The sequence below is a fragment of the Medicago sativa genome, chromosome 3 (genome assembly GCF_051527215.1).
Source record: "Medicago sativa cultivar Bolivia chromosome 3, Bolivia_mono, whole genome shotgun sequence".
Lineage (NCBI taxonomy): Eukaryota > Viridiplantae > Streptophyta > Magnoliopsida > Fabales > Fabaceae > Medicago > Medicago sativa.
The window spans coordinates 72,206,789-72,350,967 of NC_140751.1; the positions used below are offsets into that span (position 1 = coordinate 72,206,789).

Sequence of the window (144,179 nt, forward strand, 5' to 3'; positions counted from 1 at the left end):
CCACTTCCTCAATGCAGTTATTCTTGTTCCTAGAGTATCGTCTAATCCTACGATAACTTCTAGATGTTCTTGAATTATTTTTTCCATTATTGTTCCAACAGATGATGGAAGTTTATTATAAAACAATCCTAAAAGATTATACTGTGTTCTCTTTTGTGGAGATATTGCATAATAATATTTGCTAAACTCACATATAAATGGTTCAACATAGCACATATCACAGATTCTCAGATTAAAAATTCTATGAATGTTTGTGCTTTCTAGGTCTGATTCTGCTTCTGGCGCATCAAAACCTACAAATTCTTTTTTCAAAATTGAATAGACATGATTTATAACTTCTTCGGTTGTTGATGGAAGTTCTGAGTCTGATTGTTCAGACATAAAACTCCAAGCATTTCCTATAGTTTTTGTTTTTAAGTAGTTAAAAATGCTTTTTGGACTTAGTTTCCCTAGTGTAGGATCTAGTTGGATTGTTACCATATGATTATGATACCAACTTCTTAATACTTTTTTAGCATCATCACTACAATCGAGGTCTAAAATATCTTCATCCTTGTAACGATTTATAGTAGGTATATATTTGGATGATATGTTTTTAAATTTTCTTTCATTCATTTTATCTTGAATGATTTGTTGATCGTTAAAATCTTCTCTATCCTCTTGACGTCCCCTTTTACGTCCCTGTTCTGATGATTCTGGTTGCTCATCAGTTTTTACAAGTCCTACTTGTGGTTCTTCTTCCATACTAAAAGAACTTTCTGAGCCAAAGTCGTAGACAAACTTGTTTTCGTCATCAGATTCTTCAGTTATTTGGTTTTTTCTATTAATGTCTAGAGAAGCCATTAATGTTTGTAATTCATTTAGCTGGTTTGCTATTTCTTCTTCTGTTTCGTCCATATTATGGTAATGGTGCGAAAAAGTTAATCTCTTTTTCTGGTTTTTCAACATTTTCTGAAATTTCTATCATGTCCCCCCCTTCTTTTTTGACAAAAGTTTGTAATTGTTCTAGGGTTAGACATCTATCTTTTGAAGGTAAGAGTTTAAATAGATCAATTAAATCATCTATTTTTAAACAAAGTTTTTCATCTAGTAGTCTTTGGTTTTCCTCTAGACTAGATAATTTTTCATTGAGTTTTTCTTCAAACTCTTTTTCTAATAGTGCCTCTACTATTTTATCTAACTGTTTTTGAAGCACTGTTAGATTTTCAAAAATATCTTGTATTTTTTCACATACACCCTTACTAGCCATGTATAAACTTTTGTATTCTGAGACTTAAAAGATTTGCAAAATTTTCATACTCCCAGTATGTAATGTAATTATCTTCAATTATTAGAAACCAATATGCCGTTTCTCTTAACCAATTAATTTGGTTTCTCATTCTAATTATATTATTATAATTGGGTTCTAATATAAATGGTTGAGGTATTACTTTCCCAAATGGATTTATAAGACCTTCCATGAAATATCTAAATTTTAGATACTATCCAAATTATATTTTTTTTTTTTTTGTTTTAGACTTTTAAAGCCGGTTTTTATAAGAACTGATCTTAGAAGTTTTTGATATGTGTCAAATTTTTACTTGTTGTGTCCAAGGATGACATGTTGGGGTTGTGTGCAAGGAAGATTTTCTCGAAGGGAAAAATTATCTAAAAGGGGAGGGCTGGAGGCAGCTGTCAAATTTGGAGTGAACATGTAATCACTTGTGTTATTCTTCATTTTTTATTTTCCGTCTTAGTGTGGTGTTTATTTGATTCAGGCTGAAAAATTAGATTTGAATAAGTGCATATTCAATCAATGACTTTGTTGTCGTCAACTTTGCACATTCGGAGACTTGCGTAATCCAGAGACTTGAATATAGTTATATTTGTAGGCATATGTAAGATGTCGTTATATGCTATTAACATGGATCTGAGTTTGTTCGCAGATTCATCCTATTTGTTTTTACCGACCTTGAATTTGTACTGTATCGATGTACTCTACTAATTTAAATGAATGAATATCGTTTATTTTTGTAAAAAAAGAACTAATTTTTAAAGCTCTCATGATTATTTATAAAAAAATTATAATTTATATGAAATTATTTTGACTTTATTTTTTATTTAATTTGTTATAAAAAAAATTATTTACTTTTTCAAGTTTTTATTTATATAAACGTCTTTTATTTATTTTACTGGTTTTATATGTTGTGATTATTTTTTTTACCTATTTTATATTTGTTATAGAAAAGTTAATTTATAGGGTCATGTTAACTTCTTGTCAAAAAAAATGTCATGCTAACTTGTGCCCTTAGAGCACATGTTAAACAACCTAAAAAGAGCAACTTTGCATTGAAAAACATAATACAGTTAAAACTCTATAAATTAATAATGTCAGGAGCGGAGAAATTTATTAATTTAGAGAGTTATTAATTTATCAATAAATTAATAATTATTAATTTAAAGAGTTTTTAAGTAATTATACTGTACATACCAAACAAAAAGGCAAATTAGTCTATGCCTCTTAGAATTACGTTGCAGTGAACCTTGGGACTCAACATAAATTAATAACTATTGTGTTCATATGCATTGGAAATCAATAATAACTTTTGAAGTACAGTAAATGTAAACAAGAGGAACAAATGTGTTCAATGTATTCTTAATATATTTTTTTAGTTTCTATGAATTATTAATTTATGATTTTCTTGGGACCGAAAATTATAAAGGGATCTCCCGAAAAATTATTATCTTATTATTTTATCGAGTTTTTCAATTTTTTACATTGGCTCAAGTCGGGATCGGACAAATTTATTATTTTAGAAAGTTTATTAATTTACCGAGTGTTAATTCAAAGAGTTTCTACTGTATATCAACTTTTAAAAAGTTGAATACACGATTTTTAATACATATATTTCTATAATGAGTTCCTTAACATGTGCCCTTAAGAGCAAAAGTTAGCATTTGCCTAATTTATATTATAGATATGTCTAGTAAACTTTTTTTTTGACTGATTTTATTATTTCTTATATAAATTTGTTTGACTGGTTTTATGTCCTTTTATAGAAATCAAGATATGTCTCTATAACTTTTTTGATTTGTTTTATGTTGTGGTATTGACAAGTTTAATTATATAGATATGTCTCTTAAATTTATTTATAGAAATATATTTTTTGACAGGTTTTATGTTTTGTTATAGAAAAAATCATTTATATTGATATGCCTATTGAAATATAGATTTCCTCATATACTTTTTTGACCAAAAACAAATAAAAAATATTTTTGATTGATTTATAGTTTGTTATAGATTATAATATATATATATTAATTCTTTTTGACTGATTTTATGTTTTGTTAAAGAAACTTTATTTTTTAGAGGCTATAGAATTTTTTTTATTGACTTACTTTATGCTTTTATCATAGAAACATTATTTATAAAGATATGATTATTTCTTTAACTGTTTTTTTTTTCTTTTTTTGTCTATAAATGAAATGACAAACATGGTGTAAAATTTATCAATATCAAAACTGCCACTTGAACAAGATCTTATAATCTTTTGACTGGTTTTATTATAGTATACATGCTTATAATCAATATGTTTTTCCAAATATAGATATGCATCTTAAAAACAAAAAATACTTTTTCATAAAACAAAGTCTTATAATCTTTTGACTGGTTTTATTATAGTATACATGCTTATAATCAAAATGTTTTCCAAATATAGATATGTATCTTAAAAACAAAAAAGACTTTTTCATAAAACGAAGAAGGAGGAGAAAAATAAAACAGAAACTTTCACATACCTTCCCTTACAAGTCTTATATAAAAAGACACAATGATAAAAGAAAAAGTATTCTAGAGATAGAGTGAAAAAAAGAAGAGTGACAGATTCCAAAATATCCCAACATTTATTTCTTCCCACACATCCTTTTCTTCTTCTAGGCCATAGGGTACCCCCACCCACTCGTGTGCATCTTCTCCCTCCATTAATGCTCCTTCCTTCACAATTCACACACTTTAAAACCTCTTCTTTTTCTCACCCTCTATATATTTACCATTATCAATATTCAATATACTATCACATACATACATAAATTAATATTAATATATACCTATACTATACTTTTTTAGAAGTATATTTCAATGGCTTATTTCCTCTTCTTCATCATCTTCATCTTCTTCCTCTTCCTCCTCCGAAAACTCCGGTACGCGAGACTCCGGCTACCACCGGGGAGTCTCGGGTTACCGTTCATCGGAGAAACTTTACAAATGATATCAGCATACAAGAGTGACAATCCAGAGCCATTCATCGACCAGCGAGTGAACCGGTACGGTTCAATCTTCACTAGCCATGTTTTTGGTGAACCGACAGTTTTTTCTGCTGACCCGGAAACAAACCGGTTTATTATTATGAATGAAGGGAAGCTTTTTGAATGTAGCTACCCCGGTTCAATATCAAACCTTCTTGGAAAACATTCATTGCTTCTTATGAAGGGTTCTCTTCACAAGAAAATGCATTCTCTCACTATGAGTTTTGCTAATTCATCTATTATTAAGGATCATCTTCTCTTTGATATAGACCGGCTCATCCGGCTCAACTTGGATTCTTGGTCCGACCGGGTTCTTCTCATGGAGGAGGCTAAAAAGGTTAGTTAAATAATTTCATTCAATTTCTGTTCTTAAAATTAAAATACAAAAAAATACTACCAACCAATTTTTTTGGTGAAAACTTAGGGGTTTTTTGGTAAATATTTATGTACCTTTTTTTTTACAAGAAAATATTTATGTTCTATTTTTTGGTGGTGGTCGGGGTTTGAACCCCAGACCTATATCAACTGAGTTAAACTCACGAGGACAATATTTATGTTCTATATCTATATTAATTTATTTTTTAAAAATTTAAATGAATTTTGTACTGAGATATTTTTTCCTAATAAAATTTTGTTAACTTTCCTAAATTATCAAAGCATTAAGTAGTATCATCATGTGTAGTGAGTTTACTCGGCCAAGAAATGTTCGAGTCTAGCTCAGTTTATCACTTGCCATCATTATGTCATATGGGTTGTGTGGGGTGGGCAGGTTGTGGACCAGTGACCAGCTTTCTCTATAATTTATTCATTTTTTATCATCTGGATCATTAATTTTAACTATAATTTATTCATTTTTTATCATCTGGATCATTAATTTTAACTTTTTAGTTCCATAACTTAATTGTATGTATACTTTTGTCCAAGTGTCTAACTAGATTTTTTGGCATAATAAAATGAGTGTAAACTTTTTGGTTTATAAAATGTAGTTTTTTTTTTGACACATTTTATAAAATGTAGTTCAATAACAAAAGTTTGACTTTATTTATAATCTAAATGATTGAGTTTAAATTTCATATGAGACGATCTTACAATTGCTGTTATTCTATTTGTAGAGATATTTATAAATAATATTGAAAATTAATATTATTATAGCGTGGTTTGATTAAATAAATATGTGAAAAAAAGTTTTATATTTTTTCTCTGTATCAATGGAAATTAGAAAATTACATTCTTACATAATTAATCTCAAGATTGAAGTCTCTCTATTAAGTTGGGTATTTATTTTCTTCTTTTTATAATATTATATTTTATTTAATTTTGAGTTGATTAGTGCAAGTTTTAATTAATGTATTGATATGTGTTGGCATGTGATTGTGATGTTGATGTAAATGATGACTCAGATTCCATGGTTCAGTACAATGTGTCCAATTCACTTGCACATAATCCTTGCATCACGTTAATATAACTGAAAAGGTTTTCCTGCTACAAGGGAGAATAATCATCATTCTGAATATAAAACTTTAGGTCATCATCATAGAGGTGTATAGCATGCATATGTATGAATATGAAAAGACATGTTCAAAAAAGACGGATTTTTTTCGTGGTGGTCGGGGTTTGAATCCTAAACCTTGCATATATTATGCATTGTCTCTACCAACTAAGACTTTTGTTTGCTTCTTTAATAATACTAATACTGCTACTATATATTTTTTTTATTCCCTTAATTGCTAAAAATGTTTAGGAAAATGAGTTGTGTGTACCTAAAACAATACTCCCTCCGTCCCATATTACTTGACCTATTTAAAATATTTGCACTATTCATGTAACATGCTTTGACTCTATTTTTCTACTAATATATAAAAACAAAATATAGCATATAAGATGTTGTTAGATTCGTCTCGATTAATATTTTCAAAATATCAAATTTTCGTAATTTTTTCTACTAGATTATTAAAGAAATTTAAGTTTAAAATTGTGCATTGGCATACGTGACGGAGTCAACTAGGTCAAGTAATATGGGACGGAGGGAGTAGATACCTTGAGAGAAAAAGAAATAAAAAGAGTATCTAGATGCTATAAAAAGAGTATCTAGATGCTATAATTGGAATAAAGATATAAAAAGAAAATGAGCTGTTAAATGAGTGTTCGAGAATTGTAGGTGTCCGACTATATATATAGGTTGAAATGTTTATGTATTGATTGCGATGATGATGATGATGATGATTATTTGTTTTGTTGCAGATAACATTTGAGCTGACAGTTAAACAGCTGATGAGTTTTGATCCAGATGAATGGACTGAGAGTTTAAGGAAAGAGTACATGCTTGTAATTGAAGGGTTTTTCACTCTCCCATTTCCTCTTTTCTCTACCACCTACCGTAGAGCCATCAAGGTGCATGAACCTTTATTTTATTTTATTTTTTCCTTTATGAGTTTAATAAATATGCATCATCGTATCAAATTTATCAATATCATATTTGTTCGAGTGGAACTATATTCAAATTTTAAACGGGTCAAAGTTTCATACTTGTGTAAATGTGATTGGAAGGAGCGACTCACCAAAAAAAGCGTAAAAAAACTTTATACATATATTCAATTACATTTTAACATAGATATATGAAATATGATTGGATGCAGATATTATATTATACAAATTAAATTATTTATTTAATTATTAGAAAACTAAATTAGTATATATGTAATTTGATATTTTTAGGCAAGAACAAAGGTGGCAGAGGCACTGACACTAGTAGTCAGGCAGAGGAGAAAAGAGAATGAAATAGGCAAAGAGAAAAAGAATGACATGCTTGGAGCATTGTTGGCATCTGGTGAACATTTCTCAGACGAGGAAATAGTTGATTTTATGTTGGCTTTGCTTGTTGCTGGTTATGAAACTACTTCTACTATTATGACTCTTGCCATCAAGTTCCTCACTGAAACTCCTTTAGCCTTGGCACAACTCAAGGTACGTAATTAATTACCACAATATTTTCTATTAGCTCCGATTCTATATATAAGAAAAAATTGGATCAGTAAAGGTCGATGTATCGGGACATATATCAAATTTTTTCTTTTGATTTCATTTTGTTTGTGTTAATGGAATATTTTGTTATAAAGTCTAACAAAGACTATTTTAATTGAGGACAAATTAGGGTGATCCTATTCAAGTTCATTAAGGAACTTAATACCCTACATGGACACTTAATAGCTACGATACAAAATTACACGTGCATCTTGTTTACTTTTCATTTGGAAGAACAAACATTTTTTTGTCTTTTTATTTTGATACATAGTATGATATTTCCATGAAATGATTTAAATTGGGTTTAGATTAGTAAGACCGTATGGTTGTGGGTTGTAAAAACCCCACCACAAATGTCCATATATATATCCATGACACCGTGTGGTGATGCTTTCATTGAAACCTCGTTTTCGTTATCTGATCCTTTCCACTCTATGCTCTGCACCTCAACCTCGGATAGCTTTTCTGCTTATGTTCCATGTTAAATATATATTTTTTGAAAAAATTACTCCCTTCGATCCTTTTTTTTTGGTGGCCGGGGTTTGAACCTCAGACCTTGCATATATTATGCATTGTCCATATCAACTGAGCTAAACTCACAAGGATCCTCCGATCCTATTTAGTATAAGAGAAAGTTAGGTCAACAAAAATTGATATATCTGGTTCAAATTCGAACCAGATTCATTAACTTTTGTTGACCTAAATTTCTTTTATAAATAGAACCGGAGAAAGTAACACTAATTCACTACTACTAGAAAAATAAAATTATTTATTTTTTAATTTATAGGTAATAATCTAAATATTTCTTGTAGTGCTAGTGCTACATCTGTATATGTAAAACCCTATTCACTAATTCACACAAAAAAAGTTGATAAGTATAGCTATTCAAATTATGGAAAATGATAGGAAGACACTATATATATATATATATATATATATATATATATATATATATATATATTAGAAATAATGTATAAACATTCTGAAACTTTAAAAATTGACTTTTTCACATAACTTATTAGTATCATTTTTCGATTTCTTAACAAATGCCTAAGATTATTTGTTTCCTAAGAGCTTACGTATGACCCTGAAATTATTAATTTGTAGGATTTTTAAAAAAAATTCAAAAGTATTTTTTTCAATTTACTTTAGAAAATAGAGAAAGAGTATAAAGTATTTTAGTGTAGAGAGAGTATTAAGTATTTTAGTGTAGAGAAAGAGTATTAAGTATTAGTGTCATGTAGAAGATTCGTTTCAAAACTTGTGGTTGAAGCATTTTCACTGCAGTTAATTAATACGTTGAAAATTTGAAACCCATGCATTGGCTTGACTTAGGGGCAGCCGCAGAAGAAGGGGAGGGGTAGATATTAGGTGGTCAGGTTGAGTTGTTTGAGATGGTGATCTTCATCATTTCAATAGTGACTAAATTTTTTTAATTCTTCTAATTCACTATTCTTGCTCAGAGCCAGTCAATTTTTCTTGTCATCATTTTAAAACACAACCTACTCCCTTCAATGCATTTGGCGCATGAAATCATATGTGTCGGTTTCGAACACCTAAATATGCTCAATCTAAAGAGTATATGTGCTTCATAGGCAAAGATCTACCGTAAAATTTGACTTTCTTTGTAACTCAAATTGAGCTAAATTTTCTTTTCTTTGACAATGAAATCATGTATAATTACTAGTAAATTAAAACGTATGTTGTATTTACATATTTTGTAACTCAAATTGAGCTAAATTTTCTTTTCTTTGACAATGAAATCATGTATAATTACTAGTAAATTAAAACGTATGTTGTATTTACATATTTTTTGACAAGATGAATATTGAGACTTGTTCAGACTGCAAATGAAACATAAATTGTATCTTCATGTGGAAACATGGTAGAAAAGTACACATGCATAAAAATTATAGAGACGGTGGTCGAAGAAAGTGTTGAAATTATTACTTCCATAGCGCACGCTTCATGTTCAGTCTTTTTGACCAGTTCGTTTGTCCGTGTGGTTAAAGACGAAAATACCCTTCCCACCATGCACTTTGTGCAAAATTTATTCTCTTTGGACCCCTTCCATCAAATCGGTCGTATGACTTAGGAAATCGTGGGGCTCTAATTTCGATGACTATTTTTGAGTGCAGATCCTCTCCATTTGGAGAGAAAATGGTCATCTCAATTTCTATTCATAAAAACCTGACACGTGGCCAAACAGATATTAACGGTTCAGATTTATTCTGTGAATGATTTTATTATTTTTTTAATAAACAAAACAAAAAACCCAACTCTGTCACATTTGTATTCCGAATTGATATACAACAACCCATCTCACAACTAAGCTTATTTCCCTAGAACGCCACCGTCCCGCTTTGCCATGCCTCTCGTCGCTTATCACGCATCGTCCTTCTGTCAAAGCAGTGTCTGGTCATTTCACCCGTGACAGCAGGAGGCAAACAATTGAAGAAAAAACTAATGGTTTCAATGGCTTAGATTTGATTTAGTATAAATTAATTCATTGTTAATTAATTATTTTAAAAGAAAAAACTTTGAACAGAGTTTGCACCGCAACAGAAGGTGTATGGCCACTACTTTGTTCTCCCTTCCCTTGCTTTCTTAAAGAATGGTCGTTCCGCCGACTAAACCGGCGTATGACGAGGTAACAAATAAGGAGGCAGATAATGAGGCGGATGCTGACGACGCGGCGGACGAGCAACCTTCTGCGGAACAGAGTCGCCGACGGATGAGCAAGTCGATGATGACTGCGCCAAAGACTGAAAATCGGCGAGAGGACAGGGATGGAATGTTGAAGAACTTGAATCGTTTCAGCTTTTTTATAACAAAATTAATTATTGAATCTCAACCGTTCAAATGTTTTAAAACCACGTGTCTAATGCATGAAGAAAGAAATTGAGATCTCCATTTATAGTGGAAATGGAGAGGATCTGATTCCACGGTAATCAAAATGAAAGTCAAGGTATCATGCACCACCTTCATAGGTGGTCCACCATGCACCGAATTCTTAGCCCATAGATCATTTTGAACCTTCCAATATTATGGTGTACTCTACTCCATCCGGTCACATTTATAAGCAAAAATCAACTTTTTAGGTTCATTGAATAATTATTGTATCTAGTCATATTTATAGACAATGTACATTAGTCATTCAATGAACCTAAAAAGTTACTTTTTGCTTATATATGTGACCGGAGGGAGTATGTTAAAAGAGTCTCACGTTGGTTGGGAGACGATTTGAACAAATGTTTATAAATGGGGATATTCCTCACTTTTTAAGTCGTTTTTGTGATATTGTGTTAGTTCCAAATACAATTTATAATATACTCCCTCCGGTCTCAAATATAAGAAAATATTCCTTTTTTAGGTTCATTGAGTAGTTAATGTATCTGGTCTACATTGTAAAGCAGATACATTAATTATTCAATGAATCTAAAAAAGGAATTTTTTTCTTATATTTGAGACCAGAGGGAGTAGTATCAGAGTCTCCTCCAATATTTGTTGGGCTATCTGCTATCAGGTTTCCGCCAGTGAGCCATCAATAATTTATATCCACATATCAAACCAAACGGTGTTGGGCGTGAGAGGTTGTGTTAAGAAGTCTCAAATCAAATAAGAGATACATGTGTTAATAAGTGTTGACAATTTTGTCGTCACATGTTGGTTTTGTGGATTGTATGAGGCCCAACCACGATTTCTAAAACTATATGCATCATATTAGCTCTCCACAATTACATTATCCAAAATTCAATCATATTCTACAATGAGTTTGATTTTTTTTTTTATACACAATCCGTGTAAAAAAAATTACAATGTCAACAATCCTCTATCATTCCTTTGTGTGATTTCAGAGACTTGAGATTTGAATTGTGTTATTTGACAGGAAGAGCATGAGCAGATAAGAGCAAGGAGTGAGCCAGAGGCAGCACTGGAATGGACAGATTACAAGTCAATGACATTTACTCAATGCGTAAGTATATAATACAGGACTTAATTTATATCCTGTGACACTATACTTTTAATCAATGCATAACCGATTGGGCTATGCAGGTTGTGAATGAGACCTTAAGGGTTGCAAACATAATTGGTGCCATATTTAGGAGAACAACCACAGACATCGACATAAAAGGTATTATAAGAAAATAAAAATGTATGGACTATATAGTCAATAATATTATATCATATAATAGACAAAGCACATGTCAATTTACAATGCCCGACTTTGCAATAATAGGTTACACAATTCCTAAGGGAATGAAGGTGATTGCATCGTTTCGTGCTGTGCATTTGAATCCTGAACATTTCAAAGATGCTCGCACCTTCAATCCATGGAGATGGCAGGTACATGAATAGTTTTCTATTGTTGCTGATCAAATTAGTGTTATGTTGAGTTACACTCTTCAGTTGCTTATAACTTGTGATCAAAATTTTCAGAATAATAACTCAGAAGCTGTAGCAAGCCCTGGGAATATATTTACACCATTTGGAGGAGGGCCAAGGTTGTGCCCAGGCTATGAGCTTGCCAGAGTTGTGCTTTCGGTCTTCCTTCACCGCATGGTCACTCGCATCAGGTAAAAGCATTTTGCATGTTAAGGTGCAGATTTTAGAGTTATTTCATCAATATGATCAAACAATAAAGAAGTGTTTCGTTTCTTAAGTCACTAATGTTTGGATTTCAATTTAATGGCAGTTGGGTTCCTGCTGAAGAAGATAAGCTGGTGTTTTTTCCGACCACTAGGACACAGAAGAGGTATCCTATTTTAGTGAAGCGGAGAGAAGAATCCAGATCAAGCATCGGAATTGGATACACAGCAGATACAGGAAGGAAAAAAGAGAGCTGAGTGTGTAGATCAGTTCAAGCAGTTCAAATTGATTCTATATATAAATAATAAATAATAATAATAATAATAATCAATAAAAGTTTATCTACCAGTTTAGAAATTTGTAGATGATCAGTAAGTTGTCCGGGTAAATGTTACACAACCGGTAATGCTTACAAGAATTTTGACATAATTAAAATACATCCAAGGCAGGGTTAACTATTTGATGAAATAATATTAATATTCAGTATAATTCTTACAAGTATTTATTTAACGTCTTACATTACAACAATCAAATCCCAAACGAATATGAATCCAACAGTATCTGCAGACGGATTGAAAACAACTCAATATTATTTAGCCAGAAAAAATAGTCCAATCAGTTTTACTCATACGATCATCATAACTAACAATTACCCATCTCGTCTGTTTTACTCAAACAGTCTCGAAAGAATAGTCCAATCAGGTAGCATAAATTGAGCAAAATAGATTAATTTCCCGTTTCAGCTACTGCTAATAATAATGATTTTGATGTTTTCCTCAAAAAATATAACGATTTTGACGTTGCGTTTATTCTCAGCTCATAATGTATAGTGAAAAATTGGAAGAAATTGTTCACGACTGTAGAGAAACGTTTGCAGCACAGCAAATACACTAAACAAATCCAGGTACATTGTTTTGGCAGTTGTAGCCTTCAAGGAGCCAATTGATAAGCATGTGTACAATGTGCCCGTTCCATTTCAAAAATAATTGCCAAGGCATCTTGGAATTTCTTCTCTGATGTTGACAATTGAGAAGGAATTTAACTACAAATACAATACAACATACAAACTTTGCAACCTCTTTTCCTTTTGACATTGACATGAAGCTATTTATAATGTAAATAACAACTACAGTTCCCACTTCTCTTTTCGTGAAACACTCAAACTTCAATGAGGTACATTAGGGTGACAAAAATGGTAAGACTACAAACAAAAGGAGATTAATTCAGAACCACACCGGTGCTACAGATCATAAATACTAACAGTTCTTAAGCCTAGGCAGACTTGATTCGCCGCTGATTTTTTCTGTGTTATTCAATGAGGACTCAACAATCTTAACTTTCTTTGAATTTTCAATATTTACAAGTGAAAGTTTTTCAAGCGCAGATTTGAGTATGGATATCTGATCATCCCCAGCACTAATTTTCTTCCCTGATATTTTATTTTGTTGCTGACTAGCTTTCGAAGCATGCATGTACCTTCTCAGCCTTGCACTTACCGCCTCAACAGAAGAATGCAAAGCATCCAACTCAACTTCCTTGAAGTGGTCTGGGAAAAAATAAGGGTGTGATCAAGTACTTCTAAAAAACTTTTTAGATAGAAATTTCAATGTGATAATGCAGAGAGCCAAAGACAGTAATGGATTATAGGTGAGGAAAAAGAGAGACCGGACTTATCAAGGTCCGGGAGGAGTTCATGTGAAAAGCATATGAGTAGTGCAAATCATTAAATGATAAAAGTGTTTAAAAAAATTCAATATTTTATTACAGTCGGACAGATACTAAAGTAAGGGATCAAGCAACCATTACCAAGTTCAGACTTAAACTGTCGCTCTGCTTTGGACAATGGTTTTTTGTGAGCACCAGGTAAGTTCCTTAAATGCTGTAAGCGCTCTTCCAAAGAATTGTGCATTTGAATTGCACGATCAACTCTTTTCTGTAACATATGCTCTTTCTCCTCAACTTTCAAAAGTTTCTGATGTGCATCACCTAATCGAGTATGTTGGTCATTAATGATTTTCTTCAACTGTGGTGCATGATGCTTGAGTTCCAGGTGCACCTAGTAGGAAAGAATATGCAGTGAAAAGCCAACTGTTATTTTCAAAAGGCAGAACTTTATTCAAATTATGCTTGTATAACACCATTTAGATATAGAACTAATGGATTAAATTTTAATGAATTACGTAATTCACATAATTTGTCAATAATAGAGTGCGTCTAATATGTTCTAAATATTAGACTAATATGTCTCTGAAATCACAAGTCTCTGTGCGTCTAATATGTCCTCATCAAAAGATATTGCACAAGTGATGATCAGTGACTTTTTTTTCATCAAGAACGAAGTTTTTTCCCACTAGGTGTGAGATAGACTACATAATCAATCAATGCTATAAATTTCTACCACATATTGAGTCTAAAGATAGCCTATTTACCTCTAGATCTCTGGTGGTTTGGTCTGTAGTTTTCCTTGGTTTCCCTCTACCTCTAACTATTGGACTATTCTCCATCTAGTCAATCCCCCTTACAGTGCTTCTACAATTCTTCACACATGCCCAAACCCTCCAAAACCATACTCTACCATCATTTGTACATTTGGAACTACCCCAATTTTCTCTCCAAATCTTGTATTTCTAATTTTATCTTGTAATGTGTACCCATTCGTCCACTCTAATGCTCTCATCTCTGCACAACAATATTTAGTCTCTTCTCTCATCAATAAACTTTACCTCATTTGAAAGAAACTATGGCCAATAATGTAAAAACTACAATACGCCTTCTGTACATGCAATACAATAATTACTCTTTTGACCTAAAGATTATTACTTCAAGTTAGGCCAAATCATATTAGAGAAAAAAAAATTGAAATGTCAAATATAACTAGGAGTATATTCATGCAAAAGCAAATAAAATAAGATGGTGACTTCATGGGGCCCAGTTTTAGAAAATATAAATATAGATATGCCAGGTCAGAATGTGAAAAAGCTGGGATGATATTGTAGTCCTACCTTATGTGCATATTCCACGTAAGTTTCATGAAATAGCTTGAAATACTGATGCAATGTTGACCGGCCTTCAATTGAATCAGCTGCAACTGCGCGTAAACTTTGAGAGGCCCAAGGCACAAGTACCTCCTTGGGCCCACTAAGCAGTTCTTTGCTAATTATTGGTTGTATATCTCTCTCATTGGATTGCCCAACTGATTGAATGTTTTTCTTTTCCATATCAATGCTTAACGGAAGCAAGAGGTCCCAAGTTTTCATCTCAAGCACAACACATTCTTGAGAAAGTGTAACAGCTACAATCCAGGAATATCCAAACGAATCTGACAATGACACAAAACCACAAATTGAAGGCTCTGAAGCGGATCCACTCTGGCAAGTATTTAGAACAGGATGCACGGAAGGTGTCCTCATTGTATCATCCTTTCCATTTGTCTGACTTGTAAATGGAAGAAAATGCAACACTATCGAGTCAATCCCTCCATCGTGAAGGGAATATATTCTCTCTGGCATAAGGATGTCAACAAACAATGAAATATTATAACCGCTTTCTGCTCTTCGTGGCAGAGCCAAATCAACAATAGCCAGTCTCAGCAGAGGAGGCGGATTACCCAACCAGGCGTTATGGTCAAGCTTCTCCATGCGGCTGCAGGCAATTGACTCACATATCATAGCAAGGCCAAGAATTTCGTCGCGGGAATCAAGACGAAGACGAGGTGGACTACCAACACTCCAGACAGGTTGGATCTCATCAGCTAGAGCATCTATCTGTAATTGTCCACCACTCCAGGCAATCACCAAGATAGAGTCTTTGCTGACGGAATTGTAGAGAAAACTAACTGCGCGACCCTCACATTCAGCACTACGACCAACTAAATCTTCATTACCACTCTGACCTACTCTTCGCAGAGGTCCCTAGAAAACAAAACCATAAAGAAGTATAGTCATATTACTTAGACATTGCAACTACATACTGTCAAAAGGAATTTTTTTTTCCTATCTATTTATGATGCAGCTGACAAGGGTCTAACTTGGAATATAAGTATACCTGCAAGACCAGAGATGCGTCAAATACAGTATAAGCACGAGCTCTTGAAAAAGATAAGCTGTCTCCTTCAATTTCATGGTTCTGTAACTCAGGAAATGTGGCTTCTAGCCATGAGATTGCATATGTTGCATTACTAGCCGCTACGGAGTTGGTTGACATTAGCCCAAATGTATGTGCGTCATTGTATATTTCTAATAAGGATTCACATTGGAAGAGACTGCGGATGAGCAGAGAAAACAGTCACAAATGTAGAAGTATCAATAAATGGGTAGCATGTGATCAATAGGAAGGAAATAACGGCATGTAACATAAACCCAATGAGCACTACAAATAGCCAAGACATTGATGTAGTATGGCAATCATTCATCAAATAATCGATTCCATGTTATTAATATCAAAGAAGAATGCAGATAGGTAAACTAAGATCAGTAAAATACCTTCCAAATGGAACAACAGGGCAAATTACATAGATAGACCCATCACTGAATGCAACAAAAACCTGTTCAATAGCACAAAAAGAAAAATATGAAAACTGAAAATTTAAGTAGCCAGATACAAATATAATATAAGAATATAATGAAGTTTTTAAACATGAAGATTATTACAACAGAAGTCTTTTTCCACAAGGTGGTAGTCAATTATACACGGACCCAGTGAGGCTACACCATGCCATGCTATCCATGACCAGCGCTCTCAAAAGCTTAGACCATTGCGTGAATGCTCTTAAATGGTTCGTAAACAAATTTCGAAATAACTTCGAAGGCATGATACCCGCATGATCAAAGGTTACAACGCAACAATCTCTTAGACCAAAAAAGGAAAACATGAAAATGTATAACAAACGAAAGGACTGGGTAAAACCAGATAGATCATAAATGTGCATTTCGAAGGGAAAAATGATCAAATGAGAATATACAAAAATTAAGTTAAACAGGATATCCACAGAACTTACACTAAACCTGTCCCACAAGTGGTCTCCCCCAAAAGAAAAACTGACTGGACACATTGACGAGGCATTTCTGGATCTACCAGGCCCTGCAGGCTGTAAATAATATTCTTGCTCTGGTTCCAAAAGATCCACAGCCAGATTGAAAAGCCTGCAGAGACGAGTTTGCAATTAGAGAGAAATGTGAAAACATAAGCCTCGGTCAAATAGCTTCCTATCCAATCAAGAGATGTAAACAAAACAAAAGCAATTGTATATGGAATGTTGGGGACTTGGGGTTTGAACATTTTTGTTTGTTAATGAACATTTTATGCATGAGAAAAACCCAATCAAAGGCCAAAAAATTATATGTTAATATGTCATGATAAAATTTAACTGTTAGATATATGCATAAAGAATCTTTAGCAGTCAGACATATTAGCTAACGGTGGGTGGAATATTATTCAGAATATACTCATATAGAGGGTATGTCAGGTAGTATGTTATCCTCTTATAACATATTAAGACTTCAAATACATGTGTAGGACATTAACTTGAATAATTTTGTCACATATGAAGTATTACATCAAACCGATCTTTCCTTCCTCATATGTGCGGTGTCTCAGGTATTAAATTTCGGCATATCTTAACTCCCTATTTGGACCGTCATATTTTTACTATGAGTTCAGCCCGCTTTATGAGATCATCTCGGCCCATGTAGGAGATTAACTCAGCCTACAGATGAGATTATCTGGGCCCACAAATGAGATTATCTCAGCCACAGATGAGGTCAACTCGGCCACGTTTCCCATGAACCCTGCCATCTCAGCTACGTGCCCTATTCACTCTGCAAATGCATTCCAGAGCTCAGTCTGGGCATTGACTGGGTAGGGGAAACGGTTTCCTACCTAAAGGCTCCCCGCATAATAGGAGAAGAGGTTAAATTCTTGCCTACATAAATAAGTTCTTAGCAAGAGAACGAGGTCTCTCCTTCCCCTATACCATCTCGGATCTGAGTCTTGGCACACTGCCAGACAAGGTCACTCAAAGTTCTTAGCAAGAACATTTGACGCCCACCGTGGGGCCCGGTAAAACTGAACCAAGCCTCAATACTCAGTCAGCAAAATCATCGGAGGAAAGAAACAGGTGTTTGCGTTCCTCTATTTTCTTTCTTTGGTTATCATGATTTAGTTTTAATTGCTTTTTGGATATATGTGTACACAGTTACTATTTCATTTTCCAGTGTTGGTTTAAAGGCTTGTGAATGATTTATACTCGGGTGTTTGTGTTCTTTTATTCTATTCCTATCATTCAATTATGTTTTCGTCTTACTGTTGTCTCTACAAAACCTTTACAACTGTACATTAATAAAAATTAGGCTAAAATATGGTATTGGTCCTTGCAAAATAGGTCAGTTTTGGTTTTAGTCCCTGCAAATTTTTTTTATAGTTTTTGGTCCCTGCAAGAATAGGCTAGTTTTGGTTTTAGTCCCTGCAAAATTTTTTTTTATAGTTTTTGGTGCCTGCAAAATTTTTGTTTTTGGAAATAGTCCCTGACCCCAATTATGTGATGATTTGTCACTTTTGTGCATATGTGCTTACTTAATAAAAAGAATATTATTTTTTATAATTTATATAGCAATAATTATTTTTTAATTAAAAAATAATAATAAAACAGATACAATAATTATTTTTTAATTTATAAAAGTGACAAATCATCACATAACTGGGGTCAGGGGCTATTTCCAAAAACAAAAATTTTTGCAGGGACCAAAAACTATAAAAAAAAATTGCGGGGACTAAAACCAAAACTGGCCTATTTTTACAGGGACCAAAAACTATAAAAAAAAATTGCAGGGACTAAAACCAAAACTGGCCTATTTTGCAGGGACCAATACCATATTTTAGCCTAAAAATTATTATATTTAGTATCACTACTTAATGTCAAACAAGCTTTGCATGAAATGCCAATCACCTTGATTACGTTTAATTCATTGGGAAGAGTGAAACCAAATGATGCTATGTAAATGATGTTATACTGATCTACATACATATAAACCAAAGGAGAACGGCTAAAACTTTATGAAACAATTTAGAAACGAAATAATATGTCCAGTTTTTTAAAACAAAATAAAATCAAGGAACGGTTATTGTAGAAAATGGATCAATGGGATATGCAAAAAAAAATATTTTCTAAATGTGTCCCTCCTTTGTGGAGTATCTACAGCCATCGTGTGCTTCTTGTTTTAACTCTGATGTTGTGTTTACTTTGATGTATTTTTGTGACTTTTTTGGGAAAACCGTTTTCATTCATAAACCAGATATTTTTCCTATTGTTACTCTAGTCTCAGTTGTATGTGTATGAAATGGTTTCATAATTATAGGGGAAGTTACATTAGAATTGAGAATTACCTAACATTCTTAAGTATCACGAAAAATAGGTCAGGTGATCTGATCTGACCACTAATTAGTTTAAATATATACCGACTTACTACTCAATGCCTTTATAACTAACCACAGCATCAAGTTGATCATAGTGCAGGAACTACAAACAGATGACAAGTCAGAATGATCAAATACAGACGAGTTACAACACGAAGAGCCAAGAGCTAATGAATCACCGATAAAAGATGAAAGATATCGAACCTACACCGACTTGACAACTCGGCACCCCCTAAAGGAATTAAAGCTACACTCTACGCTGACGATGGTCATAATATTGTGATTATGTTATGAAATTTTCTATATATCTTACCCCACTTACTACAAGTTCATCCTCTGTGATCTCTATTTTTTCAGGAAAATTTAAGAAAAATGTGTGACAATACAACAAATACAACAAAAATAAACTCCCCTAAATTGGGTTGACTGTCATTTGAGAATGACCTTATGCTCGAATAGGTTTCGCCCCTGTACAAGTGTTACGATGGGTTTCGCTCCCAAAGGAGTGTTCTGCAATCCAATGGGTTCCGCCCCCAAATGAATGCATGTATATAAACAAAATTGCTCGAATAGGGTCAGTCCCTAAACGAGTGTTCCGATGGGTTTCACCCACAAAGGAGCGTTCTTCAATCCAATGTATTCCGTCTCCAAAGGAGTGCATGTATATAAATAAATCGTCAAAACAAGGTTATCTCGGCAGCATAAATTGTCAAAACGAGATCAATTCGGTATTCACCGTACTAAACCCATCAGTGTCTTAAGAGACGAAATTATTTTGCTAAAGCCATCAAGGAAAATTAACTCGGTATCTAAACTACGAGGCTATAGGAGACAGCATGACTTCTCAAATTGTATGTTTCGAATACAATAGGCAAAAATTCTTCTAGCACAACTTTTTAAGCAACTGTGAATAAAGGCAACATAGAGAAACATCAAAAAAAAGTTCATTAATGTGGGTACTGGGTTATTATCTCAGCTTATTGTCTTAAGCACTTCGCCCTTAAAGGCCTCGTGCTTGAGGGCTGTGAACCGTCATAGATATAAAAGCATCTATCTCAGCCCACTCTTCACTATCTCGGCATCACAGCCCGTGATCTCGGAACTCACCCACTACCAAATAACTCCCTCTCTCACTTCTATAAATAAAAGCGTTTAGGGGTCATTTGGAGGAGGGCATTGATTCTACCAAAGACATCTTAGTCCTTGGTCTCAGCATACCGTCGTCGCGCAAGGTACCCCATAAAAGTTCTAGCAAGAATACTCTCAATAAGGTTTTTGAATTTTTTGTAAAAATAATTACCACAAAAGGATTTTGAAAAGGCCCCAATGCTACTAAAACAGGTTGTACAAACTATAAGCCATTGTTTAATGATTTAAGACGAGATCGAAATATCATATCGACGCTGAACATACATCATAACGGTGAACCCAACACAATAAGGCAACCATGAGGAAAAGTAGGCAACAAAAGCAAAGTTCACAAACGAAAGCTCATAAGCCATTACTCCTAAGCATTTCACCTTACATGTTTCATGCTTGGGGGGCTACGGACTGTCATGTTTTTGCCATGACATGAGTTTAGCCCGCTTTATGAGATCATCTCGACCCATGTAGGAGATTAACTCAGCCGACAGATGAGATTATCTAGGCCACGGATGAGGTGAACTCAGCCAGGTTTCCAATGAACCCTACCATCTCGGGGACGTGCCCTATTAACTCAGAAAATGCATTTCAGAGCTTGGTGTGGGCATTGACTGGGTAGGTGAAGCGGTTTCTAGCTACATACTCCCCACATAATAGGAGAAAAGGTTACATTCTTGCCTATATAAATAGTTTCAACTATTCCCCAATGGGACGAAGTCTCTCCTTCCACTAATACCATCTCGGATCTGAGTCTCGGCACACTGACGGACTAAGTCACCCAAAGTTCTTAGCAAGAAAACCATTGCCTCCGAACCTATTCCAACACAATTCCTAGTCAAACATTAATCAACAACACCCAATGAAGTTTGAACAACCAACATCCACGCTTCACACGTCACACCATAGACACACAGTAAATAAACAATATCACACACCAACACTTGCCTAGAAAAAGAATTTTATTATAAAAAGCTTACCTAAAAACTGAGTCAGAAGAAAGGATTCCCAAATGTGTATCACTGTAAGGATGCCATGAGGCTTCCAATACACGAATATCATTGTTTCCAAGAGAATGTGTTTGAGAACCAACACTAATAGTCCTGCAAAAACAAACACCTCAAGAAAATGTAAATACAGCTCTCTAAAATGGTAATGGAAAGTTAATAGTTCCAGCATCAAAATAATTACTCATGACAGCCATTTCATTCGACTAATACAATGCACCTCAAAACTAAACTAGAACAATGTGATAATAATAATTTATTCATTTGTAATAAACAACACTGAAATCACACACACAACGGGTTCGAACCAGGGTGAAGGGTTCCAGACTAGCAATATCAGCATTGCTAGTTGTGTTAGGGCTTACAAACAGATATTAACGAATAACTGAAACATGATTAACTAGAGCAAAATCATAAGAAGCAACTAATGCTTAGCAGAGCAATGATCTTAGAGAAAGCACGAGTGATTTAAACTCTATGTAACACCGAAACTTATGATTGAAGGAATGTCTGGCGCCCGAAATACGTCAGTGTCCAACATTACCACAAGTGATTACCCTGAATTATGTCATTTTCTCAAAATATCATAGGTGTCAGTGTCTATGACTATGTCGTGCCTGTATCGTGCTTCATAGTTTAAGTTTTTACCTGCAAATCAAGTTAACATCATCCTTCTTGGAAGTACGTCCATAGAGATACATAACGCAGAGTCTTTCATTCCCAAAAAGAAGCATCGCAGTTCCATTCCTATTGATAGAGATTCTATTCACCTCAAAATCCAGCGCAATATCCGTTTGCAAAACCTATTCAAATCAATCAACATTCACTTCCATTTCTAATATCCGTTACAAAACCCTAATTTCAAAGCGAAGAATCAGAGAAAGAGAGAAGAACCTTAGAAGGAGAAGCAGCGAGAACGGAAGTAGGATCAGGATCACCGAGGCGAAGAGAAAGACGATGGAGGTGGTTGTTGTTGGAGTCCCAGAAATAGAGACGGTTGGCACCGTCGTAAGCGAGTAGGTTTCGTGAAACGGAGTTGCCGGCGACGGCGTGCGTGGTGGTGGTGGTGAAGAGAGGGTGTTTTGGTAATTGATGCCATTCGAGTTCTTCTTTGGGAGTCGTTGAAGTTGGTGAGTAGCTTGGTTCTACTGTCATCCTCATTGTGAAGTGAATGAAGGTGGTGAAGTTGAACCCTTGCTATGGTGGTGATTGGTGTTTTCTTCCGGTGGGAGACGAATTTTGAGAGCGGCTATTTGTACTAGATCGGAGTTAGGAACCCTTGCTATGGTGGTGATTGGTGAAGTTGAATCCTCATTGTGAAGTGAGTGAATGAAGGATATGAAAATTTTAGAATTGCTCTATGGCCCCCTAATTACTCATGGGCCTCCCAAAATCCTGAATATACCCCTACATATAACGATCGGAGTTGGGTTTTGTAACTTCCGATCACCCGTTTTGAAGCATTTTTGTGTAGATCGGAAGTTACAAGGTTCAAAATTAGATTTACTGGATCGGAAATTTGCACATGATTGTTATTTTTTTCTTTTTATTGGTTAATCAGAAGTTACAAACCGGAAACTAAATTTAGATTCAATCATACATCGAATTTAAAATGTTTATTTCTTTAATCAAACATAACATAAAATTACCATAAACATTTTTTCACATAAACGAACACGTCGATCAAACACAACTAAGAATACAAAACATACAAGTTATAAAAAACAAGTATCAAATAGCGAAATAAATTAAGTATTTATACGCAAAAACTATCCATATTTGGCAAACGATCTGACCAACAATGTTCAGCCTCCACTCTTCTAATAATATTACAAGTAGTGTGATCATTTCCCTTGTTGATGGGATCATGGCTCCCCCATAGTCGACTCTCAACTTCCTCCTTCATAACATGATTCGTTGACATGATCCTTGGTGCATATATCTCCCCACGATTGTGCTTTCTCTCTCATCGCCTTTCACGATTAGTGGCATTATAAACATGGAGTATTGGTTTTAATAATCGTTGTTCAATCCTACAAAGCTTTGACCAAGTTTGAGATCCTTCATACCCCTGTTCTTAGTCAGTAGAGTTGTAAAGAATCGGTTCTCCCTTACTCAACTATCTTAGCCCTCACCTAACCTTCCTTCGACAAAGGGGTTTCATTGCTTAAACCTTAATCGCATAATTGTTGATGTCAGCCAAAATGATAATTATTTTTACGTGTTACCAAAATTGTAAGAAGAAAACTAGAGTTTTTGTGTTTTAGATCTGAAACAAATATATATATTGACCACAACCAATAGTCGGTGAAATAGTGACCACAAAAAGTGTAGATACACTATGGACAAAAAAGAGTGATGGTGCACTATGGACCGCAAAAAACATTGTTGAACTATAAAATTATATTATATACATGTCAAATCATATCTAGTGACGTTACTTCTTCATCTTCACGATACACTTTTCTTAAAATTTTACTTTATATCCACCGATTGTATCACATACCCCCCACAATTCACAAACCCCTCTAATTCCTAAGTTTGCTCATGAAATTTAAATAAAAAATAAAAAATCTTGTGGTGAATAATAATCACATGTCATAGATACCCAATATAAAGATATGTGATATTACAAATTTTAGGTATCAAGTGAGTATACATGTATAAAAATTGAGAGTAATATCCATACTAATTGATCTACTCTACAAAGAGGAATGTGATGGACACTCTCTTTTCAACACTCTCTTTAAATGGAACCCATTTTCAATGTATGAGACCCATTATGATTTAAGCCAATAAATGAATAAATGAGTATTGCGAGCACTACTCACTGTACAAATGTTGCATAAGAGTTACATTAGTGGTTTATGTCATAAGTTATTTGTGTGGTATTCAAAGGGATGCATTAGCTTTAATGGATAAGACCAATTGTTATTGGAGGAGATGTCTCTTTAAATTGAAAGTTAAGAAGTTTTTCATTTCCATCTTCAAAAATGAGTTTTCCTTTTCGTCTCAAGTTCTTTGATTTGAAGGTCGCATCTCTATCTCTCTTGGATGACGGAGTGAACCATCTCGCTTGTAATATCTATATGAGAGGGTGAAGTTCTCTTATCAAGAGAAAAATCTCAGAAACTTAGTTGTGACAAGTTTAAAATTAAAAGATCACATTTTATTCTCTCGCGTAAAAATCACACTTGAATGAATCAATTTATCTCAAAAGACTAAGATTGTTCCCTCCAATAATGTGTTTGTGTGTGTGAGCTGTGACATTGGTTCCCCTTGCTCATTCTTCAAAAGGTAAATACAAATACTATGTGACTCTTGCAACATTTAACTTCAACATAGTTTTTAATCTATTTTTTCTTTAAATTATATAAGATCTTTAACTTGACTCCCAAGAGGTGCTTATTTAGCTTCAATGTAGATTATAAGTCCAAAAAATGCTTAGTGTAGCTATTCATTAATCAATTCATATTTAATTAGGCCTTTGACCATAACCAACAATCCATTCACTTTTATATATACAATAATGTATAAGATATACACGAATCAAAGGGAAAATAAAAATAAAAAATAAGACATAAAAAAACACATAAATCGCCAAAACTAAAGCTATATATACCTATACTATACCTATAACACCAATCAACAATTTTATGTCTCATGGTAGCGGTGAAGTGTAAAACTAGACTATAATCAGTGTTGGGTGTCAAAGAATACCAGCATTCCTTAGGAAACCTGAAATAAAATTAAAAAAGAGTAGCAATTAGATTTTGGTTTCACAAATCACTATTTCAATTTACAACATAAACAATTCATCTCTCAAAAGATAATTACCGTGGCATTCCTCGATGAACATGAGGACTTAATTAATATATGAATAGCTGATGAAGCTGTTAGATGCAAAATCTATACTTTTATATATATATTCCTCTAATCTAATATGTTAGTCCCATAGTGAGTGACTGATCATTTGATTCTCTCTTCTTGTAGAATCTTGGGATACCTCGGATACCCATTTGTGCAAGCTGAAATCTGCAAAGATATCAAAAGTATAACATGGTTAATTTCTTAGTCGCATTCAATATTTTTAGATAAACATATAAATGTGGCATGAAAAGAACATGGGAATAATTTGTTAAGATCTTTATAATTATTAAGTGGGATAAGCCTATTATTAATTGTTGCTTGTGGGCAGCCTCCAACTTGCAGGGTCCCAATTGCGTTGGCAATATTGGCCATTATCTTAAGGCAAAAAATAAAATAATAAGTCTATACAAGATTTAACATTAACACCATATCTTCGCATGTGGCATAAGATCAGTGTAGATGTTTGTAAATTAATATTATGTATAGTCAAAATTTGGTCACCAATTTAGGACGTGTTCCCACTTGCACATATTCTTTGAACAAAAAGTCTTGAATAACAAAGAAAAGATTTACATGTGAGAGTGAGACCAAGTCATGATTTGATCATCCCTCAAAAAAAAAAAAAAAAAAAAAAAAAAAGTCATGATTTGATCAAAATCAGGTGTTTCTAGACAAGAATAGTACTTTATCAAAATTACAAATTTGTATTAATTTTTTTTGGAGGGTAGACTATTTGGAAGAGTAATTCAATGGGAAAAGTTTACTTTTAGACTAGTATATGAATATGATGTGGAATCCAATATCCCCTTATGGCCATGTATTATACATTTATACCCTACCCAACTTAACAACCACCTCATATATGCTGTATTCAAAAGTCAACAAATTAATATGTTGCCAAAGCCGGAAAATTAAATAGGCAATTTGAAATTTGCTTTCAAGCATCCAAGTGGAATTGTCATCAAAGTATTGTCAATACCTTCCAGAAGACAAAGGAAATTCAACCCCTATTTTGCTCTAATATCAATAAGGAAGGAACTTAATGAAGTTTCCTTGATTTTAAATGGTACTTACGATAGGTGGGACCTTGTTACCTCACAAAAATTCCCATTAGTTCCTATCGTGAAAGCCACCATACTCCAAGTCATTAAGCAAACTGGAAACTACTTGGATTTTTCATTAAAAGATTCCTACATTCTAAAAGATGAAATTATCATTTAGATTCTTATATTGTTTTTTAAATGCATTAAGATTCTTATACTGCTATTAATTAATTAAAATTGAAAGTAATATTTATAATTATAAATAATTAACAATTTTTTATCAATAATATATTATGATATATTTCTTAAACATGCTAGTATACTATTTGAAGTTCAAATAAATTATTTTAATATATGAAAAAAATACTAGTAAATTTTAATAATTATCAAAAAATGAGAACTTATTTAAGAAGTTTTTAAAACAAAAACATTTTTGTTTTTACTCTATTAAGACATGCCATAATGTTTATTTTTGACTAAGACATACCAAAATGTTGAAAATATCAATGCTTTTAATATTATAGTATCAATTAAAAGGTTCACGCGGTAAAGTAGTGTCCACATTTGCACACAAATTTACGTTTCAATTTCAAACAAATAGTATATTGATCAAATTTCTTTTGTCTTATATCAAACAAATAGTATATTGATCAAAGCTAAAAAAAAAAAGTAAATATTGAATGAAATATAAGACTTTTTTATCAATTGTAAATCATCAATAATTGAATAATTTGAAAAATTTATGTGAGAAGGCAAGTGGTTGGTAAATGGATTGAAGGGAACACTTACAGATTCAATGTCAATCTTGTAAACCAAAAGCTTTCTTCTCTCTCTACAACTTGTTCTATAGGCCACGACAACATGTCCCACAGCCAACGCACAAGAACACACAAACAAAGCAATTTCCGATCCTCCAACATAGCCACTTCCATTTCCAAACACATAAACAGCTTTAAACGAAACAAATAACAAAGACAAAACAGAACACATCGTTGTTATACACAAATAAGGTCCTCTTGATCGTGAAAGTCTTGGTCCATCACATAAACTATAAACACCTACATCAAAAAAAATAAAACATACCCTTTAATCAAAATCCAAAAGGGTCATTGAAAATAAATAAAAAATTGTAAATTTTTGTTTCTACTTACAGAAAATGATGAAGGATCTTATGATTGAAACGAGGGGTATATCAATGAGAGAGTAACGAAAATCATAGTTGTTGAAATGAGAAGAGAGTGTTGTTAAGGAAAGAGAAACAGGTGAAAGTGTTGAGAGAAGAGCTGAAGGAAGAAGAGCATCAGCAATAACCAATAGAACCGGGGCAGAAAATAGAAGAAGTGAAAGAATCATAGTGATTAAGAAAAACAAAGTTTTCACCACTCTTAATATTCTTTTAGATTTCTCTTCTTTAGATGAAAAACCCATTTCAGCTCCTTTGAATAATAATTTGCTTCCAATTCTCATGATGATGATTTATTATAGGAAAATAAAGAAATAAAGGAAAAACAGCTATATATTGTTGTTGTGTGATTGCTTACAAGGTGAAGGGTTAAGAGGGAGAAGAAAAAGAGAGAAAGAGAGGAAGGTGCAGGCCAAGGTGCAACAAAATTGACTAGAATTGTCTACTCTTTTGAGTGATGACAAATGTTTGAGACTTTATGTTTAGAAGTTTGTATCGGTCATATAGAGGTTGGTTGCCTCCAACTTGGTTGATATATACATTCTCTTTCTAATCCAACGGCAATACCTAAAAGCTTAAAAGACAATTAACTACTATGTTAGTTTTTTTAAAATATTTATTTTATTTGGTGAGGATTATTCTCTATGAAGGTAACATCAATATTGACTTCTAGATCTTTGACACGTATTGTATGCGTTGTTTAATTAATGCTTTATGAGATTATGCACGTCATTTTTTTTTTACATAATAGAGAAGGGCCCCCCAACAAAAACAACTAAAAACTGCTGGGGGAATATATCATCTATCATTGAAGTATTAGACAGTATATATATGATTAGAAATGAAGGATGGGTCATGGGTATGATAAAAAAAATAATAGTAGTGACACTTTAACTATCTAACGAGACACCAAACATTGCTAGAGTGTCTATAATCTGATTTAGTACTATACAAAGGGTGACATTATATAAATACAAAGGGTGTGTATGATAATTGTGGACAAAACTGAAAAGATGTAAATAATTAAGAAAAAAATGCTATTTGCCGATTAAAAAAAAATTAAGAAAAAAATGTGAGACTTGAAGAAAGATAAGAGAAATAAAAGAGATTTGATATATCATTCCGTATATAAAAAACGAAATAGATAAAAATGAAATGTCAATGATTTTTAAAAATATAAGAATACCCTGAATAAATAGCACTCAACAGTGATCAATTAACGACATCTAATTAACAAAATACAAAAAATAAATACATATGTCTTTCATGTTTTAAAGAGATTGCAAAGGGCGGTGGGTCTCACTTTTTTCTCTCTTCTATCTCTTTTCTAAATTAATCACGAGAAGTATTTATTTCTCCCCGAATTTTCTCTTACCCTACTCTCTCTTCTTTATTTCTCTTAAACCAAACACGCCTTAACCAACAAGAAGTAGGGATGAGTTTCATTACATCTTTCGTTTGAAAATTGGGCCACTACCCGTGAGACTTATTCCACTTGAATTCTAGGGAGTCACATACTCCGACTCAACTTAAAACTTAGGAGAATCATAATGTCTTGGAATTTCTTATATGATCAGTTAATGAGATCACAATTTCACAAGTCTCTTATGTAGCCCTCATTCACACACTTTCTAAATTTTTCTCCATAAGATCACTTGTCACACAAGTGTTACAAATCAAGCTCACTCAACTTAAATTTACTATCTTGGGCTGCCAAAAAGAATATGCATCTTGTCAAAATGAGGGATGCTAAATAATTTGTTTAAATCATCCTTGATTATATTGTTCTAGGCTTGTATAGTCTTCAACTAATACCCCAGGTTTGGAGTTAGGTTTTAGTTGATAAACAATTTTGACAAGCACACCAGATGAACAACTTGACACGAGGCGAAACCTGTAATATCTAAATAAGACTCTAATACCTGACGACATGAAGTTCACTTGTGTCAATTAAATGAGTCATGGTTAACCCTATATGCAATCTTCGTTGAATAAGAGCCCGCAACCTCAATATACTAAGTAATCATATCTCTTTTAATTGAGAAAATATAACAATATCGATAATAAAATAATCCATTGGGTTAGGGAGCATATCTTGGATCATCGGTTCATTTCAAGACTTGGAATGGTTATGCAATAAGTCTTTGACAAAGATTTAATCATGTTATCAATAGGCATTTGTTGTTGTATGCTATTAACTTAGGTGTTGTGATTTAATTCGTTTATTAATTTATCTTTTATGTTTTTAACGATGTTGAATATATGATTGTAGTCAATATACTATCTTAATTCGAACGAATATCATTTTTATTTTTGTCAAACAAAAAAAATCCCTCTTTAATGTAATTTTTTTATAAAAAAAAAACATTTAATATATTAAATAAGATAAAATATTTGAGAGCACCCCTTTGCGGCTTTGCCTAAAAAACCTACCATGAGCCACTATTTTTTTGTTGCGCCTCATGCACCCTGGGATCAAATTACTAGCATAGCATGTATTCTTTATAGTATAATGTATTGATTTCAATCAATATGTTTGATTGAGAGGGTCAGAGAGTACGTGATTACAATATTTCTGCCAATCAACTAATCAAGCGGGTATGGTGGAACCGAAAGGTCGTTAGCATGTGATCACATGCTGTATTTTTGTCTTTTGAGCAATGCATGTTTTTTTATATCAAAATGTATATGTATGTATTATACATTAATGAATTCTGTTTTGTTCTATGTATGGTATAGAAAATATTATATACTAGAAACTAAACTATTTCTCACTGTAAGGCGACGATGATACTGTTATTTGATATTATTTTCTTGGACGTAATAGTATAGTACTGTTATTTGATTCTTGCAGCCTTACTATAGTATTAACTAATTGTATCCTCACCAACATATATATTTTTGGAGCTTCCAATTAATCAATTTAGCATGTATTAAGGATCTTATTGGTTAGCATTGGATTCTCTTTTACAATACCTACGCAAATTAGTTTAATTTCATTTTATCGTTGCACCTAGTGATTGTTTTTTTTCTTTAATTAGTTGAAATCGGATTTAGGAGTCAGGGGTTTACAGCACTCCACGCATCAACCATGTTAGACATGATTAATTAAAGAAAAGTGTTTTTAACCCTTAGAATACGTAAGAAAATATAAGAGCCACAATTTTTATGACTCTTGGATTAAATAAAGATCACAAATCCTATACAAACCATGCATCATCTGAATTTGCCGGGAAGCCAATTGTCATTATTTTTAATAGTGTGCATTGATAATCAATCACATATACTTCCGTGGAGATGCAACAATTATTCTAAATTTATATATATTAACTATTAAGTTTCATAAACCTATGGAATGGTTCCTTAAGTTTTCACGACTTAAGTGATGTAGTGACATGTTTGATTCTAAAAATCAAAGTGTGTGTTTTGTTTCAATTTAGATGCAAAAAATTGATTCTAGAAACGTATAATTGATTTTGGTATGTTTGATCGTTCCCTCAAAAAAAAAAAAGGTATGTTTGATCGTGTCCACATGTCCAATGAAAATTGATTTTGCATCTAGAATTGATTCTAATTTGAAGTTAGAATTTGTAAGTTTTGACTCTAATTGTGAGTTTTATACTCAAACTTATTATCCATCTCACTTTTAAATCACTTCAAAAAAAAACTAAAATTAATTTTAAAAAACAATTTTTGCCGCCGCATAACCAATCACACTTAACCAAGTGCCTCGAATAAGGATCCATATAATAATAGAAAAATGATAACCATTTTTTGACAATTTTTGTGACAACTTCCTCTCTCATACTCACATGATCATTCTACTTTCTCTCTCTATTGCTTTGATTTTTGTGTCACTACCTAAATTTCTTTGTAAAATTTGGTTGTCCAACAAGTTGTCATAATAAATGGTTGTTCAAATAACATTGCTCATAATAATATAACTAAAAGCTAAAGCAGTAATTTGTTTATAAATAAGGAACCATGCATGTCATATAACTAAAATTAAATTGTTGCAGATAAGAAACATAGACATAAAAATATCATTTTGTTTTGGTATAGTAGGGGTCACTTTATTTTTGACAACATAGGGGTCACTTGAAAGTGTCATAAAAATTAAGTGCCATTAAAAAAATAAAAGTGGGCCGCTTAGAAATTCTTTTTTTTTAAGTAGTATGGTGGCTAGAAGTTTATGAATAAATGAGATGTTCGAAGTTCGAACTACAATCGATACATATATTATGTATTGTCTCAACTAACTATAATAAGATCACGATGAGATGTTCGAAGTTCGAACTACGATCCATACGTATATTATGTATTGTCCCAACCAACTAAACTAAGATCACGCAAGCAAAATTAGATGTCATGAGCAAAAATAATGGTGTTGGAGCAATCACCATAAAATGAACAAACAATTTTAGGGATGAAAATGTAGCGCGTAAATTGTGAAACTTCAAAATCCAAACCAAAAATAACTTCTACTTCATTCAACAATATGTGAAACTAATTCGTCACTGCTTATGACATTTTGTATAAAATTATTTGGATTAAAAAATAGGTGCAGAGCATGTGAAACTGATTGAGAAAGGATACACTTCAGCGCTAAAATAAGACACAAGCAAAACAATTTGCTCGTGGACTTACTGTGCAGTGAGCGCAGCCCTGCTTTACATATGCCAAAATCTAAGTCAAATTAGGGAAAATGAATATTAAAACATAAGTTTATTTTGTTTACGGAAAACATATACTACCTCCGTGTAGTATCATTGTTTGTTATTATTGTCTTATTTGTAGTTATATTCAACTTGTTTTTGTTGATCAAATGAGTAAAACTACTGTTGCAAGATTCCGTCGATTCTATAGATTAGTCTCTGCATTTACGCGTATGAATATCAGATTTACACAAAATAAACTAATGTAACAATGTGATATAACTGTTGAGAACTTGCGGTCAAGCATGACAAATATTGCTGACTCTAGCCGCCACACTACACGGACAATTCATGAATCTTGCATATATACTGTGACGCATGAAGACTGAAGCGTGATTCAGGAGAGTGCACATTTTTTTTGTTAAATTAACTTCTTTTTTCAAGGCAAATATATTATACATGTATGTCTTTTTTTTCCTCTAAAAAATAATGTATGACTATTTTTCTTTTTTGAAGGGATGCCCTTTTTCTTTGTTGAGCATGTTAATGAACTAAATATAGAATTTCATGCATTTAATTTTTTATAGGTTCAACAAACAATTTCTGTTTTTATATTTTTAACATGTGCTTAAAAAAATGTTAGCAAGACCTTTTTTTACGATTTCTATTTTAACATCAAAATTTTGATGTGGAATACAACATCCTTTAATTTGTGTGCGGGCTTTTAAAAGACGTGTAAATTATAAAAGGTAAAACAAATGGATATAATCTTCTATGGTGTTTGTATCTTAATGTTTAAATAACGCAACTCATTCTTTTATACGGTCACCTTGACAACCTTTGTTTATTTGTTTGACTCGATATAGAATTAGAATTAGCCAGTTAATCTTGTTATTGTTTGACTTTCACATAGTAGACTTAATTTGGTATAGTATAGTATTAATAAAGTACTCAAGGATTAGACCTACATATGAAAAGCAATACGATATTCCGTCGATTTCAAAATAAACGTTGTTTTAGCAAAAATATCATTTTACAATAAGTTTAATTTTATTTTCTCAACGCAACATTAATTAATTTTAGTTTTATCCCAAATTAAATTTGTGAGCAAGACTTTCAAATCATTACATCTCACTATACATCTAGGACAATTGTTAATAGTTAATATTCCCTTCGTCTTAAAAGAATAGTTGTTTGAAACGGAGGGAGTAGTTAAGAGTCAATGTGATATTTATTCGATCTTGGTATCTTTCTTAACCTATGTTTATTTTTTCGAGTAGCCTATTAGTTAAAAATTTACTCTTTGAGTTGAATAAGTTGGGAATCCAAAGTTTGAAATTTTACTATTGCATATCAAAATATCCTTAACAATTGAGTTATACTCACATAAACTTTTTAACATATGTGAAAGAACACCAAACTACACTTGCTATGGAACTGAGTGGGTATTTTGTATCAAATGTGAATTTAATATGAACCTCTTAAACATTATTCAAGAGTGATCCCTTACTATTTTTAGTAAAAAATAAATTTTATAAAAAAAATGTTGTTATGTTTATTGCTGATTTTTTTAGTTTTTGTTGGAGGTCAGAGTAGAACCTAAGACCGTCCTTATCACTTCATTTTTTAAATGTCTCGTCTCATCCACCAAATCAGCCTTATAACTTACAAATTTACTAAAAATATTAAAGTCCATAGTCTATATTTGAACACCCCTTTATACGAGACTTTTTTTTTTAAGTACAATTAAAAATCAAAGTTTACTTCCTTGAACATTTCTCTTATGAGCTATTCTTGTATGGTTACAAGTTCAAATTTACATTGCTAATCACACACACAATCAAGTACTTCCTTTAATAATTAAAAAAATTGTTTAATATTTTGAAAGAAAAGTGTTTATTTGTGTGTGCGCCTAAACAATATAGATTTAATCTTATGACATACAAGACTATCTCTTCCAATATAGAGATGGTTTTTTGTTGAGAGATTTCAATAATCCGTTATCAAGTGAATTTGTTGATCGAAATCCAATGCTACTTCTAGGGTCGGCTCAAACAAGAACTTAAGGCATCAAAATTTTTTGGGTCAAAAAAACCTCAATTTTTTTTGTTTAGTTATAAATATATAGGACAAATAATTATAAATATTTGCATAATTTAATTGGTTATTGAAAATCCATTAAATACTATTAGTCATAGGTTTAAATCTTTAACTCCACATTTTTTTTAAAAATCATTTTATAAGTATTTTGTTTTAAAAAATATATTTTTTAAAAGACCTCATTATAAATTTGACTTTAGACCTCTTAATATATTGTGTCGATCCCTAATTACCTCTATCACACACACAAAATAACCAATGTTTTATACAACTTTATTTTCTGATACATATTTTTTTCTTCTTGTCATAATTATAGAGATATTTCGTTGTGTGACTTAAAACTTGAGAATACATCATCTTATTTAGGCACATCAAGGTAGTTATTTAATTGAGTAAAAAAAAAGGTAGTTAAGAATTAATAATAATGCGACAACGCTGGAAAGGACAATACAATAGAGAAAACAAAATGCTGAAACATCATTTCTGCTGGCACAAAACCTAACTTCCTTTTGTATCAAAAGTACTTAAGCTTTATTAAAGCTTTTTAATCCATAGCTGACCAAACAAATCGTCATTTCTCTAATCCTTATCCAAGAGTTGTTGTGTGTTACAAACTTTTGTGTTTCCTTGATATTTCTTTGATCGACATGGAGTTATCAACTTTACACCAAATTAACGCATATTAAAATCTATGTATAAACACTTTACTAGCTTTGCTGACAAGGGTTAAGGACTCTCTGTCTTACAATCTTTAATTTTGTGAAAAACACAAAGCTTTAGCTAGCTACGAAGAAAAAGGATCATGTGACATCATATATGGAGACAAGGTTGAGACATTCTTTTTTACGGTGACAAGGTTGAAACGTTAGTGTAAAGGAATAAATGGGATCCTCCACATCCTAAGAGAAAATCATTTCGAAGAGTAAACGTCATAATTTTATGATTTTTTTCTTATCTTTTCCATGTTAGTTTTATTTATTTTTTAAGGAGACACAATTGATTTTAGACGTGTAGAATTAATTTTGATATGTTTGGATCTTTTTAGGTATGATTGATTTTGCCTCGGTTTAACACAAAAGTATAATTTGTATTATATCTATCTCAAAATAATAGTCGTTTAAGATTTATGCATGATTTTTACAGAAATGATAAATTGTGTTGATTTCATTGATAAAATTAGTATCATTTATAAAAATAATCTTATTAATTATAGTTAAGTTGGATGTAATTCAATAAACAAGAGTATAATGGTGAAAAAATAATAAATGTTGTATTAATATTCTAAAACGACACTTATTTTGACATAAAAAAAAAAGTTAAAAATATAATTATTTTGAGAAGGAGGGAGTAACTTTTACGTTCGAAATTGATGTTTAGTGTTGTATTTACTTTTCAACCCAATTTTTATATGAAATCCGGTTTACTCAATTAAATCCATATAAAAATTGAGATCTAAAGAAAATATTTCAATTTTTCATTCTATTTTAATTTTAACTGTCTTTTCATGACGAAGCTTCGAGTGGTTAAGCTAATAAACTAAAAGAGTCTTCTTAGAAGGAGATCCAAGATTTATTTTGTGACGACTAAGATAACTAACTAACCGTTATTTGTTTATGAAATAAATCCAATTTTGCATAAACTTTGAGGCTCCATACACGTAGTGCTAGTACAATGAAAAGTGACAATAAAACTGGTAATTTCGTGCCATGTACAAGGATATGATTGATCCTTATAATTTAAGCTAATAATGATGAACAAACATTGAAGTATAATGGCACTAATCTTTCCGGGAAAATATCAGTTAGATTTGAATGCAACAGCTAGTGACGTAAGTCGTAACTTGATAATAATATTTAATGTGTAGACACATAATGAAAGATCACAAAAAAAATACAAAATGTACATTAACCTCCTAAAAATTGAACCTTTGTGGGTTGCGTGGCTGTCGTATTATTAAGGAATAGATATGATCCTTAACACGGATACTACGCGGAGAAGTTAAAGAATTATTGGGACAGACGTAATTGCTTCATATGCTAAAAATATGAATAATGCAATTTTCTAGAAATGTATGTGTAAGATATATGACATAGACATTTTTTTTAGGGAAATATATGACCTAGACATAAATAACATAAGAATTTTGCCATATTTTTCATGAAAAAGTTTAAATAATTTAAAATATAAAACGATTAATTTAAATTTGTGATGGCTTTTATATGTCTGCTTACTATTTAAAAATATAATACCTCAATAATGCAAGAATATGTGTACGTGTATGTGTGTAGTTTAAGCAATATTACAACTTTTTCTCCTAAAATAAAATATTGCAACATTTTATATAAAAGATGTTTTACACTTGTACGCATGTCTGCTATTGCCAACCCAATATTTTTACATTTGGATCATTTCAGTTCAAACATCTTTCAATCTCTCTCAATTTTTCCTATATGTCTATTTTAATCTTAATTATTTCAGTTTTCATTGTTTCTTTTAATTATATTCTCTCTTTATTAGGAGAGATAAAGAGGATTGAAAAAGACTGAAGGAGGATTGAATCAAGAGTGTCCAAATCCGTCGTGCCAAGTAAGCATGTTCATGATATGGTTTGATTCAATTTATAGTGATCTGAATCGTAAGATAATTAAAGCATATGGTTTAGTTTGGTTTGAATGACTTTAAAAAAAAATCGAACCAAACCAATCCAATGCAATTTCGGTTGGTGATCGGTGTTTTGCAACACAATGCGTAGTTTAAAAAAAAAATGTTGACATCTTTCAAAGTTCCTATGTTACTACTTGCATACCCTAACAGAAAAGTTTCATGTCATCTTCAATCAACGCCAATTAACTTAGACAACATTAACGAATATGTCAATACAACAATACACAAATCTTTCAACTCATTAACCTTTAAATCTTTTATAATAGTTTCTCTTATAATTTTTATACATCCTTTTCTACCTCTTTTGATTTGTCTCTCCTCCATCTTTCTATTCTTCGTACTACAATATCTACAAACCTTGTCTCTGCATGCTCAAATCACCTAAGTCTATTTTTACATTACTCTTTTTATCACATTAATATTAATAAAAAAATTACAATTTTGTAATTTGTATGTCTAAAAACCAATTCGAATTAAACCGTTTTAAGGATCCAAAACCGAAACATGTTTATTGTTAACATGACATCGAATAACTTTTTACCTAAAAATCGAATTAAACTTCAGCGCAAAGAAATTAATTAATTATTCTTACGTGTAAACAATACTTCTATTTCTATAATGCAATAATTTTTTTTAAGAATACTTCAATTTCTATAATGCAAGAATATTGCTATATCAGTGATATTTAAAAAACCATTTTAGACAACTTTTTTTTTCTCTCTTTTCATTGGTTAAAAACAATGAAGAGAGAACAAAGAAGAGATAGAATAAGAGGATAATGTGAGTATGAGAGAGAAAATTGTCAAAAAATTATTAGAAAGTGGTTGTACAAATATCATTTCTCTTTTTTTTTTTCCAAAAAAAGTATTGCAAATAGACATTGTACACCTAACACCTGTACGCATGTTCTGCTATCGCCAGCCCAAACATTCAACCTATTTTAACATCTGGATCATCCCAATTCGAATATCCTTCATTTTCAATCTCTCAATTTTCCCTATATGTCTCTTTTAATCTTAATTCTTTCAATTTTCATTATTTTTTAATTATCTTCTCTCTTTATCAAGAGATATAAAAAGGATTGAAAAGGATTGAAGGATGTTTGAATCAAGAGTGTCCAAATCAGTCGTGCCAAGTAGCAATTGCGCTAGTTTCATCATATTTTTCTTAAGGCAAAATATATTAAACAATTCTTAAGCCAAACACGAAGTAAGCACAAAATAAAACAAAGTTACAATGATACAAACTTAAGTCCAAAACAAATACACCCCATCACAACAAAATCAGAGACAATCTTGTAGTTTCATTTTTTTTTGAGAGAATCTTGTAGTTTCATCATATTGTTTTTTTTTTTTTGAGCAATTTTTCATCATATTGTTAAAGTTTCACTTATGTAGTCATGAATATTTTGCATGCATTAAAATACTTCTTCCGTCCCTATATATAAACACTCTTTTATTAGAGATAAAGAGTGATTATATATAAGGACGGAGGGAGTAGTTTTAGAATTGATCTCTAAAATTTATGATTTCAGTCTCTCTAATATTAACTACATATGGATTAAAATGGCCATGAACAAATTTTGCAGGATTAAAATAAAACAACAAGGTTCATACCAAAAAGTTTTATATTTACAAAGAATAAAATTAAAATGTATTTTTATAGAGAATAAATGTAAAAATAGGTAAGCAAAACGATTGGTCTCTATAAACATAAATCAATTGTTAGAGATATTGCATGTAATATACAAAGAAATATCGGAGTACAAATTCTAGATTCTAAAAAAAGCAAAAGATTGAATCTGAGTGTAAATTGAATTAAAATTAAATGATTGTCGAAACATGTAGATCATATTTTTACGGGTCTTATGGATCATACGGTGCTTGGACAACCTCCAAGTTAAGGAATTTTTTCATCGTCCCCATACCTCCTCGACACCCTTCAAAAATCTGAAAATGCCCCACAATTTTTTTCTTCTTCTTTGGGATTTAAACTCTTCTAGAATCTGAACAAGAGACAAGTGTTTTTACACATTTGAATTTTAGGATTTGAACACCTTGTTTTAAAATTAAATTTCACATTTTTTCCTATGTTTTTTTTTGCCCAAATGGGGTTCGAAGCATGCCAAATGATGTTCAGGTTTTAGAATATTAATTACTTGTTATTATCTCATGATTATAGAATTTGAATGGATAAAAATCCCGAAAAAGTAAAACAATTAGCCACAATTCAACTTTGACTAATTTTCTACACTTTGTAAATCAAAGGAAACCCCAATTCGAATTCTAAAATTTGAAAAATAGACGACATTTTTGGATTTTCCGAGGACACAAGAGAGATCGGGGGATGAGAAATTCCTCGAAGTTAATTATATGTTGGGCCTTTAGTCTCTTTGGGCTCTTCCCCTTGTAGCTCAACAACAAGGGGATTTTACTTCATACCCCCATCTATGCCTATACCCAAAAATAGTGGCAAATCTAGCCATTTTTTTTATAAGGTGGTCAGATATAACAAAACTAGACTTTTAATCCGTGCGACGCACGGGTTTTGTTGACTATAATAGAGACCAGTCTTTAACCCGTAAAATTATGGGTCGATTAATAAACACAAATTAGATTATTAGAGATACAATATTACAATCAAATTTGTCTTACTATGTCCTTCAATGACACTTGAATCTTATCAAATTTTACATTTTAGTTTTGAACAACTAATCAATTAAAGACTGTTATTTTATTTTATCATAATATATTATTGAGGGATTATCTTCTCATTTTTTTTAAAAAAAAATTATAAAGAAAAAAGATAAAAAGAATACAATATTATATTGTTGCACGGGTCAATTTTATTTATTACTTTTATAGTTAAAAAAAATTATTTAAGTTATTTGATTCTCTTTATTGTCAATTTTATATAACCGAGTTTGCATGGAAATTAGGGTATATGTTTGTAAACGTATTAAATAAGTGTACTACAACTTGTCAAAAAAAAAAGTCTACAGAAATAATAGATATATACAAACGATGACACAACAGGATATGAATGAAAAACTCATCAGTGAGGAGAAATATTAGGGATTGCTGCATATATCGTCAAAAAAAGGCAACAGGATATGAATGAAATTGGTGCGATGTATTTTTTTAGTGTTAAATATGTGTACAAAATATTGTCAAAAAAAAAAAGAATGAAATTGGTGCGATGAATTTTTTTAGTAGTATTAAATAATAGTACAAAATATTGTCAAAAAAAATAAGGCATGAAATTGTGCGATGCATTTTTTTAGTATTAAATAAGTGTACAAAATATTTATTGACAAAAAAAGGCAAGAGGATAGGAATGAAATTGGTGGAATGTATTTTTTCAGATGGAATTTGTTAGGTTAAATTACTGGTAACCTAATACAGCAAATTGGAGGGAAAATATTAGGTTAAGTTGCTGCAGACCTAATAAAATTAATAAATAAGGATAAAATAAAAAATATTTGTAATCCATAAAAAAATCAAAATAATTTTAGTTATATAAAATGTAAGTTATAGTAACACCAAAAACATAAAAACTAACAGTCTTTATTCAATAGAAAAATTGAGCTCGACAACACTTAAATGAGTCAAATTCACTCTTACAAAAAAAAGGGACAAATTTAGTTATAAATATAATTGAATTTGTATATATTTTCACCATATTTTCAATGTTAACAAAAGTATTTTGCAACTTCCTTCAAAAAAAAGTATTTTGCAACAAACTCGTGCTTTGTTTTTTTTTTTTTTTTTAAGGAATAAATTCATTGCATTTCATTTGCTAAAATATGAAAAATACATGTAGGTACATCATCAATAATATGGGGGCTAAGATTAGACAGGGCTGCCTGAGCTAACTCGTGAGCTACCCTATTTGCTTGCCTCCTATTGAACTCAACATGAGAGTTCTGAAATCTATCCTCTAGCAGCTGTTTACAAGCAGTAATAATACACCCAAATTCGCTGCTATCATCTAAACTAGAATTGACACAATCAACAACTCTTTTACAACAAGAACAAAATTGACATTATCAAATTGTTAATTAGAGATCCAATCCAAGGCGGTATGCAAACCAACCGCCTCTCCCACCTCTACATCACAAAGAGGGGCAAACCAATCCGTTCTTGCAAGAACAAAGGCACCCTCATCATCTCTAAGGCACATGCCCACTCCAACCCTGTTAAGAGAAGTGGAAAAGGATGCATCAATGTTGCATTTATACCTGCCAGGTGCTGGCCTCTTCCAACGATCCTCTTCTATACTTGTGTTGCGCACCTGTGGTGTGGTATTGTGGTTGTTATTACGAGACCTGATGTCTTGGGCTGCTCTCCATTCTTCTAGTAAGTGAGTTGCACGTTGAAGAACCTGCACATTAGTTTCATTCTGATGCTGCCAAAGTTTCATGTTCCGGCTCTTCCAAAGACTCCACATAATCGTGGCCATAAGTTCACAATGCCCTGAAGAAAAATTCTGCAAAAAAGTAAATATGAGAGCATGAATATTATAGTCTTGCCGAAGCACCCTATCAACTGTGTCCCATAAATTCGCACCCCTCCATACTTGAACAGCTTTAGGACACTCTATAAGAATATGGATGCTATCCTCATAATTGTTACTACATTGAACACAATCAAGTGGACAAGAAACACCTCTACTACTTAGGCGAGCCCGTGTCGGAAAACAACCACGACACACACGCCAAAGAAAATTCTTGATTTTAGGAGGCACTTTTAATTTCCAAATAAGATTCCACCGGCCATGTACATGCATATGAGAGTTATCAGCAATTTCAGACACACATATTTTATACGCACTTTTAACAGAATATTTACCACTTTTTTCCCCTTTCCAAATCATTTTATCTTCCGTAACAAGTGGCTGAAGCGGTGTGTCAAGAATAGCTTGGGCAGTGTGCGCATCAAACAGACTACAAATAAGGGGCGCTTTCCACACCTTCAAATCTTGGTCAATAAACTCGCTTAAATTTACCTGCATCAAAGGCTCAAAAACTGGATTAGTTGTAGATAAAGACAAGCCGTCCTTAAGCCAAGGGGCGCCTAAAAACGGTATATTAACACCAGAACCTATTCTCCACCGCACACCTTGTTTCACCACAATTTTGGCACTAAAAATACTTCTCCAAACATAGCTTGGATTATGCCCAATATTAGACCCGATGAAGTCAGAATTAGGAAAATACCTAGCCTTAAATAAACGGGAAACAAGGCTAGACTGATCAGTTTGAAATCTCCAACCCTGTTTGCCTAACATAGCCACATTAAAAGACGTCAAATCTTTAAAACACATACCTCCGAAATTCTTATGAACTGACAACCTTTCCCACGACATCCAATGTAACCGTCTGCGCATATTACCACCATTACCCCACCAAAAAGCATTTATCATTTTTTCAATAACATCAACTAATTTATTTGGCAATAAAAAAACACTCATAATGTAAGATGGAATAGACTGTAATACCGATTTGATCATAACCTCTCTGCCGGCTTTTGATAAACACTTGCTACTCCAACTATTGATTTTGTGCCAAATACGGTCTTTGATGAATCCGAAGGTTGCCTCTTTACTTCTGCCCACCATGGATGGAAGGCCAAGATACTTGCCTGTTCCCATCACCGCTCTGACACCTAAAATGTTTGTAATAGTATCCTTCAAGGGCGGTGGAACAACACTGCTAAAGAAAACTTCAGATTTTGGAAGACTAATAGCCTGTCCCGAAGCTAACTCATAAGTATGAAGAATATTCTTCATAACTTGCGCTTCTTTCTCATCTGCCCTGAAAAATAAAAAACAATCATCTGCAAACAAAAGGTGAGAAATAGTAGGTGCATTAGTACAGATAGATATGCCATGGAGATCTCCACAACGTTCAGCTTTACGGATGAGAGCAGAAAGACCCTCCGCACACAAAATAAATAAATAAGGCGACAACGGATCTCCTTGTCGCAGCCCCCTGCCTGGTATGATTGGACCCACCATCTCATTGTTAACAATGACAAAATAATCAACAGTTTCAACACACATCATAATCCATCGGACCCATTGTCTATGAAATCCCATTTGAATCATCACTTCCTTAAGGTAAAGCCAGTCAATTCTGTCATAGGCCTTGCTGATGTCCAACTTTAGGGCAACATTTTATCTCTTACTTTCTTACTTACTTTCATGTGATGCACCACTTCAATAGCAATCATGGCATTATCAAGAATAGACCTCTCCGGGACAAAAGCTGACTGATTTTCAGAAATACATTTATGCAGAATTTTTTTGAGTCTATTTGCAAGAACCTTTGCCACTAATTTATATAAAACATTGCATAAAGCAATCGGTCTCCAGTCCTTCATGGATTTCTGTTCATTACCTTTGGGGATCAAGGCAATATTTGTGTAGTTTAGTGATGGCGGAAATTGATTATTGTTGAGCCACGCACAACATTCCTGAAAAATATCAGCATTACAAACAGACCAAAAATGTTGAAAAAACCCGGATTGAAACCATCCGGGCCAGGGCACTTATCTGGGTGCATAGAAAACATAGCATCCTTGAACTCATGGGCCTGAAAAGGGGCGGTTAGTAAAGCATTATCATCATCAGAAACAACTTTTTCTATAATGTCTACAACTGGTGCACGAGTGCTATTACTCTCCAAAAACAATGTTTCAAAATACCCTTTTGCAACCTGACGCATACCTTGTTCATCTGAAACTCGGATCCCCACATCATTTTCCAAAAAATTAATTCGGTTTACCTTTTTCCTAGATGTGACTGAAACATGAAAAAATTTAGTATTAAGGTCACCATCACGATACCAATGAGTCTTTGCTCACTGCCGCCAATACTTGTCCTCTTGAATCATCAAGTGTGTCATCTGCTTTCGCAAATTTGTCAATGTGTTTGGATCAGCCGCTGCCCCTTGGTTACGACAACGATTCAATTCACGTCGACAATTTTCTAGCTCTTGTTTAAGACCATTTCGGTTTGCCTTGTTCCATGAGCTAAGATCATTTGCGCACGTTGTAAGCTTGTCAACAACCTGCATACCTGCACTAGATGACCAACTATCAGATACAATATCATAAATTCATGGTTCCACACACCAAGCATTTTCAAATTTAAACGACTGTCTAGGGACCCAAATACGTTGAGACTCCTCCTTTTTTAAAAGAAGTGGATAATGGTCGGATGCCGGTGCAACTAAATTTTCAACCATGACATTAGGAAACATACGAAACCAATCTGCATTGGCAAGTGCTCTATCTAGCTTGACCTCAACAGCTCTAGGCGTGCCTAAACTCTTAAACCAAGTATACGGGTAACCCTTCATATAAACTTCAGTTAACCCCGCATCGGACACCGCCTGCCTAAACCCATTAATAAGCCATCTAGGACGTATAGCACCTCCCCTCTTTTCACGGGCATTAAGAATATCATTAAAGTCGCCTAAAATACACCAAGGAAGAGAGGTATTGTTTGCAAGATTTCTCAAGAAATCCCATGAAGCACGCCTTCTTCTACCCTCGGGAAAACCATAATATCCTGTGAATTGCCATTTTCCTTTATTCAAATCATTAACCTCTACATTGATATGATTAGCAGAATAATTAAGTACTATACAAACAAAAGAGTTTCGCCAAAATAGTGCTAAACCACCACTTCGACCATTACTACTAACAGAAAAACAATTATCAAAGCCAAGCAAGTAACGAAATTCTTCAGTCTTATTCGAGTGAACGAGAGTCTCACTTAGAAAGAGGGCATCTGGCTTGTAATAGCGGACTAGATATTTTAATTTAGGAACTACGCTCAGGTTTCCTAGGCCTCGGCAGTTCCATCCTATAACACTCATTTTTCTCGACAATCTCGGTAATCCCGACGAGCCATAATCAACCTTTTAAATTCTCACCATTACAAAACAAATAACACAGCAGAACACAACACCAATAATTCAAATGAATACACCGCTCTAGTTCACCATATTAACAATATCATGTGAACCCCATGGTTGAAACCTTTACTAGTCATCGATATTTATTCACAAAGTTCACTACTAATGGTAACAGTGCATGTCAAATTATTCCTTAATCTCCACTTGTTTTTGAACCAATAATTGACGGTGGCAATTGAAATTTAACATGATGGGATAACCATGATCATGATGTGTAATAGCACAAAAACAAATAACATGTTATCATAACCTTACTCACCTAGTATCGTGGAAACAAAATCACAGCTTGGCATAAAGCCTTTCAAACACGTCCAGGTCAAACGAATCAACCGAACGAAGCAAATTCTTCTTCTCACAAGGGTGCTGCGGCGGAATCTCGAAACCCTAGGAGAGCAGCAATTTTTTCTTTATATGTTTTATTTCCACTCGTGCTTTGTTTTATTTTTGAGTTTTGTCTTTACAATTTTCAGTGCTGATAAAACTCTCATTTTTGTTACTTATGATACTGAAGGTGTCAAAATAAAAGAAGATAAATCAGTTTTGTTACTTATGATACTGAAGGTGTCAAAATAAAAGAAGATAAATCAGTTAAACAAGAGGTACATTTTGAGAATCTTCTTCATAGTTCATACAAATATATTTTATTGACATAGCTAAACATAAAACATACTTATTTATACAAATAAAAAATAATAATTTTTCGGGCTGCTATAGCATATTTCCAAATATAGTCTTAATTTTGACATACTAAGAACAATTTTTTCTTTCAAAATTAAACACCCTCCTTTTAGACTAAAAAATCCAAACGAAAATAATAAGTGTGAAGATCTCTAGATGTTATGAATTTTTTAAAGATTTGATTTGAATATTAATGTTTTGTTTTCAAAACTTTTTATTTAAATATTTACAACAAAATTTTTTAAATTCTAAACATCCGTTTTTTAAATAGTTATATCGGATGTTTTGAATTTTAAAACTTTGTACATGAATATTTCATAGCAAATTTTTAAAAATTCAGAACAATCGGCATGAATTTTCATGTCGGATCTTTTGGAATTCAAGACCTCTAAATTTTTTCTCAAACTTCCTTTAAATTTTTTTATCTTTGGTTTTTTCGGAGTATATGGTTTTCTAAGAGAAAAATTTGTTTTAATTTATTAAGGTACCGTTTGGCCCGACTTTTTTTCAATTTCTCTACATTTTTAAGGAGAAGCTAGGCCAAACACAATATCAATAAAGTTCATTCGAAAAAAAAGTACTTTTTCTAGAATGCATAATATTGAATGGAATGAGCTTTAACCAAAAGTTGTTGAATGTTACTTCAAAAAACTACTTCTCCGCAATTTATTTCACAAGCACCTCGCTTCAACTCACGCTGACAATCTTTTCTTTTATTTTTTAATATTATATTTCAATTTGGTTTTTTCTTCCATTTAATTTAATTTTATTTTTTTGAACCGGACCATATAATTTTTTTTGAAGAAGGGTCCATTTAATTTTATTATCTATTTTTGAAGAAAATTTATTATCTTTTTATCACTTATATCGTTCAATTATCCCAACCTCGCAATTTTTTTTATTCATGTTGTCATTGAATGACACTAAATATTTTTATTCCCTTTCTTCAACCTCACAAATACACACACATTAGCGTTTAAAGTAATATTTTATGTCTGTATGTCTGTTTTTTTGTTACGCTAATGCGTATACTTTTTTTAGTGTTATAAAATGCGTATAATTATTTTTATAAAATTTTGATTTTAATTAAAAGTACAAGTATAGATGCCTAAAAAAATTATACTTATATATATATTTTACACATTTATATTGTAACAAACTATGCATATCTTTTTCTTATTTAAAAAACTAAACATATCCTTTTCAAAAAAACTAAACATGTCTTTTTCAATGACACAAACACTGTAACAAATATAATATTATATAATATAAATTCTTATCTTTTTAAATGACACCAAAAATATAGTATTCTTATAACAAAATTTGTTATACAGTATAATTGAAAAAGAAAAAACAAACTATTCAAAGTTTTGTACAATATTTTGCCAAACGAGTTTTTAACTTAAAAATAACTTTAGAACTAAAAAAAATAAAGAAACCAACAACTTTAGTTTTTTTCTTAAAGGGCTTTATTTTAACTTTGTTTTAAAGTAGCTTTTAGACCGAAAAAAAGTCTGGCCAAACGGTACCTAAATTAAAGGTATTTTGGATAGTAAATGCACTTTGGGGGTATAGGTTTACAAGGGGTATCAAGTAAAATTCTCTAACGATCTTCGCCCTCTGCGGGGTCTTATCTTGCTCTAGTGACCTCGTTTCCTTTTTTCTGCGGGGTCTTGTCTTGCTCTAGTGACCTCATTTCCTTTTTTCGATAAAAGATCTTTCATATTTTTTTTTATATTAATTTTTCCAACCTATGCGTTTTTTACGAACCCTATTTTTTTCTTGAAAATATATTTTTTTGGATTCTATAATCCAAACTCATATAGAAGGATTTTTAAATTCTATAATCCGAAACATGTTGAAACTCAAAAAATAGTTGTGTAATTGATATCAAGGATCTCTACTAGCAATCATAAGATCCCGACAAAAACTGCATAACAAGTTCAGGGATCGTATGAATTGACAAAAGTGACCATGATATCATAAATCACTCAAAACTAGAGTAAAGAAATAAAATTATGAGAATGGATGAGAAGTGAAGAATGAATGAAAAATATTGAATGATGCAAGACTATTTATAGCCATAAAATGTTCATAAATTGTAAATTAGGTCAAAGGAAACGTGTTCAACATTTAAAACTCAATTAATGCACCACAAATTGTTTAAACCTTTGGTGTAACACACTGTCCACAGTCTGCAACGGTTTTGATTATACAATCTGAATGCTTCAAAAACAATTCAAATTGAATAATCCGAACCGTCGCAAACTGCGTTTAAGCTTGAGGTTTGGAGGGTTTTGCATGGTTCGTAACACAAGAAAAAATTTAACGACATAATTCAACTACATAAAATAACATAATAAGATAAATGATGATGAAAGAGAATGTGTTACAAGAGACATTTTTTAACTTGATCCAACTGTTGTGCTAACTGACATGTTTTTATTGATAGGACAACAATATCAAGCATAATAATGATGAAAGACATCATGTTCGAAGAAGTGTTTTTTAGCTTGATCATGCTGCTTTGTTAACTGACATATTTTTATTGACAATACAACATGATCAAATTCCTAACAACTTTTTGGTATTCAGATTCGTCGAACAATTTTTCATAATTCTTTGTTGTGTTTTATAACAAATGAACTAAATACTTCTATTTATACAAGCTTATGTGTGCCGTACACCAAAAAAACTGTCACTACATTGTGGGTCACATAAAAATTTCGGTTCAGATTATACAAGTCTAATTGTCCTTTGCCCTACAAAGTACGCCTTTTAACAAAGACATGACGAATTATATGTTAAATATAACAATCTCGAAAACATAAAACATTCAACGACATAAAATAAAACCTAATAGATCAAACTAGAATTGATTTGAATGGAGATATGCCAAACACCTTAGTTAGTGGTCAAACAATGTTTACCTCTTACGATTTCTTAAAAAAAATGTTTACCTCTTACGAAATTGATTTCGAAAAGTCTAAATGTGAATCCAAGCATAGACGATGCTGGTTTTATCTTATATTTAAGGTAAGGTCTAGACTAAATTTGATAAATTGTGGGTAATTTTTCAACCACCAATCAATTTTTTCTGACAAAACCACCAATCAATTAAATTTAGTCATTAATATATTTATTTATAACATTTTTTTTTTATGAAAAAAATAGTATGATCCCTCATCCCTCTTACTGCCAAGAGAAATACTCGGTACGATCGTACTTTTACGGACAATTTGATCTACAAAAATTCACATGCACATATATGTGTGTATTTCTTCAATAATAATAATAGTAATAATATATGTGTGTATATATGACTCAAAATTTAGATCCCAATTTTTTGTTGACAACCCTAAATAAAAATCGCGCTCCTAAAATAATCCTTATTTATCCTTATTTATTAATTTTATTACGTCTGCAGCAACTTAACCTAATTTTTTCCCGCTCATTTGCTTTATTAGGTTTGCAATTATTTAACCTAACAAATTACATCTAAAAAAAAAATGCATTGCACGCCAATTTCATTTCTATCCTCTTGCCTTTTTTTTAAAGAAAATATTTTCTACCATATCAATGATCTTACGGGTTAAAGATTATTTATTGGTCTCTATTATAGTCAAGAAAACCCGTGCGACGCACGGGTCAAAAGTCTAGTTAATTTTGTTAAGTCTGCAGCAACTTAACCTAATTTTTTCCCTCCACTAATCCCTTATTAGGTTTGCAACAATTCTATCCTAAAATTTTGGCTCTAAATTTGCATCATATATGTTTTTCATTTCTCTCTCTAATAACCGTGAATATTTTTCAAAGCAAAAATTTAATAGATATCTTAATCCTTATCTATATTATTTATTAATTTTATTAGGTATGCAGCAACTTAACCTATTGTTTCTGTAGATTTTTTTTTAATTTAATAGATATCTTAATCCTTATCCTTATTATTTATTAATTTTATTAGGTCCGCAACAACTTAACCTATTGTTTTTGTAGATTTTTTTTTGACAAGTTGTTGTACACTTATTTAATACGTTTACAAACAGAATACCCTAATTTCCATGCAAACTTGGCTACCCTAAATAATTTGTTAGGAACCATGAAGTGCATTAATTTTTGATGTTTAACTATAAAAGTAATAAATAAAATTGACCCGTGCAACAATATAATTTTGTATTCTTTTTATCTTTTTTCTTTATAATTTTTTTTATTATCATTTGATTGTAATATTGTATCTCTAATAATCTAATTTGCATTTATTGATCGACCCATGATCTTACAGATTAAGGATTATTTATTGGTCTCTATGATAGTCGAGAAGACCCGTGTGTCGCACGCGTCAAAAGTCTAGTAGGATACTTAACCGTAAACTGTGGCACAACTACTTTTTCACCGATTTTCAATTAACAATAGCATATGGCATCGTTATGGCGCGCAGGGACCAAGCTATCTCTACTTGCGTCCGCCATCGGCGGCGGCAGTGCAGCGGCGCTCATTGCTACCTCCGACGATCCCGCAACAGCGCTCAAGCTCTCCACAACCATCCCCCGTCGCCTCTTTGACGACGCCGTCACTGCCGCCAACATCGTTTTTGGTACTGTAGATCTCACAGAATCTTCGTTGTTTCCTAAGTTCATATGAAATTCAACAATTTCCATTAATTCGAATTGTTAAACGCTCCATTGAAGCATTAGAATGAGTGTTTAAACCTGATTAAGGGTTTAAGTTGATGAAACTTGATGTGGATTGTGTATAATTTTAATTAGAATGTTGAATTTGTGCTTGATCATTGTTTTGATTGTGGATTACTATGATTTTTGTGTATTCAGTTATGTGCTACTTCTGATTGAAGGCGTGAGTCCGACACAACTTATTAAGAAAAGGTGTCTGACTCATAGACATTACGCCGAAACATGTGATTACATTCAATTAATATTTTTTAAATTTTGTACTGGTGTCAACTTGTCTGTGCCAGTGTGTGCCTAGTGTGCTAGGTTATGTGAAAATGAATGTTGGATTGATTGTGCTAGTTTTGTTTCTTTGTGTTGTGGTTAGATTATGAATATTCACTACATGGAATTCCGGAAGGGAGTATTGAGAGGGAGAAAGTTAAGCATGAAGTTCACCTCCGTTCCGCACAAAGACTTCGAGACCTGTGTTTTAAGAATGGAGGGATTTATATAAAGCTTGGACAGCATCTTGGGCAATTGGTATATTTCGGTTCAAACTGTGTAGTCAAATTATTATGTACTCAACACGATAGGCAATGCTTAGTTGTTTGTTTGTTTATTGTCAATGACAGGAATACTTAGTTCCTCAAGAGTATGTTCAGACCATGAGGGAGTCCATGCTTAATCGATGTCCGGTTTCTTCGTATGAACAAATATGTGATGTATTCAAGAAAGAGTTTGGAGCAACACCAGATAAAGTATTTATTATCCGTTTCATTCCTCTTGATAATGTCTCATCTTTGCCTAATTAGTTTTGTTATTCATGATTGCGGTTTTTCTTGAAAAATGTTATTGTCGTGGTGGGTGAATTTTTGCTTCTAATATGTAGGTATTTGCCGAGTTCGATCCAGTTCCAATAGCAAGTGCTTCCCTTGCACAAGTTCATGTAGCTCGCACACATGATGGCCAACAAGTTGCTGTGAAGGTTCCAGTTGTTGCTAAATTTTATTGGCTACTTATTATTAAAAACAATTGGATATTTTTCTTCTGCTTGGTTTGAATACGAGCAAGTACTTTATAAGCATCGTTTATTGTTCTTTCATACGGTATCTGTCAATGTACAGGTCCAACATTCTCACATGACTGAAACTGCGGCTGCTGATCAAGCCACTGTGGAGTTGATTGTGAACACTTTGCATAATTTTTTTCCCAGTTTCGATTATAGGTACTGCTATGATGCTATTGGCTGTTAGAAATTCATCAGAAAATTTAGAAGGCATCTATATCAGCAACATACTAACCAGTAACCACAACTGATAAATGTTTTTTCATTTGATTATTAAAAAACGGAATGGTCTTTTTTTTTTATCAATTCATTTTCTATATGATGCAGCAAGAGCTATTTATTTTCTGTATCCCCCCAGTTTCTTTGCATTGATGATCTATTCATATTCTGTTAACTTCTGTTTGCAGGTGGTTGATTGATGAGATTAAAGAGAGTTTACCCCAGGTTAGTTGCTATTTACTATACTTATGCCTAAAAATATGTCAATGTTTATTTTTAGGTTCTTGCCTACTGGACTAGACTGATGGTTTATACTTTATATGGCTGGGTTAATGTTATTTTCATTTTGTTAGCTTTCAAAATTGACTTCGTATGATTTTCTGATTATTTAATTTTTGGAGCAAAGAAGTTGGCATGTAGTGAAAACTGTATGACCAAATTTTGACGGGAAACTCGAGTCCTCAATTACATGTTAAGTTAAGATACATTTTATTCTATGAGTCAATAGTTTAAAAACAAACCTAAATTTGGAAAAGTATAAATTTTTATGCCTGCCTTTTCTCCCCGCTAAATCATGAAAGTTTTAAGAATTACCTATCTGGTTGTATTGAGAAATTTTACTGCGCATTTATGCGGCAATCCTCAAATATATTTCATATCATATATAAAATATTTTTTCTGTTGTGGTAAGGTTTTCATGTCAAGATGGTAGTTTATCTTCATTTTCAATTTCTACTTGTTTCCATTAACTTCCAATTTGTCTTTTGAGGATTGGAGGTGGGGACTTGATTAGAATTATTTGGCTCCGTTATATTCTTGATTAAAACCTTGAACTGTTTTTATGTGAGTGTCATTCTAAAGTTTCACATAGTTAACTTGTTAACCTTATTGTTTTACGGGGCAGGATTACTTTGTTGGTTCTTGATCTTAATTTCCAAATCTAGTCTTTAATGTTCTAAAACGTTACCAATATTGGCCTAATAATCTTATTGTTTGGCTTTCTACACCAGCTTTTTGGTTCTGATTTGTGGTGCAATTAATGCAGTGGATTGTACCTGTGGCACATTTGCATCTCCCATTTTCGATGGACCAAAATAGTTTGTCTCGAAATTAACGTTTTAGGACATGCATGACGATATTGAACTGGAAAATGATGAATTTGTAACTTAAAATTAGAATTAAGATAAAGGATCAATAGAGTAATTTTTCCTGTTGTATATTTGAATGTTTGCAAATCATATATGATATTTACAATTTGGAGTTACATAAGAATGTTTCACTAAGTATATATAGAAGCACCTTCTTTGGTATTGTTACAAGATAGTATTCTAGCTAGATTAGTTTTGTCAGGAATTTTGCTTGATTTATGTTGGATTCGGTAATTTTGTGTTTCTCATTCATCATTCTTGGGTTCTGTTTTATTTTCTCTTCATGTTTTTGCCTTCTGCTAGATGATTAGTGATTTGGTTTGTTCATATTATGACTGCCAGGAATTGGACTTTTTAACTGAGGCAAAGAACAGTGAGAGGTGTTTGGAGAACTTCCGCAACTTGTCTCCTCATATTGCAAAATATGTATATGCACCAAAAGTATACTGGGGTCTGAGTTCCTCAAAGTTGCTTACAATGGAATACGTAGATGGTGCTTATGTAAATGATGTGAAGACCATTAAGAAACTAGGGATCCATCCACATGAACTTTCAGTACTGGTTAGTTCATGCTTATTGTTTCATTGTAGATGCCAGTCCAATGATCAGTGGTGGTGTTGTAGCGTATAGCCTTTTTATATCATGTTGCTTTTGTTACGATACCTCTGATGAGTTTGATCACATATATCAAATAAGTTGCGCAAGTTAATGAGTGTTTTGATTCCTTCATGCAATTGGTACCCTATATAGTTTATCAAGAAAATAAATAGGTAGTTTATTACTATAAAATTCCGCATCCATCGCTATGCGTGTAATCCATAGAAGGTCAGAATCAGACCCACTATGTGGGTCAATAGTAGACAGTCTTGCCTTTTATTTTCGGGAGTTTGATTCCATGACTCAAACTGGGAATATGACCTCTTGGTTACATGGCAGCAACTCCAATTATTTAACTAAGTTGCCCTTTCAGCTGACCGACAAAATAACTTACTAAATGTGATCATTATTTTACAGGTTAGTCAAACTTTTGCTGAAATGATGTTCAAGCACGGGTTTGTACACTGCGATCCACATGCTGCTAATATGTTGGTTCGCCCATTGCCTTCCAGCAAAGCTAGCATTCTGGGTAAGGATTCCTTTGCTTGCAAACTTGAACTTTTTCTATAACTCTTTACAATCTAGATATAGCCTTAAAGCCTTTGCTTTGCGTTTTTTAATTTCTCTTACATTTTTGGTTTGCTAATTCTGCTCTTAAGTAGGAGGGTCTCTCCCCCTATGTAATTGGACGTGAATTGCAAATGGGAGGGGGGAATTTAATTTGGGGGCTTAAGGGAAAATGATGGCAAGTTGGTAACGGTTACCATTAACAAATGCCATGATATGGAACACGAACACATTCAACTAGTATCCGAAAGAAATTGAAAGAGAAAACAATAAAAGATATAAAAATGAAGGGAAATGCTCTGAAATAATATTGGAGTATCCTGTTGGTCTTGATACCTGAGCCGAGGCACTACTCGACTAGGGAAATTCAAGTGTTCCTAAGCTCTCCCTTTTAACTGACAAGTCACTCCAGAAATCACTAACCAACTTATACTCCCCTCCCCTGTCCATATAACCACCGTGCAATGACTGACATCTTTTATAGCTAAATAGGCTTGAAAAAAAGCCTAGGCCTTCTCTATTTAAGAAAAAAGCCTGGCCTGGCCTATCGTAGGCTAGGTCGTAGGCCCCTGTAGGCCAGCCTGGCCTATTCCCATCCCTATTCCCAACTGTTTAACTTATCTCTTCACATAGATCCTCTTTATGAGTGGTCTTCTACTGATACTCATCCAATCCTCTGCTATGCTTTCAGTGTCACCTTGTCCTTTAGGTGAAATTGTGGTAAACTGTGTGGCATCTTGGATGTTGATTCCCAAGAGTCTTCAAACTCTATTAAGTGTGCTATTTTGAACTAGTTAAAGTGGGATCGATGGTTCAGCCTGGGTGGTAATGACGGGTTCTTCCTCCTCCTTTTGCTGTTTTAGTGTTACTGTCCTCCCTCATATATGATATACCCCTTTGACCATTGACCCGTAGCCTCCAGTACTGTAAGTGACTCCTTGCATGAATCCTCTACCCCTTTTATCGAGGATGGTATTTTTTGTCACCATCAACGCAGCTCAGCTAAAGTCTGTACCTCATGGAGACTTGATTTGTGGTTCACCTTATTTGTATATGTGTATATGTGTATATATATACTAAAAGACACCTTCATGGGTGGCTTCTAGCAAAACCCTATATATATATATATATATATATATATATATATATATATATATACATATATATCTGTGTGTGTGTGTGTGTGTGTGTGTGTGTGTGGGTATTGCTATTATAACACACCCATTCACTTTTGTGAAGGTGTGTTTTAGCATGAAACACCTTTTCAATTGGACACTAAAAGCCCTTACTTTCATTTTAAAATTAGTGAAGAGAAAAGGGTAGGATTGTTATTTCAATTTGATTTAATTATTAACAAAATCATAAATCCCCTTTTTTCCCTTCCCACTGCTACACCGCTTTTGCCCAGAATCTCTCTACACTATTCAACTTCCTTCAACCAGCTCCTTTTCTTAAACTAAACTGACCTTCTTTTGCCTTCAATCTTCTGGTACCCAACGTCGATAGAACTAGACTTTTGTTTTTGTCTTCATCTTACACTTGCCTTTGCTTCTGCTTGTTTTGTTGTCTCACACAGTCAAAAACAATTTCTTCATATTTCTTGAGAGATAAGAACACCACTCCATATATAATGCTAGAAAGTCGTCTTCTTCATAATGTATAGTTTTTTTTTTTTTCCCTTTTTATTTATAATTCCATTCCAATTTTATTCGTTCCAATTTATCCATGGATGAGAATGTGTTTTCATTCTGATTTGTTTGATTATAATTAATTTCTTGTCTCACACAGTCAAAAACAATTTCTTCATATTTCTTGAGAGATAAGAACACCACTCCATATATAATGCTAGAAAGTCGTCTTCATAATGTATAGTTTTTTTTTTCCTTTTTATTTATAATTCCATTCCAATTTTATTCGTTCCAATTTATCCATGGATGAGAATGTGTTTTCATTCTGATTTGTTTGATTATAATTAATTTCTCTATGGATGTGAATGTATTTTTATCCCAATATAATGAAAGTTTAAATATGACACCGAAGGAGTGATTTTGGTGTTGATTACAAAATTTTTTTTCTTTCAAAAAACTCATTTAAATGCTAAAGAGGCTCATGAACGAGCTTTTCTTCTTTCTCTGCACAAGTACTAGAATGATTGGCTGAAGCCTGAAAGCAAGAGAAAGAAAATGGGTCATGGCCTCATGGGTATGAAAATGACTTAAATAGACATCAAGTAAGACACAATTGAAGAGAGAGAAAAGGGTTTTTAGTGTCCAATTGAAAAGGTGTTTCATGCTAAAACACACCTTCACAAAAGTGAATGGGTGAGTTATAGCAGTACCCTATATATATATATATATATATATATATATATATATATATATATATATAATCTTGTTTGGAATGAATTTTAAAGGGCCCCACATAAACCTCCAATACTCCCCTACACCCTCTTGCTTCAAGCTCAACAGCACTTTGTAGTTTGTATGGGTTCTGCGCAGGGACGGATTTGGGATGAAATTATCAGTGTGGCTAATCATTTTAGCAAAGTAAATTACTCTAAAAAAATAAATATTGTTCATATTTTAACGACAAAAACAATAGCCAATACTTGACCCTATGGAGTTAGGAAACATGCACTTGACAACTAAACCAATGCAACATGTAAATATATCTCTAAATTGAATATATAATATAAAATTTAAGCTTGAATATTTTTTTAAAAAAAAAAAAAAAGGTTTGGGGTGGGCTGGTGTGGCAATAGCCACACCCAGCCTTGAACAAATCCGTCCCTGGTTCTGCGCCATGTCTCCTAAATATCAGTGATCCTGTTCCATTGAAGTTTTTGGCTTTTTTGCTCACCTACAGTCTTGCTTTCATAATTACTGAAGCATTGATATCCTATTTTTACAATTTTTTATTTGTTAATTTCCCATATTTATTTATGGGAATTGCTAACAAGGGCACTTGATAAGAAGTTTAAAGTGGCAATTTTACCTTGGGAGTTGTGTATTCAACACATTGAATTTTGAAACATTAAAAAGCAACTTTTTCAACATAAAATTTATCAATTGTTTCTTATTTTAAATCCTTAACAAAATGACTCTCAATTCTTAACTTTTTCACATGAACAGGCTGGAGAAAACCACAGCTGATTCTTTTAGACCATGGACTCTATAAAGAACTTGACTTCAATACAAGAAATAATTATGCTGCACTATGGAAGGCATTGATATTTGCTGATGCTAATGCAATCAAGGAATCCAGTAAAAAGTTGGGTGCTGGGGAGGATTTATATGCAATTTTTGCCGGAGCTCTAACAATGAGACCTTGGAATAAAGTTGTCGACCCATCCATGGATCATTTAGTTATACAGGGAAGTGAGAGTGACCGTTCAGAAATGCAGGTAAGATATTGATCTTCAGTCATTAGGTTCATGTTCATTTAGATTATAATGCTTGCAGTTTACTTCTTTGCCTTTTAACATGTTGAATTATTTCAATACACATATTGATGCTGGATATCTTACGAAATGACTCTCAATTCTTAATTATGTTTAGTTGTATATCATCTATTCTGCAGCTTCATCATCTATTTTTTCATGTAATTCTTCAATTAGAACATGGTTTGCTCTTTGCTAAATATAGATGTCAATACGTTTTAACAAGATATAACGATGTTCTACATTGCTGAATTTACGAGCATGGCATGTTGAGCCTGAGGAAAAAGAAGCTTGAAATGACTCTCCTAACTGTTTTGCAGATGTACGCTTCTGAATATTTCCATGAAATCTCTGAGCTTCTAAGGAGATTACCTCGTGTGATTCTTCTAATGATGAAGACAAATGACTGTTTAAGAGCAGTTAATAATGCCCTGGTACGTACAATATCATGTTTCTCATCCACTGCCATTGCTAAACTTGTGATCGAATGATTAATACTCTTCAAACAGAAGTAGCTTGTGTCTAACTTTAAAAATTAAAATAGCCGGTCTGTTACATATAAGTAAAATATTTATATTTCCAAGTTGTTGTTTCCGTCTATAGTGATTTTTTTTTGGACATCATCAGACACAGGGATCATTACTGGAGACATCTCTGAAAACATCTTGTATCATTGGAAAGGTTTCTTCCGAGGCTGTCATTGACGCAAAAAGGTCACAAAGCAAGTCAGTTTTAACTTGGTTTAACATCAAATGGGACAAGATTTTGCTGGAAATACAGCTTTGGAAAATGCAGATGTTCCTGTGGCTTTTACAAGTGAGAAAGGCATTGCCTTGGTCTCACCGAGCATCATAAAGACATATAATCTTCCTAATTTATTTTTTGGTACATTTTATTTTTCTTTTTTACAAAATATGATCTAGTATTCTTTGTCTCTGTGGTCAGAAATTCCGTCCCAGTTTGTGGCTTTGTGTGAGCACGGATCAACAAATTGATTTTTAGTGCGTGGTTTTTATGTTTGGAGCCTCAAAATTATGTTTGGACAACAGATACAAGATTTAGATTTGGAGGCTATCCAAACCGAGATGAAACATGCACTTTATAGGTTAAACTTAAAAGATACATGTATTCATTGATTCAAAAGGCTGTAAATCCCAGTTAAAATGGGAAAAGTGCACTGAAAAGAATATGATTATATCTAACATAAATATAGTAATCCGGTTACAAGTCTAACTATTTGACGATTCAGATGCATTCTAATAAAGGTAGTAGCCTACTACACATGTCAAAGATACTTAGCTTGCTGTATTATTTTTTCAGGACCTTGTATTGAGAAGCTGATTTTGAATGAACTTGCATAGATTTGATTTCATTGTAAACAGAGGATTGACGCATTTCCGGTTGTTGATCATTTACCATATCAAAGAGGAAAACTGTTAATGATATGAAGAGTGTTATTTAAACAAGGGTCATGTTAACTTGTGCCCTAAGGGCACAAGTTAAGGAACTAAAAAAGGAAATGATAAATCAATTTTGTATTGGAAATATAAATTGTTTAACTTTTACAACAATAAATACACAAGTTCCAAGAAAATGTTTCTATCTTTAACTTTTTAACTTGTGCCTTAAGGGCACAAGTTTTAACTTGTGCCTTAAGGGCACAAGTTAACATTTCCCTTTAAACAACCATTTGGTTGACAACTTATGGGACAACCATAATTTACAAAGAAAAAGTAGGTATAGGCACGAAAATCAAAGCAATAGAGAGATAAAGTAAAAAATAATGTGAGTATGAAAGAAAAAGGTGTCACAAAAGTTATCAAAAAATGGATGTTCAAATATCATTTCTCTAATGATATAGATGCAAATTTGCACAAAAAAAGCAAAACTGTTGACTAATTCAAGGAAATCTCTATTATCCACATGGCTAAACTTCTTTCTATTAACCACCGATTACTTATAGTCCTCGACAGTTAATAAAGCTCATAAAAAAAAAGCCAAGAGAGAATGACTTTTTCTTACCCATATACTGTCTCGCAGTGTAGGCTTTTAATTTGACAAACAGTTAATGATCCAAGAATTCACTGAATAATTTGTATCCTAGTATGAATTTTTGTACATTTTTAATCCTTGAATAATTATAACAGTCATTTTGTTTTTTCGCATTATTCCTTACATCCTGTCCAAGATTCTATAAACTTTCGCATCATCGTTTCGTTTCACCAAAGAATTTCTACCCGTTCCTTGTCCTAGAATGTAAAAAACATATCCAATTTTGTCCAACTCATTCAATACTTGGGGAATATCATCACTAGTATGAACTTCTTTTTCTGAATAACTTATAGAATCTTCATTGTTCACGGCTTTAAGTCTAAAAGTGCTCACATATTCATCATCAAGCTCTCTTTGCTTTTCACAATCCAACACTGCAGACACACAAGCTCTCTGTGGTGTTGAATCAACTTTAGCAGCTTCTCCTTACAAATGAACTCTCATAACTGATATTTGAATTCATTGATGCTTTGACATCCTCCATGCTAATGCCAATGCTTCGCGATCATCAGGACCACCGATGAAAAGAATAACTGCACGTAAATCAACTTTGAACAACGAACCAAGACCACGATCAACGAAGAATCCAGTAGAACATGGTGCATCTCTCATCACATTTTGCTTTATATTTTTAAACGCTTCATTCATTGTTTCTAGAATACCTTCTATATTTGATTGTTTATTAAAAAGAAAGGAGAATCAATGTTGCTTGTTTTTCTGTGCTGCGTTGTGTATGTCTAAATGAATGGTAGAATAGGTTGAAACTGCAACAAGTGTTTCAACACTAACGTTTTCATTTTGTTCTTTAGTCTTTGAAAGTGTGTGTTATGTTTCCCAAGTCTTGTTCCGATTTTGCGAGGGCTTGTGAACCACTTTGTGTGTTGATGTGTGCTGCTAAAAGGGATGTCGTTGTACCTGTCTTTGAAGGGCGAATATGCATAAAGGAGAGAGTTTAACGACGTTGGCAGCTTCAAGGATGTTGATAATTTCTGAGGCATTACGAGGGTAGTGGACACAAGCTAAAACTCGCAGCCCAATTTAGTCTTTGATAAAAATAAAATATAAATTAATCCCTGACATTTTCATACAATAAACAAATAATCAGAGAGACTAATTTATCTCAAATATGAAAATGTTAGGGATTAACTTGAGTTTTATTTTTGTGGAACTAAATTGAGTCGCCAGAAAATTGTGATGGATTAAAATGAGTCTTCAGTTAAAGTTAAAAAGATTTACTACGGTAAATTATTTTTTAGTTTAATATCCAACAATTAAGCTAAAAATAGTTTGGTACAACTTTTTTATAAACTATTGTGATACTAAAATTCACTATAAAGTAATGATATAACATTATTTAAAAAAGCAGCAAATATATAAACATAGAAAAACATTTCAAAAAAGAGAGCATTATATTTTATGAGAAACAAAATGTTTTCTTCCTTCACAATAAATGTTTTCTTTTTTATGAGTGAAAAAGAGTCATACGGAAACAAGTATTATTTTCAGTCACGCCTATCCATCATCAACAAAGTCGTTGTAGTATAGTGGTAAGTATTCCCGCCTGTCACGCGGGTGACCCGGGTTCGATCCCCGGCAACGGCGATTTTCTTATTATTTTTTATATATTTCGATTTGCATTCCCATTTTGCGTTCTTTCTGATTGGGATGCTCGTGCGTGTAATTAGAACTTGCCATAAGTTTTTTTTTTTTTTTTTTCCCGAAGGAGAACTTGCCATAAGGTTGATCACAATTTTTTCTTCTTAATCTTACCAATATTTGACAAATGCCATTTAATTTCGCATTATCATCTTTTATAATTCCGCTGCATATCTCATGCCACACCCAAATTTTAATCTGGATTCTCACTTGCTATTACGACACATTTATAATGATTAATGAACAACAGAAGATGATCATTTCAGGAGAATCTATAAGTCTGGGAAAAAAGTTATTTTCATTAAAATGAGTGCCACCTTGTGAGTGCAAAGACTTTACTTCTGGAAGGGTATTTTGCTTCTCCAGGTGCACTCTTCGTTCTAGAGCTTTACGCTGTGCTGCCTGCTGCAGCTCAACTTCGTGTATTTGAAGGAGCTAAGGAAGGAAATAGGCATGTTGTTGTAGAAACATCTTTAACAAATTCCAAGTATGTGGTTGATACAGGAAGGGAAAAAGCAAAGAATTATGACTACTCTAATGGCATGGAGACATATGAAGTGCAATGGATAAGTAATGTGTTTGTTGCTCAACGTGCAGGCAGAACTGAAGCCTAACACTGTTATCGTCTCTATTCTTCCGCAGAGTTCAATAATGAGTTTCCTGAGTACTCTCCTGCTGAAGTTAAGAAAGTGCTGGCTCTTGGTGCCGCCCTCTTGAAATCCATGCATATTAAGAGGTAGGTTTGATATTTTCATTTTGCTTCTGAGTTTTTATTCCTTCTACTTGTTTACATTGGGTGCTATCATTAGTTTCGGATTCTGTTAGAGCCGTGTAGGTTTCAGTCGTAAGCTTCTGGTATCAGGAAGGAAAGGAAGAAGGTCTTCTGCTATGTATCGTTAAAAAATTGGTTCAAGGAATTATATGCTACTTATATTCTTAAATTTGCTCCTGAACTTTGAACTTTGTTCTTTACCACATGATTTTTTGAGCCTTTCTATTGTCTGGTAACTAGATTTACTCATTTCCTGGTCAAATTGGATTTTTATTTCTAAGATCTTTATGTTGTTATCAGTATCACTAGAGGTGTCAATAGAGCCCCAAAATGCAAAGCCCCACTTAAAAAGCCCACATTAAGCCCCAATTTTTTAAATTTGTATCACTGCTCATCCAGGTTGCCATTTCCTACTTTTCTTAAAGCTACTTCCCCGCTTGAAGCTGAGAATTGCTTGAATGCTCTTGAAGCACTTGAAGCTGCTCATCCATGGCTCGTTACCCTTTGACTCCTTGTCATTATAGAATGATTCTCACTGTCATTAAAAATACAAGGCACGAGTTTGTCAAATCCTTTTATAATGTAGTACAAAGAAAATGGTAATCAGCAGATATTCAGAAATGTATGAGAAATATAGCATGGGAGGCAATGATGAGGACATTGGTAAGAAAAGAAAAGACAATGAGAAAGTTCTAAAGCTGCACGAGAAAAATTGAGTTGTCACTAGTGATGCCCTAGCCATATATAGCATATGTTTTTCCGTGTTTTGGACATGCACAGGTATGTGCGATTTTGCGAGGAAAGTACGTTACATTTCAAAATCATGGATGATTTGTCCAAACAAGAATACTCATGGATTTCATGGAACATCTAGAAGATGTGGAAATGCTCAGCAAGGGTTCTTCTGCACACTATTGGTCTCTCTCTGGTTAAGGAAAGACTCGTTTGTCAAGCAATACGTGCTGGTTTGGGCAGATAGGTTTGCTAAACGTATTACAACTTCTTCTAGGGCCGCTGATGGAGAGATGAATTCTCATGCCGATACATATCAATCATGCATGGTCGAAGAAGTATTTTCCTTCATCGTTGGCCATCAGTTTCTATTCTACACCATGAGTTTTTGATTTACAATGAACTATTAGAGACAAAAAGATCAAATAAAGAAGGGATGACGAGTGCTAAGAGAACATATCTGAGTGGAGTAAAACGAGTGTGTCCATGTTCAAAATCTATTCGAAAATACATGTTATCCCCCCCCCCCCCCCCCCCCCCCCCCCCCCCTCCCTTAACGTATTTTAAGGAGAGAAGCTTTTGATCAATAAAGGGTTGAAAATCTTATCAGCGAGTTCAAGAGCAAGTTATGATGTATGCTCCACCACTTGGGTAGTAGTTCAAGAGCTAGTCGATCGGTAGCTCTGCCATGTTAAGAATGGCGTGGAAAGAGAATCCAAGAGAATTATGTTCAGAAATTTTGGATTGGTTTCAGCAGGGTTTTCACTAGCACTTTGAAGAAAGAGCTATGGTTACAGATGCTTGGCGAAGTGATTCCGGAGAAACAAGAACACCGTCTGTATAAAAATTTTAAAATAAAGTTGATAGAAAAGTCTAAATCACTGCATTGATCACTCAACAGTAAAGGTAAAATTGCATATCAAACTCCTACATTTGGTGTTTTCATAGTTTTAAGCCATGTTTAGATTAGTTTCTAGAGCTTCTCATTCGAAACAAGTTTATGATTCTTCAAAGTCCTTATGAAGTTGTAGAAGTTAAATCTTCTAATAAAATTGAGATACTGCATAGACATTATTATTGGATGTTTTAACTCTAACCAAAACAGCTCACTGAAAGTTTGAAAAACCAACTCCGAATTCAACTTTAACATAGCCGCATTATTAACAGTTTTGAGGAACAAAGTCCAAGACCGCCTTCAATGAAAGGACTATAAATTGTATCCCAAGCAATTGTGACATCAGTCTGGAATGAATATCTCCCGACCAAACAAAGTTTCATATGTAATGATCCAGCAATTCAATCAAATAAACTGGCTACACATTTATTTTAAAACTACAAATAAGCATACCATGAATGACAGACTTGACTAATTGAACCCTTCCGGTTATGGATAAATGATAGGGAGAGTACAAACAATAAATTCCCTTTGTATTGGAAATGATAGTCAATTTGTTCTAGGGAATGGCTCAATAATAAGATTTTGATTTGTCAAAGCTAATCAATTAGCCAGAGCATTCGCCACGCCTCCTAAAATGGTTCATGAGTAGGGGTTTGGAGTCCCCTAGGAGGACTACCATGGGTTGCAGCATACCTTTGAAACCAACTGAGGAATACCTCTGCTTAGCACATCCTTAGATATGGTTATGGTGTAATATTATTGATCCTAATTTGATACAAAAGATTGAGTATCAACACTTGTTGATGCTTTATGTTGGAAATTCCGCCTTTATTGCGGTCATCCCCTAGTTGCCTAATTGTGGCATTTGGTAACACCTTCATTGTGTTGCCTTTGAGGGGTTAGATGTAGTCTCAAGTTGCTTAGAGATATGACATGTGTAGAGTTTATAAATCAAGGGCATCCCTCACCTTACAAACCGGTTTTGTAAGAATGAGTTAAACCCAATAAAAAATCTAAGACTTTCTTTCATAGATAATACTTGTTACTAATACAAAACTCTAAATTCTTAATAATTAGGGAAATCATAAATCAAAGCATAATACTGGTAATATCAAGGCTACATTTGGGTTATAAATTCTGTCCAACAAAAATTTGAAAACAGTTTTTTTACTGTTAGATATCCTTTTTTTCTAATATCTATCTTTAAGCTATTTCATTACAATCAAGTAACTCCATCATTGCCTCATTGGGCAGTCTAAGTTTTAACTTTAGTTGTCTAGATAGCATACTTCCAAATTTTGATGTCATGCAATGCCAATTCCTTCCAGCATCAACCATATACTTTAACCATTGATTTATTATTCACAGAATGCCTTTTTCTTTTCATCTAACAACAACAAGAGTAACTCACCTTCAAGGAACCTTGGTAAAAGTTCCATCATGACAATGACATTCATCCTATTATTTATGCTCTGCACATGATTTATTTATGCACTTAACTTTTGGAAATTTTAGAACCACCAGTATATAATAGCCAAGATCAATTCACATGCACATTTTTGGGACATTGTGATTAGGATTTATCCCCAACCTTTTTGTGTTGTCATTAAAGGTAGAGAAGGGTATAATGTTGTTGGTATTCTAGAAGAAGCAGCACATGATAGCAAAAATATTATTCCATACGCTGTTATAATATTGTGTGAGACAAGAACTAGGTACCAATCAATTTGTGTTAGGGGACATATTTTGAAAGAGGGACCTCGTAAAATTCCGTATAGGTAACAAGAAAAATGCATATCACATGTTAAGGGTATTTGATATTGTTATGCCAGAGTTTCCTTGACTGCTTGGTAGTTATACACACACATCTGTTCAAATGACTGCTCCCTCCATCCCGGATTAACCGAACAATTTGCTAATTTCACACATATTAAGAAAAAAGTATAAATAAAAGAGAGAGAAAAATGGTTTTAAGTGTTGTGTTAAGTATTGGTGCATTCTCCACTATCATAAATGCAAAGTGGAATATATTGAATTGAAAGTGGTGAAAGTAATATTAATTAGAGTTATAAAAGGAAAAAAAAGTAATTAATATTGTATTGAAAAGTGAAATGACTCAGTTATTTTGGGACAATTTTTTTTTTTTTGCAAATGGCTCATTTATTATAGAACGGAGGGATTATCAATCTAGCAAAATAATCAAACTTTTGCAGGCAGTTAATAAATATTAAATGTTCAATCAACATGATACAGTATATAGTTGGTGAATATCAGCTATCGGTTAAAGAAACTTGAGTTCTACACCAATTTCTTATCCAATTTCTTATCTATATATGATACGGATATGCGGATACGTTAACCGATTTTTTATCTAAAACTTATATGCATGTAAAATACTTGAAGAAATAAGCATTGATTACTCTTGGTTATTATACTATTATAAAAATATTACATTCGATCAAAATAAAAAATGTAAAGTTTTTTTCTAAATCGTATTATATTTTCATTCATATGTTGAGATATCAAGATAAACATCATTAAAAAGAACTCTACGCAAACTTTGTCTAATGTTGATTAGTTGAATCTCCTCTCTTCGTTATCTTCATCCGCATGAAGTATAATTTTAAGCAGTTCATCAAAAAACAATTCTACTGGTGCATATCTAAAATTGAAGCATATTCCTTCAAAAAAAACAATTGAAGCATATGCATCTCCAAGGAATTTCACAACATTGTCTCACTTTTTACCTTTCATTTTTTCTAGGATACGTATATGTGACGCATTTTATAAGTATCCCGGTGTATCTGTGAAGTATCTTATAAGTATCCGATAAAATATTTTTAAAAAATTAAAATATTTAATTTAGATACTTCGTGGGTACGTATCCTAAAGTATTTGTAAAGTATCGGTATCCGATATGGGCACGTCTCCGTTTTGGATTATCCGGACTTCATAGGTTGAAATACAATTGGAATTTTAGGCACTGTCCCATCTAAAAATTGGATTGACTAGACTATTCCATCGAGCTTTGGACCGGACCATTCTCAATATTTTTATTTGTTTTTTTAAATATAATAAAAAAACTTTAAAACTTATCAACTAATTTAAAATTTATTAATAAAAAGATATTTAAATATGTAATCTTAATAAAAATGAATAAATTAAGCTAATACTTTTCAAAAATTTAAGTTTATAATTTATTAATTTGATTCAATTGAAGGAATAAATTTAGAGTTGGATTAATATTTAATGTTAATAGAAAAATTATTTACATTTCTAAGTCCAATTAATCATATCTCAACAAATAGATAATTGTGAAAACTAATAAGTAGTATAATAACATAAAGAACAAATTAATCAAATAATCCCTAAAAAACAAATTAATCAAATAAAAAAATGGGTCAGATCAGACTGACCCATGATCCACGTGGATCAAGTGAGGGACATTAATATGTTACCAATAATAAACAGGTCGGATCGGTTTGACCCACTTATATAGTTTGTTTCTCGGACCAAATTGGATTGAATTGGACCAACACATTTGACATCTCTACCTTTTTCTTTAAACGGTTGCATAAATATATACTCCCTTCGGTCATTAATATAAATAAGACTTCACTTTTTAGATGCATTGAATAATTAATGTATCTAATCTTTTTAAATATATAAACAAAAAACAATAATTCCTTAAAAAAAATTAACAACATCAAATCCTTCAAAAAAAAAACTAACAACATCAAGGAAAATAAATGATCAATTGCAAGTTGTCACCGCTTGAGAACATTTTTCACGTTAGATAGGATTCCTAAATCTTAAATGTCAGCAATGTTTGGTGAAGTCCCCGCAAAACCTATTAAAGCTAAGATAGTGTCATTATGGTAGTGATAAATTTGATAACCTACTTCTATCTGTTTCATTTCTTACATAGATATGTTCATTCATTTATTTCTCTTCCCCACACCTACTATCATTTCTTAAACAAGTTGTTCCCCATGATCTATTCATTTCTCTTCATTGAATATGGTTATGTACTCATAAGGTTGTTGATCAACACTACTGCATTTATGAAGCTTTTTAATATATTGCAATAATAATCCATAAGTACATGACATTTTAATTTTCTTCTACCTACGTGGTTTCCTAATATCTACAAGTTGATCGATGATCCCTATTTGCTTTTGGCTCTATTGCACATAATGTTGGACAAATTCCGATTCTTCTTTTTTTCCTTTTCACTTTTCACTTTTCTTAATTTGGTTATTTATGACATCATATCAATGTAGAAAAAAATATAAAAGGATGTCATTTGGTTATAAGAGGAAGCGACATTGATATAATACCAAATGAATGTATATGCATTCAAAGTAAACACAACAAAATAAAATAAAAAAATAAGTAAACACAAATCAACCATTATCCATTTGTTTCCTCCCTAATATATGCACAAATAATGCAAATGATAGTTGAGTTAATTCATAAGAATTCAACTTGATTGAAATCTTGTTTTCGATATGAGAACATTGTTAGTAAATATTGAATCATATTCGTAAGGTAACCAAAAAAAAGAATCATATTCGTAAGCATTTTTTAAATCTAAAGACTTTCTCTTTTTTGATTTAGCTGACTTAAACTTTTTTATACAACAAATAAATGATATATCCGATGACCAAGTACTTGTTAATGTTATCCGTATTTGATCCTTCTCACTCATAAATTTTTTAAAATCACTCTTTAGACTTCTAATATTTCTCCCAACCACCCTGAAACTATATAAATACCCTCAACGACAATTAATTACCATTTGAGAAGACTTTTTAAACGTTAGGAGATCTAAAAAGTGTAGTTAGTCACCGGAGTGGCCAACGACACTTAAAAACCCCTCGACAAAGGAAAAAGAGAAATTGCTGAAGCGTGAAGCGCAACTCTCTAAAATATTTAGAAGATGAATGAACCCTTTTCTCTCCTTGTACTTCTTGGACAAAGTATAATTACTCTTGTCCCTCACAACTCAACCATAAACCGCAAGGGGCCTAACCTAATAATCTCATGACTATTACTTTTTCCACCCTATTACACTAATACGCACCTTGTAAAATTTCCTAAAATGCCACTTGCAGTTCGTATTACGTCTAACTATGCTTATGTATAATCAGCAATCATAATCTCTCCCATTTCATCAATTTTGAATTTTGCTTTTAAAAACAACCAAAAATCCAAATAAAAAAAATGATAAAAACCTGTCAAATAAAATCATAAAAACACAAGGATGGGAGTTAGGAAGATTAAAATGACCATCCATGTTATAAACATGTTCAGAATTGGTGTTGGTGCAGTTAGGATTACGTAATCCGAACTGCATCTACACCATGAAAAAAAAATGGTATAAACGATGGAATTTTGGATTTTGAGGGGCGGAGTCGCGTAAGAAGTCCCTTCTAAGGGAGTCTTGATCCAAAAACACAAGGATGAGAGCTAGGAAGATTAATATTGTCCTTAAAATGACTATACATGTTACAAACATGTTCAGAATTGGTGCTGGTGCAGTTAGGATTACGTAATCCGAACTGTATCTGCACCATGAAAAAAAAGGGTGTTTAGGGGGTGTTCGGATTCTATAATGCGAAAAAATCAAATTGTGCACCCTATTTTTTTTTGTTGAGGTTTTCAGATTATAAAATCCGAATTGGTAAAAATCTCAATTTTTCACCTTAGGGTGGGAAAAACTCAAATTCAAATTATATAATCTGAAGGATATTTTGAGAAAAAAATATGGCGCGCGAGAAACAAATAAGGTAGAAAAAGTAATAGTTTAATCTCATTTACAAGACATTACTTGGACATTGACATTCATGGACCAAGATGGTCCACCCAGGAGGAGAAAATTGTCCTTCCACCCATTAAATTTACTTTTGACCCCACAAATTATTTTGAAATACTTAAATTACCCTTCAATTTAATAAATAAAAATTATAATTTTTTGCATACTAGAAAAATTAAAGTTTGAGTTTTTCGGTATATGTGGTTAATTAAATATATATTTTATTAAAAAATTTCATATTCAATATATATATATATATATATATATATATATATATATATATAGGTAGGTAGGGTTGCTAACTTGAACCAACTTAAAAACATTTAGATCTTGGTTAACAAGTGTACAATTTTTTATTTGGACAAAAACACCCATTTGTTACTGTTCAAACAAATTGCAAAGTTTGTTTTTGTAAATTTAGGAAACGATTTTTAGAATGTTTTATTGAAAAATAAAAAATTGAGTGCAACTTACAAAATTATTCTTTATTTTAAATTAGTTTGAATTGGGGAAAGTGATCTTTTTTTGTCCAAATAAAAATATGCACATTTTCTAACTTAGACATTATTGTTTTTAGGTTGGTCTAAAAACATTAAGGTCTAATTAGCAAGCGGACACATTTTCATTTGAACAACTATACTCATTTGATCACCAACACACTCTCTATCTTATTATATTGGTTTTGCATTTGGTTTGTAAATCATTTTTTTTTAATCGGGCATCGTTTACACGCATTTGTAAAGACTAATCTTTTGAATCGTGTAAGATCGTAATGGATGACAAAACTCTCTCTCAAGAGATTTAACACTTATGGATTTTGAAAATTGAATTTGAATATAAGACATCTGATTAAGTTAGAAGTGATCCATTATCATCTCATCCAAGTTCGCTTGGGTCTATAAATCATTTTTGTCAAAATTTATTGTTCCAGTCCGGCTAAAAGGTCATACTCACTTAACAAAGACCCAATTACAAGGTAAGGATCAACAAGGAACCAAACCCAACATTATTCCTTATGCATATATAAAGGGGACTCCACTACAATTCCAAGTAACTTTATTCTTTCTCTCAAATCTCTCAACCTCCTTATTTCCCACCTGACATGGGGGTCGGAGTGCGTGTATAGGTACAACCCCCTCTGACAATATCTTCTATAAACGGAAAACTATAGAGCAGCACACTTACATATCTCAAGCCAATACCATCAGGCCAACCAAAGCAGATTCTTCTACAAATGTATTTACTTTTAATATTCTCTCTCATAATAAATAATGATAGAGATGAAACTTAACATCTTTTTTGGTGGTGGCTGGGGTTCGAACCCCAGACCTTGCATATATTATGCATTGTCCATACCAACTGAGTTAAGTTCAGGAGGACAGATGAAACTTAACATCTACTACAGTTGCAATGTTTTTTTTTTTTTTTTTTTTTTTATAAAAATGACCAAATTTTTTAACACTTTTATTTCTTATAAAAAAAGTGAGGAGGGAGTAAAAGAAGTGTTGAAAAAAACAAGCATATAAACTCAAGCGATTAACGAACTTCATCAAAGACGAATTGTTCAAAAAAAAAATTGATTATTGGATAGAACAATTATTTATCAGATTTTACTTACCTTTACGGTTTAACTCTGAACCATCAAAACTCATTTCTTAAAAGATGAGAAAGGTTAAAATAAAATAAAATAAAATAAGGGTTAAATATGTCTTTGGTCCCTATAAATATACAAACTTTTCGTTTTAGTCCCTCTAAAATTTTCCTTCAACTTTTAGTCCCTATAAAATTTTCAATCACTACTTTTGGTCCCCATTTTTAAGTTAATTTTAGTATTTTTTAAATAAAGTTGTGCAGAAATGTGTAGAATATTGTAAAAATCTTTGCCAAAAAAAATTAGAATTTTTTAACATAACATAAATTTAATATGAATTTTTAACCATAAAAAATATAAAAATTCATATTAAATTCATGTTTTATTAAAAAATTCTAAATTTTTTTGGGAGAGATTCTTATATTATTATGAATTTTTCTGCAAAATTTTATTAAAAAATATGAATTCTACATATGAGTTTACTTTAAAATAGAGATCAATAGTGAAGATGGAAAATTTTTGAGAGACTAAAAATTGAAGGAAAATTTTAGAGGGACTAACATAAAAATTTGGTATATTTATAGGGACCAAAAACATATTTAACGCATAAAATAACTATTGAAAAGAAGATTCATGTCAAATGTCAACAAACATTTTGGCAAGCATTAAGGTAAAGGTGTGTGATGTCAATGTCATCATTCCTAACAAACCAACCATAATGTTTGATTTGGTATTTCTAATAATTAGCTTATGCACATAGTTTTCGTTGACTCTCCACAAGCTTAGGAAGCGGTTTGGCGCTGCCTGCTTTGGTCTTTTCCTTCTTCTGCCTCTGTCTTACGTATCCTTCTTTCTTTTTAACCCTTTAAAACTCATCACTCATCATAGATTTAGAGAACACCACCAGAAGCAAAAACATGGTTGCACCTGCAAGACCTCAATTTGTTCTCTTCGGATCTTCCATCGTTCAGCTCAGTTACAGCCATAGTGGTTGGGGTTCCTTTCTTTCTGACATCTATTCTCGTAAGGTAAATTTTCAATGTAAGATTCATTCATTCATTTCTTGTTTTCATCTCTTACGTGGTTTTTATGTTTTGAAGATTCAATGTTACAAAAATACTAGATTAATGTTTTGGGAAATTACTTAATTACATTGTACCTTCTGCCTTTTTGAAATAAACAATTATTTTGGGCTATGTTTAAGAAAATGGGAAAGAAAAAAAAAGCAAATTTTTACGTAAATTAATATAATTTTGAAAACTTTTGGGGAAAGTAGTAACTAGTAGTAAGGTCCCCTCAAGCTACAATAGGCACTTCCCAAGGAAAGAATTGATGTTGGGATGAATTTGAATTCCCAGTAGTGAGTTTCAATGTTGTTCACAACTGACCTTATCTTTTTGAGTGGGACCAAAAGAGTAATGACCTTGTACTTTTTTTTAAATCTTAGCTTCAGTTTTTGTCTAGTTACTTGTGTAAAGTTTTCAAAATACAACATGATTGATTTTCTCAGAGTATTTCTGTTATTGGATATTGATATTCTAGTGTTTTTTTTTTTTTTTTGTGGTGTCTGGGGTTTGAACCCCGGACCTAGCATATATTATGCATTGTCCTTACCAACTGAGCTAAGCTCACGATGACTGATATTCTAGTGATATTCTAGTGTTTAGACGGACATTGTCTGCTCTTTTTTGTTTTGTTATTCTGTTATTTTAAAAACAAAAAGAAGGAATGCTTTTAGTCCTTCTCAAATTGCTAAATATAAGGTTGGTTTGGTGTCTGGGGTGGAGATTTAAGGATTGGAGTGATAGGAAGACCGAGGGTTCGATCCCCACTCCAACTGTGATTTTTTTTTGTTTGTGGTTTCACACTCCGAGTGTGATGCTAACGGTTACTAATAATATTAACATTGACCGTTTAAAAAGAACAAGTTTTTTTCTTGTTAACCTCGTTATTGCAACATGTCTTGGTCAATTTCTTCGATTTTATATTATATCCTTCCTCGTATTCTCCTAAGAGATGCTCATAGTGATTGCAAAGTAGATAGCCTGTACAAATACTCCATTAATAATTTAATACTGTTACATTGGTATGGCAAATATGTGTGTGAAGTAGAATTTAAGTGTATACTTATCACGATTTTTTTTTTCCTTTCTTGCTTCCCATCATCAAAGTTAATACTATGGAGGATTGTCATCTTTTATGCTATGCTGATGTAAAATTACTCATTTTAGGCAGACATATTGTTACGAGGATACTACGGATGGAACTCAAGACGTGCTCTCCAAGTCCTCCATCAAGTTTTCCCAAAGGTACCGTACCTAATTTGGCAGATATCTGCATCATCATATCTCAGATGAAATGATTTCTTTGAATTAGCTTGTATTCAAGATGATTTATGGTGGATGCACGGTCTCTAAAGAAACGTAAATGAAAGTCCGCTTAATTTCTAAAGGCACAATTTTAAGGAACTTTTCTATAACCAATCAAGTTTTTCTAAGCATAGTGGCCGGACAAAAACCCATAACGAACAATTGCCTAATCTTTCTCTGGTAGCGTATATACTATTCTAATAATGTTCAGAAATGTACCATCGTATATGATTTTTATTTTAAATATGCATAGGATTACCAGCTCTACATTGGCACCTGTTTGTTTAAGTTCGTGCAGGCTAATGGTAGCTCCATGAAAAATGAAATGTTTGTTACTGTACAGCCCATATATTTTACTTACTATCTCTCTTAGGGTATGTTTGGATTGACTTATTTGAGTTTATCTACTGACATCAATACTTATGACACTGTTGAAATAATCTATGGAAACGGCTTATGACATGTCCATAAACTGATTTCAGCTTGTTTCTATAAGTTTAAGGATAGCATATGTAAAAATGTTTGATTTTATTTTATCTTTTGTTATATGAATAGCTTATACATATGCACTTATACGATAAGAGTTTGTTGCACAAATGGGGTTATAAACGGTTAATTAAACTGTTTATCAAAACATGGTCTTAGTTTTTCATTTGACTGCATTTGAACAATATCCTGCCTACACCATACAATAATTTCTGTCCCGCTTCACAGGATGCTGCTACACAGCCTTCCCTTGTCATAGTTTATTTTGGAGGCAATGATTCTATGGGTCCTCACTCATCTGGTCTAGGCCCTCATGTGCCACTTCAAGAATATATCGCAAATATGAGAAAGATTCTCGTTCATATTCAGGTACTTCTGCTCTGTCGATCATATTTTGTCTTTCTCCATTTGTGTCCTCCAAGTATTGGAGATAAATATCTTCACTTTCATACATATCTGACACTACAATGACAAATATTATGTAAATCATTTGGTGTTAAACCGTCCAATGTAATGGTATATATCTTGTCTTACCTGGGTTCTCCAAAGTTGTTTCGTTGCGCACAATACAATAGTGTACTCAATAGTGAAACATGGTTTTGCTTGAGTTCATTATTTTCATTTATAATTTATAGTTCTATATGAAACAAAGCATCCAAAAAAAGTTAATTCATAAAATGAAGACTAAGTTTGAGTAAAATACGTGGATAATAGTTGACCCCCCCTGAAGACTAAGTTTGAGTAAAATACATGGATAATAGTTTGAGGCAAATTAATATGCTTGCGATTTTATTGTGTCTTCATAAAACAGTAACAAGTCAAACGGATGTTGGAAATAAGAAACAGTGAAAAATGACATGTTGTAGGATGAATGGCAGCATATTGTAATTCCTTAATAATGATGAAAGATATATATTAAACATGATGATATTTTGCTTACAATTATGATTGTGTTTTCATTTGAAATGTAAAACTACTATTCATAGTTTAATGAGAATATTGAATGCCAGAGCCTCTCTGAAAAGACACGTATCATTGTTCTCAGCTGTCCTCCTGTCCATGAGGAAAAAGTGCGCGGAAACACCAGGTAGCCTAAAACATATTTTTCTCTTTCATTTTCATCTTTGTACTTGTATTTAGATAACACAATGAAATTCTAATCACATGATTTTCGTTCTCCTTTCTTAATCAGTGCAATTTTTAGTGAGTTGGTAAGAACAAATGAATTATGCCGAAGCTATTCTGATGCTTGTATAAAGCTATGCAAGGAACTTGGTGTGAAAGTCGTTGATCTTTTTAATGCACTACAAAGTATAGATGATTGGGAGAATGCATGTTTTACGTAAGCTTCTTAACCTCTTTCTTAATCAATTTTATTTTTCCAAATACCAAGAAATATCAAGTGACATACTGCAATGTAATTGTTGAATATCCAAATCCTTCACTATCTTTTCTCAAGTATCTTGTTCTTTCTCGATGCTTTCTTTGCTAGATGGTCTAAAGAAATTCATATCAATTTATTTCTTCAAATATTGTGTTGTTTATCTATATAACCAACTCCTTCTGGTGGGAAAACCTTTAGTCTAAGTTATTGTTTGTTCTTAAGCGATAGAAAAATGATATCAATTTTGTCTCTTAAGGTTCAGTTTTGCAGTTTGTACCCAGAAAGACGATTTTAAGGTTACTTCAATGATGTTAGGATACTAAATTGATGTCCCAGATCTCTTAATATTGTAGCTTTTTCTGTTTTCTTGTGAAATATATTAAAGGACAGCCCTTTTAGTGTCCTCTAACCTGACATAACTTGTAAAAAAGAATATGGGAAATGATAAATCTACTAAAGTATCTTTAATTTTGTTTTAAATTTCAATGAATTATGCAGTGATGGTATCCATTTAGCAGCTGAGGGGAGCAAAATTGTGGTGAAAGAGATATTGAAAGTACTTAAGGAGGCTGATTGGAAGCCATGCCTCCACTGGAAGTCTATGCACACTGAATTTTCAGAAGATTCACAATATGATCTTGTTGCTGCTGATGGGAAAAGAACATTGAATCCTTCCGAGTGGACTTTTCACAGAGAGGTTCAGTGGGATTAGGATGTTGGGTCATCAGCCTTATATTTTAGCAGTTTCCACCTTGTTTAAGTTTTTCTTTAAAAATATTGATTTGTTATATGGTGACAAAATAGTCATCCATAAAGTTTATAATTTTGTGATTTCACTAAAAAGTAGCTGATATAGTAGAGTGTCAATGTAGTTTTATACTTTCGTAGCTATATGCAAAATTCATCATGTATTTGTTATTCAGGGAGTTTCAAAACCAGTGTAAGTTATATGATGTACGAGACATAAGTCCTTTATAATAAATAACTTAGATGAATTCAATCTCATAACATTGTGTCCTCCACACTCTCCCCTCATTTTCTTCTATGAACATCCTCCCCCTTTATTTTATGTTATTCCATTTTCTGCTTTTGTCTTTGGTTGATTCATTTTCTCACTTTCTTTTTAATGAAAGTAAGCATAATATAATCTACTTTTGTTGAATGAATAAAATTACAGCTAGACACCGACGAGAAAGTTTGCATAATTTGGATCATCAACATGCATGGCAAGTTTATCTTACCTGCTGTTATCGAACGGTTACTATGATAACACTTTTGCATATTCCGTTGTGGTTACAAACAACTACATTGAAGTCTTTAATAGAAAGTTAGTTAGTAAGTTGATAAGTTTTTTAGGTGGTTGTTAAGCGTTGTTATTTTTGTTATTCTTAGAAAGTCTTTAAATGGTCCTCGTTTGGATGAGGAGATGATAGATTTGAATAATTAAGTTTTCCGGTTAGAGAATTATCTAGCATGAAAGAAGCTGCTCTTTTGAGGTAGCCTTGTGTGCATTTGTGCAAAGGTTTGTAAATCTCTTATATCTTATCTATCAACTTCCATGTACCATTAAAAAAAACCTCCATTTGTTTGGAGGAAAAAAAAATCAACTCACCTACTAACTTGCTAATTCTTAACTATTCTAAGTATGATATTTTCTATATCCTCATATGAATCCTTAATGAATTATTTGCAAGGAGTTAAAAGTTGGGTTTACTGGAAAACAAACATAAGAAAATTGAATAACATAGAAGAAAGGGGAGTATTATTAGGATATCATGGAAGAATAAATAAGGGAAAAGTGTAGATGAAACTGAGAGGAGAAGATTTTAGTTTATTTTTTAAAAAATATCATGGAATTTTTTAGATCGAGGAAGATATTTATTTTAGTCTTTGAAAATGGATATATGGCATAGAGTTCATGGAAAACTTAACCAACAAATCTTAATAGAATGACGTTAAATCACACAACTCTTGTTTAGAATAACTAATTTAAGTAATTCTTTACTAATTCAGAGTTTTTTGAACTTTTATAACTTCAATGACTAATTTAAAAATTAAAAAGATGTTTCTAGTAGTAATTTTGTATATTAGTGACAAAGGGAATATACTTAATTAACTTTAATTTTAATTCTTTATCACTTTGAGTCTCTGACTCTCCCAAATGCAATTTTGACTGACCAAAAAAGATGATAGTAGCGCCGAATTAAAATCGAAAAAAGATGGCGCCAATTTTGAAACAAATAAACCCTAGTTTTCTTCCCCAAAATTCCCTTTTCCCTCAAACTCAGATCCACCAATTCAATCACGCAACCAAGCTTCCAAAGCGAAGACAACACCATTCCTTCTTCTTCTTCCTATCGTCAGCTCCGAATCTCAGTGCCACTGGTTGCAATTATTTTCCAAGCATTACCGCTTTCCGAAAATTCAAGTCAAATATCACTGATTATACTTCACAGCTTCAAATCCTTGTGAATTAGATCATATTCAGTACAAAGGAAGAGAAAGATCTTTCTTTTCGTCTCTGTTTGAGGTAAATGACGCTAAACCCACACCCCATTTGGTTAATGTTTTCATTTTTCTAATTCCCTTCAACCCCATTACTCGAAACATTGAAATTGCTCCGTTGTAGCTATTGTTGTGTTAGTAATTGAAGTAAAATTGCGATAACCAGTTAAAATTTTGCATTAAATAAGGGGGTGTAAAAGTAAAAATGGGGTTTTGGTTTGATATAGAGCACTTATTGAAGATGATTAAGAAATGTGTATTTTGGTTGTCAGAATTGTGTGATTGTCTGATTTCATTTTGGAGAGGATTATGGGGTGCAGGATGACAACCTCTTATGCTTGTATTATTGTTAAATAGGTGTGCTAACAAGGTCTTTGTGAAAATGTCTCAATGAGGATAGTTTTTGGATTGGAAATTTTATGTCAACTTTTGTATTGCAACTAAATGTAATTGTATCCATTTTGTTTTAGTTTGAATCACAGATCTTTTGTTAAAGAGCTACTTGGTCGAGAATCAAGATAACATTTTTGCATTGAGTTCATTTTATTCATTAATGACCTATTGTTGAAAAATTGGGCTCATAGTTGCGCTACTTGTTCCCTGAGATTTCCAATCTGTTCCCTGGTCTACGTGTTCTACGGGTTTCATTTGGTTTTGCCGTTTTAAAATGTAATGGAGGATTTTATTTTTTTTGTTCAAACATGATATATCATAGTGTTGGTGTGTTTTTATAAACTATGTTTGGTGACAGCAATTTGGATTGAAATTTGTTGTGTTATTCTAGAGGTCATAATGATTGTTGATGTATCTTGATTGGTTTCTTTGCGACATTTATTCCTGTATCTGCAGCAGTTTCCATTGAAGTTTTTTGTGCTAAGATTGACTTTGTATCCTGGATTTACTTCATATGGTGAACCTTTACAGTGCAACTGCAATTATAACACATCTTTCTGTGCTTTATTAAATGAATTGAGTGTTTCATAATTTATATGTAGAAGAGCACACATCATTAAGTTTTTCTTTCTCCTGACATCATATGTCTGACCTAACCAGAAAGTGATACTGTATGTAACCTTGAGGAACAGGCTAGATAGAAAATAGAGAATTTAGTGCTATTAAGAGCCAGTGAGCTCACAAAAGGACGTCTAAATGCAAAATATCTGCAGTGATCTTTGGGACAATTGCTTGTATATTTTGCATTTAGACGTCCTTTTGACTCAATTGCTTGTATATTGGTATGACCCTTACAAGCTATTGGGTCAAAAGGACGTCTAAATGCAAAATATCTGCAGTGATCTTTGGGCTTAACTGAACAAAATCTAACAAAAATGGTGTTCTGAAAATCGAAAGCCAAAAATAGCGTAGCTAAGCATTGGTGCATATGGCTCAGGAATTGTTTTGCTCGAATAGTTTGATTACATAGTCCTTTTAGAACATACATAGAAACCAGTCGTCCCGTGCAAATGCACGGTTATCTTGCTAGTTCTTTCTATATGTTGTAGATCTAAATGCTTGTGATTATAAATTCCATCGCAATGGAACTGCTAACAATAAATGTGGTGACTGAAGGTTAAATAAAATATTAAACACGGTGAATGGAGTTCTCTGTGTAGAACAGACTCAAATTTTCTATGCTGATTGATTTTAGATATCTTTATTGTTTGATTAAGATTTTTTTATCTTTTCAAGTTTATCAATTTAAGCTCGAACTTTCTTTATCTGCATAGTTCCCTTTCAATGAGTTAAAAGAAAGCATAAGAGCAGAAAACTGGAGGATAGGATGGCAAATTACTATGATATTGATGACATTTTGGTGGAGGAAGAGGTAAGCTTCAGACTCTTTAATTGTTTTAATAGTTTGCTTCTAGTTGATATATGCCATATTTAATAAGGGATTGTAGTTTAGAAATAGTTGATTTTTGCAAAGAAGATTTTTTCCTACAGTAGTTGACCTTAAGATGATATATCTTTGATGTTGTTTTTGGCTTTTGCTAGCTCATATCAGAATCGGTTTGCTGTGTCAAGAACGACAATATAGAATGCAATCTGAATTTCTTGTCCTAATTGCTAATGCTACTTTTGTCATGATCTTGTCACAGATTGTGTCAGTTATATTTCAGAAGGCAGCATCTGGAGTGGGAATAATAGATCCCAGTTCTGAGGCAGACTTTGTACGAGCCATTGACTCTGTATTTTATGTATTTTAGAGGGGGGAAATTGCTGGTGGTGCACCAGATCCCTGCATGGTGGAAGTGGAACTTTAATGATTTCACCTGACATTTAGAATGTTTGTTTTTCAGATTGAAGCGGGTTCAAAAGTTGAACTACCTTTTTGGCTTGCTCATGAGTTACAGTTGAGACAAGCAGTATCAGTCAACGTTCCCCCTTGTTTCAATCAAAAGTAATGATCATTTTAAATGGGTTTGCAACTTATTAAGTTATTAGTGTAATGCACCATATAATATAATTGAGCATGTCATACCATTAACAATGGGTTAAGATTTAGAAGCACTCTTAAGAACACTTTTACTTCTTTTACAATTTAATTCGTTTGCAGACCAATCTTGTTAAGTGTTAACTCTTGTTTTTTAGGGCCTTAGCTGGAATTGGAGCCATTTTTTCTGTGACCTTATCCTGTCTTGTAGATTTAACTTAATTTGTCACCAAGTGCATCATGTCATATGGAACCGAGGATAGCAAAAAGTTATTCAATTGTCATTTTACACGACTTTCACAAAATTTATAAACAAAAAACTAAATAATGTGAATCTTCTTCAGCACTCATATCCGACGTATAAGAGGAATGTTGATAGCTTGATGGTGTTTAGATTGCTTGATATTTAAGTTCAAAATTTTAATTTCATTATCTTACTGCTGATGATTCTTATTTTCAGAACAAGACTAGAGATCCAAGCTGATTGTGCATGTGTGGATCTGAGGTCGAGATGTCCATACTTTTATGAATTTGGTTGCAAGATAGCACCAATGTAAGTCTATCTGTTCTTATCTGAAATAGTGGTCTGTTCCTCTTTGGCATATATTGGTTTTTTCTTGGAACATAGTACATGGATGTCATGTTTCATCATGCTTCTTATCTAGATGGGCCTAGGAATCTCAATTTTTTGCTATTACATATGGTTACACAGATCATCTCACTCAAACCCTTATTTCCACAAATTCTGGAGTTAACAAAATAAAAGATGTCATACAACAAAATGTTGAAAAAATTTCCAACCTGCGCTTTGGATTAGTCTTTCTTTAAAAAATTGGCAACCTGTTCAGTTACTCAGTCCCTCTCCCCCTCCCAAATCAATGTTCATCCAAACCTTTATAGTTTATAGCGGTAGCATATCTATAAAAATGAAAGATTTCTGTTAACAAGATTAATATAGACCAACCATCCTTAGCTTGCACAACAGCTGAATCTATTTTTGTATGTTGACTTTGAAGATCAACTCCATAAGCTACTTTTGTCACGTATATACTCTGCAAACACCAATATTGTAGCAAAGTGCATATCTGTTTTAACCCCTTTCAATTAGATAAATTCGAAGTCTTCGATTTTATGTTTTATATCATTTTAGTTACAGGCCAATTAAAGTAAATATAAATATATATATATATATATATATATATATATATATTTTTTTTTTTGAAGGAAAATATATATATATATATATATATATATATATATATATATATATATATATATATATAGTAGAAACTCTTTAATTTAATATTCGCTAAATTAATAAAGTCTCTAAAATAATAAATTTGTTCGGTCCCGACTTGGGCCAATGTAAAAAATTGAAAAACTCGATAAAATAATAAGATAATAATTTTTCGGGAGATCCCTTTATAATTTTCGGTCCCAAGAAAATCATAAATTAATAATTCATAGAAACTGAAAAAATATATTAAGAATACATTGAACACATTTGTTCCTCTTGTTTACATTTACTGTACTTCAAAAGTCATTATTGATTTCCAATGCATATGAACACAATAATTACTAATTTACGTTGAGTCACAAGGTTCGCTGCAACGTAATTCTAAGAGGCATAGACTAATTTGCCTTTTTGTTTGGTATGTACAGTACAATTACTTAAAAACTCTTTAAATTAATAATTATTAATTTATCGATAAATTAATAACTCTCTAAATTAATAAATTTATCCGGTCCTGACATTATTAATTTATAGAGTTTTAACTGTATATATATATATATATATATATATATATATATATATATATGGGGTTTGCTAGAACACACCCACTAATTTTTATGTGGGAGTGTTTTAGCAAAGCTACACCTTAGGGTGTAATTAACCACTTTTTAGTTATTTACTTGCTAAAACACTCCCACATAAAAACTAGTGGGTGTGTTCTAGCAAATGCTTATAGGATTTGCTAGAACACACCCACTTGTTATTGTTAGAAGGTGTGTTATAGCAACATACACCTTAGGGTGTATTTAACCACTTTTTAGTTATTTACTTGCTAAAACACTCCCACATAAAAACTAGTGGGTGTGTTCTAGCAAACCCCTATATATATATATATATATATATATAGCTTGATTAATTTGTCCTCCTTTGACAATTAATTTCTCATTTATGGCAGAGTTGGCGATAGGACCATTGGGTTTCTGTTGTTGTCTGCATTTAAAAATCGGTACAAGGAGATCCTCACAAAGGCACACACTGCAGCAATTGCAGCTGGTTCCAAGTTTTGGACTATTCTAACAAACGAGGAGATCAATTGTGAGACTTGTTTTACTTGTTATAAATTAAACGTGCCTTTTTTTTTCTTCATTTATGTGGTAGCATCTTTTTCCCTCTCATGTAGGTTCAATTTAACTTTTGTTTATTCTTTTTGTAGTGTATGAGACAGCTCAATCCGCAATGGCATCCTTCAAGAAGTGGCGAACGGGGGGCCCCAGATTTCAGATAGCTTCTATTCTTGGAAGGAAGAGAAAACTAACTGAATAGTTGCTTTCTAACCTTATTAGAAATCTGTTTTATGTCAATGTTATTATTTAGACCTGAAAATTGCAGGATGTTAAGAATGGACAAAAAAAAATATTAAGTTACTGATGTTAACATTGTACCTTAGTACAGTATGTGTTGCAATCTCAAATAATTGTTGTAAGACCATATACATAATGCAGCACCCCATTTGGGTGTTTAAATGGGTCCCGACAGTACACGTCATTCGTTTTATAATTAATATTTAATAAACATCCAATCTCTCCAATCCAACACCTTAAAATAATTATTAATTGTGTCCCAGCAATAACTCATATCGTTACATTTTAACAATAAGTTATATATTCATTCATAATTATATAATGTTAAAATATTGAAGTAATTTAATTATAAATTATTAAAAAACAAACATTTTTATTTTATTTTTATTAATAATTCAAGAAAAAATTAAAACTTGAAAAAACAATATAAAATGAATGATGATAAATTACATAATCTAAATAACAACTAATCTTGTTGACTATCATTCCCAAAGCGTTGTCAAATATGCTCCACAAGATCATGCTGAAGTTGAAGATGAGTTTGTCTATCTTGAATTTGTGCTCTCCTTTGTAGGTACGGGGCAAGATTTAGATGAGGACTGTTATGTATTTCATTCCTTGCAACATCATTGTTGGAAAGATCATAATTAAAATTACCAGCATATGTGTGTCGTTCGTCTTCTACAATCATATTATGCAAGATGATACATGCATATAATATATGTTTAATTGTATTCATGTGCCAATTACGTACCGGGCCACATATAATTGCGAATCGAAATTGAAGAACTTTGAATGCACGCTCCACATCCTTTCTTGCTGCTTCTTGATGTTGGGCAAACAATTTTCTTTTATCTCCTTGTGGCATTGGGAGGGTCTTTACAAGTGTAGCCCACTCTCGATAAATACCATCGGCTAAATAGAACTCCATGTTATATTCGGTTTTGTTCACCGTATATTTCATCGTAGGTGAATGTCCCTCCAAAATACTTGCAAACACATCAGATTGATTTAGCACGTTGATGTCGTTATTGGAACCTGCAACTCCAAATAAAGCATGCCAAATCCATAAATCTTGTGAAGCCATTGCTTCAAGCATTATTGTTGGTTTTGCATGATCACCACGACAAAATTGACCTTTCCATGCTACTGGACAATTTTTCCATTCCCAATGCATACAATCAATGCTACCTAACATACCTGGAAAACCACGTGACTCTTCTATTTGCAATAAATACTCAATATCGTTGTTGTTGGGTTTTCTTAAATATTCATCTCCAAATAAGTGATGGACGCCCCTTACAAACTTATCTAATCAATCCATTGTTGTGCTTTCACCAATTCGAACATAGTCATCAACACTGTCAGCTGGTGATCCATATGCCAAAATACGTAGAGCAGCGGTGCATTTTTGCAAAGGTGAAATGTCAACTAAAATTTCCAACGGCTATATGCTCCAAGCAAATTCAAATTCCACTATTTTTTTTAGGGAATCAAATTCAACTATTATTTACAACTATTATATAATTATTTTTTAATATCAAAATAATACAATAATTAAAATATATAAAAAAAAGAATTAATTGTACATGTGACACTCATGAGTAATAGGGGAGAGAGGGTGCTTATAAAAGCACCCACCTTTATACGCACCATATTCATTGATGTTACAAAGGGGGTGCCTATTTATAACGATGTTTAATATGGGAAGAACTCCCCATTGTAGATGGTCTAAGGTTATGATTTCGAGGAATTTGACCTCTGGAAAAAAGTAAAAACTAACATTACAAGTTGCAATGGAGCTTAGATTTAAATTTTGTTGACAATTGATCTTGTGTAAGTGTAACTCGAAAGCCAGATAAATAAACCAAGTTCAGGTAGTTGATTTTTCCAAATTACACTGATTTTTTTTATGTTTTTTTATGAATTGTGCCTTGCCAGCTTGCTTATTCTGTCACTAGAGGTATTATACTACGTTTATTTTCTGTTTTTAAACCACGAACAACGTTATTTTTTGGATTCTTCAAAAAAAAAAACGTTATTTTTTGGATAAAGTTCTACCTGGAAGTTGTTTTCACTCCGAGACACTTTATTTGGAATTTTTTGAACCAACACAACTCTTAATATCCTTTTTCAAGAATTTCATTAACTTCAAAGTCCTTATAGAATTTAAAAACAAATTAAAAAAACTAAACTATAAAACAAATCAAACTCGTTAATTAATATAACCTGATGACAACATAAATCTCCTTCAAGTTGTTGATTCTTAATATAGTTTGTCTCCTTAAATTTGTATGAGTTTTTCTATCATGTGCAAATTTGCATATGTTAAAAAGTTTAAAATCTTATATATGTTTGATACTCCGACAAACTACTACTACTCTCTAGTCTCTCCGTTTCAAAATAAGTGTAGTTTTAATAAAAAAAATATTTTAAAATAAATGTCACTTACACTTTTCAATGTAGAATTATTATTTTACTTTCAATTGCACCGTCTAATTAATTGAGTATACACTACTTCCATAACATTACACCAATAGAAAATAAGGCTAGTTTAGTAAAATTGTCAAATTGTCATGTCATTTAACATCGTTATTACAATTCTTAATTTGTTCGTAAAAATCTTAAACAACAATCATTTTAAAACAAATGGAGTATGCTATTCGATGTAAGACAACACAACCAGATCACTAGACAAAAAGTCAAGTTAAATTATTTATTTTCTAGTGTCTCTATTTTAAAGTTAGCTATCGAATATCTTCCGTTGTTCCATAAATAAATAATCATATTAATTTCCATTTTGATTTTTTCTCATTGTTAATTGTTGCTAATTAGATCTTTGCATCCGTTATGTTTCAGTATAAATAAATAATCATATTAATTTCCCACTTTGATTTTTTCCTTATTTTTAAGTAGGTATCTCTCTTAAAGAGAATGAATGATAACATAACAATTGGAACATTCTTGGAAGAAGTAAATACACTATGTGCAAGACATTTGTTATCTGATCTGAAGAAACTGACTGAAGTCAACAATCAGTTATTGCCTTTAGCCATAGACAATTGTGTTATGAAGTTTCAGAAAAGTTTTATACTACCATACTATTGGATAGCAAGGGTTAGGGCTGGAAATGAGTCGAGTCGAGTCGAACCTGTCTGAGCTCGACTCGACTCGATAAGGATTGGTTCAACTCGAAACTCGGCTCGAGTTCGACACAAACTCTTTTTTCAGCTCGAGTTCGGCTCGTTTAAAGTTCACGAATAGTTCGGTTCAGCTCGTTAGGTTCAGTTCGTTTGTTCAAATCACATTCAAAAGTCAATTTTTTTTGTCAAAATTATAGAGATATTTGACGGAACAAGTTCTACACCAGCAAACATTTTGAGCAAAAACACAATAATATTACATAGATTAGAAAAATGAGTACAACAAACATGCATATTTTGATCCAATGTACGCGATTATCCTAGTTTTTTTTAAAGGAAAGTCAAGGAGTCAAGAAGGAATTGATTTAAGTTACGTTGGAAATAGGTTGATATATATCTTTCATTTTTTTTTTTAAAAAAGTAAAGTTTAAGAGATTTTTTTTGAAGGAGTAAAGTTATATATATATATATATATATATATATATATATATATATATATATAATCGAGTTAGTTCATGAACCAAACGAGTCGAACTATATATAGTTCATGTTCAGCTCATTTAGTTAACGAACTTAATTTTCCGCTCAAGTTCAGCTCATTTGGTTCATGAACCAAGTTCAATGAGATAATTGTCGAATCGAGTTTCGAACTATTTTCGAGTTGGTTCGGTTCATTGCCAGCCCTAGCAAGGGTCAATGTCAAATTACTTCTTGTATTTTTTGTATGTGCAAAAACAAGTCCGGTCGCTTCTGAGTAATATCTTTTTAGTATCTGTAGTGTGTGTGTGTGTGTGTCACTACTACAAAATACACATTTAACATCAAGGGGGTTTTAGTTTTCACATCAGCAGGGAAAATATCTGAAGGGAAAGATAGACAGTGTGAGTTTTAACATCAGTTGGCATAAGCAAATGAAGGGAATTCCTAATAGCATATATCATTTACATCAGTGCATCATTGAGATGAAGGGAAAAACACGCGGTGGCATTTTCGCAATTTGAGCGAAAACTTTGGCTAACTTATTTTTACATCAGTGGCTGAGAACTGCCTGATGTGAAAACAAATTTTCACTTTACCTTATCCCTTCCTCTCACATCTACGTTTTCCTCACTTTCTCACTTCTTCCTTCCTCACTTTTTCACCTCCTCTTCTAAATTCCAATCCCCCACCGTCCACAACCGTCCCATTCTTCAATTCTATACCCTAATCTCAGGTTACAAAACCCTTTCTCCTTCCCGCTCCCAATCTCTACTCAAACCCACATCAATCTAACCCAAACCCATTCGGTGATAAATGGATGTTTCAGAACCTATCTTCAATCGCATCAAAAAACTCCGTATGAAATCCCACCAAATCGAATCCATAGAAGCATCGCAACTTATGGGAGATAAAATCAGCAAAAAAGAACATAAACTTCTCCATTCAAAACCTTTGGTTAACGCTCGCCTTGATGAATTGGTCAAGCTTTGTCAACTTCTTTACCCAACCCTAACCCAAGATCTCGACTTATATGAGAATTTCGAATCTGAATCCGAGAATTCCGAATCTGAATCAGAGGATTCCGCTGCTGAAATCTTTGGTAATTGGTTTCTATCTGAGACCGATACCTGCCCGATCAATGAATTGGTTTCTCCACTTCAAGATTCCACCTTTGTGGAGAAGGTGCTTGAGGAAGCTGTGATTAAATTCCGTCAACAACACCCTTATTACCCCTGTGTTCAAGGTAGATAATCTAGTTTTTTTTACTTTTATTTTTAATTTTTATTTTATTTATTTATTTATTTATTTTTATTATTTTTTTTTAACTTCTTTTGTTGGTGTAGATCCTTCTTTGATGACAGAGAAGTTGAAGAAGATTATTTCTAGATCGGATGATCGTTATTCTTCTCGCGAGAAGATTATTTCTGGATTGGGTCATTTTGGATTCAAACGTGATTCTCTCAAGAAGATTAGTTTTAGATTGGATGATTATTCTGCTCGCAAGCTGAAGGTATAATCCATGTCAGATCCTTTAATTGCATTTGGGTTCATGTTCTAGGCAGGCATGTTCTAGATGGGATTTTCAGGCTAGACATGAAGTCATCGATTGGATTCAAAAGGTAGATTCTTTTTTTGATTTTGATTGTGAAAACTGAAAAAAAAATAATAGTATTTTTATGAAATCTTTTTGATGGGTCTGTAATGAGATATGAACGATGGTTTAATTTTTCATCAAAACAGTGGCGGCGGCGTTTTAATTGGATTTGGATTGGATTTAATGAACTATCTCTTTATGATACATATCATAATCTGTGTGTTTGATGATGATCCATTGCTTGATTACTATTGGACTCTCCTTGTATCTGATGAATTGATGACTTGAATGGAAATTTCTGTTAACTCATTTGATTGATGAATGGATTGGGAATGGATTGGATTAGATTAGATTAGATTGAGATGAGTTCAGATTATGTTTATCTAATTGCAATTTTCTTTGTGATTTATAGGTTCGAGCACATTTCGTTCAAGTTTTCTACTTCAAAATTGTGGAGAATACGAGAGATTGTTTCTTTAAGGTATTCTACTCAACTCAACTCACCCAATCAGAACTCAATCTCAGAATCTCGGAATGGAACTCACTCACTCAATCTGAACTCAAACGGTGCTCACTCAATCTTTGTTCTCTATATCCTTCTCACTCTCAATCATTCACCACCCAATCTGTTCTGGATAACCTTTTTTTTTAAGAATGTTTAGGTTTTTTTGTTGATTTCAGTGATTATTTTTGTTAATATGTTTATTATTATTGTTTTTTGAGTGATTTTTCATGCTATAGTTTATGAATTTGTTGTTTACTCTTTGACATTGCCCTTCATTGTTATTTTTATGAATATGTTGATTACTCTTTGGAGATATGAATTTAAAAACAGAGAAGAAGAATGAATAGTGAAAACTGAAAAACATAAATTAAATCACTTTCTAATATAATATGAGTGAGGTGCGTTTCTCTAGCCATAATATTTTATGGTTAACTTCAACGAGTGCAATTTTGCCATAATATTTTATGGTTAAATCACTTTCCAACCATGAATGAAGGATCCATCTATGTTAACTTCAACGAGTGCAATTTTGCCATAATATTTTATGGTTAAAAGTGATGTAAACGTAGTAAAAGTGCTATCTAATGTGTATTTCAACTAGATGTATTTTCATTACGAGTTGTAAGAGGGAAATAAATCTCCCTGTCAATCTGAAAAGATGTGTTAACCACCTTAGAAGTAATGTATTTATCAAACTCAGCCTCTTTTGGTAAGACTAGATTATTATAGTCTTTCTAAAACGCCCATATAAAAACTCCAAAATACGTAGGCTAATAAGTGCTAGTTACTCCAATGTTATTTTATCATTCAAGCCAAGCATGTAAGACGAGGTTAAAGAATTTAGCTTAATTGTCTTCTGTGATGAATTTGTTCCAATAATGTTGAACATACTTACAATCTCAAAGCATATATATAATGTAAGATTTAGAAGATTGTGATTAGTGTTGTCATTTTTGTGAAAGATAAATTATTAGCTTTTCCGTCTAGATAATTTCTCACACATTTTATCAAGATTGGGTGTTTTTTTGGCGTTTTATGGTGCTTTTGGGGCTGTTACTGGCAGCTGAGTGCTGCTGCTGTTATGCAGCTGTTCTGTGCCCAGTTTTGGTGTTTTTAGGCAGTTTTTTTTTTGTCTGTAACAGCCCCTGCTGGGCGCTGTTTTAGCTGGCCAGGGCCGTAGGTGTTTTTGGTGGTGTTGCCTAGCTTTAGTCGTGAATGCTGTCCGGTTTTGGATCGCCGAGATGCACTTAGTTCGCTAGGAGGAAAAAGAGAACAAATAGGCACCATAAATTCACAGTTGTTTGTTGATTGTATGGATGAATCCTTAGCTTGTTCCTGAATTTGATTTAACACCAGGGAATTATATAAGGTTTACTAGTGAATGACATTCACTAGTAAGTGCCTCAGCCACTCTAGGAATGACATTCACAGCATCTATATCTGTTGCACAATATTACCTCTTGAAACGTTTTCCCCTTCCTTATGGTAAAATGAAACTTTATGTTTCCCATTTTTTATAAAGTAAGGTCAAAAAATTCAACTATATACTTTTCAAGTAATACTAATACTATACGTATCTTTCATCCTGATTTGCAGCTCTCTACCACCCTTGTGGCTACCATTGCAGCATACATAGGACAGAAAATCATTGACAAACTTGTCAATATCTTTCAAAGGGCTTCCTTGATTATCTTTGTCTTATCCTTCACAATTCTTGTTAGTGCAATTGCACTAGGTGAGTACTCCTGGTATATGTTATAATGAGTCTACTTGCCATGTTTGCTTTAACATTTTAAATTGTCATTTCACTATGCTTGGCTTTATGAAAGCTACTTGCTTATAGCTTTCACTTGTATGGTTTTCTATAGGTGGAGTAGGAATTTCACGCATGATTGAGAAGATTCAGATGAATGAATACATGGGATTGAGAAGATTCAGATGAATGAACTTGTTTGTCGATGCAACCTAGCAAAGCTTTGATGAAGAAGCAGCTCGCTCGCTAAGGTATTAAGGTCTCTTTACTTTTATCTCTTTTTATTGAATATGTTTTTAAGGATAGTTCAGGTCTTGGTTGTCATTGATTAGAGAATGTGTTCATTGTTTGATGCTGAATAACAAATGAATTCATACTTATAACTTGCAATGGAAAGAAGCTAGTGAGTTTCTATGTGTTGAGTGTGTTGAACTGTTAAACTTTTCTTGTCTTCTAATAATTTGCAATGGAAAGAAAATAGTGAGTTTCTATATGTTAAGTTGGTTTCACTGTTAAAGCACAATTGATGATGACTGTGAAGAAAGTGGTAGTGGTGCACCAACTGATGTGTGGTTCTCCATTGGGTTATATATTGGTTCCCTGGTTTCAAGAAACTTAAATGACAAAACTAACATTAGAGTTTTGTGTTTGCAACTACTAACCTTGATAAGTTTTGAAGTATAGGTTATATAAAACTTAAATACAATTGGTCCCAGTATCCACTATTGCATTTCATAATTTGAATCTAAAAGCTTCTTTCTCTTTTCTTTTTCAAAATCATGTACAGAATAGTAAATCCATGGTTTCAATTGACATGCCGGCTGGTCCATCTGAAGTTTTAGTCATTGCGGACAAGCATGCAATTCCATCTCACGTAGCTGCTGATTTGCTTTCCCAGGTTTAATGAGTTTTAAACTCTCCTATTTGGTATACAAACATTACTCAAAAATATGATTCAAAAATATTACTCAAAAAATATTACTCAAAAAACCATACTCATTCTAGTGTAATTTATACATTGTTCTAAAAGCTTCTAATATCCATTTTCTACATTATGATCCAAAGTTCAATATATGATTCATAATATTTGTCGCAGATACATCATAAGAATTAATTGTTAATTAATCACTAATATCTAGAAATCAACCAAATTTGTAAGCACTAAATTGACTCCTGATTTCAGGCTTAGCATGGCCCTGATAGTCAAGTTGTTCTTGTGATTGCTGGAGCCTATGTGGATCAGAATGCAATTCAGGAGGAGGTCAGCAAGCAGTGTCAGAGTCTTCCAGGAGGTGAATTTGCCGCAAAAGCACTGAGCCACAGTTTTATCGTGCATGCACGTGATATGCTTGAGGTCAGTCCTTTGTCCAAATTTTTATCTTTGACCCCTAAAAGCAGATTGATGAGTCAGCCATAGACACTTGTACAGTTTCATCTATACGTACTCACGTGTACAAGAGCAGTTTTGTCTTATGACAAAGACTACCAATTATAGGACTCCACGTACACAAATATACTCAACACGTGTCAAATATTAATTACATGTTGGGTATGTGACATGTGTCTCCATATTTAAATTCAAAATGGTGACATAGAGTTTCATGCTTATTTTTTCTTCCTATATATAACAGAAGCTTGTTCTTCTCTATCACAGCAGTTTCTTTCTTCTGTTTACTACAAAATTGCAATTACAACTTACGATCATGGATTCAAGAGTTGTTCATAGTCATGTTGAAGAGGAGAACAATGAACCACAACAAGGTATATATGATATGAATCACATTTCGCTTAAAGTTTCTTATATTTGAAACAATTTTTTTACTTGTGTTTTTTTAATCTATTTTGCATTCAGTGACACTTGGCGCGGAAGAAAACCATTCTCCTAATCATGAGAAGAAATCTGTTCTGAATAAGGTGAAGACAAAGGCTAAGGAAATTAAGGACACAATTAAGAAGCATGGTCAACAAGTACTTGATCATGGTAATGGACACAACAATGAAATTCAGCATACTCCTGATGATGTTGACTTGGATGAGGATAAGCAACTGGTCCAAGACCCACAAGATCATCAAGCACCAAGTATGTTCTTTTCAGTTGACTGAGTTGTATAATTTTGATCCATAATAGTTAGAACTAGATATTTTGTTCCCTTGTTATTGATTTTATATGAATTTGGGAATAAAAATGTTTGGTTAGGTTGTAATTATGTAATTCTGCTGTGGCTATGCTTGATTGGGGTATATATATAATTTGTTAAATATTATGCCCAAAGATGTTATAGCTTTACGTTGATACTACTATAATATAACTTTTTTGATTGTATTTATATATGCATGTACTTTTTTATATAAAAAATATTGATGTAGCATAAAAATATCCATAATTTTTTTTCTTATTTTTAATATAAAAGGAAAGAGGTCTCAAGCTGATCTGGCAAGTAGTTTAAAAAAAAAAGCATTTTTTTTTTAAATTTTTTTGGATTTCACATCAGTGGGTAAAAGGACTGATGTGAAGTACACATGTTTAACTTCAGTGCCTACCATAAAACTGATGTGAAAACCCTGCTGTTAAATTTTAAAGAGAGCGTACCACATCAGTGCAATAAAGGCCTGATGTGGAAAATAAAGATTTCACATCAGTTCGTACCTGATGTAAAAAGGTGTGAACATACCACATCATACCAGTTTACATCGGTTACAAACTGATGTAAAAAGTCATTTTCAACTGATGTAAAAAATAATTTCTGTAGTAGTGTGTGTATATATATATATATATACATTGTCCATACCAATTGAGCTAAGCTCACCGACAACATAGATATACATGTTTAAACAAATACAAAGTTTTTTTCAAGTTCAAATAATACAATTGTTTAAAATAAAATTGTGATTTACTCTAAAAATAATAAAATCACGTAAAATAAAATATTGTCGAATGATTTAAATATTCTTTTTTGAAAAATGTTTAAATTTGATTACACATTTTCTTGAAATTAAATTGGAATCAATCACATATATAAATTTTAATATTTATTTATTTAATATAATAATTTATTATTATTAATTTTTTTTTGAAGCAAATTTATTATTATTAATTTGTTTGTTTAAAACATAATGTATTTATTTTTATAAAAAAAAACAATATAAAAACCCACTTGGGTTAGTTTGATGACGTTGGTTTGATATTTTAGAGTGTGCTCCTCGTAAGGTATTAGGTTCGAATCTATTTGATGTTAATTTCGGTAGAATAGTTTGGCTTCTTTTAAAAAAACAATATAAATGATTTATGCCACTTTTTTTCTCACGTCACTTTATGATACTTCATAATCCTTTTTAGCATTATATATATATATATATATATATATATATATATATATATATATATATATATATATAGATTGATGTTAATTAGTTTGTAATATGATATTTATACTATATATAAAGAAAATAATCTCTTTCAGCTCTTTTGAGCTGACTTTTTCTCTTTCCAAAAATGCCCTCAAATTTCAATACAAATAACACACGTAACAAATAGATAAGAATAAATTTAAATATTAGAATATGTAACAAACACGGTATGAATATATATATATATATATATATATATATATATATATATTATTTGTTTTCCTTTATCATTTAAAAAGTGTATAAACTAGATACATATATTTATACTTACTTTTTCATTATCTCAATTACACCCTTAAACAATTTTTTCTGTAATAAAGATTGTTGTTGGTGTCACTAAAAAAAGAATTTAAATTATATTTTTTTGTTATATTGTTGGTGTCATTGAAATAGATAATCATGGTTAGTTTGGTTTGTTATAACTTGAAAGCAGCAAACATATATATTTTTAGTTTTAGTCAAAATCAAAATTTCATAAAAAAATACTATTCATTATTTTTAAACGTTAGCGTAATAAAAAAGCGAAAAAACGCGAAATTGACATAATGTTAATACAATGGAGGCCTTGACTACGGTTGGAAGAGACCGTCCAAGGACTCATACATGAAAGAGCAATAATTTTTTAGTGATCATTTAGAGCCGAATTGAATTTATTATATTAGTATTTGTTAATAGTTAAAGGGTGGCAATTTTTGGTACTAATGTGTTTGCAAAAGTTTATTTTATTTTACATAATTGTTGAAAAAGAAGAAAATATAAAAGAATAGATGAAAAAAATGAGAAACCAAATAAATATTAAATATTTTTTATGTTAAATATTTTTTATGTTATTTGTCTAATTTCAAAGTGGTAAATGATGTAATTTATAATGTCTCTATAAAACAACCAATATATAATTTTTATTCTCACATGACATGCATGACTTAAAGAATCATGTTTAAAATAGGAAAAGTGAGAAGGATATATATATATATATATATATATATATATATATATATATATATATATATATATATATATGGGTCTTGCTACAAGCCACCCTTTGGTGGTGTCTTTTAGCAAGTCACACCTCAAGGTGTGATTTTCACTTTTTAGTTATAACTTTGCTAAAAGACACCTTCATAAAAGTAAGTTGGTGTCTTTTCGCAAATGCTCATAGAGTAACTTGCTAAAAGACACCTTCACAAAAGGTGTCTTGTAGCAAAACCCTATATATATATATAGAACATATCTAGTTAGAATGACTTCTTTATGTGAGAATATGAGAATACAATATCAGCCCTTTAGATTAAAATGAAAGGTTTAGATTTAAAGTTCCAAAATAAACATCAGGTGGACCATCTCCTTCTTGTTTTCTTCTCCACGTTCCAACACAACAGCCTCTACGTTTCCTCTTCTTCTTCTCACGTTTGAGAAAAGGGGTCAAATATGCAACCGAAGAAATTGTAACAATGGTGCCAAGAAGCTTCTCCACAAATATCCAATTGAAGAAAAGGGATATCTGCAATTCAACTTTCTATATTCACGCTTTCAATTAGAGAGAGAAAGAAATAGAAAATGGGGGAAATGAAGGAACTACATCACATAGATAGAAATGGAAGTAGTGTCTCATATATAGATAAACCATAATTAGAGATAAATCGACAGGACAGTGGGGCGCTAGATCCAGTGCAAGCATTGTTTTTTTTTTCGCTTTTAATTTCTTTCCCAAAAATTATATGTGTATTTAATTGTTTTTTATTTCTCCTGTACTTTATTTGATGAAGATGACTTTGTTCTAGAGGAAAAGAGGACTTTGTTCTTAATGTATCGATGGGGAAATCCATTGTTTTTTTTCTTCTCAATCCTGAAGATGAACAGATAGAAGAGAGGGATGTTTTTCTCAAACGTGGAGAAGAAAAGTAGAAGGTGATGGTCCACCTGATGTTTATTTTGGAACTTTAAATCTAAGCCTTTCATTTTAATCTAAATGGCTGATATTGTATTCTCATATTCTCACATAAAGAAGTCATTCTCACTAGATATGTCCTCTATATATATATATATATATATATATATATATATATATATATATATATATATATATATATATATATATATATATATATATGGGTCTTGCTACAAGCCACCCTTTGGTGGTGTCTTTTAGCAAGTCACACCTCAAGGTGTGATTTGCACTTTTTAGTTATAACTTTGCTAAAAGACACCTTCATAAAAGTAAGTTGGTGTCTTTTCGCAAATGCTCATAGAGTAACTTGCTAAAAGACACCTTCACAAAAGGTGTTTTCTAGCAAAACCCTATATATATATATATATATATTATTTACATGATATATTGGTGGCTCGTGTAGATATATTCATGGTTTGTGTCTGTAGTTGGTGTTGTTGTTATTTGTAATTGAAATACATGATTCCAAGTTTCATGTTTAATTTATGTGAATGAGAAAAACTCAATTGTTTGTGATTATCTAATATTTTCAAAAAAATATATTAAATTTAAAATTAATGATATATTAATTTTTTTATCTTCTTGTTTAATTAATAAGGCATGCATTCACCAAAATATGACAGTTTTCTAAAAAAAAAAAATCTATTTGTTAATTGAATCAATTGAATTGTGAGTCAATTCACAACAAGATTAAATGTTGAAATGATGACTAGTTTCTTAGTAATATTTAAGTCGTTTGCATTTTAGGTTGAGTAAATGGTCAATTACCCATACGAATTTCGTGAAACTTCAAAAACTCCCTTGAAATTGTCAAACGTCTCTCACATTCATCCCTCCGTCAGTTTCCGCCGTTTGGTTGTATGACGTGGCCATTAACTAACCAACTGGCACCTCCACGTGGGCTAAATGTTATGAGATGTGAAGGCCACATCATAGGGGGGGTTTCTTTCCAATATTTTTAAAAAAAAAAAAGGTTTTTTTTTGTTCCAACAGTAACATCAAATTGAACCTCCATATAGCCTTAACTTCATCTTTTTCCTTGTTCTTCTCCCTCAAAGTTGAATTCCTTCTAACTCCTGTAATCACAGTGCATTTAAACATGATGAGTTGTGGATTTGGATATACAAATTAAAGGAAAATGAAATAAACAAAAGCTCTTCTTCCATTGGTGTAACATGAACCGCATTAACCTCAAATGTCATTGGGAATGAGTTTCAGTTGTGAGAGCTGCTGGAACAAGTTCTAATTTTGGTAGAGAATTTTTCTCATGCCCATTTTCGATGGTTATTGAATCCTAATTTTTATTCCTCCCTTTCTTCCCAGTTTTGTTTCCCCCTTTATGCAATTTTAGGGATTTACCCCCTTATTATACCAAATTTTAAGGTTTATTAAGTTGTTGGTTAACTTTGATTTGTTGGATAACTTTGATTTCGATTTGCAGTATCATAGTACAATTGTAATTTTTGTATGGGTTGATGAGGTTGCTTAATGGGAAGCATGATCAAGATATTTGGAAGGCTAGACTGTTGAGGAAGAAGGATAATTTGATGCAAAGAAAAGCATGTAATGGTGGGCAAAACGGAGGTGATGATATTTGGAAATCATATTTGATGGAGAAATTGCAATTTTTAAATCAAGATAGAAGCAATGAAGAGGTGTGGAATACAAGGCTATTGGATAGAATTTATGCATTGCTAACTGAAGTCAAGTTACTAAAGTACATAATAAGATTGTCATGTATCTTGTTAGTTTTGATTAAAATTCTTGGTTCGCAAGAGTTTGTGAAAGATGTATTGTTGTTGTAGGATTATTATGTTTCGTACTAGAAACATATATAAGAGGCAAATATGTTAGTGAATCAGTTTGTGTAGTTATCTCTATTAATCGAAAACCCCTATGAAATTTATCACTTATGGTCAACACCCCCCCCACACACACACACACACACCAATAACTTTATAATAAAATTTTCACTTGCAGTTTATCAGTGTATTGGAATATTTAACTTATAATAATTTTTTATTGGAGGTCATAAACCAAAAGGTGTTAAAAAGTACCTTATTCATGATAACTTCCAAAATATAATTCTAAACCATAAGATAAGGTCATAAAGTACCTAATACATCATCAAAACATGATAAATTCCAAAAACAAGTCTAAATCACAATATCATCAAGTACTTATTTCCAAAAAGGCATAATGGATCTCGATGCAGATACTATTAAGGATTTTGATGTCACATTCCTAGGTTAGAGATGAATAACATGTAATCATGTTCATTTGTATTAGTATCCGACTTAGGGAATGAAACTCTGATTTGTGGTACTCCTGAACTTGGTGCTGCCACCATGTGTGTGGGTTCCCATACTGGTGATGATCCTCTCATTGTAGATGGCTGGACTGATGGCGATCTTTTCATTGGAGGATGCTAGATTGATGAAGGTCCTTTCCTTGGAGATTGTCGTATTGTTGGTGGTCCCCTGACTGGGGGTGGTCTTGCACCAAAGCCATCAAGGCATATAACTAATCTCCTTAAGTCATAAGTCTTTCCCTAAAAAAAATTGAAAATTATATATTAAATCATACCCTAATTTTTTTCAATTACTAGAACAATACATCCTGAATTAGAAAAAAAATGTTATTTTAGTTCGTGAACTCCCATACCTTCTTGCTAGGCCTTGATGTTTCTGCCTCCTGAGATTGTTAAACATCTAATGGTATAGACTGAGAAAATGGAATTTTAAATTATATTTCTCCAACTTGTACATCATTCCCTTGTAGTTGTTGTCCTTCATATCTTACTTCCTCTCATTGATGGCCTTGCACTCCAGTTTGTCCAACTTTCTCTTGTTGGTCTTGCCCTTCATTTACTAGCACACGTGGCTTATGAAGACACCCCCTTTTGTTGTGTCCTTGTTGTTTGCATGTTGGGCATGCCCATTCTTTGTATGACCTTTTCAACTTTTCACCAATCACAACTTATTCATTACCATATTCCTTCTATTCTTTTTGGTTTGCCTACACTTATTCTAATCTTTGGTGGAACAGGTTTATTATATGGAATCTTTTCCCAATATTCCTGTGAATTAGTGGAGTTGACAAAAAAACTAATATGTTGTATGATATGATCTAAACCTTAGCAGTTCATCACAATAGTCTTAAGGTTTCCGGCATTGATGTGTTATTGTAGAACATGCATGCATGTAAGGGATACCTAATGTCATAATATAAAGTCACAATATAAGTCATAACATAAAGTCCACATCAAAATTCATAACATCTAATCCATAACATAAGTCATAACATAAATTCACAACAAAAAACTTGGGTTATCTGACAGTTGTCAATATCTACATGCACACGTTATAACATCTAAGTCCACGTCAACCTTGATACTTCCATTTTGGACTTGGTAACTTAAACATAAAGGACCAGTCCAACTTGAACCAGGGTTTCTCCTCATTAACTCATGGGCTTATTCCCATACTAGACCATATTGTTCCTTTTCAGAACCCTCTACCTTTTCTCTACCTTCCTTCAATGCTCCTGTTATTTTTGAGTCATCAAGCTTCAAGCCAAAATCTCTCCTGAAGTAATCATCTATGTCTAATAATCCTTAATTTATTCTTTAACATCTTTACTACCTATTTTCTATTTGATGTGTTAATCTTAGAAACCCTGCCACAAGTATGGTCTTTATGGCACGTCTTAATCTGAAAACTTCTTGATTCATTCTTGCTGAAGTATATTTTCCATAGGCATATTCTTCCTCCTTAGACTTAGCTCTAGCTCTGTATGACTCATTTTTTACCCAATAAATATCTTTACCTTGGTGAATTATGTAGTCCCTAACAACTTCTTTAAAAACTGTCTAGGTTGCAAATTTCATACCAACTGTCAAAATAACTTCACCAACAGATGAACCTTCATTGAACTGAGGAAAAATGGCCTTTCTAGTACCGTCACTATCACAATCCACACTTATTGGCGACTTCAACACCTCAGAACGGTATGAATCATCCCCTTCACTTTCACCTTCCCTTCTACCTTGCATAATACCACTTCCTAGTACACTTCCACTACCATTTTCCTCACTTTCTTGATAATAACTTTCTCTATGACCAAGTGCATCTCTAAACTCAACATGGTAATCCTCGTAACCACTATCTAAATCACCGTCACTTGGTGGTAACACTACCTTTTTCCTTGTCATGACCTTTTTCAATTTCTTATTCCCCCTGCGTTTAACCTCATCTCTCATCTTAGAAAGTTCCTCAATCAAAGTATGTTGTTGCTGGATTAACTCATCGGTGCATGGAAAGACATAATCATCTGGAATTTGACTTTGCCTTACATAAGACTATTGTTCAAAAGCAATCTCTGACTCTATGTCAACTTTATATGTATTGCCCAAGTACGTGTTTGAACTTCCCAAAAAAGTTCTTCAACAACTTCCATGTTAGCAGGGACGGAGCTAGAAATTTAGCTTAGAGGGACCGAATTTAAGAGTATAAATTACTCCCTCCGTTTCAAAATGAGTGTCACTTTAGCAAAAAAAATTGTTTCAAAATGAATGTCACTTTACATTTCCAATACAACTTCTTCCAACTTTACCCTCAATAAATACTTAAACTTTTCTCTCACACAATTTTCAATGCAACTTTAAGTTTGTCTTTTTCTTATAAAGTAAGAGCAGTTTAGTAAAAGTGTTATGTCTAATGATTATTTCATTTCATTCCTTAATCTGTGTGCAATTGGCTAAAGCGACACTCATTTTGAAATGGAGGGAGTAGTAAAGAAAAAACAAATTTTTATATGCATAATATATTCAAGAATTTAAGAAATCATATGATATATCTAAAAAATATAAGAAATTTCATAGATATAGAAAGATGAGTGCCTTGAGGTTTGCTTTAGTATGATGAGACCAAAGAAGATTTTTGAATAGTAAAGTAAGAAAAAATGAAAGAAGAAACAACTCGGGACTAACATAGTATTCATAAGAGATTTCTATATCGATGAAAACTAAATGAACTAATAAACTCTTTTGTTCTTCATTCTCTTGCATCCATAACTTCATGTGATGTCTTGTTTTACCTATTTACATGATTTCTCACTAAAATAACTCAAAGCTCCTATGAATTTGTTGGATTTGGAAATAAATAGTATTACATGTACTTAGGTATAAATAATACAAAATGTCACATAATTCAAGCAACTCCTCTAAAATCTCTAAAACGGTCTCAAACTCTACTAATTCAAGCTCCTCCAATTCAAACTCTACTGAACCGTAAACATTTCCTCTAAGAATTCTGCTCTTCTCCCATCAAGTTTCGCTCCCATCCAGCCAAACTGACCAAAATACCCCTGCGTTAATTAACTAACGCATGTGTAATTCAAACGTGACTTAATTTTACACATGCGTGACTTAAGTCACGCCGCATCAGTTAACTCACGCAGTATTATACCCCGCGTGAGTTAACTCACACTAGTTTATATTCCAAATTCAAGTGAATTGCTAGCAGCCAAGCAAGGCACATGGGAGCCAAAGTGAATTACGTGTACCATGAATAATTGATATGCACAAGCGGGTGAAGTATAATATATCACACAGAGGATAGATAGATGTTGCAAAACTAAGATTCTTCTTCAACCGAGAGGGCGAGACAAAGATCCTTTGGCTTGTACCATTATTCTGATGGAAGTGAAGTTAAGGAATCAGATACTCCTGGTAGTCTTTGGGAAGGATCTCTGGCCGGTGTTATAGGTACAGAGGAATCAAATTGGCCCACTCTTAAGTTTTTGAAGTGCTGCAAATGACTCTCTTTTGGCTGACATGGCGTCAAAGTACCGAGTGCAAGATGCCAATGCTAAGCATCTCCGAGAAAAAAGAATGGATTTTCGGTTCAAATGCAAGCAGAAAACACGAAGTTATTGTCTATTATTCTTCATAGAGATGTCCTCAATGTAGTGCCTCTATGCACTTTGTTGCCTTTAAAAACACATTGAAATGTTGTACACGTAATTCACTTCACTTTGGCTCCCATGTGGCTTGCTTGGCTGCTAGCAATTCACTTGAATTTGGAATATAAACTAGCGTGAGTTAACCCACCCACGCGGTGGCATTTAGCCCGGGAAAGAAAACTTCTTTCCCACCATGGGAAAGTTCCATTTTTCATGGCAGCTGTCAATTGCAACAGGTTGTTTACAAAAATAAAAAAAATCTAAGTTTAGTTTTTTAAGGTTGTTTGTATCATTACTAATGCACCTCTCTCTTTTCTCACAACGTCACAAAATACACCTCAACCACCTTTGGTATCATCCTTTGTAACAAAACCCAGAAAAACTTAACAAATTTTAGAAGATGACAATTCTTTGTGAATAATTAGATAACCTGGTCAAATAAAAATTAATACTAAACATTATATCTGAGTCAATTGTTTTTCAATTTTTTTTTATAGATTTCTTCATCCTCATGCTTTTGTTGATTTCTTCATCTCAATCTCATTATCTCTTTATCTTTATCTATTAGAAATTGAAATCATTGTTTATTTATTTATTTTTTACTAATGTCAAAATAATTATTAAAAAGCATAATCACAATTTCACCTACCATGGAGGAATCAACAACTTGGTTTTAGCAGGGTTAATTTCTTGTTGTTAAAATATTAATTTTGAGCAGAAAACCGTAACACCCAAAAATTCAATTCACCATTTTTGCATGTGAAAAGTCAGTGAGAGAGGATCTATGTGCAGCTTGTTTCTCCTCTCTTGTTCTTTTCCTTTACTATTTTCGTTGATAGAAAAAATGGTTCAAATATTGTTTAGAGGTTTCATGTGACAATGGTAAAAATTGATTTAATTAATTTGTATTTCGGGTGACCGAAATCACACCATGTTGTTCTGTAAAAAACTCATAAGAACAACACTAGGTGAAGAAGAAAACCAGAAAATGAAGATACTTTTCTCTCTCCTCTTCAAATGATATAAAGTTATTTAATCCATATGTGGGGTCACCTTTTTTGTTACACAATAGCCAACAAAAAGTTTCAAACCATTACCAGGTAACAGATCTGGGCCATCCACTTAAAAAAATATTAAATCAATGGCTGTTATTAAACTTTCCCATCATGGGAAAGAATGGGAAAGAAGTTTCCTTTCCCATGCTAAACCCCACCCACGCGGGGTATAACACATGCGTGAGTTAACTCATGCGGCGTGACTTAAGTCACGCATGTGTAAAATTAAATCACGTTTGATTTACACATGCGTTAGTTAACTAACGCAGAGTATTTTGATCAATTTGAGTGGGTGGGAGCGAAACTTGTTGGGAGAAGAGCCGAATTCTTCCTCTAATTCAAGCTCCTTTTAAATAGATCAAATTTGTTTTTCAAAAGAAACGGTATAAATCAAATTGCACATATTTTGACAAAAAAACTATACATATTTAAAGAATACATCATCAATTTAGTTCATGAATTATCACTTTCACTTCAATTTAACCCCTAAATTGTTTAAAATTTGTTGAATGACAAATATTAATAATTTGTTGTTAGATTCATATTTACCCTTTTGACCGGATTCGATTCAAACTTGTTAAATTCCACTCTATATTTAAATCTTGGATTTAATTCATATAGTTTAATTCATATACATTGTTATTATTAATAAAAATGTTATTTCTACATAAAAATACCATCAATCAATCACAATTATGTGAACATTAAAAAAATTCTCTCCCCTAATTTTTTTTCTCTTTTATCATATTTACTTTATTGAAGGGATTTTTTGATCATATTTACTTTTAAAATTACACATATCGATTGCTTGTAATTTGTTTACCATGTAAATTTTTTACGTTTACGCTACAGAAAATTCAGAGACGAAGTTTTTTGCACCGACAATTTACATATGCATTTACTCAAATCATGTCAAATAAATATTTTTTGAGATATCTAAAGAACTTAACTAAAAAGTTTGTTTCATAAAGTGATTTGATTGGATGCATTTATAAATAAAACTTTATACCATCCGTATATACAAATTAAATCTTAAACTTTAAACTCTTAATTTATTTTTATTTTGTTGTTGAATTAAAACTCTTAAATCTTTGAATATGATTTTATTTTTTTAATCTTAAAGTGGATTAAAAAAGAATAAGAAATACAACTAATATTTTGGTTTTGTCACGTGATTCTTGGAGATATTTTGGTAGAGCATAAGCATCCACGAAGGCAACAGTGCGGGTTCTTTTTGTCCTCATGGCATTGCACTTTTCACTTTTAGCATCTAAACCCATTAGATATTTTCTGTTAAATTGTCTATACTACCCCCACCTTCTCTACATTATTTTCTTTTCCCTACCCAAAGGATGTGTGTGTTTGGTATTACACCATGAGCAAAAGCTATCCAAAGAGAGTGAAACATAGAGTTACTTGGAGTACAAGTAACTAGCTTTAGTACAAGTAGCTTGAGTGCAGTACAATTAGCTTAAGTGTAGTACAGTTTCTAGCTTGTATAAATACTCTTGTACTTACTTCATTCTCAAGTAATAAGAATCATTTTCCATTTTCTTCAGTTTCATAACATGGTATCAAGAGCTCTCTTTGAAGAGAGTTTGTTACGATCCATAACTACCTTTTCCGCTGCATTTTCGCGCGTTTTTCTTGAGTTTTTCGCGCATTTTTCTTCTCCTTCTTGTTGAATTCGTTGTGAATTCATAGTTTCTTCGTTGAATTCATTGTGAATTCATCATATTTTCTTTGAATTCGTTGTGAATTCATTGATTTTCGTTCAGTTTTGGTGCAATTTTCTGGAATTTTTCCAGATTCTTCAACATCTCTGTTTTTCTCGTTCTTCCTTGATTCATCATGGTTCGTCAACAACAAGCTGATACTGAATCAATTTTCTACGTTCATCCTAGTGAAGGTCCTAATACAGTAACAGTTACGCCTCTTCTCACCGGTTCCAATTATCTTGCTTGGAGCAGATCCATGCAACGAGCACTTGGCGCCAAGAACAAGCTTGCCTTCATTAATGGATCCACTCCTGAACCTGATGCAGATGATTTGAATAGGAATGCGTGGGAAAGGTGTAATCATTTGATCCACTCTTGGATCCTTAATTCGGTTTCTCCACAAATTGCTCAAACTATTATTTTTCATGTGCGTGCAATTGATGTTTGGGACGAACTCAAGGATAGATTCTCCAAAGCTGATAGAATTCGTGTTTCTATGTTGCGTTCTTCTATCAACAATCTCAAACAAGGTTCCAGATCAGTTCTTGATTACTTTACAGAGATGAAAACTCTATGGGAAGAGCTTAATTCGCATAGGCCTATGCCTCAATGTACTTGCATTCATCAATGCAGATGTGAAGCTATGCGTTCTGCACGTAATTTTCGTTTGGAGGATCAAATCATTCAGTTTTTAACTGGATTGAATGAACAATTTGCAGTGGTTAAAACTCAAGTGTTATTAATGGATCCTCTTCCTTCTATCAATAAAGTCTACTCTCTAGTAGTTCAGGAAGAAAGTAACAATACTCATGTTACTTCTCCTGCTTCTGTTGATGAATCCAATATCTTGGTGAATGCTACTGATACTTCCAGAAGTTACGGGCGTGGCAAGAATAATTTTGGTGGCAAAGGTTCAAGGTATTGCACTTTCTGCAATCGTACCAATCACACTGTAGAGACTTGTTACCAAAAGCATGGATTTCCTCCATTTAACAAGCCCAAGCCTTCTGCAAATGCTTCCATTCATGAAGCTTCTGATGTTAAGCCTGTGAACAATGGTGCTGAGGCTTCTTCATCTTCTCCAAGTGCTGGTATAACTCAAGAGCAATATACTCATCTTGTGTCCCTGCTTCAGCCATCAAGTTTAACTGCCTCAGCATTCCCTCATGTTAGTTCCAATCATGTTACCTCTCAACCTTCCACTTCAGCAGGTATAAACACTATCTCTTCCAATTCTTTACAAGTCATTAACCCTATTTGGCTTATTGATTCTTGTTTTATCTTGGTTTTTCGGGTGTCAAACATTGATTACGTTTGAACCTTTGTAACCGGTGATATCTTATTTTTTCTTGGGAAGGGAAAAAGTAAGCAAAACCCTTGAGAATCGAGGTCCGGGAGTTGTTTTCGCTACGGGAAGGTGTTAGGCACCCATAACGACTATAGTATCCTATAGGAACCGTCTTTAATTTCTACGCGCGCGCTTTATTTTTAAATGCTATTTGAAAATGTTATTTAAACCTAAAAGGATTCTAAGTGAAGAATTGGAGGGAGAAGAATGTTTTTGAATTTTTATTTTATTTGAATTGAAGGAATTTTGTTCCTTGCCTACGTACCCGTTTAAGGGATCAAATCCACCGTAGTTCTCTTCCAAAAAATGTTTTTTGTTTTTGTTGGTTGATTTTAAGTTTGAAAATGAATTTTGAAGAATAGAAAGAGGCCTCAAGGGCATGAGATTTAGAAAAGGTGAGGTTGAATTAGTGAATTGCAAAGTATGGTCAAAGTTTGATTATTTTTCATTGGAGTTTGATTAAGAAAATAAAAGGAAAATTCAATGGGGTTTTGACCCCAAGGTTTATTATGAAAATGATTTGAGTGAAGTTTGTTCAAGTTTTTTTTTTTGGAAAATTGACTTTTCTCTAAGTATAAACCCTAGGCATTCATCTAAACATACAATCCTAAACATACATCTAAACATGCATATTCTAGCTATATACCTAAAGTGATGTGTGTGCATGTGTCGGTGCTTGTGTCGGTGTACATCATTAGAGTCCATTGTCCTTTACATCATACCCTAGATACATTCTATGGCCTCTTTGCCAAGAAATTAAAAGCATGAAAGTAAAATATTACAAGAACTCCTAAATCTTTACATTCTAATTTTTACATGAAATTAAATTGCAAGGAAATAAAACTAGAATATGAGGTGAGATGAGTTGTGTCTATGGATGAATGAAACATGAAACGAAAAGGATTAGTAGCACATGATAACATCAAGAGATAAAAGCAAGGAAATATCACTATAAAAGTAAGAACAATACTACAAAAAAGAGGGCAAAAATAGTGCAAAATAGGCCTAAAGATTTATCCACAAGGCAAGGCTTGAACAAGACCTATAATCCTCATGTTTTAACAAGTTCCCAAAGAGTTTTATTTCAGTCCTAACACAAGAATTAAGAGGACCTATCAAGCCAAGCTCCCTATCATATTTTTAGGCCTATTTTCTACTTTACTTTCACACGAATACTCGCATTATTTGTAGAACAAGAAAGTGAAAATTAAAACACACAAAGCAATAGGAACTTAAGTATCTTCAGAGATAAGCAATCACAAAACCAAGTCTCAAGCATCAACATCACATAGCAAGATATCTTGACCAAAGTATAGTGGAATTTCGCAAGATTCGTCAAGAAAAAGTGAACAAAACACAAGATTTTATCACATATTTTTAATCAGGATTTATCATGTAAAATAGATCAAGAATTATCAAAAAATAACGAGAAAACAATTAGAAAAATTGTTAGGAATTTTATCACGGAATTTAAACAAAGCATTGGTCCAAATACGAAAATACAGTGGTACACATAGCAAAAACGGAAGCAAAAAACGCAGGTACAAGTCCAGGCCCTAACAACCAGAATCCAAGCCCAAAAAGAGAGTACAGGGACCGTAGGATTGATCCGGTTGGATCAACCCTAGATCAAACGATCAAGAAGGCAAGAGAATATGTCATTAGCGTAGGCTTGCGCGCACAGGATCACAGGCAGGATATATAAACAAAATGCATCACAAAAGCTCATTATTCATCCTTCACTCTCTCTCTAAAACGAAATTAGAGAGAGAGAGTCTGCAAGAAGCCTTTCTTCTCCGACCTTCTTCTTCATCTTCCGGCACGGCGGCCGGTCATCTTCCGGTGGCGGCGCCGGTGCCGGAGGTACAAATCTACTCCGATTCAAAAAATTCTTACGTTTTTAAGCGTCAAATTCTTTCCTCTTTTCGAATCCGAAATCAGTTTTCAAAAGTAATAGACGGATCGGAGTAGATCTAAAGAATTGGATCTGGCTTAAAAGTCTCAAGAACAAGTTCGCAAGCACATGAATCTTCACATACAAATTCGAACAAAACGCATAGAAAGGGAGGAAAGGTGAGTTACCTCAGTCTCTATCTTCTTGTCCTTCGTTCGTGATTGTTACGAAACCACGTCCTCTTGCTTCTTTCGAATTCGGCTCAACCTTCAGCTACTTCGTGCGATTTCGAATTCGTATGTGCTGGATTTGCCTTAGATTGCTGTTTTCGATTCTTTTCTGGATTCTGGACTTTGATTCGGTTTTTATGGAGTTTGAATTTGAAAGCTTGATCCTGATCTGTTGATGTTGATGATGGAAGATTTTGATGAATCAGTGGTGGATTGCGGTGATTGGTGGCGTTTTCGTGGTTTGTTGCGGTGGAGTTAGGGCGGCGAAGTGGTGGTTACTTGGGTTGTTACGGTGGAGTTGAGTTGGAGGAGAGAGAGAGATAGTTGGTTAGGGTTGGTGATGTGGCAGAGGATGAATGGGGGAAAGTGGAAAAATGAATAGTGAATGATGACTGGGCCTGTGACTGGATTTATAGCTGACAAGTGTATGGACTGGACCAATAACAAACTGCCATGTGGCGTAACTAACTTTAGGACAAATAAAAGACTGACATGTGGCACTGGACTATGACTTGGACAAAAATGGACTATAATGCAAATTTTAGAAATTTAGGACTAAAATTAAAATAAAATTGAATTAAAATTGGTAATTGGAAAATAACGTAAAGTGAAACGACTAAAATTGACAAAACGGACTAAAAAGAACCAATGGCCTAAATGAGGTACTTTAAAGTAACCTCTCTCTGCCGAAATTTCGTGTGAAATGACCAAAATGCCCCTGGGGCTGAAAACGACTAAAAATGACTCAGATGCAATTTTAAAATGGATTTTTTAACAAGGGATTAAAGCAAGAGTTTATACAAGCGAATTAAAAGACTCAGAGACAATTTTTAGAACTTAAACAGGGTTTTAACGCATGAAAAGACTAAAATGCCCCTAGGGGCAAAACTGACTCGAAATGACTTCAAATGCAATTTTTGGAAAGGGTTTTGACATAGAATGAAACAAAGACTTATTCAAACTACTTGAAAAGACTCAAACAAAATTTTAAAAGACTGAAAGAAACTTTTGACATAGGAAATGACTAAAATGCCCTTTTTCATGAATTTTGCAAATAACATTGAAATAAAATGCAGAGAAAGATGCAATTGGTCAGAGACATATCAGATGACTTATAATGCAAGAAAAGAAGAATTGAACAAGTATTTTTAGGTCCAAAATTAGGGTATAACAGCTGCCCCTATTTAAGTTTCTTTGTCCGGGGAGTCAAGAGACGAAGTCTTAGGATTGACGGGACGAAGATACTTAAATATTAACATTTGCACTGCTTTTGGACATGAAAATACGTTTTCAGATTTTCAAAGACATGAATGCCATGCAACATTTCATTTATGAATGCAAGACAATCGAACCGGAATCTACGGGCTGTGTCACACCACCAAGGGATTTATAGACATCAAGGTAGAAAGAACGGGCAACAAATAGACAGGTACAAGCTGTTCTTTGGATCGAACTTGCCACTTGACCGAGAGATACAAACAAGAGACGGGTACAAGCTGTTCTTTGGATCGAACTTGCCACTTGACCGAGAGATACAAACAAGAGACGGGTACAAGCTGTTCTTTGGATCGAACTTGCCACTTGACCGAGGAAATACAAACAAGAAACGGGTACAAGCTGTTCTTTGGATCGAACTTGCCACTTGACCGAGGAAATACAAACAAGAAACGGGTACAAGCTGTTCTTTGGATCGAACTTGCCACTTGATCAATACCACAACATGTAAGTAGGTGCAAACTGTTCTTTGGATCGAACTTGCCGTTTGACCGATAACAAAACATAAGCAAAAGGTACAAACTGTTCTTTGGATCGAACTTGCCGTTTGACCGGAAACATAGACATATAAGCAGGTACAAGTGGTTCTCTTTGAATTGAACCTTGCACTTGACCAGTAACAAGATACAAATTGAAAGTCTGGTTTAACAAGATACCAATTGAGGGTAAATTGTTATTGACTTGATTTGAAAGTAGACATGACCATTTTTGTTGGCCCAAGAGTAAATTGAGAGTGAATTGACATTGATTTGAGTTGAAAATTGACATCGACATTGACATTGACATTAGATATTGACATTGACATTGAAATTGACATTTGACATTGACATTGACATTGACATTGAAATTGACATTGACATTGATATTGACATTTGACATTGACATTGACATTTGACATTGACATTGACATTGACATTGAAATTGACATTGGATATTAACATTGACATTGAAATTGACATTGACATTGGCATTGACATTGACATTGAAATTGACATTGGATATTGACAATTGACATTGACATTGACATTGGCATTTGACATTAACATTGACATTGACATTAACATTGACATTGACATTGGCATTGACATTGGGTATTGACATTAACATTGACATTGACATTAACATTGACATTGACATTGGCATTGACATTGGGTATTAACATTGACATTGGATATTGACTTTTGACATTGACATTTGACATTGACAGTTGGATATGCAACATGTATGTATGGTATAGCAAGATTATTGGATGTATGAGCACATAAAATGCATGATTATGCATGTATGAATGCTTGAAATGCATGATTGGTTTGTAACTTGACAAGACAGTTTCACAAAGGCAGACAAGACATTGGAAGATTGGGCACGTAGTGGCTCGTGCTGCGACATATTCACGGGGGAAAACCTCTTTGGAGAGACCGTCGTTGAGAGACGTATCGAAACCATGGTTGAGGGCAATAAAACTTGTAAAGGAGAGACCCTTGGAAGGTCCTTGGATACAGGTCGCCGCTGCTAGGTGTGTCAGTGCTAGGTAAACATTGGATGTTCGCATCTGTGGTCAATGCTTTTTCAATCATTCTTTCATTTTCAAACCCCATTTTTGCCTGAACCGCCCTTCCGGGTTTTCGATTCACCGGGGAATAAGATTCTTTTCATTGCCCCATTTTTGACTGAATTGCCTTCATAGGTTGTCAATCAGCGGGGTGCTCATTTTTGCCTAAGCCGCCCTTTCGGGTTTTCAACTTAGCGAGCTTTTTATTTGTATTTTTCATTTTTCTTTTGTTTTTCATTCTTGCCATTGACCACAGATCATCCCGGGGAGTAACCTGCTTGTACCATGTATTGAAATAGACATTGACATTCATTCATTCATGCATGTTTCATTGAAATGTACCCCGTTGCTCAGGCTTGCTTTCAAAATAGACAGAAAAAGATTTTTTAATTTTCCAAAATGTTTGTTTCAGACATTGACATTATCAAATAGAAAGAAAATGTTTTGTATATGGCAATTGAAAGTAGAAAGAAAATAGAATTTCAAACAATAGCACAGGCTCAAATTGATGTAGAAGAGTGAGAGTCAGCCGAAGGCATGACTTCACGGATTTACAAAGCTTGGAAAATGGTAATTTTATTGGTTGGTGATACATTGAACACGATGACCGCTACATTTCATAGAAATTTTGAATTCACAGGTACAGAAGCCTCTGATGAAGACGATCATTGACAGTTGCAGATGCCCCAAGGGGTGATGGTGATTTGCCAGATATAGTTACTTGTCTTTTATTGTCAACCTCATTTTTGCATGAACCGCCCTTTCGGGTTTTCGGCTCATCGAGGCGCTCATTCTTGCCTGAGTTGCGTACAATCTCAGCGAGCTCTTTCATATTCATTTTTTTCGTCCCTAACTTTTGCCTGGATCGCCCTTACGGGTTTTCGATCCACCGGGAAGCGCATTTTTGCCTAGGCCGCCCTTTCGGGTTTTCGACCTACCACGCTGTTCTTTTCTTTCTAGACAAAGTATTTCTTGACTATATCGGCATTAACAGGATTTGGGAGTTCAACACCATCCATGTGTGTAAGAATCAAAGCACCACCAGAGAAAGCCTTCTTGACAACATAAGGACCTTCATAGTTAGGTGTCCACTTGCCCCTTGGGTCAGGTTGCTGACTTATCCTTCTTTTCAATACAAGTTCGCCTTCCTTGAATTCTCGAGGTCGGACTTTCTTGTCAAAAGCATTCTTCATCCGCACTTGATACAACTGTCCACGAGTCATAGCATCCATACGCTTCTCTTCAATCAAATTCAATTGGTCATACCGACTTTGACACCATTCAGCCTCAGTTAACTTTGCTTCCATGATCACTCGAAGAGATGGAATCTCCACTTCCAGAGGGAGAACTGCTTCCATACCATATACCAAAGAGAAAGGGGTTGCCCCGGTTGAACTGCGCACCGTAGTACGGTAACCATGCAAGGCAAAAGGTAGCATTTCATGCCAGTCTTTGTAAGTAGTGACCATCTTCTGAACAATCTTCTTGATGTTCTTGTTAGCGGCCTCAACTGCACCATTCATCTGAGGTCTATAAGGAGAAGAGTTGTGATGTTCAATCTTGAATTCTTCACATAAAGCTTGCATCATACTATTGTTCAGATTGGAACCATTGTCAGTGATGATTTTATTGGGAACACCATATCGACAGATGATGTTATTCTTGATAAACTTGACAACCACTTGCTTGGTCACATTTGCATAGGAAGCAGCTTCAACCCACTTGGTGAAATAGTCAATTGCCACTAGAATGAAACGATGTCCATTGGAAGCCTTTGGTTCAATTCTTCCGATCATGTCAATGCCCCACATAGAGAAAGGCCATGGGGAAGAGATAACATTGAGAGCGTGTGGAGGCACATGAATCTTGTCAGCATAAATTTGACATTTGTGGCATCTTTTGGCATGTTTGTGGCAGTCACGCTCCATAGTTATCCAGTAATAGCCGGCTCTTAACAATTTCCTTGACATGGCGTGACCCGAAGCATGGGTCCCAAAAGTACCGTCATGTACATCATGCATCAATTTCTCAGCTTCTTGTTTGTCCACACACCTTAACAAGACCATGTCATAGTTCCTCTTGTATAGGATTTCTCCGTCCAGAAGGAATCTACTAGCCCACCGTCTCAAGGTCTTTTTATCTCTGTTAGAAGCACCAGGTGGATATTCACGATTCTGCAAGAATTGTTTGATGTTGTGATACCAAGGCTTTTTATCATTCACGTCTTTGTCAGCTTGATCTGGCATATTTTCAATAGTAAACACATGAGCGGGTCTATCAAGACGCTGCACTTTGATTACGGGCACATCATTCCAGTGATTGACACGAAACATGGAAGACAAAGTAGCGAGAGCATCGGCCATCTGGTTTTCATCCCGAGGGATGTGGTGCAGCTCAACCTTTGTAAAGTATGTCAACAGACGTCTTGCATAGTCACGGTAAGGGATCAGCTTTTCATGATGAGTCTCCCATTCACCTTTTATCTGATTAATAACAAGTGCAGAATCTCCATAGATGTCGAGGTGTTTGATTCTCAGGTCAAGGTCTTCTTCAATGCCCAAGATGCATGCTTCATATTCAGCCATGTTGTTTGTGCATTCAAAAGTTATTCGGGCAGTGAAAGGAATGTGGTGCCCCTGCGGAGTTACAATGATGGCTCCAATTCCTTTACCATAAGCATTAACAGCGCCATCAAACACCAATCCCCATTTGCTATTGGGGTCTGGCCCTTCATTGATCAGCGGCTCTTCACAGTCTTTTGCCTTCAGATACATGACCTCTTCATCAGGGAAATCAAACTTAATCGGCTGATAATCATCAAGAGGCTGACAAGCAAGATGCTCAGTAAGGATACTTCCTTTGATTGCTTTCTGAGCTTTGTACACAATATCATATTCAGACAACAACATTTGCCAACGTGCGATCTTTCCAGTAACAGCAGGCTTTTCAAAGATGTACTTGATTGGATCCATTCGGGATATCAACCAAGTTGTATGATTCACCATATAATGACGCAGGCGTTTGGCAGCCCAAGCTAAAGCACAACAAGTCTTTTCAAGCGTTGTATACCGAGTCTCACAGTCGGTGAACTTCTTGCTCAGATAGTAGATAGCATGCTCTTTCTTACCAGTCTCATCTTGTTGACCGAGAACACAACCCACTGAATCATCTAACACTGACAAATACATAATCAAAGGCCTTCCTTCCACTGGTGGGACAAGGATAGGTGGCTCCAGCAGGTATTCTTTAATGCTATCAAAAGCTTCCTGACATTCATCATTCCATACAACAGGCTGATTCTTTCTGAGCAATTTGAAAATTGGTCCACAGGTAGTAGTCATGTGAGATATGAATCTTGAAATATAGTTCAGACGTCCGAGGAAACCTCTGACTTGCTTTTCAGTTTGAGGGGCTGGCATTTCTCTGATGGCTCGGACTTTGTCAGGGTCAACTTCAATGCCTCTTTGGCTGACAATGAAGCCCAGCAACTTTCCAGATCTTACACCGAATGTGCACTTGTTGGGATTCAACCGCAGCTTGTACTTTCTCAATCTTTCAAACATCTTTTTCAAATACACGACATGCTGCTCTTCATCACTTGACTTCACAATCATATCATCAACATATACTTCAATCTCTTTGTGAATCATATCATGAAACAGAGTCGTCATACCTCTTTGATAGGTAGCACCAGCATTTATCAAGCCAAACGGCATCACTTTATAACAGAACGTTCCCCACGGTGTGATGAAGGACGTCTTTTCTCTATCTTCAGGAGACATTCGTATCTGATTATAACCAGAGAAACCATCCATGAAGGAGAACACTTTGGATTGAGCAGTACTGTCAACAAGCACATCAATATGAGGCAATGGGAAGTTATCTTTTGGACTGGCTTTATTCAGATCTCTGTAATCAACACACATTCGAACTTTCCCATCTTTCTTTGGTACTGGTACGATGTTGGCAATCCACTCAGGGTATTCAGCTGTCATGAGGAAACCCGCATCAATTTGCTTCTGCACCTCAGCCTTGATATTAAGAGCCATGTCTGGGCGAGACCTTCTCAATTTCTGTTTGACAGGAGGACATTCAGGTCTTGTCGGTATCCGATGTTCCACAATCTTGGGATCTAGACCCGGCATATCTTCATAGGACCATGCAAAGACATCTGGATAATCATGGAGAAGCTGAGTGATCTTCTTTTTCACTTCTGGCTCAAGTGCTGCACCAATCTTGATCTCTCGCTTGTTCTCTTCAGTACCCAGGTTGATAAGTTCAATCTCTTCCTGGTGAGGCTGAATGGCTCTTCTTTCTTGCTCAAGCAGTCGTCGAGTGATCTCATACGGTATCTCTTCATCATCATCCTCATCTTCAGCTTCATATACAGGGAATTCAAGATTTGGAGGAACCATAGGGTCACTGTGTTCAACGGGTTTATTGTGGTTCAATCTGCATAATATGATTGGGATGATTTTTAGAAAAATGTTTTTCATGCAGATTTTTGAAATTAATAAGAAAATACAGATGTTTTGGTTTTTTCTGGCATTACCATTATTTCCAAGAAAAAGGCACTAAAAAGTAAAAAAACAAAGAGTCGTGAGAAAAACGACAACTTTTATTGATAACGGCAATGCCGAAACAAACACGCCCTTACAATGATATCACTTTCGCCTTGGGCAGAGCGAAAGGATTGTTATTTTGAAAACAGAAAAACATGAGCAACACGACACATTACATGGAAGCATGCATGACCAAGGGAACATCAATGGCCTCCCAATTCCTCACAGTGCCTCCTGGTATAACAAATGTAGGCACATGACCTCTTTCAGCAGCATCTTCAGCAATAGCATTGATGAACCCAGCACTGTAGAAGGTTCCCTTTGAAACACCAGAAGTTGGAGAGAATCCAAGGCCCTCTTTACGCTTGTTTTCCAGAATCTGAATTACTTTGCCCCAGCCGGCAGCTTGCCCTTCTTGAACAGCCTTCTGGGCGTCTTTTAATGAAGCCATGCTAGCACCAGCCCTCCGGGGCTCTGCACCCTCAACAGTCAAGCCTTGAAATGACGTCCCTTCTGCAGACCCTGCTTCAACACAAGAGAAAGATGATACTTGGCTCACCAGATATGCTTCTTCACCATGCACAGTGACAATCTTACCGTTCCTCATGAACTTGAGCTTCTGATGCAAAGTGGAAGTTACCGCTCCAGCGTCATGGATCCATGGTCTTCCGAGGAGACAACTGTAGGAAGCATTGATGTCCATAACTTGGAAAGTAATCTGAAACGTCTCAGGACCAATAGTAATTGGCAAGTCCACTTCCCCGAGAACATCTTTGCGGGATCCATCGAAAGCCTTAACCAGATAGCTGCTACCCCTCAGGGAGATCCCATGATGACTTAATTGCCTCAGTGTAGACTCAGGCATTACATTCAATGATGATCCAGTGTCCACCAACACGTTGGATATCATATCAGACTTGCAGTGCACCGAGATGTGTAGAGCCAAGTTGTGGTGTTTTCCCGCTTCGGGGAGCTCATCGTCACCAAACCCCAAGTTGTTGCAGGCAGTAATATTACTCACTATCCCATCGAATTGCTCCACAGAGACTTCATGATCAACAAAGGCCTGCTCCAGTATCTTCATCAATACCTTCCTGTGAGCTTTTGAGCTCATAAGCAGAGACAAAATGGATATCTTTGATGGGGTTTGCAGCAGTTGGTCAACAATCTTATAGTCACTCTTCTTGATAAGCCTCAGAATTTCATCCAGATTAGATTCTTCAATAGATTGGCCTGATGGGCCGAGGTTCTTGTCAACAGGAGGAGCGACTGGTGGAGTTATTGTGGCAATGGGTGTGACCACCTGCTTTTGAAACAAGGGTGGACGGACTTTCCCGCTTCTGAGAGCTGTGACTTCACTAGCAACATTATCAACTGTAGCTGGGGATACCAGAGGCACTTCCACTCCATTCTCGATCATGGTTGCATTGTATTTGTAAGGGATTGCTTTGGTAGAGGTATAAGATACCGGACCAGGTAATCTGATCACTAAGGGCTCAACATCCCTTGTCCGAGATACACTTTCAACAGGGGAGTCATGGAATACTGGCACAATCACACATACATCACTGGCAATCAAGTGCTTGTCATCCATCAGGCTCTGGATATCACCTTGCACCACAGAACAGCCCATGGGATTTTGCAGACATTCTGAACAAGAATCATGATCATGTTTGAACAAAGAAGCCTGGCAGAGCTTGACATGTAACGGTACCAAGGGAGTAACAACATTGCGGACATCCAGCACGGGATCCTCTTGAGGAACAGGGACCCTTTCAAAAGCCTCAATCATATTAACAGCAGCATGGTTTGGGAGTGGATTATCAAGAACATGAGGAACACTATTCTCAAAAGTCAACCGTCTTTTTTCTATTAGGTCTTTCACAATATACTTCAGAGCAAGGCAACCTTCAACATCATGGCCTTGTGCACCCTGATGGAATTCACATGTTAAGTCCTGACGGAACCTGGGAGGCAATGGATTAGGCGGAGGCTTGCCTGGTCTAGTGACACAATGTCCCTTGGCCAGTAGAGTTGGGAGCAGCTCACCATACCGCATTGGTATTAGTGGAAAAGAAGGTCTGGGTCGGGGACCCTGTTGTTGCTGCTGCTGTTGAGCAGGAGGCTGTTGTTGTACTTGTTGGGCAATGGCGTTAACGGGCACTGGTGGTTGACCCGGTGGCAGAGGATATTGCTGGTAGAATGGTGGGAAGAAAGGATGCTGAGAGTACTGCATGTAGTGATAGGGCATAGGTAATTGTGTAGCAGCTGCAGATGGGTTACCAGACACCATCCCTACATCAGATTCTTTCTTCTTATGATGACCATTACCATACTTCTTTGGTGCAGTGGTTGAAGATTCACCTTTCTCAAGGACAATAATACCATCCCGGACGGCCTCCTCTAGGCGAGTTCCCATGGTAACCATATCAGAGAAGTTGTTTGGGGCAGAGACTATCATTCTCTCTTTATATTCCTTCTTCAGAGTCTTCAGGAATGTCTGTGTTAACTCTTCCTCATCAAGTCGAGGAGAAACACGGGCAGCTGCCCCTCTCCATCTTTGAGCATATTCTCGGAAGGTTTCATCTGATTTCTGAGACAAGGCTTTAAGAGAGTCTCTATTTGGCCTCAGACGGGTATTGAATTCATATTGACTCTCAAAAGCAGCAGCCAGATCCTCAAAAGTATGGATGTTGTCTTTGCTCAAACTAGTATACCAATCTGCTGCATCATCTGTCAAGCTACTTTGGAAGCAGTGGATCATCAGTGCGTCATTATCTGCGTAGTTAGCCATCTTTCGGACATACCGGATAACATGGTTGTGCGGACAAGAAGTTCCATTGTATTTGTCAAATTCTGGCTCTTTGAATTTCTTAGGAACCTCAAATCGGGATACCAAGCATAGATCACGAGCTTTAGTAGGAGCACCATTGCTTCCCCGGCTAGCCTTGACCTCACGGAGTTCTCCGGCCAACTCCCTCAACTGTCTTTTCATAGCTTCCATTGCGGGATCTTGTCCACGCGGAGTATCAACATCAATCACCTGTTGCACAGTGTGTACAATAGGGTCGGTAACAACAGTAGTCACCTGAGGCATAGCGGTGGATACGGGAATCTGTCCTTGACCAGCAACACCAGAGACACCAGCAGCAGTGTTAGGAGAGTAGTAAGCTGAGAGCCCATAAGGACGCCCATTGGGCATAACAAACCGAGCATCAGCAGCCACAGTAGACAGTGGGATAGATGGAATTGCTTCAGTAGAAACTGGGACAGATGTGGCTGGTTGTTCCTGTGCAGCCATCATAGTGGACATAGCGTCATGAGCCTTAGCCAAGTCTTCTCTCATAGCAGCCAGTTCGGCACGGAGCTGAGCATTTTCTTCCTCAAAGTTAGCCATAATTCTTCTCTTGTGAAATCTTGTCAGATGAATTCTATCTGGTTGGTAGACTTTGCGAGCACGAGCCACTTTTCAGACTGCGGCGGACAAAACCAGGAGGCAATGAGCACGAGAGAAGTTTTTTGTGACCAATGAATGCATATGATGCATGAAATGTGTAAATGCATGCGAAAAGATTCTTTTTATGTGTTATCGGAGGGTTTTAAACAAACTAGAAATTTGTAAACATTACTAAACAACAATTAACATAAACGGGAACAAACAACCAACATATAGTTTTACAAGACGATTCCCTTTGAAATGCTAAGCCAAGGGATAGACTTTGAAATGTAAAACAACATAAACAACTGGAAATAGCAACAGGGAAAGAAATCCTCAAGCATAGGAAGTGGAAGCATCATCCTCAGACTCAGACTCATAGCTGCAGTATCGTGCATAGAAGTCACGGGCACCCCTAGCCCTCTTGGAGTCCCACATAAGCATCCTATCTTTCTCTTCAATCTCTCTCTTAGCCTTAGCTAACTCTTTCTTCAGTGTCAAGACCTCATGAGTCTGCTGCTCACCCTTTCCATCCAAAGTCATGATCAAGTTCTCAGCCTCATAGTATCTAGCCCTCCACTGATGCTTCTCCCGACTCTCCATAGCTAGATGCTCCTGATACATCTCCTGGGTAGGTGGGAGTAGAGGCAAAGGCATGGTAGGAACAGATGCGGACACATATCTCATAGAGGGGTAAGGCATACCAATCTCCTCAGCTTGGTTTATCACCCACTGTGTATAGGCCTCATGAGCAATACCGGACCTTACACCCATATGCTTCACCTCTTTCTTCCGAAGCTTAGTCCAAGCTTCCATGAAATCCTCTCTAATCCCTGTGGGAGCGTTGGAGTAATGAAAGAAGTAAGGAGCTGTAGCAAGATTGATGGGTTTATCTTTCATCGGGAAACCAAATTGTCGCAAAGCAAGCTCCGGGTTATAGTTGATTCCACCCCGGGTACCAAGAAGAGGTACATTAAGAAACTTCCCACCACCAAAGATAATTTCCTTAACTCTAGAAGCTGGAGTAAGCCAAACCACTTCATTAGGAGTGAGAGCCATAATCCTCTGTGAAATAGACCAATTCCTAGGATTGTCGTGGAAAGACTGCGGAAGGTGCGAAATAAACCACCTATAGAGGAGAGGCACACAACAAAGAATGTATCCACGACCTTTGTCGGAACGATCGTGAATAGCATGGTATGTGTCAGCTAGCAAAGTAGGAACCGGATTCTTGGAGTGGAAGATCATAATAGCATTCATGTCCACGAAGCCGTCAAGATTCGGAAAGAGAATAAGCCCATAGATGAGGAGTGCAAGAATAGCCTCAAGAGTGTCCTGACAAGTGGTATTGAGGTTGGCTTTCCCAAGAAGATACTCTGAAGTGAACCCTCGGATGCGTGCCTTAGTAATAAGATTCTTGGAGACATCGGTGGTCTTGAGATAGAGATCTTTAGCAATAACCAATGGAGTAGGAGGATTTTCAGGCCCTGAGAAAGGTATCCCCTTAGCAATAGATAAACCCATCAAGGAAGAATAAGCCTCTAGAGTAGGCACCAACTGAAAGTCCGGGAAAGTGAAGCACCGATACCCCCGATCATAGAATTGCACTAGAGTGTGCACAAGCTTCTCATCCACATTAGTATGGAGAATAGGAAGTAAGGCCCCGTAACGACGTCGGAAACCAGTCGGATCCTCAATCTTGAGTGCCAAATCTCTCAAACTAGCCAAATCCACTTCCTTGAACTTGTAGGACTTAGTCATCTTCATCCCTACAATGTTTACAAATTCAACTTGTCTAAGCCCTTCGATAACAATGCATGGAAAAAGTTTATGCATGTATGCATGTATGCATGAATGCATGATTATGTTCAAGTTCGGAGAAAACATGGTGGGTTGAAGTTCAAAGTCGAGGAGTCATGGGTGGACACGGCGTCCGGTGAATCTAGGGCTTTAGGATATAGTAACCGGGTTCTAAAAAGGTTCCCAAGTTGCAACCTCTCCGACGTATCTCACGGTGTCACGAGACAACACTCGCTCCATGATTACATGTGGAAGGTCTAACTTGAGTGTAGTATCGCGTGACAACTAAAACTCGAGACGACACTCGGTTTAGCCTCCGCACTACGTCCTAGAAAATGGCTATGGATGGGTTTGGTTATCTACAGTTCATAGCGTCATAGAACAATTAGAAGTAAAGTGCCTAAACGCGACAACACGCGCCGACAACATCACCCCTAAAATGCCTCAGCTATGTGGGATTGATCGCATAATCCAAAACACGAGGCAACCCCCGGAATGAATTGTCGATTATATCCCCCCTAAATCCTAAGTTCACTCAGCCCGGGTGCAGGACTTTTGATATTCTCACCCCACACGTTTGCAAGAAATTAAACATTTATTCACATAGGAGAGCAAGTAAAAGAACAAGTAAAAATACAAGCGCAAGCGTGGAAATAAAGACTAGGCGTAACTCTCGAAACTCCCCAGTGAAGTCGCCAGCTGTTTTATCTTGGTTTTTCGGGTGTCAAACATTGATTACGTTTGAACCTTTTTAACCGGTGATATCTTATTTTTTCTTGGGAAGGGAAAAAGTAAGCAAAACCCTTGAGAATCGAGGTCCGGGAGTTGTTTTCGCTACGGGAAGGTGTTAGGCACCCATAACGACTATAGTATCCTATAGGAACCGTCTTTAATTTCTACGCGCGCGCTTTATTTTTAAATGCTATTTGAAAATGTTATTTAAACCTAAAAGGATTCTAAGTGAAGAATTGGAGGGAGAAGAATGTTTTTGAATTTTTATTTTATTTGAATTGAAGGAATTTTGTTCCTTGCCTACGTACCCGTTTAAGGGATCAAATCCACCGTAGTTCTCTTCCAAAAAATGTTTTTTGTTTTTGTTGGTTGATTTTAAGTTTGAAAATGAATTTTGAAGAATAGAAAGAGGCCTCAAGGGCATGAGATTTAGAAAAGGTGAGGTTGAATTAGTGAATTGCAAAGTATGGTCAAAGTTTGATTATTTTTCATTGGAGTTTGATTAAGAAAATAAAAGGAAAATTCAATGGGGTTTTGACCCCAAGGTTTATTATGAAAATGATTTGAGTGAAGTTTGTTCAAGTTTTTTTTTTGGAAAATTGACTTTTCTCTAAGTATAAACCCTAGGCATTCATCTAAACATACAATCCTAAACATACATCTAAACATGCATATTCTAGCTATATACCTAAAGTGATGTGTGTGCGTGTGTCGGTGCTTGTGTCGGTGTACATCATTAGAGTCCATTGTCCTTTACATCATACCCTAGATACATTCTATGGCCTCTTTGCCAAGAAATTAAAAGCATGAAAGTAAAATATTACAAGAACTCCTAAATCTTTACATTCTAATTTTTACATGAAATTAAATTGCAAGGAAATAAAACTAGAATATGAGGTGAGATGAGTTGTGTCTATGGATGAATGAAACATGAAACGAAAAGGATTAGTAGCACATGATAACATCAAGAGATAAAAGCAAGGAAATATCACTATAAAAGTAAGAACAATACTACAAAAAAGAGGGCAAAAATAGTGCAAAATAGGCCTAAAGATTTATCCACAAGGCAAGGCTTGAACAAGACCTATAATCCTCATGTTTTAACAAGTTCCCAAAGAGTTTTATTTCAGTCCTAACACAAGAATTAGGAGGACCTATCAAGCCAAGCTCCCTAGCATATTTTTAGGCCTATTTTCTACTTTACTTTCACACGAATACTCGCATTATTTGTAGAACAAGAAAGTGAAAATTAAAACACACAAAGCAATAGGAACTTAAGTATCTTCAGAGATAAGCAATCACAAAACCAAGTCTCAAGCATCAACATCACATAGCAAGATATGTTGACCAAAGTATAGTGGAATTTCGCAAGATTCGTCAAGAAAAAGTGAACAAAACACAAGATTTTATCACATATTTTTAATCAGGATTTATCATGTAAAATAGATCAAGAATTATCAAAAAATAACGAGAAAACAATTAGAAAAATTGTTAGGAATTTTATCACGGAATTTAAACAAAGCATTGGTCCAAATACGAAAATACAGTGGTACACATAGCAAAAACGGAAGCAAAAAACGCAGGTACAAGTCCAGGCCCTAACAACCAGAATCCAAGCCCAAAAAGAGAGTACAGGGACCGTAGGATTGATCCGGTTGGATCAACCCTAGATCAAACGATCAAGAAGGCAAGAGAATATGTCATTAGCGTAGGCTTGCGCGCACAGGATCACAGGCAGGATATATAAACAAAATGCATCACAAAAGCTCATTATTCATCCTTCACTCTCTCTCTAAAACGAAATTAGAGAGAGAGAGTCTGCAAGAAGCCTTTCTTCTCCGACCTTCTTCTTCATCTTCCGGCACGGCGGCCGGTCATCTTCCGGTGGCGGCGCCGGTGCCGGAGGTACAAATCTACTCCGATTCAAAAAATTCTTACGTTTTTAAGCGTCAAATTCTTTCCTCTTTTCGAATCCGAAATCAGTTTTCAAAAGTAATAGACGGATCGGAGTAGATCTAAAGAATTGGATCTGGCTTAAAAGTCTCAAGAACAAGTTCGCAAGCACATGAATCTTCACATACAAATTCGAACAAAACGCATAGAAAGGGAGGAAAGGTGAGTTACCTCAGTCTCTATCTTCTTGTCCTTCGTTCGTGATTGTTACGAAACCACGTCCTCTTGCTTCTTTCGAATTCGGCTCAACCTTCAGCTACTTCGTGCGATTTCGAATTCGTATGTGCTGGATTTGCCTTAGATTGCTGTTTTCGATTCTTTTCTGGATTCTGGACTTTGATTCGGTTTTTATGGAGTTTGAATTTGAAAGCTTGATCCTGATCTGTTGATGTTGATGATGGAAGATTTTGATGAATCAGTGGTGGATTGCGGTGATTGGTGGCGTTTTCGTGGTTTGTTGCGGTGGAGTTAGGGCGGCGAAGTGGTGGTTACTTGGGTTGTTACGGTGGAGTTGAGTTGGAGGAGAGAGAGAGATAGTTGGTTAGGGTTGGTGATGTGGCAGAGGATGAATGGGGGAAAGTGGAAAAATGAATAGTGAATGATGACTGGGCCTGTGACTGGATTTATAGCTGACAAGTGTATGGACTGGACCAATAACAAACTGCCATGTGGCGTAACTAACTTTAGGACAAATAAAAGACTGACATGTGGCACTGGACTATGACTTGGACAAAAATGGACTATAATGCAAATTTTAGAAATTTAGGACTAAAATTAAAATAAAATTGAATTAAAATTGGTAATTGGAAAATAACGTAAAGTGAAACGACTAAAATTGACAAAACGGACTAAAACGAACCAATGGCCTAAATGAGGTACTTTAAAGTAACCTCTCTCTGCCGAAATTTCGTGTGAAATGACCAAAATGCCCCTGGGGCTGAAAACGACTAAAAATGACTCAGATGCAATTTTAAAATGGATTTTTTAACAAGGGATTAAAGCAAGAGTTTATACAAGCGAATTAAAAGACTCAGAGACAATTTTTAGAACTTAAACAGGGTTTTAACGCATGAAAAGACTAAAATGCCTCTAGGGGCAAAACTGACTCGAAATGACTTCAAATGCAATTTTTGGAAAGGGTTTTGACATAGAATGAAACAAAGACTTATTCAAACTACTTGAAAAGACTCAAACAAAATTTTAAAAGACTGAAAGAAACTTTTGACATAGGAAATGACTAAAATGCCCTTTTTCATGAATTTTGCAAATAACATTGAAATAAAATGCAGAGAAAGATGCAATTGGTCAGAGACATATCAGATGACTTATAATGCAAGAAAAGAAGAATTGAACAAGTATTTTTAGGTCCAAAATTAGGGTATAACAATTCTGGTGCCAATGAACATATTTGTTCATCTCTTCATTTTTTCAGTACCATTCATGATATTACACCTATGTATGTTAATCTTCCTAATGGTCAAACTGTTAGTGTCAATAAAGCTGGGTCTGTTCATTTTTCTTCTGATTTTCATATTTCAAATGTATTGTTTTCTTCACAATTCAAAGTTAACCTCATTTCTGTTTCTAAACTTCTCAAAACCTTAACTTGCATTGTTCAATTTCACAATAATGGATGTGTTATACAGGATTTGACATCCAAGAAGATGATTGGTTTGGGTGAACCTCATGATGGTCTTTACAAGTTGAAGCTACCATCTATCTTTCCTCCTTCTGCTTCTTTAGTTTCTAAGTTTATCCATTGTAACAAATTCATCAATAAAGTTTCTGTTTCTAGCCTAGAATCTACTACTTCAATTCCTTTGTCTGCTTTATGGCATTTCAAACTTGGCCATTTATCTCATCAGAGATTGTATCATATGCACAAGTTGTATCCAGATATTGTTGTTGATAATAAAGCTGCATGTGACATTTGTCACTTTGCAAAACATAAGAAATTACCCTTTTCTAATAGTTCATTTCATGCTTCTTCTAAGTTTGAACTATTACATCTTGATATATGGGGGCCACTTTCAATTCAATCCCTTCATGGCCACAAGTATTTTTTAACCATTGTTGATGACTATAGTAGATTTGTTTGGATTGTTTTACTCAAATCTAAATCTGAAGTATCCTTACATGTCCAAAACTTTATCATTCTCATTGAAAATCAACATCACATCACCCCTAAGATCATTAGATCTGACAATGGTCCTGAATTTAATCTCCCAGCCTTTTATGCCTCTAAAGGTATCCTCCACCAGAAATCTTGTGTTGAGACTCCACAGCAAAATGCTAGAGTTGAAAGAAAGCACCAACACATTCTTAATGTAGGGAGAGCATTACTTTTTCAATCCAAATTACCCAAAACATATTGGTCATATGCTGTCCTTCATGCAGTTTTCCTTATCAACAGAGTTACCACACCCCTTTTACACAACAAATCTCCTTTTCAAATGTTATATGATACTATACCTGAACCTAATGTCTTCAAAGTTTTTGGAAGTTTATGTTATGCTTCCACCCTTCAATCTAACAGAACAAAATTGCAATCTAAAGCCAGGAAATCTGTTTTCTTGGGTTACAAGTCAGGTTACAAAGGCTATGTTTTACTTGATTTACATGATCATTCCATTTTTATTTCCAGAAATGTCATCTTTCATGAACAAATCCTACCTTACACCACTACTACTCCCTCTCCTCAAACCTCATGGAACTATTTTCCATCTGTTTCCACACCTGCTATATATCCTCTTTTGATGACCCTCCCATTTTAACTTCACCTGACACAAATGAATCCATTTCTCCAACTACCAGTCCCAATATTCCTCCACCTCCTCCTCCACCTATTATCCCTATCAGGACTTCATCCAGAACTAAACATACTCCTTCATATCTTAAGGATTTTGTTTGTTCATCTCTCCCTCCTGATCAAACTATTACACCATCTACTAACTACTCTATCTCTAATTACCTATCTTATGCTAATTTGTCTCATTCTCACTCTGCTTTTGCTTTGTCTCTTTTGCATCATGTTGAACCAAAAACCTATGCTGAGGCAAGTAAACTTGATTGTTGGAAGGAGGCTATGCAAAATGAGTTAAATGCTCTTGAAAAGACTGGCACTTGGGAGATTGTAGATCTTCCAGATAACATCAAACCTATTGGTTGTAGATGGATCTACAAAATCAAACATCATGATGATGGTTCAATTGAGAGATACAAAGCTAGATTGGTGGCTAAAGGCTATACACAGATTGAAGGATTAGATTACTTTGACACCTATTCTCCAGTAGCAAAACTCACCACAGTCAGAGTTGTTATTGCTTTGGCATCAATCAACAACTGGCATTTGCATCAACTTGATGTAAATAATGCTTTTCTGCATGGAGAACTTCAGGAGGATGTTTATATGATCATTCCACCAGGTGTTCCTCAATCAAAACCTAATCAGGTCTGTAAACTTCATAAATCTCTCTATGGACTCAAGCAAGCTAGCAGGAAATGGTATGAGAAGCTCACCTCAGTTTTGCTTCAGCAAGATTATACTCAAGCTTCATCTGACCATTCTTTATTCATCAACAAAAAGATACCAGTTTCACTATCATTCTTGTCTATGTTGATGATGTTATCCTTGCTGGTAATTCAATTTCTGAATTCACTACTATCAAGTCCATTTTGCATGATTTATTCAAAATTAAAGATTTGGGCCAGCTTAAATACTTCCTTGGACTTGAAGTTGCTCATTCTTCTAAGGGTATCTCTTTATGTCAGAGAAAGTACTGCCTTGAACTTATTGATGATTCAGGCTTACTTGGTGCTAAACCTGTTTCTACTCCATCTGATGCCAATGTCAAATTACACCATGATTCTAGTCCTCCTTACACTGACATTCCATCATATAGGAGACTCATAGGCAGACTATTATACTTGAATACAACTAGACCTGACATAACCTTTATCACACAGCAACTTTCTCAATTTCTCACCAATCCATCACAAACTCATTACAATGCTGGCATGAGAGTTCTCAAATATCTCAAGGGTTGTCCAGGTTCTGGTATATTCTTCCCCAGAGACTCAGATTTACACATTCAGGGGTTTTCAGATGCTGATTGGGCAGGATGCAAGGACACCAGAAGATCCATATCTGGTCAGTGTTTCTTCATAGGCAAGTCTCTTGTCTCATGGAGAACCAAGAAGCAGCTTACAATGTCAAAATCTTCCTCAGAAGCTGAGTATAGAGCCCTAGCTTCAGCATCATGTGAAATGCAATGGCTTCTATATTTAATGAAGGATTTGGAGATTCAATGCACAAAGAAACCAGTTATATACTGTGACAATCTCAGTGCAATTCACATAGCTGCCAACCCTGTGTTTCATGAACGCACCAAACACTTAGAGATTGATTGCCATATTGTTAGAGAGAAAGTCCAAGCAGGCATTCTGAAATTGTTGCCAGTTTCTTCAAAGGACCAAGTGGCAGATTTCTTCACTAAGTCTCTACTTCCTCAACCATTCAACAATCTTCTATCCAAGTTGGGGATGGTCAACATATACCAACCTCCAACTTGTGGGGGGCTATTACACCATGAGCAAAAGCTATCCAAAGAGAGTGAAACATAGAGTTACTTGGAGTACAAGTAACTAGCTTTAGTACAAGTAGCTTGAGTGCAGTACAATTAGCTTAAGTGTAGTACAATTTCTAGCTTGTATAAATACTCTTGTACTTACTTCATTCTCAAGTAATAAGAATCATTTTCCATTTTCTTCAGTTTCATAACATTTGGTATGACGGTGGCGAAAATTGATTTTGAGAGAGTTGATTTTGAATAAAAGTGAGTTAAATGTGAATTGATTTATGTTTGGATGCATTCATTTAAAAGTAATTCTTATGAATTGATGTTGTTTGGATAGATTGGATTAAAATTGCTTTTGGGTGTTTAATTATCAAAATGGGTTTTGTTTTTTTACAACCAAAATGGGCTTTTAATGTATGTATATTTAAAAATAACGAATGAATTTTTAACTTCAATAAGGAACAGAAAGAAAACAACACGTTCACCCTCAAAAGAAAAGAAAAACACTTTCAAGAAACTCGAACCCATCTCATACCAATTGGATCCCCATTTATGTAAATCCTTCAATTTCATACCAATTGGATCCCCATTGACACAGATCTTTCAATTTCTTGTATGTCTCTTTGATTTCTACCAATTTGATTTGCTTCCCCATCTCTCAATACCCTTCTGCCATTTCTCCTCCTACCATTTCTACCAATTTCTTGTATGGTTGTGTGTTTCATAGAGAAAGGGCAACATGCAACTGGTTAAAATGTGGGTGATGTGAAGAAGAAGCAGTTGTGTTGTTTGTGTGAATATGGGTAGTTTGGTAAATCATCCTTTCAAAGTGAAATGTGATTGTTGAATTGCCGTGGAAGCTTCAATTTGTGGCTTCTGAGAAACCCACGTTTGGGACCAAAATCACTTTCTTGGGATTTGTTTTTGCAAAACATCCAAACATAAAAAAAATGATTGAAACGGCGTTTTGGCTTCAAAACGTGGGTTTGGGGCGTGAAAACGCTTGACCAAACAGACACGATATCAATTATCCTCCACAAGAATCCATACAAAACAACTAAAAACAAAAATAAATCATACATAAATGCTATTCTTTTCTGAATAAATAAAAAACATTTTCTTTAAACTGATACATTTTGATTGTAAAGATTAATGCCTCAAATCGATAGTAAGATGGTGATGACAAATCTTTTCTTAAAAAAATTTAACCAGTGTTCTAATCAATCTATCAATTTCGACATTTTTGTCTGTTAAACTAAGACTTTTGGATTATGATCTCATCCATTATATATATTTTTTTTTTGGTCAACCTCATCCATTTTATTCTATAAGGAATTTATAGCAAAAATATCTTAAAAAATCTGACCATCATCATAAAATAACTTCTATAAATAGCCCCATCTAGACCCATCTCAAAACACACAACAACAAAAATCAAGGTCAGAACCAAACAACTAAGACATGATTTATTTTTGTTGACAACAACAAACTTGTTTTTCCTTTTCTTCCTCTTCATATGACCACACTTTATTCACCTTCCTCCGCCACAAACTCCACCATGGAAGACACCAACCACCGTTCCAAGAAGAATCAACGCCGCCGCCGTCCCTCTGCCACTCCAACCAACAACGAGTACTCCGACTTGGAGGATGCGGAGGACGGTGATCCCGAAGCATGGCAGACGCTGAACAAGAGCTTCAGGCAGGTTCAGTCGGTGCTTGACAGGAACAGGGCAATAATTCAACAGGTGAATGAGAATCAACAATCTAGAATGCCTGATAATATGGTGAAGAACGTGGGTTTGATTCAAGAGCTTAATGGCAATATTTCTAAGGTTGCTTCTCTTTATTCTGATCTCAATTCTGATTTTAGTAACATTTGTCACCAGCAACAACGTTCTTCTTATAACCGTGGCAAATGAAGAAAAAAACAGTGTTGTTGGTGTTGAAGTTGAACAATTGTTGTGATGGTAGTTTTGAGGTTTGTTTTGTCATCATTCTGTCATAATAAGGACGATGAAGATGAAACATTGTATCGTCTCTCTTGAACTTCTACTTCAGTGTCTATTGTTATTGATTGTCTCTTGTGTTGTGTCCTTGTAATTGTTGTTGTTATTGGAGTACTTGAGAATCAATAAAACTAGTATTTGGGAAATGCTCTTGAGAAGTTTGTGCTATCTTATTGTTTATTAGAATTATCATGGCAGAAATTTTAACAATCTTGTTGAGTTGCGAAAAGGTTTCCCTAAAGCAGTTGTGACACAATGTTTTTAATCTTGGTTGATTGATTTAAATCAATAAAATAGATCGTTTAAAATTGATTTTGTTGCTGTGTAATTTGAATCGTTCAATCTCAAATTAATAGTTTGAGTGTTTACCATGTAAGTGTGTTTTTCTTACAAAAATCTCGATATGTTACATACTCAGTTTTTTGAGACATGACGTTAGGACTTGCAGACCCTTTGTGAGGCACCGTTAATAAAAGCACTCCCTTGTACTGCATTTCCAAATACTAAATATGTGTGACAGTTAAATATGTTATCATGTATTCTTGTCCTATGAATCCTATCCTAGACTCCATTATACATGCTTCCTAGTAGAGGGGTTCTCTAAATTTATGCTAAAATTGAGAGTGTTCCCTCAAAAAGTCAAACTGCGGAGAATTGCAATTTGCATCATTCTATGATTTTACATAGAAAAGTGCAACTCTAACAAGGTTAATTCAGCCATATATTTAGAAATGTCTACGAGGACTTTTCTGTCAAGGCATCTGTTTGTTTAAAACATGAAAACTCATTTCAATACAGAGAAGAAATACTACATGTAGACTGAGTTTCACAATAATCCGGTGCACATGTCATGTAGAAAACTAAAGAAACAAAAATTATGACACACTAAGCTTGTATTCTTACATAGACACTTCCAAAGCCACGTTCTTTTGATAATTGATATGCCTAAACTGTCCAAAACAGAACATTCACACAGCAACATCTTTTGACTCTCTATGACTGCTACCATTGCCCTATCGGCGCCCTTGGTACAATTGAAGTACTTGAGCGATTTTATTGGAAAGCAGTTTTGTGAAGTGTTACCAAAGAAAGTAGGAAACCTTGAAGCTTCGACTTTCAGCCGTTCCAAATTAGAAGCCATGCACACAAAAAACTGAGGGTAAGGATGTGAAGTAACTTTTGCAATAGCCTCATTTCAATTTTCCACATCTCTTGAAACTCTATGTCATGTAGTACAGGAGATTGAGGCATAACCAAAAAATCATTCATGAGTACCGAATGACGCATATCAAACCAAGCTAACTAATTCCCCAAATATTGACAAGCAGAACCAATTCCTGAGTTTTCGCAGTTGATGTGCTTCAAAAGAAAAGTAATTGCATCCTTGCAAAGTATTGAACAAGCACCAAATATAGTTCTAATTGCATTAGCTTTCTTAAAATCAAATGGAATATCAAGCATTGATGGCTAAAGTTTGCGAATAGAGTTTGTCATGAAAGTGTTATAGTTTTCCTCGCTAGTAAACTTCTTGAAAAGGATAAGGATGCAACAACCAAAGTAGTCAAGCATTGATGGTCAATCCAATTGACGGTTATTGATATGATCCATTAATGTTTTATTTAAACAAGCATAGGCTGGTAAATTTGCTGCAAGAGGTTTTATAGTTTATACATATTGCAACCAATGCTGTTATCAGAGTTATAAAATTCAGAAGATACGTCGTTCATCATAGAACCAAAAGCAAGTGCATGACTCATTGTTATATGCGGAACGAATGGCCACATTATATGATAAAGTGAAAGTGAGAAAGTCATAACTCTTAAATAAAACGCTTCTATGATATAAAACGGATATATGTCTTCAACTTTAAGTTTCCAAAACCGGTTCTCTTTATAAAATCCTTGGAGCATGCACATCTGTAGATTTTTTACCGTGTCTTAACTGTGCCAAAGACACCATGTGTTAGAACAAACACAATATTTCACATTATAGTAGTAGATTAAGTGGGACCAATTCAGATGTATATATGGGGAATATTGTAGATTAAGTGGGACCTATTTTAGAGTTTTTAGTGGGTAGTATGGATATTTAGAAAAGGGTTTTGCTAGAAGACACCTTTTGTGAAGGTGTCTTTTAGCAAGTTACTCTATGAGCATTTGCGAAAAGACACCAACTTACTTTTGTGAAGGTGTCTTTTAGCAAAGTTATAACTAAAAAGTGCAAATCACACCTTGAGGTGTGACTTGCTAAAAGACACCACCAAAGGGTGGCTTGTAGCAAGACCCTTTAGAAAATGTATATAACTAGTTTAAATAATTGAGAAGTATAAAATAATATAAAATGTTAAGTGGGGTCTATTTAAACCACCAAGTTGGATGTCACTAGCTAACGATGTCTAGTGTTCTTAGGTAATGATAACTAGTGTTTAGAGTAGATTTAGTGTAGATTTTATGTTAAGTTTTACAAGCAAACTTATGGCTTGGCCATATATATTTGTAATGTGTGTTTCAGTTTAATGTATCAAAGTATCTTAACTTTTTTACTTTATTCTCAAAACTTAATTGTCTTATCCTTTTTTCTTGTTTTTCTTTTTTTTTTTCTCCACCATTTTCACCTTTAGGTCATTTTTTCTATAATTCTCAAAGTTTATGCAAAAATTGAAAGTATTGTATCAAAAACTCAAACTGTGGGGAATTACAATTTGCATCATTCCATGATTTTACATAGAAAAGTGAAACTCTAACAAGGTTAATTCAACCATGTATTTGGAAATGTCTACAGGGGCTAAACTCCTCTTCTTACAAATTGCATTGCAGCAAGCAAGGACTTTTCTGATAAGGCATCTGTTTGCTTAACACATGAAAAACATGATTTTACATAGAAAAGTGAAACTCTAACAAGGTTAATTCAACCATTCATATTTAATTCATTTTTTCTTAAATTTTTTAAATTTTTGAGAGAATTTTATAATATTATACTCATTTATGCACAATTTTATTAAAAAATACATGAGATGATTTAGAAATAGGGACCAAAAGTGGTGATTAAAATTTTTATAGGGACTAAAAGTCAAAGGAAAATTTTAGAGGGACTAAAACAAAAATTTGATATGATCATAAGGACCAAAAACATTTTAAATCATATATATATATATATATATATATAATATTTTTTGGTAAAGCTTGTAATTTGTTTGACCTATAATTTTTTTTACACTCACGCTACATAAAATTCAGAGATTAATTTTCATGCACCGAAAATTTACACATACATTCAATCAAATCATGACCAATAAATATTTTTTGAGGTAACTTATCAAAAAAGGTGGTATCATAAAATGATTTGATTGAGTGCGTATAGAAAAACTTTATGCCATCAGGATATACAAATTAATCTTTTTGTTATAACACTGTTGACAAGATAAACAATACTCCCTCCGTCTCACAATATTAGTCGTTTAAGATTTGTGCACGATAATTAAAGAAATGATTAGTTGTGTTGATTTCAATGGTAAAATTAGTGGCATTTACTGAAATACCCTTGTTAAATGTAGTTAGTGGAGTAGTTAAGTTGGATGAAATTCAATAAATAAGGGTATAATAGTGGAAAAACATAATAAATGCTGCATTGGTATTGTAAAGTGACAATTATTTTGAGAAAAATAAAAAATGCTAAAGAGACAATTATTGTGAGACGGAGGGAGTATCCATTTATTCAAACTGATAAAGTAGATCGATATAATACAAATTTGTTGAATACAACAAGGATAAATTTGCGAACAAACTCAAAACCATTATATTCATAACATAAGATGACACGATACATTAGCCTACAAATATGACTATATTAAAGTCTTTGAAATACTCATGCTTCCGGATCTACAACATTGACGACAAAAAAATTATTGATTGGATTTGCATGGGTCGAAGCTGATTTGACAATCTGAACCAACCAAAAACTTGAACAAGACAAGAAAGTTAAACAAAGCCGCACAAAGACGACGATCAAAACACAACACAATGTCGCGCTAAGAGGAAGAAGCAAAACGATTAAGAGAAGTGATTTGGGATGAAAAATTGTTTGTAAACCATCTCTCATCCCTCTTTAGAAGATGAAAGAGAAGAAACTAGAATTTTAAGCAACTATTAACATTGATAAAAAGATCAGCTTTTTACAATATGATACTCTTTTGAAAATTGCTGTTGACACATTGCAAAAGGTTGTGACACACATGTAAAATACGTTTTTGCCCCCTCGGCAGTTAACTGCCGAATTATGAAACCGGCTGCAGTTAACTACCGAGGAAAACTTCGGCAGTTAACTGCCGAGGAATCCTCAAACCTTTTTTTTTTACAAAAACCATTAATTCTTTTTATTCTTTAAACTTAAATTTTCCTTAATTAAATTTAATTCTTTAATCCTTTTAAGGAATTAAACATAATTCTTTTCATGATTTCATTCATGTGATTTTGTTGCCATAAATGAAGAAATATGAATTTTGTTGTCATTAAATACACGATTCTTTTTATAAAGTTGTTGATTTCATTGATTTTGTTGCCATAAATAAAAAAATACGAGATCATAGAATTACTACATATTCAATCACTTTTATTAATTAAAAAAATGTTTTTTTTTAAGAATAGAAAAGTGGTTTTATTTGTACAAAAAAAAAAGGTATTATTGATAGAATAATTACAAATATAATTATTTGAAAGAGAGATGAATAATATCTGAAATATGATAATATGTGAACAACAAAAAAATATCTTAAATATTATAATTAATTGCTAATAATTACAAATATAATTATTCTATCATTTGTAACGTTTTTTGTTGTTTCATTTTTTTATTGAATTATCATTTTAGGTCCATTAACTACCGAATATTATTCATCTCTCATATTTCTTCATTTATGGCAACAAAATCACATGAATGAAATCATAAAAAAAAATTGTGTTTAATTCCTTAAAAGGATTAAAGAATTAAATTTAATTAAGGAAAATTTAGGTTTAAGGGAAATGCCTTATACTACGAAAGCAAATCCACGAATAACAAGAATAACACTAACCCACCGTGTTTTCCGCCAAGTACCGAATTTTATGTTTTTTTTTTATTATTAAAACTGCAATATTGGTAATTGAATTGCACTAAGCCGTGGTTTTCGTGGTTAAGCATTTCGTGTGATATAGCATCGCTGTAGGTTTAAAGAATAAAAAAAATTAATGGTTTTTGTAAAAAAAAAAAAAGGGGGTTTGAGGATTCCTCGGCAGTTAACTGCCGAAGTTTTCAATTTTCCTCGGTAGTTAACTGCCGAAGTTTTCCTCGGTAGTTAACTGCAGCCGGTTTCATAATTCGGCAGTTAACTGCCGAGGGGGCAAAAACGTATTTTACATGTGTGCCACAACCTTATGCAATGTGTCAACAGCAATTTTCTACTCTTTTTGTTAAACGAAACTCTTTGATCTTTGCATATAATATTTTTTTTTGAGAGGTGTTATTTGAAGAACCATTTGTACGATAACTTAGACAATCATAAATTTCTAAAAAAAAGTAAGTATTAATATGAAAACCAAAACAATAAAGAGAAAAAATTAAAACATAATTTGAATATGAAAGTAAAATTTATCATTTCTCTAATTTTTATTTATCTCAAAGTGGATTTAAAATGAATGAGAAACAGCTAATATTTTGGTAAAGCTGAGTTGCGACTTATCTTATGTCACGGTGATGCTTTGAGATATTTTTGTATAGTATAAGAATTAAGAATCCACGAAGGCAAGAATACGGGCTCTTTGTCCTCGTGGCATTGCACTTTTCACTTTTAGCATCTAACCCCCCACCTTAGACCAGCTGTAATGGTTGTGTTGAATCTGACATTCAACAAGTGATGAAGGTGCAATGGCATGTTGAATGGGGTTGAGAGATGACATGGAGGAGAGAAGTGTTGAACCCATTCAACATTGTTTAACCGCTGACACAGGGACACGCGGAAGCAAGCTATTGGCCAAGCATGGCGCGTGTGCAACACGCGCGAGTGTGGTGCAGGAGAGGCAGAGAGAGAAGGAAAATTCTGAAATGATGGGGACACGTGTTGCGATTATATTGGTTTCCCGGTTTTTAAAAATTTTAATAATTGGAAATCAATTATTTCGTTTTAAAATAATTTAAAAAAATAAAATAAAAATACCAAAATTCATGATTTTTTTCTCTCTATAAATAGAGACTTGGTTCATTTGATTTGGACACAGAAAAAAACCAAGTTTTTTCACTATCTTCATCTTATTATTATCTTTCTATTAGCAAACTAAGTGAAGTTTTAATCTTTCTATATGTATTTTAAGTTAAGAAAATAAAAATAAATTATTTAAATAAATTTTGTTTTTACAAAAAACAAAAAAATAAATTGTTAAGTGTTTCTTTATTTTAATTTAATTATAATCGATAATTGTAATTTTATGTAATTATAAAAACAAAAATATAAAATTAAATAAGAATAAGAAATAAAAGGTGGTGGGGTAGAGTGTTGAATGAAAAAAACCATTGGAGAGGTAAAAGTTGAATGAGTGTTGAATTAAGAGAGAGAAAATGATGTGGAGTGTTGGGAATTGAAAAAGTGGGTGTTGAAGGGTGTTGAAAGAGTATAACCATTGTGCATGGTCTTAGATATTTTCTGCTCAATTGTCTATATTACCCCCACCTTCTCTACATTATTTTCTTTTCTCTAACCAAAAGGATATCAATTATCTATCCTTCACAAGAATCCATCAAAAATCAATCATTAAAAACAAAAATAAATCATACATAAATGCTATTCTTTTATAAATAAATAAATAAAACATTTTTTTTAAACCGGATATCTTATGCGTGTAATTGAAGAGATTAATGCATCGAGTCAATAGTAGAACCTATGAAGACAAATTTTTTTCTAAAAAAATTTAACCCATTGTTGCATGCTTTAACTACGGTGTCTGGCTTAACAATTTGAGTATTTTTACCTATTAAATTAGAACGTTTGGATCATGGTCAAGCTCATCCATTTTATTCTATAGTATCAGGAATTTATAGCAAAAATATCTTAAAAAATCTGATCATCATCATAAAATAATTTCTATAAATAGCCCCATCTAGACACATCTCAAAACACACAACAACCAAAATCAACGTCAGAACCAAACAACTAAGACATGATTTATTTTTGTTGACTCAAACAAAACTTGTTTTTCCTTTTCTTGTTCTTAGTATGACCACTTTTTATTCACCTTCCTCCGCCATGGAAGACACCAACCACCGTTCCAAGAAAAATCAACGCCGCCGTCGCCCCTCCGCCACACCAACAAACAACGACTACTCCGACGTGGAGGATGCTGAAGACGGCGATCCCGAAGCATGGCAGACCCTTAACAAGAGCTTCAGGCAGGTTCAGTCGGTGCTTGACAGGAACAGGGCAATAATTCAACAGGTGAATGAGAATCAACAATCTAGAATGCCTGATAATATGGTGAAGAACGTGGGTTTGATTCAAGAGCTTAATGGCAATATTTCAAAGGTTGCTTCTCTTTATTCCGATCTTAATTCTGATTTTAGCAATATTTGTCACCAGCAACAACGTTCTTCTCATAACCGTGGCAAGTGAAGAAAAAAACAGTGTTGTTGTCATGTTGATATGTTCTGTGTTGTTGTTGAAGTTGAACAATTGTTGTGATCAGGGCCGGACCCTAGGGGGTGCAAGCAGCGCTATAGCACCGAGCCTCCCCAGGGTATGGGCCTCCAAAAAAAAATTATAGCCCAGTACCACCCACTAATAAAAAAAATACTCTTTTTCTAATACATACCAACGCGCGTTCTATTCCTCTCACCATCAGTGTTTCGTTTTTCTTTTACTTCCTTTCATGGAATTGGCTATTTTTGTTGAATGTTAAAATTGCTAAATGCTGGAATAGAGTTTGATAGAGATTAATTTTATGAGTTCTTCAAATAGAGATTAATTTTATGAGTTTTTCAAATTGCTAAATTGGCTGATTTATGATTTAATTTTACGAGGCTGACAAGTTCAAATAGAGATTAACGTTTTCCCCTTTCCAAAACAACACTGACATTGTTCTTTTAAAAAAAATACATCTTTATTTTATTATGGCCTCATTTCAATTCCAGCACCGAGCCTCCATATTCGTAGGAACGGCCCTGGTTGTGATGGTAGTTTTGAGGTTTGTTTTGTCATCATTTTGTCATAACAAGGACGATGAAGATGAAACATTGTATCGTCTCTCTTGAACTTCTACTTCTAAGTAACGCTGTCTTTTGTTATTGATGGTCTCTTGTGTTGTGTCCTTGTAATTCTTGTTGTTATTGGAGTACTTGAGAATCAATAAAACTAGTATTTGGAAATCCTCTTGTGAAGTTTGTGCTATCTTATTGTTTATTAGAATTATTATGACAGAAATTTTAACAATCTTGTTGAGTTGCATAACGGTTTCCCTGCAGCAGTTGTGACACGCAGTTTGATTGATTTAAACCAATATCAAAGATCGATTAAAACTGATTTTGTTATTATGGTGTAATTTGAATCAGCCAATCTCAAATGAATGGTTTGAGATTGTGTGCTTTTGAATCGTTCAATCTCAAACGGATTTGATTATTGTGTGCTTTTCTTTCAGCGGGGAATCTCGGTCTGTTACATGTTTTTTGAGACTTGTTTGTAAGTGAATAACCAAAAAAATTTAAGTCTGTGTTTGGATCTGTGATACAAGTGCCAAAATCACAGTGGAAACTTGCTGCGAACCAGAATCTACAAATTCAATTTTATGTTTTCATGGTGAAAACTGCTTTGGACAGCGAGAATTGGATGCCCACAGCGCATCCAAATTGGGGCTTAATTTAGAAACTATTCTAAATTCTAATCTGGTCGAAAAGGTGCATAATACAACACTGCAACATATTTGTGCACAATCTGGATAATAATGGTCACTTGTTTTTTCACGGGAGAGAGAGAAAGAGAACAACCTTTACTACAGAGGACATGATATGATGCACTTGAATACTATATTCTTGTAACCATTAGGAAAAATAAATAAAAAATAGTCTTGAAATTCAGAGGATAGCATTGTTCACTCTGATTTCTATTGTTAATGATTACAATCTCAAGCAATCCCTTAAAATCCTTTCCCCTTTAGCAAGACCAATTTAGAAAAGAAAAACAAGAAACAAAATACAGCTTTAAATTACACGAATACGAGCCTGTAATCCGCAAATTTTGTTCATTTACTTAATGGTAAAGTATACACATGGAATTTGTGAATCATAGACTAAACTGAAGTTAATTCCCCACTGTCTAATATGACAACCGTACGTTTGGGAGAGCCACTTTCACTTCCTTCTGCTTCAATCTTGTACAAAACATCCATACCAGAAAGTACCTTGCCGAATACAACATGGCGTCCATCCAGCCTTCCAGAAAACATATGGATGCATGTTAGGTTGTGAGATTAAAGAAAGGCATTGTTGATAAATGATTAAAAATTGAGAACTCGAGATTTTCTTCGTAGTTAGAAAATGTATATGATAATGAAGTATACATAAAGTTCAGCCTTCACTCATCTGCATTTAAAGTTAAGTTCATTGTTTATAATATTTGAAAGGAAAATGAACCTTTCCAACTATGATTCACCATGTGTAAACAATGGAATATATCTAAGTAAACATTTGATCTGTATACAAAACAAGCAGCACAAGTAAATAATAGTTACCAGCTAGTTTTTACTGTTGTTATGAAAAACTGTGAGCCATTGGTATCTTGCCCAGAATTTGCCATTGATAAGTACCCTGGCAATCATTCAAAGGTGAAAGGATGAAATAACGTAAACATACAATACAAACATTATCTTGTTTATAGATGGATACACATGCATGGAATGATATCAGTGACAATAGCACATAATCTCACCTGGACCAGTATGCTTCAGCTTGAAGTTTTCATCAGCAAACTTATCTCCATAAATTGATTCTCCACCTCTTCCATCACCACTGGTGAAATCACCACCCTGAACCATGAAGCTTGGTATTATCCTATGGAATGCGCTCCCTTTATAATGAAGAGGCTTCCCACTTTTTCCTACCCCTTTCTCTCCTGAAATGTGATTCTGTTCAATTTGTAGTATGTACAACCTAGAAATTTCAAGATTGATCCTAAATTATAGTTGGTTGCTCCAATTCAAAGCAAAGCTACCTGTACAAAGTGCACGGAAGTTTTCTGCACAAAAGGGTTGTTAAGATTAGTAACCAGATTTTCACATGAAACCAAAACATGTGTAAATAAATATTTTTAGCATAGCATACCTGCAGTTTTCGGTACTGTGGTCCCAAAAAGGCCCATGACTATGCGGCCTGAAGCAAGAAACGTCATTTTAGTGTTTTGAGTAACCAGTTTCGGTATCATAATACAATGGCATCATAATGAAATGACATGATATGCGCTATTTTCTCAACTTGCTATGAAGTATGAACTAAGAATGTAAACACTTAAGACAAAACAAAATATTAAACTCTGATATGCCTTCTTCACAAGTAGTGGAAATCATGTGACTATGTGAGACATGCCGCCAAGCTGGCAGCGCAAATTTCTCTTAAAAATTCATTTTAGTGCCAACACAACACTAAAAATATTATTTCTACACAACAGTTGAGAGTCTGTTTGGGAGGGGATTTGTAAGGGTATTGGAGGGCTAGGTCCATATTCTAATATACATTTGAGATTTTAAAAAACAAAAAATTGAAAGAATAGAATGATATATGATCATATAACAATTCAATCACACCTCATTCATTTTATAAATGTTTTATAGCTTTTTAACAATGAAAAAGAAAAACAAGCCCTCCCCTCCAAAATCTCCCTCCCAGACACAAGGGTTTGTTTTGGTCAAGCTTTTAGAAGGGAAAAAAGTGAAGGGAAATGGTTATTATAGATCGGTCTATTGTTGGTAGTCTATCATCCATTCTTCCATTCTTTCCCTCCCCTCCATTTCCCCCAAACTCTTCTTTTTTTTTTCCCTAGCCAATTTCCAAATATATTAAGATCATGTGCCAGTGTAAGATAAATCATTCAGGGAGATGCTAGCTTGGCAAGACTTAGTGTATGTTTGGATTTGATGGGGGATCACCCATTATCGCTTTGTGATGCCTGTGTGCCGCGATTTTATTGAAACTTCAAGTGTAGCTTTTTCCCTATCGTGTCAAATCCATTGTGATTTCACACTACGGTTTGGTCAAATCCACTGCTAATCCAAACATACACTTATGTCGTAAAAGTTTGCATCGGTCATTGGAATGCTTTGAAATAAGCGGTACTTTAGGAACCTACTTAGGAGTACTTCCTACAATGTAGGTTGAAAAACATAATCTTATACACAAATTGCGAAAAAGCACTCACTCAGTCTAAAAATGACACAAATCCATTTGCCACATTTTCAAACCCATTTCAGAATAAAATAACCCTTATTTCCCTTCGATCCAAACTCAAAGTATAGTTTTTGCGCTACTGTGATGTGATTTTGCACCATGATTTTTCCAAATTCATGAATAATCCAAACATACACCAAGGTTGTAAGAGTTTGCATTAGTCATTAGACTGCTTCAAAATAGGCATTATGCAATATGCAGGAGTATATTATCTATTTCCATTTTCCCATGATGTAGGTTGGAATACAACACAATTGCAAAAAAGCACTCGCTGAGTCTTAAAATGACACAAATCCCATTGCCATCATGTTCAATTCCTTTTCAGAATAAAATAACCCTTATTTCCCTTCTATCATCAATCAATACATACTCACAACAACAAGGTTTACATCATTCCCAGAGGAGTACCTCATGGAACAAATAAACTTCTAAAATCTGTGTGTATGACACTGATGCATCAAGCTAAACTATCTAAAACCCCTTCTTTACACTTAATTTGAAATCACATTCCAAATCACCACCCAAAAACAATTCCCAAAACCCAACATAATCAAATAAATAACCAAATCAAAACTTTGTAATAAGAAATGAAAGGAAAAGTATAATACCCACTAATTTTCCATCAATCTCTACATCAAAATACACCTTTTTGGTCACACCCTCCAAATCATCTTCCAAAAGGGTATCCTTTAAAACATAGAAAAAAGTGGAAAAAACAGAACTTTGTTAAATTATATCTATCAATGATGATTTAGGAAGAAAACCCAGAAATGAATGAATGAATCAATCAACTTACTGAGTGATGATGGTTTTGAATTTTGTCATCAGAAGAAGCTTGATGGGTTCCGTTCTCGACCAATTTGAGCTGAAAGAAAGCAATGGTTGCGCAGAGGAAGAAAATCCAAATGAGACAAGCCAAAATCAGTGTTCCACTTGCTCTGAAAGCCATTTTCTTCTTTCTGATGTTGCAAAAAATCAAGGAACACACTCAACAGTTGTTAAACATGTTCTTAATATGTGACAGCACACTTAGAGCATCTACAATGGTAGTTCTCTAATAAGAACCCCTTAAATGGACCCCAAATGACATATCACTTATTTATAATTTTTTAATAAATGTACCAATGACTCCAATGACAATACACTAATAAGAACTCCAATGAAAAGTATTTAAATATGTCCCACTATCTTTATATCATTAAACAAAAATAATTTATCTATTACTCATTTTTACAAGTGGGACCAAACAGTACACATATTATTACTCCTTTATGCAAGTGAGACCAAGTAGTACACATTTTATTACTTTTTTAAACGTGGGACCCGTTAGTTACCTAGAAGAGATGAGGTACTTATATAGTTATCCGTTCCTTAACAGGGACTCATTTTTTTTTCCTACAATGGAGGGTCCTTAACGGGGAGTGGTCCTTGTTAAGTAAGGACCCCCCATTGGAGATGCTCTTAGGAATGAGTTTTTGTTTTAGATCATGTCTTTATTTATTAATTTTGTTAAGTCTGCATCAACTTAACCTTATTTTTTTCCTCCATTAATCCCTTGTTAGGTTTGCAACAACTCAATCCTAAAATTTTGGCTCTAAATTTGCATCATTAAATGCTAAGTCTCAACCCTAAAATTTTGGCTCTAAATTTGCATTATTAGTTTGTGATTATCCATGTTACCTCAACAAAAACCCTAATATTTTCCTCTTTTTTTTTTTACCTATCCATGATTTTTCTCGAGGTTCGTTCTCATTAAACTTTTCTCTCTTCCTTCTTTGTTTACTTTATCTTATAGCATTCAGATAGAATCTATAGAAGAAATTGAATATATCCAAAACATTAGTGTTTATTACATTTGTTATTTTTGTTGTTCTTTTTAGTCCTCACAAGCATAAAGATGGGCTATGGTAAAGAAAGATTATTTTGACTGGAACAAATTTATAGAAACAAAAGTAATATTTATACCTCATGATACCAATTATTTCATCTCTTATACTTTACCTTTATATATTACAGTCTATTCGACCCGTACGGCGCACGGGTCAACAATCTAGTTAGTAATTAACTTTGATTGGTCGGTTGGAGTAACAAAAGACACAATTTAGCTTCTGTTTTGTCACATCACATAGCCTAAAAGGGAATTTTTACCTAATAACAAAAAAATGAACCTAGACTTATTTAACAATAATTGTATTTATAAAAAAATTAACAAAAGTTTGCTTAATGAGAATAAAAGAGTAATTTTTTTTTATGGATATAAAAAAAGATATATTGATTGAATAATATTTTTAAAAACATCATTAAATATTTTTTTTTTTTTAGAGAAAACAATATTTAGTTAGATTGAGAGAGAGAGATTCATAGGTAATTTAGTGGATCACATTAAACTATCAATTGTGCATATCACTATCATAAATAAAATAAAATTAATCGAGCAAAATCAAATTTATGTAAAAAGATTACCCAGTTATTATAAGAATTAGTGAAATGTATTAGAATTAAGTCATATCTAGGAGTCTCCTTCTATGTGTTTATATAGGTTTGGTTAACTCTAAATCAAGTTTAGCTAGCATTTATCGATAAATAAACAACTTCGTTAAACACACTCCAAATTTGGATACTTAATTTTCCCTCATGAGTTCATATAATTTTTTTTTTCAACTTCAATATCCAATAGCTATAACCTAACACCTCCCTTAAACACAAAAAAAAAAAAAAAAAAACTCCAGTCTCATAAATAATTCCTCTTTATATATAGGGTTTTAAAATGAAAATAACATTTTTTATATTTTTAAAGAGTTAACAACACAAGTTCCAATATAAAACTTACTGCATTTGAATCCTTAACGAGTTCCTCGAGGGCACTGGTTAACATTACCCTTATATATAAACTCTAGACTCTATGTTTGTCTTCATGTTTTTTTTATTGTGCTAAAAGTTATATGTATGAAATTTTGGTTTTAAAAAAAGTTAGATGTCTGAATTTTTGCGACTTTTAAATAGTAACAAACTATGTCTATCTTTTTCCATTACTTCAACAATATTGCAAATTATAATGTTAATTCTAATTTTATTTCTGTGTAAATTCTTATTCTTTTTAAAGGCACCAACAATATAACATTGTTTTTTCCTTCAAAAAAAAAAATATAACATTTTTTTTTCATAC

At 33.7% G+C, this 144,179-nt stretch overlaps 10 protein-coding genes, 1 non-coding gene and 3 pseudogenes across 20 annotated transcripts; 9 read left to right on the plus strand and 5 right to left on the minus strand.

Annotated features, from left to right (window-relative positions):
• Positions 1–3,826: 3,826 nt before the first annotated feature.
• On the plus strand, positions 3,827–12,384 carry LOC146939897 (3beta,22alpha-dihydroxysteroid 3-dehydrogenase-like). The gene is made up of 8 exons (XM_085753448.1): positions 3,827–4,621; positions 6,526–6,675; positions 7,000–7,248; positions 11,195–11,281; positions 11,362–11,440; positions 11,546–11,652; positions 11,746–11,882; positions 12,002–12,384. The coding sequence occupies exons 1-8, from the start codon at positions 4,118–4,120 to the stop codon at positions 12,150–12,152; spliced, it is 1,464 nt and encodes a 487-aa protein (XP_085609574.1). The 5' UTR covers positions 3,827–4,117; the 3' UTR covers positions 12,153–12,384.
• A 579-nt stretch (positions 12,385–12,963) lies between these two features.
• Positions 12,964–22,679, minus strand: MOS7 (nuclear pore complex protein-like protein). Its single transcript, XM_085753447.1, has 9 exons — positions 22,347–22,679; positions 22,101–22,255; positions 21,426–21,548; positions 16,892–17,036; positions 16,377–16,438; positions 15,940–16,156; positions 14,898–15,806; positions 13,702–13,951; positions 12,964–13,441 (listed from the first exon to the last, which is right to left on the minus strand). Exons 1-9 carry the CDS (start codon positions 22,611–22,613, stop codon positions 13,152–13,154), a joined length of 2,418 nt encoding a protein of 805 aa, XP_085609573.1. The 5' UTR covers positions 22,614–22,679; the 3' UTR covers positions 12,964–13,151.
• A 2,267-nt stretch (positions 22,680–24,946) lies between these two features.
• Positions 24,947–28,018, minus strand: LOC146939899 (uncharacterized). Of its 2 annotated transcripts, XM_085753450.1 has the most exons (5): positions 27,517–28,018; positions 27,155–27,423; positions 26,417–26,519; positions 25,290–25,487; positions 24,947–25,190 (listed from the first exon to the last, which is right to left on the minus strand). In XM_085753450.1, exons 1-3 carry the CDS (start codon positions 27,830–27,832, stop codon positions 26,502–26,504), a joined length of 603 nt encoding a protein of 200 aa, XP_085609576.1. In that variant the 5' UTR covers positions 27,833–28,018; the 3' UTR covers positions 24,947–25,190; positions 25,290–25,487; positions 26,417–26,501. The 2 variants fall into 2 exon arrangements, with proteins under 2 accessions (XP_085609576.1, XP_085609575.1); XM_085753449.1 differs by lacking the exon at positions 26,417–26,519.
• A 22,002-nt stretch (positions 28,019–50,020) lies between these two features.
• Positions 50,021–58,568, plus strand: ATH9 (ABC2 homolog 9). The gene is made up of 11 exons (XM_085753455.1): positions 50,021–50,223; positions 50,685–50,839; positions 50,932–51,057; positions 51,189–51,284; positions 51,424–51,524; positions 51,773–51,809; positions 53,075–53,293; positions 53,747–53,858; positions 57,028–57,299; positions 57,656–57,769; positions 57,963–58,568. Exons 1-11 carry the CDS (start codon positions 50,046–50,048, stop codon positions 58,188–58,190), a joined length of 1,638 nt encoding a protein of 545 aa, XP_085609581.1. The 5' UTR covers positions 50,021–50,045; the 3' UTR covers positions 58,191–58,568.
• A 1,753-nt stretch (positions 58,569–60,321) lies between these two features.
• Positions 60,322–63,130, plus strand: LOC146939901 (ATP-dependent RNA helicase DEAH13-like; annotated as a pseudogene).
• Positions 60,918–60,989, plus strand: TRNAD-GUC (transfer RNA aspartic acid (anticodon GUC)). Its single transcript has one exon. It is a non-coding gene; the product is annotated as a tRNA-Asp (tRNA).
• Positions 63,131–71,484: 8,354 nt separating the features above from the next.
• Positions 71,485–76,101, plus strand: LOC146939903 (GDSL esterase/lipase WDL1-like). Its single transcript, XM_085753451.1, has 6 exons — positions 71,485–71,882; positions 73,086–73,163; positions 73,938–74,078; positions 74,720–74,796; positions 74,902–75,051; positions 75,592–76,101. The coding sequence occupies exons 1-6, from the start codon at positions 71,772–71,774 to the stop codon at positions 75,803–75,805; spliced, it is 771 nt and encodes a 256-aa protein (XP_085609577.1). The 5' UTR covers positions 71,485–71,771; the 3' UTR covers positions 75,806–76,101.
• A 1,204-nt stretch (positions 76,102–77,305) lies between these two features.
• Positions 77,306–82,811, plus strand: LOC146939904 (DNA replication complex GINS protein PSF3-like). 2 transcript variants are annotated; one of them, XM_085753457.1, is made up of 7 exons: positions 77,306–77,623; positions 79,288–79,423; positions 79,698–79,769; positions 79,899–79,999; positions 80,493–80,585; positions 82,222–82,361; positions 82,480–82,811. In XM_085753457.1, exons 2-7 carry the CDS (start codon positions 79,379–79,381, stop codon positions 82,587–82,589), a joined length of 561 nt encoding a protein of 186 aa, XP_085609583.1. In that variant the 5' UTR covers positions 77,306–77,623; positions 79,288–79,378; the 3' UTR covers positions 82,590–82,811. The 2 variants fall into 2 exon arrangements, with proteins under 2 accessions (XP_085609583.1, XP_085609582.1); XM_085753456.1 differs by having other exon boundaries at positions 77,311–77,623; positions 79,326–79,423.
• Positions 82,812–83,126: 315 nt separating this feature from the next.
• LOC146939905 (uncharacterized) lies at positions 83,127–84,218 on the minus strand. The gene has a single exon (XM_085753458.1). It carries the CDS (start codon positions 83,823–83,825, stop codon positions 83,127–83,129), a length of 699 nt encoding a protein of 232 aa, XP_085609584.1. The 5' UTR covers positions 83,826–84,218.
• A 2,606-nt stretch (positions 84,219–86,824) lies between these two features.
• LOC146939906 (uncharacterized) lies at positions 86,825–92,429 on the plus strand. Of its 6 annotated transcripts, none has more exons than XM_085753462.1 (9): positions 86,825–87,493; positions 87,594–87,869; positions 88,257–88,411; positions 89,946–90,084; positions 90,218–90,353; positions 90,890–91,000; positions 91,286–91,456; positions 91,760–91,863; positions 91,955–92,429. In XM_085753462.1, exons 1-2 carry the CDS (start codon positions 87,064–87,066, stop codon positions 87,764–87,766), a joined length of 603 nt encoding a protein of 200 aa, XP_085609588.1. In that variant the 5' UTR covers positions 86,825–87,063; the 3' UTR covers positions 87,767–87,869; positions 88,257–88,411; positions 89,946–90,084; positions 90,218–90,353; positions 90,890–91,000; positions 91,286–91,456; positions 91,760–91,863; positions 91,955–92,429. The 6 variants fall into 6 exon arrangements, with proteins under 6 accessions (XP_085609588.1, XP_085609586.1, XP_085609585.1 ...); XM_085753460.1 differs by having other exon boundaries at positions 86,871–87,493; positions 91,757–91,863; XM_085753459.1 differs by having other exon boundaries at positions 86,880–87,493; positions 88,257–89,834; positions 91,757–91,863.
• A 6,673-nt stretch (positions 92,430–99,102) lies between these two features.
• On the minus strand, positions 99,103–99,916 carry LOC146939907 (uncharacterized; annotated as a pseudogene).
• Positions 99,917–128,962: 29,046 nt separating this feature from the next.
• LOC146939908 (protein EARLY FLOWERING 4 pseudogene) lies at positions 128,963–137,947 on the plus strand (annotated as a pseudogene). The gene is made up of 2 exons (XR_015031826.1): positions 128,963–129,534; positions 137,767–137,947. The product of XR_015031826.1 is annotated as a protein EARLY FLOWERING 4 pseudogene (transcript).
• LOC146939909 (protein EARLY FLOWERING 4-like) lies at positions 136,689–137,947 on the plus strand. Its single transcript, XM_085753454.1, has 2 exons — positions 136,689–137,257; positions 137,747–137,947. Exon 1 carries the CDS (start codon positions 136,803–136,805, stop codon positions 137,193–137,195), a length of 393 nt encoding a protein of 130 aa, XP_085609580.1. The 5' UTR covers positions 136,689–136,802; the 3' UTR covers positions 137,196–137,257; positions 137,747–137,947.
• Positions 137,948–138,584: 637 nt separating this feature from the next.
• Positions 138,585–141,997, minus strand: LOC146939910 (peptidyl-prolyl cis-trans isomerase CYP19-4-like). 2 transcript variants are annotated; one of them, XM_085753452.1, is made up of 7 exons: positions 141,810–141,997; positions 141,622–141,700; positions 139,895–139,942; positions 139,785–139,808; positions 139,503–139,685; positions 139,306–139,381; positions 138,585–139,006 (listed from the first exon to the last, which is right to left on the minus strand). In XM_085753452.1, exons 1-7 carry the CDS (start codon positions 141,960–141,962, stop codon positions 138,865–138,867), a joined length of 705 nt encoding a protein of 234 aa, XP_085609578.1. In that variant the 5' UTR covers positions 141,963–141,997; the 3' UTR covers positions 138,585–138,864. The 2 variants fall into 2 exon arrangements, with proteins under 2 accessions (XP_085609578.1, XP_085609579.1); XM_085753453.1 differs by lacking the exon at positions 138,585–139,006 and having other exon boundaries at positions 139,302–139,381.
• Positions 141,998–144,179: the final 2,182 nt, after the last annotated feature.

Excerpts from the sequence above, each read along its gene's own strand:
- LOC146939904 (XM_085753457.1), top strand. The coding sequence starts at position 79,379 with ATGGCAAATTACTATGATATTGATGACATTTTGGTGGAGGAAGAG. Across the intron at positions 79,770-79,898 it reads CCAGTTCTGAGGCAGACTTT|ATTGAAGCGGGTTCAAAAGT; the intron begins GTACGAGCCATT and ends TTTGTTTTTCAG. Across the intron at positions 80,586-82,221 it reads GGTTGCAAGATAGCACCAAT|AGTTGGCGATAGGACCATTG; the intron begins GTAAGTCTATCT and ends CATTTATGGCAG.
- LOC146939899 (XM_085753449.1), bottom strand. The coding sequence starts at position 27,832 with ATGAGAATTGGAAGCAAATTATTATTCAAAGGAGCTGAAATGGGTTTT. Across the intron at positions 27,424-27,516 it reads AAGATCCTTCATCATTTTCT|GTGTTTATAGTTTATGTGAT; the intron begins GTAAGTAGAAAC and ends TTTTTGATGTAG. Across the intron at positions 25,488-27,154 it reads ACAAGATTGACATTGAATCT|ATTTCAGCTTGCACAAATGG; the intron begins GTAAGTGTTCCC and ends ATATCTTTGCAG.
- ATH9 (XM_085753455.1), top strand. The coding sequence starts at position 50,046 with ATGGCATCGTTATGGCGCGCAGGGACCAAGCTATCTCTACTTGCGTCC. Across the intron at positions 53,294-53,746 it reads CACATGAACTTTCAGTACTG|GTTAGTCAAACTTTTGCTGA; the intron begins GTTAGTTCATGC and ends ATTATTTTACAG. Across the intron at positions 57,770-57,962 it reads GAGCAGTTAATAATGCCCTG|ACACAGGGATCATTACTGGA; the intron begins GTACGTACAATA and ends GGACATCATCAG.
- LOC146939910 (XM_085753452.1), bottom strand. The coding sequence starts at position 141,962 with ATGGCTTTCAGAGCAAGTGGAACACTGATTTTGGCTTGTCTCATTTGG. Across the intron at positions 139,809-139,894 it reads CACAGTACCGAAAACTGCAG|AAAACTTCCGTGCACTTTGT; the intron begins GTATGCTATGCT and ends CCTTTTGTGCAG. Across the intron at positions 139,007-139,305 it reads ACAACAGTAAAAACTAGCTG|GCTGGATGGACGCCATGTTG; the intron begins GTAACTATTATT and ends GTTTTCTGGAAG.
- MOS7 (XM_085753447.1), bottom strand. The coding sequence starts at position 22,613 with ATGAGGATGACAGTAGAACCAAGCTACTCACCAACTTCAACGACTCCC. Across the intron at positions 17,037-21,425 it reads TCTTCTGACTCAGTTTTTAG|GCTTTTCAATCTGGCTGTGG; the intron begins GTAAGCTTTTTA and ends TCGTCTCTGCAG. Across the intron at positions 16,439-16,891 it reads ACTTGTGGGACAGGTTTAGT|GTTTTTGTTGCATTCAGTGA; the intron begins GTAAGTTCTGTG and ends GCTATTGAACAG.
- LOC146939905 (XM_085753458.1), bottom strand. The coding sequence starts at position 83,825 with ATGTTAGGTAGCATTGATTGTATGCATTGGGAATGGAAAAATTGTCCA.
- LOC146939897 (XM_085753448.1), top strand. The coding sequence starts at position 4,118 with ATGGCTTATTTCCTCTTCTTCATCATCTTCATCTTCTTCCTCTTCCTC. Across the intron at positions 4,622-6,525 it reads TCATGGAGGAGGCTAAAAAG|ATAACATTTGAGCTGACAGT; the intron begins GTTAGTTAAATA and ends GTTTTGTTGCAG. Across the intron at positions 11,883-12,001 it reads CGCATGGTCACTCGCATCAG|TTGGGTTCCTGCTGAAGAAG; the intron begins GTAAAAGCATTT and ends ATTTAATGGCAG.
- LOC146939906 (XM_085753462.1), top strand. The coding sequence starts at position 87,064 with ATGGATGTTTCAGAACCTATCTTCAATCGCATCAAAAAACTCCGTATG. Across the intron at positions 87,494-87,593 it reads TTATTACCCCTGTGTTCAAG|ATCCTTCTTTGATGACAGAG; the intron begins GTAGATAATCTA and ends TTGTTGGTGTAG.
- LOC146939903 (XM_085753451.1), top strand. The coding sequence starts at position 71,772 with ATGGTTGCACCTGCAAGACCTCAATTTGTTCTCTTCGGATCTTCCATC. Across the intron at positions 71,883-73,085 it reads CTGACATCTATTCTCGTAAG|GCAGACATATTGTTACGAGG; the intron begins GTAAATTTTCAA and ends TACTCATTTTAG. Across the intron at positions 74,079-74,719 it reads AGATTCTCGTTCATATTCAG|AGCCTCTCTGAAAAGACACG; the intron begins GTACTTCTGCTC and ends ATTGAATGCCAG.
- LOC146939909 (XM_085753454.1), top strand. The coding sequence starts at position 136,803 with ATGACCACTTTTTATTCACCTTCCTCCGCCATGGAAGACACCAACCAC.